The sequence below is a fragment of the Sylvia atricapilla genome, chromosome 24 (genome assembly GCF_009819655.1).
Source record: "Sylvia atricapilla isolate bSylAtr1 chromosome 24, bSylAtr1.pri, whole genome shotgun sequence".
Lineage (NCBI taxonomy): Eukaryota > Metazoa > Chordata > Aves > Passeriformes > Sylviidae > Sylvia > Sylvia atricapilla.
In genome coordinates this window covers 2940143-3062038 of record NC_089163.1, presented here as the reverse complement: position 1 = coordinate 3062038, position 121896 = coordinate 2940143, and the positions used below count along the sequence as shown (strand labels likewise).

At 48.2% G+C, this 121896-nt stretch overlaps 7 protein-coding genes across 10 annotated transcripts; 2 read left to right on the top strand and 5 right to left on the bottom strand.

Moving 5' to 3' along the window:
- The first annotated feature begins 1448 nt into the window (after positions 1-1448).
- On the top strand, positions 1449-10811 carry COL8A2 (collagen type VIII alpha 2 chain). Its single transcript, XM_066335384.1, has 2 exons — positions 1449-1610; positions 6002-10811. The coding sequence occupies exons 1-2, from the start codon at positions 1466-1468 to the stop codon at positions 7921-7923; spliced, it is 2067 nt and encodes a 688-aa protein (XP_066191481.1). The 5' UTR covers positions 1449-1465; the 3' UTR covers positions 7924-10811.
- Positions 10812-11539: 728 nt separating this feature from the next.
- Positions 11540-17202, bottom strand: ADPRS (ADP-ribosylserine hydrolase). The gene is made up of 6 exons (XM_066335385.1): positions 16969-17202; positions 15560-15656; positions 14593-14800; positions 14308-14492; positions 14116-14216; positions 11540-13638 (listed from the first exon to the last, which is right to left on the bottom strand). The coding sequence occupies exons 1-6, from the start codon at positions 17195-17197 to the stop codon at positions 13346-13348; spliced, it is 1113 nt and encodes a 370-aa protein (XP_066191482.1). The 5' UTR covers positions 17198-17202; the 3' UTR covers positions 11540-13345.
- A 166-nt stretch (positions 17203-17368) lies between these two features.
- On the bottom strand, positions 17369-22471 carry TEKT2 (tektin 2). The gene is made up of 9 exons (XM_066335376.1): positions 22300-22471; positions 21780-21905; positions 20929-21134; positions 20289-20432; positions 19706-19820; positions 19253-19360; positions 18731-18874; positions 18447-18526; positions 17369-17762 (listed from the first exon to the last, which is right to left on the bottom strand). The coding sequence occupies exons 1-9, from the start codon at positions 22453-22455 to the stop codon at positions 17561-17563; spliced, it is 1281 nt and encodes a 426-aa protein (XP_066191473.1). The 5' UTR covers positions 22456-22471; the 3' UTR covers positions 17369-17560.
- A 10934-nt stretch (positions 22472-33405) lies between these two features.
- On the bottom strand, positions 33406-58260 carry LOC136371322 (protein argonaute-3). Its single transcript, XM_066335373.1, has 19 exons — positions 58050-58260; positions 51298-51469; positions 50151-50271; positions 49369-49577; positions 48068-48204; positions 45824-45958; positions 43589-43676; positions 43311-43458; positions 42898-43017; positions 42298-42420; positions 41987-42120; positions 41040-41224; positions 40608-40767; positions 39870-39960; positions 38875-39069; positions 38423-38557; positions 37752-37853; positions 36502-36701; positions 33406-35493 (listed from the first exon to the last, which is right to left on the bottom strand). Exons 1-19 carry the CDS (start codon positions 58066-58068, stop codon positions 35385-35387), a joined length of 2583 nt encoding a protein of 860 aa, XP_066191470.1. The 5' UTR covers positions 58069-58260; the 3' UTR covers positions 33406-35384.
- Positions 58261-60749: 2489 nt separating this feature from the next.
- Positions 60750-83769, bottom strand: LOC136371323 (protein argonaute-1). Of its 2 annotated transcripts, XM_066335375.1 has the most exons (20): positions 83646-83769; positions 76491-76674; positions 75653-75773; positions 75341-75522; positions 74963-75099; positions 74728-74862; positions 74372-74459; positions 73146-73293; positions 72924-73043; positions 72035-72157; positions 71493-71626; positions 70097-70281; positions 69787-69946; positions 69402-69492; positions 67568-67762; positions 67311-67445; positions 66375-66476; positions 65370-65569; positions 64441-64563; positions 60750-63200 (listed from the first exon to the last, which is right to left on the bottom strand). In XM_066335375.1, exons 1-19 carry the CDS (start codon positions 83668-83670, stop codon positions 64485-64487), a joined length of 2544 nt encoding a protein of 847 aa, XP_066191472.1. In that variant the 5' UTR covers positions 83671-83769; the 3' UTR covers positions 60750-63200; positions 64441-64484. The 2 variants fall into 2 exon arrangements, with proteins under 2 accessions (XP_066191472.1, XP_066191471.1); XM_066335374.1 differs by having other exon boundaries at positions 60750-64943; positions 83646-83768.
- Positions 83770-85148: 1379 nt separating this feature from the next.
- Positions 85149-100369, bottom strand: AGO4 (argonaute RISC component 4). Its single transcript, XM_066335372.1, has 18 exons — positions 100188-100369; positions 97477-97642; positions 96695-96815; positions 95551-95732; positions 95015-95151; positions 94801-94935; positions 94553-94640; positions 93983-94130; positions 93787-93906; positions 93440-93568; positions 93160-93293; positions 92522-92706; positions 92111-92270; positions 90891-91206; positions 90172-90306; positions 89300-89401; positions 88892-89091; positions 85149-88799 (listed from the first exon to the last, which is right to left on the bottom strand). Exons 1-18 carry the CDS (start codon positions 100204-100206, stop codon positions 88691-88693), a joined length of 2586 nt encoding a protein of 861 aa, XP_066191469.1. The 5' UTR covers positions 100207-100369; the 3' UTR covers positions 85149-88690.
- A 4457-nt stretch (positions 100370-104826) lies between these two features.
- Positions 104827-118604, top strand: CLSPN (claspin). 3 transcript variants are annotated; one of them, XM_066335466.1, is made up of 25 exons: positions 104827-104933; positions 105732-105861; positions 106354-106814; positions 107121-107285; positions 107896-107985; positions 108195-108267; positions 108510-108618; positions 109158-109711; positions 110157-110348; positions 110770-110963; positions 111329-111531; positions 111698-111762; positions 112173-112378; positions 112961-113121; positions 113218-113444; positions 113629-113743; positions 114432-114513; positions 114820-114914; positions 115479-115643; positions 115738-115859; positions 116089-116216; positions 116500-116605; positions 116684-116766; positions 116948-117109; positions 117302-118604. In XM_066335466.1, the coding sequence occupies exons 1-25, from the start codon at positions 104895-104897 to the stop codon at positions 117413-117415; spliced, it is 4041 nt and encodes a 1346-aa protein (XP_066191563.1). In that variant the 5' UTR covers positions 104827-104894; the 3' UTR covers positions 117416-118604. The 3 variants fall into 3 exon arrangements, with proteins under 3 accessions (XP_066191563.1, XP_066191564.1, XP_066191562.1); XM_066335467.1 differs by having other exon boundaries at positions 107118-107285; positions 113632-113743; XM_066335465.1 differs by having other exon boundaries at positions 107118-107285.
- The last annotated feature ends 3292 nt before the right edge of the window (positions 118605-121896 follow it).

The window sequence follows — 121896 nt, the reverse complement described above, 5'->3', positions numbered from 1 at the left end:
CCTGTCCCCTCCAGCTCTCAGCTGACTCCCAAACCATTTTCCAGGCACAAGAGCAGCTGTCAAGGCTGCCTCGTCCCTGGAGACTCCAAAAACCTGCCAAGCCCTTGTGGCATCAGGAACAATCCCATGCCAGGGCTCCCTGCTCCCTTGACTTAATTTGCTTTAATTTTGTTTTAATTTGGGTTGTTTTTTCTCTAGGCTGCACTTTTTTTTTTTTTTTTCACTGCTGCTTCAGCAAAAGCGATTCAGGAAATTCCGACGAAATCCCGGCATGCAGCAGCCCTGCCCCTGTTCCCCGGCAGGACAGGCCAGGAGCTTAATTCTCATTAATAACCACCACAGGTCAATTATTGCGAGAAGGAGGAAAAGGAGCAAAAAGCTCTGTGGCATCACGTGTTGTTTAAGCTTCCGAAAATAAATGTTCTTTGCAAATCAATCTGTTTGCAGCTCCGCACGTGGAGCTGACAGGGAGAGCTGCTGGAGGAAGAGAGTATTTATAAAGGGGGCTTATTTTAAATAAACAGGCACTTAAGGCTGAGGCTGCTGCTCCCATGTCCCATCCCTCGTCCTCTGCGCGACTTCCCGGCGCTGCCCGCGAAGCGCCGCAGTTGAGCCACAAATGCAGCAAGTCTTTGCCTCCTACATCATGGGTTTGGTCCAGCACCCACCTGGGAGGCTCAGCACCCACCTGGGAGGCTCAGCACCCACCGGCTGCCCCCAGGGAAGGCAGGGCTCGGCAGTGGTAGCCTATGCCTCCCCCAAGGGTCACGGCTCTTGGGAGAGGAGCCCCTGCTCACTTGAGGGATGTGACAACAATGCTGGGCTCAGTGGGCTGCAGGTCTCATCTGCCTTTCCCCCTCCCTCTTATATTTGTTTAAAGTATATGAGGGTTCTGAGGGTTACCACAGGCAGCTTCTGTAAGACTCCACTGGGCACCCCCATGTCTGGTTACAGTGCAAGATGAGGGAAGAGCCTCAAGCTGTGCCAAGGGAGGTTCAGGTTGGACATCAGAAAGAATTTCTCTGTGGAAAGGGTTGTCAGGCATTGGAAGGGGCTGCTCAGGGAAGTGGTGGAGTCCCAGTCCCTGGAGGTGTCCGAGGAACAACTGGACATGGCACTCAGTGCTCTGGGCTAGTGACAAGATGGGGATCAGTCACAGGTTGGCCTCAATGGTCTCAGAGGTCTTTTTCAACCTCAGTAATTCTGAATCACTGAGGTTGAAAAGACTAGAATCCTATAAACTGTATTTACCATGCATCTCCCAGCTGTGGTGTGTCAGGAAGGACAACACATTCAGGATATCTCTGATCCACAAAAAGGCAAATTCAAGGGAGCCCCACTGCCACGGGGATCATTCTCAGGCTCCCAGCTGGTGCTGGTGAGGCGGGGGTGTGTCCCCAATCTCTGTCACTGTTGCTTTGTCTGCAGGAGCCGTGGGAGCAGGATGCTGCTGGACGCCGTGGTGATGCTGGGGACGCTGGTGACGGCGATGGGCCCTCGCTCGGCCGCGGGAGGCGGCGTGGGGGGCTACGCTCAAGTCAAGTACATGCAGCCCATGGTGAAGGGACCCCTGGGACCCCCGTTCCGTGAAGGCAAAGGGCAGTACCTGGGTAAGGGATGCACTCTGAGGGACTGTGGGAGGACACGGGGCAGTGGGAAGGGGACATGTCACCTCACAGCCATTGGGCACTTGTCACCCTCTACCTTCAGGGTCAGAGCTCCTGGGAGCTGCCTGGCACAGCTGAAGGTGCTGCTGTCCAAAACACTTTTGGCCAAGCATGGAGGGACCATTTGGGTCTTTAACCCACTGCAAAAGGACAGAATGGACACAGATAAAGCTCAGTAAGGAACTGAAGCCCTTTGCTGGGGCTGGGAGGGCACCTTGGTCTGGGAGCCAGGGGACAGAGGGAACCCTTCAGCCTCTGGCTCCTGCCCTCCTGCCCATCCCCAGCAGCGGGAGGCACAGAAGCCCCAGCAGTCACCGTCTCTGCCTCTCCCTGCTGTTAAACCTGAGCTGTCCTGGCAAGGCTTTTTCCACTCCTCCACCTATTCCGTTTCCCTGTCTGCATTTTGCAGCAGCTGGGAAAGGAAAGAGTGCCAAGGCTGGAGCTGAGACACAGCCTGGCAAGGGAAAAGCAGGAGAAAGACATTTCCTCCCTCAGAGAGGAGCGACCAGAAACTCCACACGTATTAAATCGCTCCCTACTGAGTGACGTGCACCCAGAGAGGCCAAGGCACCAGGGTCATTGCTCTGCACAGCCAGGGCTCCAGCACCCCCAGGCTTCTGAAATCCCCTGTCCCCAGCTGCCCTGCCTGCACCCACCCCAGTGCTGGCACCACCAAGGGATGGGGCACTCCTGGGCTCAGGTATCCAGACCAGCCAGGTCAGTGCTTGGCCCTTGGAAAGAGTCACTGGAGTCTCCCCACCGGTCGTCACAGACCTGGATCCTCCCAGGAGCTGAAGTTTTGGCTCTGAGAGGAGAAACTGGAGAAGGCTGGGCCACCGGTGGCTGATTTACTGGAGGGCTGAATGGCTTATCAGGAGTTCAGCTCAGCACATGTGTCAGAAAAAACACAGCAAAACCCAGAGCCGAAGTGTGCTACAAGCCCCCCCCTCCCTGCCCTCTTCCCAGCTGTTGTAAAGCTGCTCCCTGAATCCCAGCCAGAGCCAAAACCTTCCAGCGTAGCACAGGAACACTTCAGCTGCTGGTGGGACTGAATTCAAATCTCTCCCTGCTGTTCTCCCTTCTTTTTTCCCCTTCTTCCTATGCATGGGAGCGGCTTGCACTGCCTCTGAGCAATGCTGCTTACAGCGGGGAGAGCAGCGAGTGTGCCAGGCTGGGGCAAGGAGGGGTTTGGACAAGTTCTGCCGGGTTAGACCAGGCAGAGGGGACAATGAGGCAGGGCAGAGCACAGAAGTCCCCTGGACATTACTCTTCTAAAACCCTTGGGGAGGAGAGGACAGCTGGGGGACAGGACATGGGGAAAGCAGGGACAGCTGCAGCCCGAGCCACCGGCTGTGGGGCCGCACAGAGGCAGCTGGGGAAGCCGGTGCCTCCTGGATCCCACCGAGCTCCCATCTCTGCTTAACCTCTAATTTGGCAAGGAAAATCCCTGCTGGCCTTCTGCCCTGCTCGGGGAGCTCAGCTGACTGGCCGCGACGGCGCAGGGCTGTGCCGTGCCCCTGCGGGTTCCCCCGAGCCGGCGGGAGCTGTGCGGGGCCCCGGGCTGCCGCAGCCTGGCCGCGGGGCTGGGACCCCCGCCTCGGGGTTCCCTCCTGCCTCCAGGTGAGGGACAGCTTTCCTCAGGGTGCCAGACAGCTTTTCTCACCCAAAAATAGCTGCCCCAGAGCACAGACGGAGCTCTGTGACGGGAGGAGATGCTGCTAAATGCTGAAATGCTCAGAACGTTGAAGCAGAGATTTGCACATTGGGGTTTATTTTGGCTTCATTTATAAGCTATGTCGATGGCCCTGCAGCCAGGTAAACCCACAAGTGAGTGCCGTGCTGGGGCACCCGCTGCTGGGAGACAGTATGAGAGGTGCTAAAACACTGATCCCACGCAACATCCCTGTGAGCCTGTGAAACTCTCTCACGAGACAGGGCTTGGCAGCAGCTCTGGAACAAGCTCGGCTGGGCTCCGCCACAGAGCAGCCAACCTCTCCTTCCTGCAGTGTCATCTGGCCGCGCTGGCCAGACCCGCTGCTGGCTGCTCGTGGCTGGGAACCACTTCCCATCCGCCTGGATTATTCCTCTGCTGGCCGGTCTGCGCTGCTGGGTCCCTTCCCCAGGCAGGAGGGGTCCTTACCGGGATGAATAGAGCTCCAGAGGGGCTGCAGCAGCCACCTGAGCATGTCTCTGCCCTTCAGGAGGTGGAACGATCCGTGGTGGGAGCTCCCTGGGGTCATTCCTGTCCCGTCCCCTGCCCCAGCTGGCTCCGCGTTAATATTCACGGCAGCTCTGTTCAGGCTTCGAGGGGAACAGAACCCCACGCTGGTGCTGCGAAGCACAGAGCTCCGAGACATGTGTCTGTGGTAAGACATGGGCTTTTGAAATCGGACACCAGTGGGGCTGCAGTGTCCCAGTTTCTCTCTGCTGACGGCCCCGGTTTGGTTTTCCCGTCTGCTTTTTTGGCCGCCTGCAAGCTGGCAGCTCCCGCCTGGCGTTTCTCTCCACTGCCTTGTGTGAGAGAGTGTGTGTGTGCTTTTTCCTTCCTTCGTGGGCTCAGCTGTAGATCCTTGTTCTGATTCCATGCAAAATGACCTAGAAAACTAATTCATTTCAAACCATTGCAAAAAAAAAAAAAATTAAAAAGAAAAAGTGGGGGGAGAAAACACATTGAAATAATTTTCTGGAGGATTTTTTTTTTCCAGGATCCAAACCCCAGAAATAGTGCAGCCCTGCATAGCTCCCTTGCCCTCTTTCCCACACCATTTTTTGGGGTGAAGAGCAGAAGCTTACAGAAATCCAGTGGCAGTGTCATGACAGACAAGTATTTCCTTCATCAAGAGAGCCAAGTGACAGCAGCTACAGCTGAGGACGTGGGCCAGGCTTTGATTTATAGATAAGCTCTAAAAATGTTTCCTTTACCCAAAGAAAAACACAGCAGCACCGGGCTGGGAAGGGCCAGAGCTAATTGCTGAGTTTAGGGCAGGCAAAGCCACCTCTGATGCTCCGGGAGCTGTGCCTGCTGCTGCCACAGTTATTCTTTTCACGTGTCTCAAATCTCCCATAAGCTTTTCCCGTTGACTGAGGAAATCTCCGTGCTGGCGGATCCCAGCACCACGTGTGTCCGTGCTCCCAAAGCCCAGCTTGGCTCACCGAGGGGGCAGACTGGCAGACCTTGGGGACTGTGGCATGCAGCCTTGTGTCCTGCTCCCACCCCAGGCGGGATCCATCCCTATCCCAGGAACTTGTCCATATAGACCTTTTCCCAATTGGAATGATCTCCCTTGGGCAGATTTGATTTAAATTCACACAAGATATCACAACCCTGTCCTCTGCCTTTCGTACTTCTCATCATTGTCCCGTGTACATGTGACTGACGAGTGTTTCCTTCATTTCAAACTGCCCAAAAAAGTGTTTGTCAGATTTATTCTTTCTCACCCTTTCCTGGTGTCACGTGGGTGGTGACACCCTGCCTGGGCCAGCCTCGAGGAGTTATTATGTCTGTGCTTTCCATGCTGAGCTGTGGTGGGCATGTCATCTGCCTCTCCTTGCCTTTGGAGTCTCTCAGCCCATTAGTTTCTTTCTTATATCCGTTTGCAAAAGACCTCAATAAATTCTTGAAATGTCAAGTGGTTGCAGCCTATTCCCAGCTGGGCTGACTCATTTGGACGGAGCTGAGGCTGCATTTCCCTCCCAGCTCTTGGCTTCTCCTCCATCCCCAGAGCTCTTTTGCTTTTTGGTTTTTCTCTGCCTTGCTGGACTCGGGAGCTGCGCCAGCAAGCACTGTGGGCATGGCCTAACCCATACACCCATTGCCTCCTCAGGCTCTCAAGTACATGTCCAAGAGTTTTCCTTTTAATCCAAAAGGATTAAAGGTCTCCCAAGGCCCTGGACTCGCAGGACGGGGTGAGGGATTATCCTGTCTTGGCTCGTTCTGTCGCCATCCTCTCAGCTGAGCCCAGGCAGGAGCAACTGAATCCCACGGTGCTTTCGAGGCCGCTGGGAAGTGAGGCAGCAGGAGGTTTGAATCTGGCTCCAAAAACACCCTGCAGTGTTTTTGTAACTCATCACAAAATAGCCCTGCCAGAGCTGACAGCAAGCACTGGCACCTTCCATGGTGTCACTTGACATCATGGAGGGATGTGATGTGCAGCTGGAATGAGAAGTCTGGGCCTTGGCCCAGGACAGCCCTGCTGAAGGAAGCTCAGGAAGCTGTTTAAGTGGAAGGGTCCCCCTTCGAGCCCAGCCCAGGCCACTCAGAGACCCCAACATCCCAAGGACACTCCTTGCCCACCACCAGCTCTAGTGACGCTCTGTGTGTCCTCTCTCCACAGACATGCCACCACTGCTGCCCATGGACCTCAAAGGGGAGCCAGGACCGCCAGGGAAGCCCGGCCCGCGTGGACCCCCGGGGCCGCCAGGATACCCAGGAAAACCGGGCACGGGGAAACCGGGAATGCACGGCCAGCCTGGGCCCGCTGGGCCCCCTGGCTTCTCGGGCATCGGGAAACCCGGCATCCCAGGACTCCCCGGAAAGGCCGGTATGAAAGGGATGCCCGGAGCCAAGGGCGAGCCTGGCATGCGTGGGGAGCAAGGGCCGAGGGGACTCCCCGGCCCGCCGGGGCTGCCCGGCCCGGCCGGCCTCTCTGTCAACGGGAAGCCGGGTCCCCAGGGCGGCCCCGGCCTGCCCGGCTTTCGGGGAGAGCCTGGCCCGAAAGGAGAGCCGGGTCCCCGCGGAGAACGAGGGATGAAGGGTGAAAACGGCGTGGGGAAGCCAGGCTTACCGGGGCCCCGGGGGAACGGGGGCCCTCCCGGCCCTGCGGGGCCGCCGGGGCCGGCCGGCGTTGGGAAGCCTGGCCTCGCCGGGCTGCCGGGCGCGCCCGGGGACAAGGGTGACATGGGTCCTCCGGGCGGGCCGGGTGTCACCGGGGAGCCCGGCCCTGTGGGGCCGCGGGGACCCCCCGGGATCGATGGGATCGGTGTCCCGGGAGTCGCGGGGGTGCCGGGGATACAGGGCCCCGTGGGACCGAAGGGAGAGCCCGGCATCCGCGGCCTCCCCGGCCTGCCCGGCCCCACGGGCTATGGGAAGCCAGGCATGCCCGGCCTGAAAGGAGACCGCGGGCAGCCCGGGGCACAGGGAGCCATCGGCGATAAGGGGGAGCCCGGCGTTGATGGGGAGCCGGGTGAGCCAGGCCCTGCCGGCATCATCGGCCCGCCGGGCCCGCCGGGGATCATGGGGCTGCCGGGGAAGCACGGGCTGCCCGGCCCCAAGGGGGACGTGGGGCCGAGCGGGCCCCCGGGAATGCCGGGGATGCGCGGTGACCAGGGCCCGAACGGCTTCGCGGGGAAGCCGGGGGTGCCAGGAGAAAGGGGCCTGCCCGGGTCACTGGGACCTCCCGGCCCAACGGGCCCCAAAGGTGAACCGGGGTTCATCGGCCTTCCGGGGGTGCCGGGATTAACGGGTGGCCCCGGGCCCAAGGGGGACGGTGGGATCCCGGGGCAGCCGGGGCTCAGGGGCCCCTCTGGCATCCCGGGATTGCAAGGACCTGCCGGTCCCATGGGGCCTCAGGGGTTACCAGGCCTGAAAGGGGAGCCCGGCCTCCCTGGCATTCCCGGCGAGGGGAAGACCGGCGAGCCTGGCATGGCCGGACCCATCGGCCCACCCGGAATGCCAGGAACACCAGGGCTGAACGGGCCACCAGGCCCACCGGGGCCACCTGGGCCGCCAGGAGCGCCGGGAGTGCTGGATGAGACGGGCATCGCGGGGCTGCACCTGCCGGACGGCGGCGTGGAGGGGGCTGTGCTGGGCAACGGGAAGCCGGGCAAGCCACAGTACGGCCGAGGAGAGCTCGCCGCCCGCATCGCGCCGGCCTTCACCGCCATCCTCACCTCCCCCTTCCCCGCATCCGGAATGCCCGTCAAGTTTGACCGGACCTTGTACAACGGGCACAACGGCTACAACCCGGTCACCGGGATCTTCACCTGCCCCGTATCCGGAATCTACTACTTTGCCTACCACGTGCACGTCAAAGGGACCAACGTTTGGGTGGCCCTGTATAAGAACAACGTGCCAGCCACCTACACCTACGATGAGTACAAAAAGGGGTACCTGGACCAGGCCTCGGGCAGTGCCGTGCTTGAACTCAAGGAGAACGACCAGGTCTGGGTACAAATGCCCTCGGACCAGGCCAATGGGCTGTACTCCACGGAATACATCCACTCCTCCTTCTCCGGGTTCCTGCTCTGCCCCACATAACGGCTGTTGGGCACGTTTCCTTTTCACCCACTTTAGCCATAAACTGTCTTCTTTATTTTTTTTTTTTTTATAAAAAAGTGTTTTAAAATAAATACAAAAAAGAAAAATCACTGGGAAGAACGCGCAAGACGTTGTCATGGGACCTTGCTTCACGCTGTTTGATCCATGAGTCAAGAGGGTAATCGCGAAAGAGACATCTATCCATCTATCTTTCTTTTTTTGGGGGAGGGAGAAGGGAGGGAGGGGAGCGACTTCCTCAACAAAGCATATTTGGAATAAATACCCCAGTGACTGGACATCAAACACAGGAACACGCTTGGGATGGCAAGGATCTGGCTCTGTGATCCAGAGAGGGTCAGCTGGAAGAGCAGACCCCCGTGGTCTGTATCGTGTGCCCTCATTTCCCATTTGGAATGCTAGATAAATCCAGCTGTGTCATGGCTGGCGTGTTTAGTGACCAAAACAGGGTCCCAGGCACTTACACAAACCCATACAGCAGCAGGGATCCACGCTGGATTGAGAAATTTCCTTCCAAACCATCAGATGCCCAAGTTCCAGGCTCACTGATGCCTGTTTTTCCAGACTGTGCTTTGGGGCAGTCTCTCCGCTTCACTCCGGATTCAGTGTGGTTGGATTTATAATCCTAAAGAGTGGAACACTTTGCATAAGCACCTTCTTCTAAGAAGTAAATATTATTTTTAACCCTCCCCCCCAGCAACTTTAGGAATAAAATCATCCAGGCACTGGTACCTGGGAGGATGCCACGACCAGTTCCAAAGGCAGTGAGGGAAGCTGGGACCCTCATGATGAACAACGATCTGCTCTCTCCATTCACCTGCTGGGAAGTCCAAGGGCTGGTCCTGTCCTGTCTGTCTCTGCAGCCCAAAGACTTGCTTGGCCTCAGGAGCATCTCTGCCCACACGAGGATGGCAGTGTGAGCCCAGCTCATGGTGGTGCCAGCTGGTGTGACATAAGGAAGTGCCTATGGACAACTTGCTTTTTCTGTCTCACTATTTCGGGATGTGTGAACTCTTGCATTGGTGTCCCCCCTTTCTCTGGGGATCTTGGAATTATGAAAAAATAGTGCTGGTTCTAACTTTCCACACAGTGATTTCACCACGGTGCTATGACCCATTTAAGAACATCACTTACTTACAAGTGTAGTGCAATATGTACCTGTGACAGGGCACCAGCCCTGGGGCCACTCTGTGACTTAGGTTAAAGAAATCAACATTTGCCTGTTGCTACCACTTTGTCTCTCAAATGCTTGGAGCGTTACTGACCCATCTGAGCACGAGCTGCAGGGCTCTGGGCTAGGCAGGATGGCACTGCCCCACATAGATCCTGTGGCTCTGCAGGTTTTCTCACAGTACAACAGTCACTGCCACTTCCAGGACAGGGATGCTGCTCATCCCAGGCCAGGAGCATGCTGCTGAAGTCAACCCATGTGCATATCCCATTGCATGTCCCTCTGCAAAGGCACATCCCTGAGAAACAGCAACAATTTGGTCACCAGCTCTGACCTTTGCATTTTCCTAAAGCCTGTTTGATGGCCAAAGAAACGTAGGAAGACTGGGACCAGGCTTGTTTTCCAGATGGACTCTATGAGATATTTAAACAGCTCTTCTTTTCCTGTTTTGCTTGTTTGTTTTCTCCTCAAGCCTGTCCTGTGTTTCTGCCTCTTGCCATTCAGGCCTTCCTTTTTAAAACTTGTCTATCCTTAGTATTAAGAAACACAAGAAGGAAATTTGCAGTTGGAAGGCCAGTGATCTGGGCACTGGTTGTTGGGGCTGTTTGTCCCCTCCTGGGGATCTTCTCCCTGTGAATTTCTCTCCTTAAAGCTGCAAGTTTCATGCAGAGATGAACCTCTTCGAGCTGAAAGGTGTCTGATCCCACTGGACATTTTTAACTCCTGAGGGCAGGGTCAGGACCGTTTGGGTTGTGATCCTAACAGGCTGTTTCCCAGCAGGAACAGGAGCATTTCCCAGCAGGAACAGTCCCTAAAATTAAAAGTGGAAGCTCAGATGATTTTTCCAAGCCCAGGTTTGGTAGGGGAGGGTGCTGGGAAGGGTCTTCTCTCCTTTCCTGTGGAGAACAGAGGGATTTGAGCTGGTCCAGCCTCGTGCAAGGCCAGGAGCTGCCACACCTGGTGGGAGCTTCATCCTGCTCCTCAAAGCGACTTATTTATACTGTGCCTAATCTACAGCCAAACTCTTCTTGTTCTGTTCTGCTTCATTCCAAACTTCTTGTTCGAGCTGGCAAAAAGCAACGACCAAACTCCTCACTGTAACCACCCCTAGATTAAGTTTGTGCTGTAGATACTGTTTTGTAATTCCACTTTCCCTTCACGTGCAGAGCAAACCAATAATCACCCCTCGCAGCTATTTAACCTCTTACATTTACACACTAATGGAAAGCAAAGATATTACACGCACATAGTTAGGCTAAAAAAAAAAAGATGCACAGGATGAGGGAGGCTGTTCACTCTCCAGAAGGATTTTTTTTTTTTCTGGAATACTGAGTACATATTAGCCAGCAGAAAGGATTATTTTCTGTCGTGTGTGTGAGCGCGTGGGATTTTGGTTTCAATCACAAGAATAAAAAAGGTTGGGTTGGATGAGGTATGTCTATTTTTAATGCTGAAAACTGCATTACAATGTGCATTTTTATATACAAATTCTTACTATTTTTTTTAAATTTGCCTCTAGTATCTTCATTTCTAACCTAGTATATAGAGGTTTTTAGTTTTGTAAATACTTATTACATGCACTGTCCTAGTAAAAGTTGGTTTAAAATGCACTCTTTGTGACCCAAAACTGACCTGCTCTTCACAACTAAAACTGCAGTACTTGATTGTATTGACAAACATCAATAAAACTTATTGTATAGAGGTGGGCTCAGCTGTGCTTTGTCCTGGGACTTGCTCTGTCTCATACAGTTCTCTTACACTCTTATTTCCACCTCAAATCATCTTGCTCATTCCCAGCAGATTCCCTGATTAATATGCAAAATGTTATTGCATGTGTCTTGTGGTTAAGGAAAAGACTCCTGTCTCCAGAAATTCAGTTTTAGAAAAGGTTGAAACTCAAATTCTTCCAGCCTGGTGATTATTAATTTGAGGGACTCAGGTGGAAATCTTAGGGATCCCCTTTCCCTTCTGTGTTTTTTTTTCATGATTTTTCCATCCTACATCACACACCTTGTGCACAGCCAGCCTCCAGCCTGAGGGAGTCAGGAGTCCCAGGACTGGTGAATCTGCAAAGCACCTTCACAGGCTCACAGTCCAAAGAGAAGAAAATGTGTTTTCCCACCTGATCTCACCCGGCAGAGGCAAAACATTTCCAGGGAAGCTTGGCTGACACACAGGCACCTTCAAAAGCTCATTCCAAGGAGCAGGCCATACTCTGCTGCCATTCATGAGGCTCCCAGTGAATTCCCTGGTCTCTGCACAGTCACCACATGCTGGATTCCAGCACCTGAACTCCTTCCACAGGCTGAGAAGGAAAAGAGGCCTTCCCCACAATGCCCAGTGTCAACTCACCCTTGTACCAAGAATCACTCCTGTCCTCTTGGCACTGAGGATGCACAACTTGAGTGAAAACACAGGAGCAGTGGCTACTTAACAAAGACAACTCAGGGATTTTACTTCTTTCCAAGTAAACTGAAGGGTTTAGTACACATCTAAATTCAGGCTCAAAGAGCTCTAGTCTTTAAACAGGAGCTCTTTGCTTGTCAGGACTTCCAAACATTTAAAATTATAAAGCTGCTTTAAAAGAAAAATATCTTCTTTTAAATAATTACATGAATCTGGTTGCCTCTCTGGCAGAATAATGTGGAAAACCTGGTATTTTACAGCTCAGATCTGCAGCACAATACAAAAATATACAACAGACCAAAATTCCACATGTTCCCAGGACAAGAATCCATTTATACAAGGAAAACCCATTATAGCATCACACAAAAGACTGGCACTTGAAGGAAGCAGACAACAGGGAAAACTGGAAGGACCTGTGGCAGCCAAATTCCCACATGTGCATGCAGCCACCACGTGCTGACACCACTGGGGAGCACCACGGCCACTTCCTGGTGTCACAAGACATAACTGGAGAAATAACAAGAGTTACACTGTCACATTTAAGTTTATAAACATTTCCATACGATGACATTTTGTTTTCAATTATTAAAAAGTTTCCAACCCTTTCTAGATGTGCCATTCCCAAGCTGTTTCTCCCTTTTTGATCAGCTCCACTAGGAGAAGGTTTTAAATGTAAGATTCTGGAACACAGCTGTGCTAGAATGTTCTTGGCCACCAGCACCAGCTTCTTTAAATACTGATGTCCCCAATTAACCCACCTTTCCCTTTAATTTTGGGGCAGTTTTTACCAAGTACAGAAGCTGAGACTGTGATAACTCCTGCATCCTGCTCAAGTCACTTTTGTGAGTGACTGCAGCAGAAGCAGGCATACCCTGTAATACCTCCACTCCACAGGAGCTAGACTCTCAAGATCCTTGTGAGTCCCTTTCAATTTGGGGTATTCTGTGAATTAAACAAGAATCTCACTTGGTGCTCGGGGCATATACAGGAGTTGAAAAATACAGGATGCATGGATTAGGAACACAGCAGCAGCCAGAGTGGCTGCAGCAGTGTGATAGCAGCTGTGCAAGGGGGCACAAAGTGCAGCAGGTGCCTGTTGGATCACAGGGCCAAGGGCACAGGAGGAGCAATAATTAGTGACACCCTCTCCCAGCAGGGACAATGACCCAGTTGGGATTGCCTGCAGGCATCAAAGGTCTCACAGAGCCATCAGCAATGCAAATAAATCCCTTCTCCCTTCTCTGGTCCTTCTCATTCTGCCTTTAAGGCAACAGACCATCCCAGAAATCTGTGCTCCATTATCCCAACTCAGCATAGGTGACAACCTGGGCCACCAGGCCTCTCTGGTGACTCCTGTGACATCCCTTATCTGGCCAGCTGAGAATGACCTGCTGCTGTACCAGGGGTGTGGAGACTCCCAAAGCCACTGGACAAGCCACTGACCAGCAAAACACACCCCATGAACACAAGATCAGAGGAAAACAGGGAGAAAGTCCACGGATTCAGACACCCACCAGTAACTGCAAAGACAAATGGCACAACGGTGGACAAAGCAAGCAGCAGAATCCTATGGAAAATAAGTCACTCATGTACACCTGGGGAGCTGCACGCACTGTCCAAGTGCAGCCACTTCCCTGCTGATCCATGACTGAAGGGGATGTCCCCTTTTCCAAGCTGGCTCAGGCTCCCAGCTGAGAGCAGCAGGCTCCCTTCCCAGGTGAGGCTCGCTGGTGTCACCGATGGTGCAGATCCACCGCTGGGTCTGACCAGAGAGGCAGAGCTGACCATCCCTTCGCCTTCAGGAAAGCCCTGCAGCTGCCCTGCGGCTCAGAGCCGCTGGCAGTAGAGTTCATAGAGGCTCTTGGCCATCCTCTGGGTCTCCTGGAAAGCCTCACAGCTCTGCTCCCAGCTCGGGGGCACCTGCTCCTCCCCGTAGTAGGCGCCGGCGATGGCCCCCGCCATGGTGGCGATGGTGTCCGTGTCCCCGCCCAGGGAGATGCAGTAGATGATGGTTCTCTGCAGGGCGTTGTAGTGCTCAGGAATGTCGGGGTCAGTGTCCATGCAGCGCAGGAAGGAGTAAATGGCAGTGGGGACGGAGCGCAGCGCAGCGATGCCATTGCCTGGAACACACCTTGTCAGCACCCTCTGCAACTTGCTGTTGCTAGTGTCTTTCCATAAAGGTATCATGGATTTTACCAAGAGAAAGTGCAAAAGTTTGTCCCTCAGAAACCTCCCAGTACCACTCACATCCTGCAGAGCAATTCCCAGTTACTTCAGTATAGCCTGGCCATATATTCTACTCATTTCCATTCAACATGATGACCCAAAAGCCCTTAAGAGATCTTGGAATGTTAAGAAACATTACGCAAGGTAAATTTCCCTTAGCAAGACTTTTTTTTTTTCCTATCAATACACAGAGGAAATCACTGGTTTGAGACTCAGAATTACTGACTGGTGAGCACAGACTGCTTTTCCAGCATATTCTGTGCCTGACAGGCAGCACCAGCTGAAGAGGAATCTGGGGAAACACACATCTACCAGGCTTGCTTAGTCTTGCTTCCAGCTTTCCTAATGCTTGTACTAAGAAAGGTACTCACCCAACTCAAACAACACATCTTCTTTGGGAACATTACTGAGCTCCAAAAATTCCTTGATTTTCTTTAGACGCCTGGAAAATGGTAAATCCTCAAATCCCAGCCTGCAAACAGAGAGTGCAGTGAAGAGGGGAGAACATGAAGAGCCAGAACAAACCACCACAGCAGGGTTGGTGATTTCCCCATGCTACTCACGCTCGGGCATCACTGAGAGACTTGTCATCTGCCTCCACGTGCTCCATGTGGCTGATGAGCTGCTCCAGGAAGGTTTCCCTGCTGAGCCCTTCCTGCAGTGCCAGGTGCACAGCCAGGGCCTGCAGGATGGCCCCGTTGTAGCCCAGGGAGTTGGCGTGGGTCAGCTCCGCGCTCAGCTTCGCAAACTGCCGGAGAAACCCCAGTGTCAGCAAAGCTTCCTGGGACACTCCCCTGGCTCCCAGGGGACAGCAGGGACACCCAGAGAAGCCCAGAATGTTCCAGTACCTTCTTGACATCCTGGACGTCGGAGTAGACGAGGGAGATGCCGGCCACCCTCATGGCCCCGCCGTTCCCGTAGGAGCCCTTCCCGTTGAACTGGGCTCTCGCGGGCTCAAACACATCGCTGCATTTGGGGCTCAGGAGCTTCTTGAAGACATTGACCACGGCCATCCCATAGCCTCTGCTGGGTTCTTTCTTGTACTCCTCAGCAAACCTGGTGTGGGCAGGGGGGAAAACAGCCGGGGGGTTTGGTCTGTTACTGGGGTTTGTGACTGGATGAAGCCTCTGCTAAAGTGAATTAATAACACACATGTAAATTAGTGACAGGTCAGGGCTCAGTGATTCAGTTCTGCAGGGGAACAATTCCCAAAAAACAGTGTGAAAGAAGGATGTATAAACATCACCTTCCATAACCCACTTGTTTCCCTCTCAACTCTGCCTCAAAATAGAAGCAAACTAGAAACATTTCCGTGGGTCACAACCACAAGGAAAGTCTTTTGTTCAAGTTCAATGGAAGAGTTTTCTAAACAAAGAAATGCTTTCCCTTAAGTGGAACCAAATGCTCTCAGGGCTGCGGATTCATCAGGGAAACGGATCATAAACAGAGTCAAGCTGAGCTCACTCCCATTCTCTCGCTAAATTAAGGGCAGTACAAACATAAATAGCAACAAATAAACATGAAACAAAAATGTTTCTGGAATCTCCAAGCATTATCCTCCCCAAAGGTGAACACACACAAGGCTGACACACAGCAGCACTGCCTTGTCAAGGCAGCTTCAGACTCCACACTACAGCTGATGCTGCTGCACAGTCCAAGGCATGGCAAAGCAACACCAAACTAAAGGATTAACCACCTCTTTCCTAACTTACTCCCCTCCAAAAATTAATAATTAGAATTAGTCTGCCTCAGCCCCTGTCCCCTTCCACAGAGAGTCTCAGTGATGGTTACACCTTCAGGAAGCCTCATCCTCACCTCTTGGCCATGTCAACCTCATCGAACTCCCGCTTGGCCAGCAGTGACTGCACCACCGACCTGCTCATGGCCGTGTCGTCCGTGTACAGCAGCGACTCTGCAACGGGAGGGCAAAGAGTGACACCAGCAGCCAGGGACAAACTGCTCCTGCCCTTGGCCTGCACCACCCTCACCTCCAAGGCCTGTCACAAGTTCCCTGCCACAGCTGTGGCTGCCTCTGGATCCCTGGAGAAGTCCAAGGCCGGGTGGGATGGGGCTTGGAGAAGCCTGGGACGGTGGAAGGTGTCCCTGCACATGGAGCAGGATGATCTTTAAGGTGCATTCCAACCCAAACCTGCCTGGATTTAAGTCCTGTGGCACTCTGAGGTTGACACTGCCGTGGTTGACAGAGTAAGGAGACACAGGGAGCTGCATCCACAGCTATAATGACACACTTCAAGATAACTAAGAGCCAGGAGATGTCTGACATCCAGAGGCATATATGGAGAAGAAAGTCAGGCTAACACAGAATCACAGATTTCCAGGATGGTTTGGGTTGTAAGGGCCCTCAAAGCCCATCCTGTTCCACTCCCTGCCATAGGCAGAGACACCTTCCACTGTCCCAGGGTGCTCCAAGCCCCATCCAACCCGGCCTTGGACACTTTCAGGGATCCAGGGGCAGCCACAGCTGTTCCAGGCAACCTGTGCCAGGGCCTCCCCACCCTCATGGGGAAGAATTCCTTCCCAATATCCCATCTAATCCTGCTCTCTGGCAGTGGGAAGCCATTCCCTGTGTCCTGTGACTCCAGGCCTTTTTAAACTGCCTCCATCTTTCCTGCAGAGTCCCTTCAGGCACTGGAAGGCTGCAATCACTTCCTAAGAGTTAAATAACAGCTCTGTGCTTCTCTCACTCTTGTCCTCCTAAAGTTTTGGTACCTCTACTCCTTGCTGATGCCCCAGCACTGCCACAACCATTCACAGCACACTCCACCTCAGCTCCCTGGAATAGGAGCGGCACGGGCCGAGCAAAGCAAACCACGGGTCCCTCTGTATCAGCGGTGTCCGTAAGGAATCTTTAGGGAATCAGGAACGGGTGTTGAACCCCACAGCACAGAGGCACAGGGTGGCAGGACAGGGGACAGCCAGGGCAGTCACAGCGAAGATGTTTCACAACCCGGTGAGGGCTAAGGACTGGGGGCACCCGTGTTTTGAGGGAGCAGAAGGTTTGGGGATTCTGCAGGTTGGGTACACGTCAAAGCCCAGTCCTGGAGGATGCTGAGGACGCGGACACAAACACCCCCAAGCCCACTTCTGGGGGCTGCTGGGGTCTAACCCGAATCTCTGAGGTGCCGGGTGCCGTGTACGGTGGGGTATGTGAAGGAGGGACCAGGGGACAGCCCCCGCTCCCCGCCGCGCTCCCCCTCACGCACCTCCACGTGCGCTCCCCGCCGCCTCCCCTCCCTCCTCAGGCGGCGCCGGTTCCAGTCCTTTGAGGAAACTCAGCAGCTCTGGCAGCTTTACGACGCTCCTGCCTTCGAAAACAGCTCCCAGGCAATCCCCCAACAACGCCCCGGCCAAGCAGCCGCGGAACCGAGCGGGGCCGGGCCGGGGCCGAGCCGGGAGCCGCCCGGGGCCTGAGGCCGGACCCGCCGCCGCCATCTTGCCGCGCGCGGCGCCTTCCTCCTCCGGGCCGCCAGGGGGCAGTATGTGCGTCCTCACACACTGCCCCCTGGCGGCCCGGAGGACCGAGGTGCCGACAGCACACCCGCCCGTTCCCTTAATCCCTCCTGGAATCCGGCTGGATTTAATCACCGCGGATGACAACTGGGGACAGGCCCTTTATTGTTTCTAAATCTCCTCGGAGCGCGGGAGGCTGTAAACATCATCCAAGGGCCAGACAGTTATAAAATAAACTAGGAGGAGAATTCCATTCTCCCCAAACGCGACGCAGATGTCGCTTGTCCTCGCTACGGAACTGAATCACCGGGAGTTTTCCCCCGCGCTCGCACAATTCCCGGCGCGCTAAACCAGCTCCAGCTGACTCTTCCTCGGCAGGTCCCTGGTGCGGTTGACAGCATCGACCTCTGGCTCAAACTTCTCCACGGAGACCACGAGTTTTCTCCGGGTGTCCATGCACTTGTTGTCCAGTTGCAGAGAATTGGTTTTGTAGCCAATATCGGTCCGAATGCGGTGAAGTTGTCGGTAGAGAGCGTCCAAGGCATCCCTGGGAATGAGCAGAAGGGACGGGAGTTGGGATCAAATGCTGCATTGCTTCCCATGAACAGGCTCCCCAGGAATGTCACAGCCCTAACCCTGCCAGAGCTGAAGGAACATTTGGGAAATGCTCTCGAGCACAGGATGGGATTGTTGGGGTGTCCTGCGCAGGGCCAGGAGTTGGTCTCAGTGATTCTTGTGTGTCTCTCCCCAACTCAGGATATTCCATGATTTTAAACTGGACAGGAAACACCCAACTTCCCACTTTCTGGCAGCATTTGGCCCTGTACAAGAGCAAACCCATCAGATACTCATTGTTTTGGGCAGTGAATAGTCAGCCCACACACTGCTCTGGGAGGGCAGTAAGGGATGTGCACCCGGGGAGCTGTCAGTCCAACAGCAGCACTTCTGTTCCTTCCTTATCGCTCTCCTTTTTGTCCCTTTTGGAACAGTCAGGGCCTGGATGGATTCAAAGTCAAGCAGGGGCCATGGGAGTCCCTTCCCCTCCCAGCACAGACCCCCTGTGCCTGCACCCCACACCCACCAAGCCCAAACACTGCTGCCCCTCCTGAGCCCAAGTACCACGAGCACCAAAAGGCAGGTGCTGGAGGTGTGCCCAGAGCAGGGACGCCCAGAGGCACATCCCCTAAGGGCAATGCTGGGCACTGCTGTTCCTGGACAGCAGGACACTCACTGTGACTCTGTCCTCTTCTGCTGGAGCGCACGGATTATCCCCTCCAGCTGCTGGACCTCGTCTGTCAGTCCGTACTGAGCCTGCAGGGAGGAGGGGACAGCACTCAGCAGGACTTTGACAAAGGCCACAGTTCCCTCATTTCCATCCCCCCCAGCTCTGACATTTTTTCCTTGCTTTGCTATGTCACTGTAGGATCCATTGCTCAGCTGCTCTAAAACTCATCCACGTTTTTCAGGGCCCCTTTCCCAGTCAGTTCCCTGCAGGGACCACGCCAGGTGAGGTACCTGATCCCGGCAGAGCTCGATGTGGGGCCGGTACGTGCGCGTCTCCAGGCGGGTGTGAGCCACTTTCAGATCCAGTGTTCTCTTCCGGATGTCTTCCTCCAGCTGCCGGATCTCCTCCTCCATTTCAGCAATTTCATCCAAGGTCTGAGGATAGACGTGTGTCATGAGGGACAGCCTGGGATACAGACTGGGAAACTGCCCCCATGTCTCTGGGAATTTTGCTGTGCTTCGGATAGATTTTACTCAAGGGCTTCTGAGGACTGAATCCTCTGCTTTAACATGGACCAGGATGGTACAGCTGAGAAAAGGGGTGAAATAAAAAGGCTGAAACCTGGCAGTGCTGCCAAGCAGTGCCAGTGAAGCACTGGTGAGAGGTGGGATACTGCTGGGATCGTCTGTGTGCCACTGAACAGCAAATGTGGAAACTGCACTCAGGCTGAGTCACTTTCCATGTAACAAACAGCCTTTGGGATTCCATTCCCAGCCAGGGTTGTAGTTGATGACCAAAGAAACAACACTTACATTCTGCTCCTGCCATCTCAGCTCATTAAGGGCTGCTTCCATGTCTCTCATCCTCTTCCTCAGCGCAAACTCTGTAGCTATACGCTGAGCGTCCAGCTCATTGTTTGTCTGAGGAGAGAACAGCTCCAGTCACACATGGCTGCAAGCTGTCTGTGTCCTCATCCAAGCTGTGCCTGGAAGGTTGAACAAGCCCAGGAGCAAAAGCAGCCAGGTTTGGCTGCTGCCACATGTGTACAGGTCACACTCCTCCAGCAGCCAAAAGGCAGGGATCTATGGATAGGGAGGGATGTGTCCTCCAGCTTGCTGACACTGCTTCAAGCTCTGCAGCATAACCAGGCTCCTACTTAAACCAGGAGGGCAGCTGCTCCCAGACAGATCCAGAGATGTGCCTGCCACTCTCCCACACCAGCTCCAGCATGGCACCACAGATTCTGGGCCAAGGGAGCAGTTTACCTGGGCAATGGAAAGTGTGATTGCTCCTCGGAGATCAACCGAGGCTTTAATTTCTGCCTCAGCACGCTCCTTGTTGCAACGGCTGTTCTGTTCCCACTCACTAAGTGCAGTTGATCTGTGAACAAATCAGTTACAAAATTAAATTAAGTATTTGCAAGACATTTTAAAGGAACCACCTGCCGCAGCCCAGGATGGCAGCACAAAACGATTCTGGAAAGCTGGAGGTCACATCTTGCCTAATCTCCTCAGAGACTGAACCCACCCTAGCCCAACATCTGCTCCACCCAGGGACACATCCAAACCATGGAAGGGAATGCCAGGCAAGTGAAAATGAGCAGCAGGTCCCCCTCAACTGTGCCAGAGGTGACACCACACTGCTGAGTGTCACATACAGCCAGGCAGGAGGGAGGCAGGGCACCTGGCCCCCGCTGGATTTGTGGTGACAATTTAGTTCTCACCCAAAAGTCTGTGGCTTCCCCATGCCACTTCTGTTCTCAGCTCTCACCAAAACTACCCATCAAGCCTGGACACAGCATGGAAGGAAAAAGCATCCCAGGATCACAAGGAGAGATTCTTTCCTTACCCATCTGGGATCCGTGTTGGGTTGACTTTGAAGGAGATGTTGCCAGAGGTGGGATTGAAGGACATGCATTGCCGATCAAGTTCCAGTGCTTCCACCTTGTGCTTGTGGTCACTAATCACCTGCTGACGAGCTTCTTTTAAGAGGCTGTGGAGAGCCAGGCTGGAGTCAGCAGGGAGCAGGCCCAGGGCAGTGGCTGCTCACAATTCCCAAAGCCTTCATCACCACATCAATCATCTTTGTGAAATGAATGATGAGCTCCCACCCTCCCTGGGTACTGGGTCTGACCTGCCCAGCACTGCCTGCCTGGCTGCCCCAGGCTCTGTGCTGGTATCACGCTGGAGAATGGAGCTGCCAAGGATTCCCACAGAGTATCAGGGCTGAGGAGCTTTAACACCTCGTAGCCACTGATTCCTAAACCAAGGCAGGCAGCACAAGAGATCTGGGACAAAATTTCCAAAGGGTGCTTATCAAATTGCCCTTGACAGACCCTTCCCTGCCAAATCCCACACCCTGAAAATCATCCAAGGTTCCTGTGTGATTCCCTGACTGCCTGCCCATCTCAGTGTGGCATTAGAGGCACATTAAGTGTCTGGGGCCAAGCAAGGAGAGCAGTCATGAGCCAAAAACTGTCACTCCTCACCAGAGCTGTCTGAAGGCGTCATCCACTCGCTGCTGCAGCTCTTTCTTGGTTTTCTCAATCACCTGCACTTCTCTGAGCAGCTCCTCCTCCACAGGATCCCTCACCACGTCGATGTCACGACGGCTCTCACGGAGCGTCAGACACTCAATGGCAACATCCAAACACAAGTTCTTTGCCTGGATGGCATTTTCTGCTGCTTCCTTCACCTGGAAGAAGCAATCAACCAGGTGGAGGAGTGGATCTTTTAGGGATGGGAGAGAGAAAGGAAGGGGCACCCACCCATACCATCATTAAGAGGATCTCACATTGTCCTTGCAGTTCTGAAACCTTTTATTAAGTCTGAAATAAAAATTGCCAGAGCCAAACACCTTAGTCCTCTACACCTGCCATTTGCATTGGGAGTCACACTTGCTGGGGGTTAACAACTCCAGAAGCAGCAGCAGCAGCCTCTGAGTTTAGAACTCACAGTATCAGAGATCTCCCACTGCTATTCTCTATTTAAACCCAAACATTTTTGAAAGATGGTGTTAACATATTTCTTATTATCCTTCAGAGTTTTATAAAACGTCCAAACAACAAAATCCACCCAGAAATCCAAACAGGAGCGTGCAATATACAGCTGCATTGGCTTGGCTCAGCCAAGAATACAGTGGTTTGTTTTCCAGGAAGTCATTCCATGAAGTATGGATCTCAGTATAAAATATACATATATATATATATAAATATATCTAGTGAGAAGCCTCTCCTGAGCTCCAGATGGGCTTGCCCATTGCACAAGACAAGCCTCAATTATTTCACATCCCATGTTGAGAGTTTAAGTTCATTTCCAGCCATCTGCCTTCCCAACTTACTTTGGTTAAGGCATCAATTTCCAAATCTATTTCTGTGAGGCATCTGGCCAGGGCCTCTCTCCATTTGTCCACACAGGCAATACGATCTTTGAGGTGGGTTCGGCTGTTTTGCTCATCCCATCTTGCCTGGAATTAGAGAGAAATACCATTAACTCCTTTTAAAATTGTAGCTGTGAATCTTGCTGAAGCCCTTCCCTTTTTTTCAGGAATCTTGCTGAAGCCCTTCCCTTTTTTTCAGGACTGACTGAGTCTCTCACAGGAACACAACACATTTGGAATCACAAATGGAGAGCACAGAGAACAACGTGAGTGGTAGTGAATGTGAGAAACCCACTCAGGAATTTCGTGACAGTACAGATACATCACTGCAGGTGGGTTTAAAGGGCCTAAATACCCACATTTAGCATGTTCTGTACACTTAAGGCCCTTTATTCCCTCATCCATACACCCAAATCGAGACACTCTTCCTCAGCCCACTGTCCTGACAAACCTGTGAGCAGCCCCCTGGCAGAGGGCTCACCTGGTTACCAGTTTCATTGCGGAGAGCTCGTCCTTCCTGCCGGATGTGGTGGGAATTATAACGCTGCTGCTCGGCGTCAGCTGAGATGAGGATGGAGTTGTTCTGCCAGTCCGGCAAGGTGAAGCGCTGGCCCGGCTTCACACTCAGTGAGGCCATCTCGCTCAACAGGTGACTGAAAGGGAGCGGAAGATTTATGTGTTTATTCATGGAAATACACCCGAAATGGAGCTGCAACCAAAAGCTACGGAGCTCTTCAGGAGAAAAGCAGCAGCAAGCTGCAACCTGGCACCTGGCCTAATGCAGCAGACATGTGTCCTCAAAATAGGGCAGCACAAGGGCAGGTGTCCCACCTGTGTACCTGTCCCACCTGTCCCTCCCAAGGAATGGAATGGTTTGCAGGGACAAGGAGCTGCTCACAGCACCAGCTTCCATGTGGTATTTACTGAGCTTGGACAAAAACAGCCGAGGACGTGACTGATTCTGTCGTGGTGCAGCTGAAGGCTCAGCCCAGGGCTGTGAACCCAGGGGACTCCAAGGCTCTGAAGGAACAGCAGAGTGCTTCAGCTTCTCCTTTTTTTACCCAGCACACTCTGCACAACGGGCAGAAAGTGCAGACCCCATTCCAGAAGCTCCCGAGGGGGCTGCAGGTGCCCAAACCCACGGTCAGGGGCAGTTCTGGGACGGAATCCCTCTGCCAGGGGATATCCCGGCTCTGCCCCGGCCCCCGGAGCTGGGAGCTGGGCCGGAGCTCCTGGAGCCGACACCAAGGGGATGTGCCGCCCAGAACTCCTGAAGGGAAGGAAGGACAGAGAGAGGGCACGAAGGGCCGCGGGGCACAAGCACAGGTGGAGGGGAAAGAGGGGAAGGGGCCTCACCCCGGCTGGTGTGAGAGCACACGGCTCCTCCGGGCCGGCCGCTCTCTCCCCGCACCGTTACCGGCACATTTCCCTCCTCTCCAGCCACCGTTCCTACCTGACCTCTACTCTCCTCTCACCCTTCTCGGCCGACCCCTGATGTCCCCTCACCGTTCCCATCCATCCCTGCTGTCCCCAGCCGACCCGCGCTATCCCTGGCCGATCCCCGCTGTCCCCTCGCTGTCCCCTCACCGTCCCCGGCCGATCCCCGCTGTCCCCTCACTGTCCCCGGCCGATCCCCGCTGTCCCCTCAATGTCCCCTCACCGTCCCCGGCCGATGCCCGCTGTCCCCTCACTGTCCCCTCGCCGTTCCCGGCCGATCCCCGCCGTCCCCTCACCGTCCCCCGGCCGATCCCCGCTGTCCCCTCGCCGTTCCCGGCCGATCCCCGTTGTCCCCTCGCTGTCCCCTCGCTGTCCCTCGCTGTCCCCTCTCGCCCCGGGCCCGCGCGGGGCCGTTGCAGCGGCGGCTCCGGGGCGGGTATCGGTGACAGGGACACCGCAAACCGCAGCAAAGCAGCGCCCAAATCAGCAATAAATAATATTGTCGGGAAAAAAATCCCACGAAACGACCCATAAAAGCAGGAGGGAGCCCGGGGTGTCCACTTGCAGAGCCCTTTCCCATTTACACAGCAGTGATCCTGCCCCAAGTCGGCTGTGGGCACTTCGACAAGCTCTTGCCTTTTTAATTTTTTTTTATTATTTTTTTTTTTAATTTAGTTAAACAGCATTAAGATACAAAAGAGACCAAAAGTAAATGGTTTTCTGTCTCTGGCTGTGCCTCCCTCCACACCCCCCCACCCAGACCAACACCTCCATCTGCCCCTTGCTTTGGGAATAAATGAAAATGATGCAAGTATAAATAAAATCTCGCACCTGTGCATTTCAAAAAAAATTTTATTTTTCAAATGAATACAGTTCGTTTACAATACACTCAAGTTGATGGTATCTATAGCCAGCAGAGATCGATGACTGCTGTGTCCTATACACAGTCGTACAGAGGTTACAGATGCCTACGAGAGGGAAGGAACAGTGAAAGAAGTCGACATTTTACTGTGCTGGAAGGAAAGCAACTCTTGCAACAGGTAGAAAATTTTGGCAAGAACAATTTGTCCGGAAAAGGGAGAAGGGGCAGAGGACACGGCTTCTGCTTAGCAAGTACATCTCAAACACCAACACGTTCCCTCCCACCCCGCACGGCTGCAGCCCACGGTACAAAGAGGCACACATGGTCAAGATGGTTAAGTAAAAATAAAGGCTTTTACCAGTTTGTTTGCCATCCAATCTACAATCTATTTGTGCAACGTCTCAAGTCACAGCTCTACTTCACTCTTGAAACATTTCCCTTTTGCTTCGAAAGCCCCCAGGACCTTCACGGTGGGAACACATTCACGCTCCTGCCGAAGCAATGGGACACCAAAACAGGGGAGCAGTTACCAGCATATGAGAAAGAGCAGACACATGGGAGAGGATCAATCCACTGGAGTGGTTTATTAGAATTTTATTCAGCAAAAGAATCCCAAACAGCATGACTTTTTCTTTTTTTTTTTTTTTTTTTTTTTTTTTTGAGCAATTTAAACACATGGCATTAAATATTCAAGATTTCTATGCGTGACATTGCTTCCAGCAGTCTCCAAAACTAACACAGCTCGCTGGCCAGTGGTGTTTATGGCACACAGAATGCCACCTGAGCCACCTTCTTCTGAAAATCCTTTAATATTGGCTCACAACCAAATGCTACCAATCCCTGTGAAAGCTCTGAAGTAACACCTGCTGACAGACAATGTCCTTGTCCATGATCACACACCTCCAGCCAGGTGAACAGCCCCATTTTTTCCCCACCAAGCACCATTTATCCACCATGAGGCTACCTGGGGAGCTGAACTGCTTATACCAAGGGAGGAGAAAGGTGGGAGGCTCCTTACCCTGTGAACCCAAAGTGTCACTGCTCCCCTGGAATGCTGATCTATACACCAGTGCCTGTAAAACCAACATTTCTGACCCAAAACTCGCTCTGCCCGCCCCACTGCTGTGCTGCAGCTCACTTTTCACACCTGCCTGCAAACAGACACCAAACACAACAAGCTAGAAGCAGGTTTTTCTACAGGAAAACAACATGTAGTTGTCTCTAGGCGAGATTCAACACTGAAAACTGCAAAAATGAGAAGATTTCACTGGAAAACAAATCAAGTTAAAAAAAAAAAAAAAAAAAAGTAAACACTACAGCCACAGGAGAGAAGTGATGCACAAAAGCGAATACCCAGAAGAAGCCATTCTGCACTGCAAAGTTGTCAGAAGCCAAACTCCATCTCTGGCATTCTTCCTCTCACCAAGTTTTGTTGGTATTCAATTATCCTCACTACTTCAGGAGCAATAATCAAGTTTTCACTCTGCTGCTACACCGTCAGGTTCCAAAACATCAAAAAGTTCTTTAAATTCAGCATTGCTCCAGTGGGCATCACTTTGCTATTACATCTGAGTGGACACTACCTACCAAGACATGTATTTTCTATCAAAGAAACTGGTTTTGAAGATATTTAAGAGATTTGCAAGTGTAAGCAAAATGAAAGTTTATTAGTAACTATTTTAAAAGCTAACTTTTGCACACCTGTACTGAAATGGGTTGTGGATCTATGATTTATGGGAAAGCATGGCCCTGAACTAAACATACAGCCATATTTTTGTGTTGATAGATAGTGTTACAGCATTAATTTTCGAACTGCCAAATGCATTTGAAAGACCTGTGTAATTCTCAGCAATGAAAAAAAAAAACAAAAAAAAACCCAACCACCCTTCATTTAAATAAACCTGCCCTCTGAGCATCTGTTTTACAACAAATTGGGTTAGTTTAAAGAAAGCAGGATGGCAAACACAGGACTGATCCCAAGGGGCTTCAGCCTCGGGCAGAGCTGCAATGGGATGGAAGAGCTCTGGCTCCCAGCAGGGATGGGCTCCAAACAACTGGATTCACTGGAAGATGCAAATGTGTAAGAAGTGCACGTGTTTGTATGATGAGGTTACCACTGTCACAACACGGCTCACCCTCAGATCACCCAGTAACTCACTCCTGTAAGGCGACATGAACTGTCACAAACATTTTCCAGATGAAAAATGGGGCAGAATTGTTTCCCCCATGTCAGAAAGGGAACCTGCTTCAGAACCAGCTGGTTCCAGAGCTCCTGGCTGGAGAATTTGCCAATGTCTCAAAACAGCTTCACATAGAACCTGTGGGAAAACCTCTTCCATTTTGGTCTGAAAACCCATTCTTTTCTAGCAGCTTAAAGCCAAAACTGGGATCTAAGCACACAGGTGCCTACTTCTGCACAGTGCGGTGTCTACAATGGGGGATCTGGTATCAAAGGATGAGGGATTGTTCCTCTTCCCATACCCAAGTGACCACACGATTCTGTTCCTAGACATCACCACCTCCTGCTGCTGGCAAACTGCTTTTTGAACTGATCTGTGATGTTTAATCCTCACCTCCACATTCTCACTGAGTCAGAGCTTTGCACGGCTCCCTGACATTCACTGGACAACATTCCCCATGGCCCTGCAAACTCCAAATGGGTGGAGAGGGGAGAGGCAATGGAGTGTATGGAAAGCTGCAGGAGCACAGTAAAGAGCAAGGACATCACTGGACAGGCAACATTCAAATAAAGGCAGAATTAATTATTCTCATTAGATAAACACATCAAGGTTAAATTTTATTTTTTAAAAAATTGCAAGTCTACCAGGAAGTAGGTTTATTTGATGACATTACTCTCCAGAAACCACTTATTTTAAAAGCTTCTCCTCTCTGGGTAGTTCTAATTCAGGGCTTGCTTTGATTAAGTAATTCAACACAAAACCAACTCTGACCAAGGACTTTGAGCTTTAAAAACAGTTCAAGAAAAATACTAACCATCCTACCAATGCAAATACAAGTTTTTCCAGCTCTGTTCCTGGTCAGAAAAAGGCACATACTTGCTCTCAGTGAGTTCAAGTCCAACACAAACAGTTCAGGACATCCAAGCTCATGTCTGATGTCCCCATCAATGTCCCTGAAAGGCATGAGCTGATCACAGCTCACCTGACACCCACCCACCTCCTACCCAGTCCTTTGTTTCTACAGGCTTTTGTCACCATCCCACCCTCACCCTCACATCCACAGCTGATCTGTGCTCCACAAAGCCACAGCATCCTCAACATGGCCAATTCCATACAGGAGGTGGAGGGAGAGAGACTGGTCAGGGAATGGGGAGGTAGGTAAGAGCTGAGTAAGAGCAGGGCAACTGCAGTGCTACAGCAAAACTGACCTCTACACCTGCCTGCTGCTGCTCCTGGGAGCCAGGCACAGCTCCAGGCAACCAGGAATCTCTCAGGACATCTGTGTTGTACAAAAGGGCCACATATTGCTCACAAAACCCCTTGGGTCGGTGCTGTCTGAACCAGCAGATCCACTGGAAGCTGCATCTGTTTCACCCAAGGAAGGGATTCCAAGGTTTGGATAAAACCACAGCTTGATTTCAGGGGGCAGCTGTCAAAGGCACTGCCACCTGCTTGCAGCATGGTCCTGGAGAAGAACAGGCACCCCTAAAAGTACACAGGAACATGCTTTTCCCCCCTCATATATTAGTTTTTGATTTAGCAGTCACAGAATAACAGAGTAGTCTGGATTGGAAGGGATCTTTTAAAGCTCATCCAGACATATCCCCCTGCTGTGACTTGGGACCTCTAGACTAGGCTGCTCCAGACCCTGCCCAACCTGACACCTTGGATGTTTCCAGGGATGGGGCAGCCACAGCTTCTCTGGGCAACCAGTGTTTCATCACACACACTGTAAAAAATTTCTTAAATCTAATTCAAACCAACCTCCTTCAGTTTAAAACCATCAGCCCATATCTTGTGGCAACAGGCCCTCCTAAAAGTTCATCCCCATTGTTCTTACAGGCCTTTTCAAGAACTGAGAGGTACTGAAGGAAAACACCAGCTGTCAGGTTTTGCTATTTTATTTGCTACAGGAGGCAAAGGAGGCTCTGCTGCTTCTCCATTAGCGTCAATATTCTGTTTTGATTTTCCCACTTGATTATTTTTAAAGGAGTTTGAATAACTCCTACTGTGCTCTGTTACTTTGAGTCTGCCCTTTCTGCCTCTTCCACCTTTTTTCTTTCCCTTGCAGAGCTGTCCCAACAGCCACAGGATCCCAATATCCCACACACTCTCCATCTCCTTGAGGAGGTCCTTCCTGTCCACCTGCAGCTCCTCCTTGTTGTATTTTGGTTTGCTGGTTTGTTTTTTTCTTTTTTTTTTTTTTATTTAAAGTATTTTAAGAATGTCTTTTTTCAGTGGTTTGCTAGCTCTTATTTAATTTGGATACTTTAAACCATCACGCACCCTGCAACAGAATGACTGCAACAGAAACACTTCTGCTGGAATTAAACCTCGCATGTGGCAGCTCATGGACACCAAGGCAAGAAATTTGTGTCCAACAGAAAACTGCTTCATCAGGTGCAAGTTCATTCTTTTTGATAGAAAGAAGAGGCAGCAACTTCTAAATCTCAACAGGTTCTGTATGAGCTAAATGTAGAGAGACACAAAGCAGTTGGTTGACAGGCAGGGGAGGGGATGGAGGGTATTGCTGCAAACAAGCTGATGGTGCAAGATTTTTGGCCCTTTTTAGTCTAAAAGGTAGAAACAGCTACTACTAAAAGGGTCGGGAGACACAGTTTTGGCTCAGAATTTAGACTGAAAAATGCTTTCTAAACCCCAGCCTAGTAACATTGAGAAACTGGAAATATAAAATAATTGAACATCATGGCAAGCTTAAATACCAACACAGTGGCATTGGGCACTGTAGTAAGACAAGAAAGTTGGTACAAGCTACAAGAGACATTGGATCATGTCTCGAACTTGAATCAGAAGAAATTACAGAGCAAAGAGAGTCAACTTGTGCCTGGGGAGGCTGCAGCATCCCCTCAACAATGAGGTGTGGGCAACTCAGCAAGGGCACTGCCCAATGCTGGGACTCTGGACCCCACACATTTCATTGATGATGTCCAGAAGCTCTGCTTACTCTTAGAAAAAGCCTGGACATGAACAGATTCCTGCAAAGAGACCACTTGGAATTACTCAGTGAGTTCTGCGGTTAAGCTCCTGATATTCAAAAATATCCTGACATCAAGTTATTTCACATCTTGAATGCCCAACACTATAAACAGTAATAAAATGCACAAAATCATTTAGTTGTAGAGAAACAAGGTACCAATGAAGCACTTGTCTATGGCGAGCGGGTTAATTGTCTCCTCTCAAACAACGACTGGTTAAGCCAACTTTCTTTGGAGAAGAAAACCAAAACATTCAGAAACTTCTCCTGCCTAAAAATAAGTGTTAAAAGCAACACACAGAGCAGACACACAGACCTATGAGCTGCACACAGACCACCAATAAATATACAGAAACACCACAACAAAGGACAAGGCTCATCATAAAAGAAAAGTCCCATAATTGCTACTCAGACCGAAACCAAAGGAAAGGGAAGTGTTTTTTTTTGCAGGCATGTGCAAGCACATTACAGTGTCATCAAAGCACAACTTTGCTATTATTATTACTTTATGCAGCATTACAAGGTTACTGAGGTGCAGTGTTTAATAGTCTAGTCTACAGCTTTTCCTGACTGCAGGAACGCTCACCAAACTCACCATGGACCCACCCCTCTGTGGCACTGCCCGGCCACCAAGCTGCTCCCACCCAGAGCATCCAGCTCCCAGCTGGCAATCAGAAGACTCACTGACCCATCCCAAAGACACACAAGCCATGTGAGGACCAACCATCTCCCAGGCCATCCTTAAGACATCCTCTTAAAACGCCCTTCAGTTTGTCTCCATCTTTGGGAAAATGCTTCCCCTAAGAGAAGACATCCTTCGGGAGCTACGGATTCCTTTCGGCACCAATCAGGTCCCCATGGCTTCTCCCACACCCCAAACCCCCAGCCCCCTCAATATGAAGAGGTAAATCACATTGACCAAACCCAACCTAACCCCAGCCTACCAGCTGAATTTGGTGATCGCTCCTCAATGCCTCTCCCTCCAAAGGAAAACACCTTCCTGGTTATTCTTGGTCCTGACTCAGAGAAGCTGATGTTTGAAGGTACCTAAAAAGGTACCATCAAACACTTGGCATTTTCAATAATTTTATCTTAAATTTGCAGCCACGTACAACTGGAAAATAAAAATCTACAGCACCATCTTCTAAAAAGGCACTTTCTGAGGACTGTCTTGCTTAAAAAAAATAAAAGTCACTCCAAGTTTTAAACAGTGGAACTGCTTTGTTTCAAAAGGACCCTACGGTAACAACCCGTGTCAGGTGAGGGGGTACCTCAGACAGGATGTGAAAGGCCAGGGCATGTGGGATGGAAAGTGGATGGAGTCTCCCCAACACCCTCATTCCTGCCAAACCAATGCTTTGATATTTTCCCTCGCACACCTCTCCCTTACAACTCCTTCCCCTCCATATGCACCTTTGTCTACTCAGGGGACAACAATTTGGGTTTTAGTGTAACGGAGATCAGGATTTTTAAGATTCTGCTCGAGAGGTAAGATGTAGGATCCTGTATCCATCTTGCTCATACCTCAACTACTGTAAGTACAAAATCTTCTACCAGCAGAAAGCATCAACAAGCTCAAGCTCTAACCACAATATTTTACAAAAACAAAGAGTGAATTGGCGAAGTGAAGTTTGATTTCAACATGTGCCAAACCAAAAATTCTATTCCAAACACATAGCATCAACCTAAAGTACCATCATTGGGTAGAAAAGACAGACAGAAATCTTTCCCTTTGACACCCCTATGGAATTTTTTGAGTAGATCTAATCAACCTGCTAGTAGCAGCCACAAAACTCCACGGCACTGAAAGGGACAGAGCATCTGCCTGGCCTTACCAGAGACCACAATGGCCATTTAGAAACAACCACCTCTGAAAACTGAATTTACAGGTTCAACATACGTAATTTGAGCTTTTGATTCCTTGGTTATAAAAGTGCTTGGAGTAAGGTTCTAAACCCTCAGTTCACAAAATGGAGAGAATACCAAAAGTGGACAAGATATGAAGAAGGTATAAGAAAAGGGGAGAAAAAAAAAAAAAAAAAAAAAAAAAAAAAGGGCTCAAGCTTGAGCTTGGAATTTCACCAGAGTGAACTTTAAGACTAGTAGAAAACCAGTACTTGTAGCTGGAATTTTTACAGCAGACTACATGGTATCTCATGTTGAGCAGTTTATAGGACAAGTATTTCTACATGAAGAAGTGAAAATCATTTAGGACCAAGAGCATCTTGAAATAATTTGACTGACAACTTCCAGAAACCCATTTTACTCTTGCAAACCATTTCTGTGGCCAAACTCCCAAAAGAAGACCGGAATGAATCCTATAAAAATAACTTTTGGACACGTGTAACCAGATGACACATGGAACAGTGACACAGCGATCCTGAGTCAAATGGCCACGGCTCAAGTCCCTAGAAAGGGAAAAAAAGGCGACTTACAGTGGAGTCACTCCTCCTGTTGGCAAATGTCGCGAGTTTAACGCCTCAACCACAAACATTCTATGATTCTCTCCAGCTCTGGATCTAGCAGTGGCCAGGTGGGAGGTTTGGGCAGGGCTGGCTGGGTGAGGAGGGGCTCGGCAATACCCTGGGCCTGCCCCCACCACGGGAGCACTTAGTGGCACTTGTTCAGCACAAGTGAGGTCTCGGTGCAGTGTCTGAGGAGATGGGAACTGCTTTTCTCCACAGGCAGAAACCCAAGGCCGGTGTCTGCAAAGCAAGAAGAGCCATCAGCCTGTGCCCATGTCCCTCTTTGGACTATTCACAGCCAGCTCCCAGCCAGAAAGGAGGGGATCTGCTGTGCCACTCAAGATTTCCTCAAACAGCACATAAAATTTGAGATTTTTTTTTTTTCTTTTTCAAGGAGAGCAGGTACAAAAATAAAAGAAATCCATATACTCTGAAAATATACTGGAAACTGCCACCACAGATGAGGTACCATTTATCCCGACCCCCCACCCCCAAACTGCAAACATCAAAATATATATGTTTTTAAACAAAAGAAGAATATCTGGCTATTTAATCTCAGTTAAAATGACAGCACCCTTTGTTACACTTGATATTTCACACCATTAATTCTCTTTTGAAAAAAAAATCCAAGATATCTAACTAACCTTGATTCCTTGCTTTTCTCCTCATTCCTTAGTGCAGTAATTGTCCATCTCCATTTAAATAAATATAGCAGCTACAGCATCATAAATGTGTGGCCCTCACAACGTCAGTAACTTGATATCGTAATACAAAGAAGTATCGGCACTTGACGTAGATATTTGCAAAACCAAGAAGAGAGATTAAAACTTCCAAATACTCTTCACATGAAAACCAGGTACAACGTTACCTTGACAACTGAAGTCACTTTGCCAATGAAGTTTCTTTAGTTTTTGGTGAAAGTATTGAGCAAAAAAGCTTCTCAGATCCGAGTCACTGAGCGTGGGCAGGATGAGGAGCAGCTTTGAAAGGAGAGCTAGAAGGCTTTGTAAAAAGGAATTTTCAGCTAAATGCCAGAAGTCCACAAGAACTCTTTGTAAAACAGGGTTTTTAAAAAAAAAAAAAAAAAAAAAAAGGTTCTCTGTTTCAAAAGAAATTTCTGTATAAAGCTTAAACTGAACCTTTTACAAAGGGCACTGCTACTTCGAGAGCTTTAGGAGAAAAAGTGTCAGGTCACAGACTGGGAAAAAACATCTGAGAGACTCACTGAGAAATCACCTCGCTCAAAGGACTCTGTTGCACCCCTCTCCCTGCACCAGGTGTGTCCAAAGGCACTCACAGGGACAGGGCACTCCAAATTGGGACCCCCCTGGCTCCGGGGGTCCCCAACCCCTCGGGGCCTGCTGAGCCCCCCAGCTCCCCTCTGAGCACCCCCAGCCACACCCACCACCCCCACCACTGTTTCCAGTGCAATTTTAGCTTTGCCAAGTTCATCTTTTACATTATTTTCCTTGATTTTGAGAGATAAAATAGCTATCTACACCAGCTGTTAGTAAAGCTCTTGCAGACAGTGTTGTGAACAGCACTACGGACATTTCCATACAATATACAAAACGCACAAAATACAGTACTTGGTTTTTCTGGCAGAAAAAAGGGGGGTTCATGCCTGGTGAAGCAAAATGGGCTCAGATTTTAGGCTCAAAATACAGTATATTGGCAAACAGCGGATTTGGTGAGAACAAGGAGAGAAGCTACTTAGACCAACCAGGTTTTCATGTGAGAGCAGGTGGAGGTCGGGAGGGCTGGGATCACAGCAATGCCCATACAAACAGCTGCAGTAAATATACTATGAACCAGTGCAAATAAAAACAGTCAAAAATGCAGTTCACGAGTTTACAAAGTGCAAAACTCCCCAGTCCCCTCGTTGAATTAACGCTCGTCTCTGACATCTTAAACATTGGTTTTAAAGTGGAATGAAAGAGTCCCATTGGTTTGTTTCACATTTCGGTGATTTAACATGTTAGAACTATCCCAGCCCTCATTATTTGCAAAGTGAAATGAAGTTACCAATAACTTAATTTTAAAAGGAAAGTCACTATCAAAGAGGAAAAAAGCCTAAAAACTTTTATTAATTCCAGACATTTTACTGATGTCAAATAGGTTTAACTAAGCATGTAAAAACTGAGATCTTAATACAAAACCCTGTCCATTTAATTCAAATATGCTCCACATTTCAAAGCCAAAAATAAGGCCAATTCCTTTGTTAAATCAAAAGACTGCAGCGACAAGTAAAGCTTGCAGAAGTCTAGAAGCATTTTTTGTATTTTTTTTTGATTTAAAAAAGGAAAATTCAAGATTCCTTCTGACTATAAAACTTTCCTTTCAAAATTAAGGCTTTTACTTTGTCCTTTTAAAATCCTGGAGGTGTCCATTCTCCCACAGTCCGTGGTACAGACACTGCTTCAGTACAGCTCAATGGACACAGTTTTTCTTTAGAATGCTTATTGCACTAAAAGATAGCAAAACAAGTTGTCAGTTTCTTTTTTTTAAAAATAAACATGATTACATTTCTAAAAAATAAAAGTTGATGTTGACCATATGTTCTGTAATAATTAAATTAAAGCATTATTATTACTCTAATAAATATAAAAGAAACAAAAGGAAGCTAAACTTCAAAACACACATACATATGAATCACATTAAGGTGTGAGAGGCAGCAAGTAAAGTAGCAGGTTTCTTTTTTTTCCAAAAAGACCTTAGCTCTAAAGTTTCAGTTCTGGTGGTTACTGTATGTCATCCCAGAAAACCTGGGACATCAGATCTCACGTGAAGCTTCAAGAGATTTGACTTGCCAGATAGGAAAAAATTGAAACTTTTGGACTAGGTAAAACAGCAGCTTTAGTAAATTCCCCCAGGGAGCAAGAAGAGTTGGGTCACTACTGCCTGCACATGAACCACAAGCTTCTTGGATTGCTTTTGAAAGGGAACTCTTGGAGCTGAGAACTCCAAAGCTGTGAGAAAAGACACAAAGGCAGCCGTTGGCTAAATTAGGTTCAAATTATTGGATTAGTGTGCAAAACATCTTCCCCCCTTCACTGTATCCTAGCTAGTGCTGTACATTCCAATGCACTTGGATATGTTCACATTCGAATGCTCGATGGCAATACTGAGAGAAAGATTCCTCAACGCATGGGGGTTAAAACACTTATTTTCTTTTTTGCACACTTCCCTTCTCCAAACAATCACTGTGATTGTTCCTAAAAGATGGTTTGTTTTTTTGTTTTAAATTACACAATAGATTTTAGTTTATTATTACTATTTTTTTTTTTTTGCAACAATAGTTGTGCTGCCGAGCAACTTGAGGTAAAGGCAGAAGAGGGTTAAACTACGAGAAATAATAATTAAAAAAAAAATGATGGCGGTGCTTCCCACGGGAGCCCGCCCCAAAAAAGCAGTTGGCTGGTTTCATATTGCATAATAGTGCTGTGTTCCTGGATGAAGTAAACAATCTTCCTCGTGTCAATTTAAGGGTGAGCCTCTCGCCCCTGCACAGCGTCAGCTCCAGCACGATGGGAGGCACAGCCCCTAAACCAACCCCCTGGAAACATACATTGTATGTGGCTTAAGTTCTCAGTTCTCCTCTCCGTGAGTGTCTCCCGGGTCATTGACTTAAGCGAAGTACATCGTGCGTAAGGTGTCTTGGTGAATCTGTACAGCCTTCGCCAGGGCCTGCGGGTCTCGCCCGTTGCTCTGTCCTGACACGTGGCTCCCTTCAGCACTGCAGGGAACGAGGGAGAGACAGGCAGGGCTGTAAATTGTATTAATTTGGATCAAAAAGCTGCTTTCGCATCTCTTTGACAGAATCACTGAGGTTGGAAATGACCTCTAAGATCGAGTCCAACCTGTGAGCGATCCCAACCTCACCACCCAGCCCAGAGCACCGAGTGCCATGTGCAGTAGCTGTTGAACACCTGCAAGGATGGGGATTCCACCACCTCCCTGGGCAGCCCCTTCCAATGCCTGACCACCCTTTCCACGGAGAAATTCCACCTGATGTCCAATCTGACCCTCTCCTGGCACAGCATGAGGCTGTTTCCCCTTGACTTGTCTCTTGTTCCCTGGAAGCCCAACCAGCCCTGGCTGCACCCTCTTGTCAGGGAGTTGTAGAGACTGAGAAGGTCCCACCTGAGCCTCCTTTTCTCCAGGCTGAGACCCCCAGCTGCTACCCACAGGACTGACTCGCCAGACCCTTCACCAACACAGCACCAGTGACAGAACTGGACACTGAGAAATATCAACTCTCGTATTCATCCGGCAACCTTGAGGCTTTTGACAAATGTCTTCACCATGGCTGCTCAGCTTGCTCATCTAAAAATAAGCCTTTTATGAATACATTGATGGCTTGAAGGTTAGAAAATATTTCTGATGTACAGCGCTAGATAAGTGGAAGCACTTAACATTTCGTTCATTCATGAACTACTCTGATCCTGAAGCAAAAAAATTAAATCCGTGGCGTGATTCCCTCAGACCACAACAAAATCATAACAAAACACTTCAGTAACTGAATTCTTTAAATCTGAGTGTTACTCAGTAGAATCCTCCAACCCACTCTGGTCTGACGCAGAGCAGCAGCAGCCAGGAGTGATGATCTTAACATCAGTCCTAGAGGCAACAAAAACTAAGTGCACGACCAGCAGGAATCACCCGCCGTCAAGGTGGCTTTAGGCCTGACAGCAGAGGAGGAGCAGTGAGGGGAACTAACCCCTGAGCACAGGCTGTGATTTACCTGTCGTGTTCCTTGTCCACGAGGTGGTAGCGTGCTCTGAATGCCACCAGGTGAGCGTAGTAGGCGGGCGCGGGGATGGAGACGGAGCGGGTGCAGCGCACGTACGTGTGGCACAGCTGGTACGTCAGCAGCTGCAGCTCGTCTGCTGTGAAGCAGTTGTCATCCCACAGCACGTGGTAGTGGGAGGGACGGCTGGTTCCCTGCAGAGATGGACATGGAGGGTCACTTCTCTGGGTTTCCATTGACAAGGCAGGTTTTGATGTTCAGAAAAGGTCAGGTTATCTAGTGTGAACTCCTACGTGACAGCAGCCAAACAAGCTCAGTTTTATGTCAGGCCTAAATGTATTTAAAGACGAGTAAGTCTAACACACACAAGATTACATCACTCTGAATGTTCTTGCTTGGATAAAACCCCTTCTACATAACCCTCAGTGATCAGCATCTGCTCTCAACATGACTAAAACACAATTAGAGCACCTTTTACCTACCTTGAATTAAATTCTTTCTCAAAGATAAACATTCCAGAGAAATAACCAGTGCTTCTACATCCTTCCAGTTCCTGAGCACTCTAACTGCAAGTATTAACACTGGAAACTCAAATCTTACAGTGCACCTGAATTGGGTAAATTGTTGTGCTTTAGCCAAGCTACAAATCTCTCTTTTTATAACAAACATATCTGAAGGATCAATTTAGTTGAGGTTCTTTATGCCTTGCTCTATTAAGCACAATGAGCTGCAACTACACCCAGCATTTCTGCCTCAACTTTGATACAATTGTTTTTCTAAGGGGCCAAAAACCAGCTTTCTCAGACACAGAGTAAAGGTTGACAAAAAACCCACTGAAATTATTCAAAACTGGAAAAGAAGTCAACCAGCCAACCTAAACAAAACTGATGACAATGTGGTCAGACTCACATGATAAAAATTTAAAGAGCAAATTTTTTTGTCACATTTTAACCAGTAGCCTGATAGAAGTTGAAATTTTTCTTTCAGAATGTTACAAAATAAAGTCACCTCTTTAAAAATCAAACTTTAAGAAGCACCACTTGCCATTAGTGCAAATTTAAATGCGCAGCAGAGACCACCTCTTAAGCAAATAATTCTCTAAGTCCCACAAAAATGTTTTATCTCAGATAAAACACACCTAAAAGAACATTTCCCTGCTAAATAACTGTTTGTAAACAGGTGTCACAGAAAGGAGAAAAACAACATGTTCTAAATTCACATTTACTTAAACAAAGCAACCGTACCTGTATTCCAGCATGGCTACAGAGGTAAAAATCAAACTCGTAGGGGTGTGTAATGTCTGTATCTACAGTTGTCCCAGCTGGAATATTTCCACTTCGTCCAACCTAGAGAAGAGGTTTGGTAAGTGCAGCCTCAGCTGTTTATACAGCTCAACTGTAATGAAAAATACAAGTTTCTATTCACCACTGGCAAGGTTTCGGCACATGAAGTGCCACAAAACTGTATGGAATGTGCCACTACATCAGCCTTGGAGGTTTGACAAGGACACTGGATGGCTCTTCAGCACCTTACACAACACTGCACCTCCAGCACATCAGAACTTTCCAGCTCAGACTGAACAGCTACACAGACATTTGTATTTAGAATTGTCAGCTTCAGTTTGGATTGACTAACTCAGAAAAAAGGTTCCACCATTTTGTACTTTCTCTTATTAGAACTGCTGGAGATTGGTCCTGAGTAGTTACATGGACTTCAGCTCTAATGTGATGTTGTGGGGGTTTTGAACATACTTAAGGTCAATGATTTTTCAATTTGGGGCCCCATTTTATCAAATCAACACTTCCTGCATGCACATTCAACCAGATGGACAGAAGCCCACACTAATATTTTCTCCAGCAGCCTAAAAGCTGGACATGAAGCTTTCCCAAAAGGCTCCTCAGAGGGCAGTGATTACCCTTTCCGTTCTGTCAGCACAGAACAGCCGTGTATGATGTCGTTTTTGCACCACGATGTAGGTTATTCCAGGCTGGTAATCCTTCTCCAAACTGATGCAGGCTTCTCTAATGGCCAGCAGCTCATAATACAAAACCTACAAGCACAAGAACAGAAGAATTTAGGTTTCCCTTCCACTGTATTCTACACACAACACCTACTAACTGGTGTAGTTAACAGTAGGCACAGAGCTGGTAATACTGGAAAATACTTAGAGGTACATGATTCCCCAGACTTGAAGACTTCTCCTTCCCACACAGGAAAACAGCTGCAATCCTTCTTGCCCAACAAGATTAAGAAATTCTCTCCTTAAAAGCCTCAATTATTTTGTGTAAATGTAAAGCAACTCCAGCAATACAAAACAAGATCTGCACCTACTACAGAATCTTTCAAGAAACCCACAACTGAACCAACCTGTCGGAACTGTCCCTCAGAGACCCCGTCCCTGTAGAAGATGATACGGGTGGGCTTGAACCGTGTTGATTTGTAGAACTGGATGAGCAGCTCCCTGACCATGGAGGCCAGGTCCTGGATGATCTCCTGCCGGGGCCGCTGGACCCTCACCGTGGCACAGTACCGGCTGGGATGAGCATCCATGCTGCCTACAACCTGTGGGGAAGAGTGCAGCAGGGAAGGCTTCAAGCTCAAATCTATGCCAAAACAATTAAAAACAAAAGAGCCAAGTGTGGCCAAGTACAAGATGTTTGTGGTAAACAACAATCAGAGTAACACTTTCAGCAGGAACTTGTACTTGGTACAGGTTTAACACCTTTTGCCCCCAAGCATCCTGAAATGCACCTGCAGAATTTGGCTTCTCACTAAGGCACATTTTTATAATCCAGAGAGACATTTTTCTGTGACGTTTTCTCACCTTTTACACTGAGAAAAACCTCAGCTTCCCTTAGTTACTTTAAACACAGATGCAGTTTTCATAACTGCAGACAATGACAACTAAAATACAATGGGGATCATATAGAAGAGGACTGACCAAGCCTCCAATCACCACCTTGAGTTCCTGGACTGCATCAACACAGAAGATAAGAAATATCAAAAACATTTCTGCCAAACCAGGCCTTTAATTACACTTTTCTCCTTTAAAAAGACAAAAAATGTTACTAGCTAACATCACCTAGCTGTGTTATTTCCTTGAGACTACTTCTGCAGAATTATATTATTTAACAATGCCATTTTACCTCGATTTAAAAATTAAAGAGCTAAGGAACCACTGTGAAGCATCAAGCCGTTTTTTTCTTTTAAATACAAAATTTTTAGTACCACTGGGAATGTGAACAAAGAACTGGCATAAGCCCTGAAAGATACCTGATACAGACATAGTCCATGAGTTACATTTCCTATTCTAACATTTACACAGGATGAAAAAAACACCATATAAATTTAATAAAACTTACAGCAGCAATAGAAGGCTTCTTTCCATCTCCAGCTGGAGGGTGAGTGACATCAGCTCCCAAAAAGATCACTGGCTGCTGGAACACAGAAGGTCTTCAAAAAGAAAAAAGTGCTAAGTCACACTCATAGCTGAAGAGCTGCCACAAGGTCATTGCTCACCGTGGGGGTTGTTTCTGTCTCAGCCTTATCAGGTACCCGGGCCAAGGCTCAACAATGGGATCTTTGTGCATAAGAGGTGAACTTGGAACCCTCTCCAGCAGAGCCCAAAACAGACTGCAAACACACTGTCAGAACTGGGGCATGATTGTGGTGGGGACCAGCCCCAGGGCTTCAGTGGAGTGGCACAGCCAGGGGCTTCAGAGGCCCCATGTGGGCCTGGGGGTCCCCTGGGCACCACTGAGCTATGGCACCAGCATACACATTATACTGCTCTCCAGGACTGGAGCAGCAGGAAGGTCTTACACTGCCTTTAAAATATTCTTCCTCACGCAACTGTTCCTCATTTCAACTTTGATAGTGATCAGACATTTGACAAGAACCTTGGCTGAAGACCTAATGCACAAGCCAACCACCACGCTGAGCCTGTACTGGAAGGAATTTAATTCTACTTCAAACACCACATACTATTATCAGAACAATATTTTAACTTAAAACTTGGCCACATTTAAATTTTGAGTGCTAAGTAGCAAATGTAACCACATCTGTTAAAAGCAAACCCAACGCAGTCTCCAGAGTCTTACCGTTGATGAGGTACAAGGATGTTGTTGATTCCTCCTAGTTTAACATTAATCTTCAGGCACAGATTTGAGAGGGTCTGTGGAGATGTTTTAATGACGTTCTTGACCTGAACACACTGTGTGGCCATTCCCAACAGCGTGTCTCCCACGCGCTTCACCTCCGCTGGGAAGCAAATACAAGGAGACAACTTGAGTCCATTTGAGGTTATTGCTGCATTTTGATCTTAGATAAGTCACAACAATTCCAGTGTACGTACTCTGCAGTAACTTCTAACTTATCTGCATACTCAGATATGCTTCCAATTTATTTTCAGACACAAAACAGTGGTTTCTAATGCCTAAAGGATTGTTCTGAGTAATTTTTAACATACATTGGCAGCAGATTTCTCCAAATGATACCTGACCGAACAGGTAAAGACAGAGGTGTGCCCTTACCATACACAGGTGTCTTCCCTGGCAGGATGACAATGATGAGCTGGAGCCCTGAATAGGTGTTCTTGAGGTGTCTGAACATGGGCTCCACGCTGTCTGCACCCTGGGCATACTTGCAGAAGCAGGGCTGGCCCTGGATCGGCATCCCGGCGTCCTTGGAGATCTTGCGCAGCTGGTCTGTGAAACCCCTGCAAGATGAGAAGATTTTTGGATTTTTGCAGTAGCAACAGTGCACAACAACCAAAGCACAAAGGGACAGAACCATCAAAGGAGGATGGTTCCAAAGAGCTTTTAAAGCAGCATTCAAAAAACATTTGTTATGGGAAGGCTGTACAACTGTGAAACACCACAGGCCAGAAAGGGCTAAAACACAGTCTAGACACCTTCAGTATTTTGTTCAAGATGTCAGAAGGGACTATATACTGTGACAGAAGGTCATCACTTGTGACAGCTGTTAGGAGCACGAAAGGACAAGGCAGGCTAGCAGGAGGTCAAGCAGGAAAGCTTCTACTTTATTTTTCTGACTCCATATATATACAGATTTACAAACAGGCCAAGATTGGCTACACAGGTAGCCACCTCTTCGACCTCATTGGTGAACATCACCATCAATCATCTTTCTCCTCCCAGAGGAGAATTATGTAAACCAAAGATATGGTTTCTATAAACACACAGTTTACTTGAAGCTGCATGAGAAGGAAATGCAAACAGTGCAATAGAAAAGCAGGTGAACTTGAGGCAACAATATACAGTGATAGTTACAGGACAAACACTCCACAGTGTGCCCAGTACAGTGTTTTGACTGTAGCTTCCAGCATGGAAGCAAACCAGCCTGGATTCTCCTCCTAACATCTCACATTAAACCCAGGTACAATGCTCATTGTAACCCTACATTCATGTTTCACTCCATTAAGAGAACAGTCTAAAGCCTGAACCACAACATGCCTTACTTCAGAATTTCTTCTCTGCACTGTCTCTGTGTTGCAAAGCAAGCTATGGCCCACATCTTGATCTCCACTCCAGTGTGGAACTGTTTCCCTCGCATGTCCCACACGCCGTGGCTTGGTGTTGCCACGGTTCGATTCTGGGGAAACAAAAAGCAACAGACACTGAGGTGACTAAAAAAAGAAGCAGCCGGTGCTATTTGCAGTTTCAGGAAAACAAAGAAGAGTTTATTATTCAAAATCTGATCCCTGCAAAGTCAAAGGGTACAGGAAATCACTCCTCAAAATGGAAACCAGAGGAAAAGCCAAAGCCTCACCCGTCCTCCGTACTGCAGCATCGGGGCTGGGAGCACACGTCCTGTCACATGGGCCATCTCATCCCTCACTTTGAACTGGAACTCTTGCACAAACGGATCTGCATCATAATTTGCACTTCTCACCTAGGAAAGATTTCTCCATGTTACAGAAGTATCTGATTATAATCCATATAATAAAGCATAGGCTAACAGGAACATTGCAGAAGTGTTCATACAACAATTTAATTGAAAAACGCTCCTGCTCAACACTATCAACCCAAATGGAAACAATTACTACCATGAGATATATTGGATGAGATGGTTTCTGTTTCCTTCATTATTCAAGTGCTCATTTGCAGTTTGTTCATTCAAAAGCTTTTTTTTAAGATTTCCTCACAGCAAATTAAATGTAGAGGTATAATGCAAAAGCCTGTACTATGGACTCATGCTATTGTTGTAGGCCATTTAAAACTAATTATTTAAATAAAATATTTTTAGGAAGTAGATAGAATCTTTTGAATTTAAAGGAGGAATGAAAAGACTAAGAAGTTTTGCATGGATGTAATCCAGCCCAGTGTCACTCTGAGCAGTGTCCCACAGAGCTGGAATTGGGGCACTCACCAGTCTGCTGATCTCCTCCTGCCTGTCTGGGGCAGACCTGGCTGTTGCTTTTATCATGGTCGATGTCTGATTGTCTGTCAGCTTCTTGATGCACCTCTGGCCAGCCACGATGTTACACACCTGCAGGGGAAATCAGAAGCATTAATTCACTCCAGAAGCACTCAGATCACACCACACTACACACATGACACTATAATCCACAATCCCAACATGTTTGAGCAACTGCCTGTTCTTTCTTGTACTTCTACACTTTAAAGCACTTTAGGATGCGGACAGTCTTCAGTGAAATTAAAGAGTGATGAACATGTAAATCTGTAAATACACTTGTATTGCAAAGAGCATAGATTCCTAATGTTTTACAAATTAATAGAACCCACCTAAACCCAGCTGATCTATCAGAGTAAGGCTCTTACTTCTAAAGGCAGGTAGGTGTGTTTTTGTTCCTGTCCCACTTGCAGACAAGGAAGGTGAGGATATTTCAGCTGGAGGTTGTATTTCTCTCTGAAATACTGTGCTACTGTCCTCTCCACAGTCTGGCCATTTTCTAGCTGTAAAGGAAAGCTGAGAAGACAGAAATTTTAGTAAAATACTAGTTGTCAACTAACATCACCCCAAAATTAACAAAATATCAGGTCCTGTTACTCAGTGTGAAACTATCACACATTTCATGCTCTGACAAAAAGCCTCTTACGTTTGATGACTTGCAGGCCGCCTCGTCACATTACAGACACGGTACTTCCTTCTCATTGTCCCACAGTGAGTCACTTCTACCTTTAGACCTGCATAAAAGCATCAAGAAAACTGATGCCATAACTACAGAAATGTGTATACAGGAGATACAGGGTTTCAAATGATAGAACGTAACAGCTTTGGGGTCAGCATCGAATAGCACAAACATAACAAATTATTATTCTCTAAACATTTTTATTTTCATTTTCATTTGAGTTCTGACTAATCTTGATTGCTATCCTCAGAAAGTAATAATGATGCAGAATATTTAATGTTCAGTGTCTTCTGAATTTCATTTAACAGTTTCATTTAAAAAGCACTGACTGGACTCAGACAGCAGTTTTCATCATGTCCTCATGTTCTCATTCTCAATCTTGTAAATTTCTCCAAACTATCAGTTCCAATGTAATTGAAATTAAAAGCACAAAACCAGTTTTTTTACTTTATCGTCTTTCTCCCCAGCTTTTGTGTCCACATTCAGCCTGTAATTTTCTTTAATTTCACTGACCAAGTTTAACTTTGCATTTTGAGCATCCTGTCTCGAAGCACCCAGCCTACACACCAGAGCCTCCAGACTTATCTCTGCCCACGATAATCATGACAGTGGCAGCTCTGGGGGCTGTTGCTGTGACTGTGCACACACTGTGCTGTTCACACAGAGCAGCCTCAACATCTGCTGGGAGCACTGAGCTTATCACACGAGGGCTGCACAGCACAGACACAGCAAGCTGCTGTCTTTCCCCAGCCCCACAGGACACAAAGCAGCTAAAAACAGAGCCTTGGTACTCAAAGGATTCACCTCCAGTAGTAAAGTCTAATATTAGTGAAGTCTAGTAGTAAACACCTTTGAGAGAGCAATTGGATGGCTCGCCCTGTTATTTGTGTGGATTGTGGACCACTGACTGAACACCCACCCAAAATCAGGTCCCCAGGTACCAGAACCAGACTGTGTTTAGTTTACTGGGGACACAGACATCACAAAGAAGCACTGACTGTGCCTCCTTGCTCCCTGACAACACTAATTGCATCAAGAACATCAGTATTACTCAGAGGACGGCACAGTCAAAAATAAACCACCACTGCCCTGACACGGCATTAAGAGAAAATAGAGAAAAGAAACCATGGGGCACGGTGACCACAGACAAGGGCTGATGAACAGAGATATCTGGAACCCATGCCCTGCTCTGTCATTACTCTGCTGTGACACTATCAAGGCAGTGCCCTCCCTCAGCGCTGCTCACACACAGCCAGCTCTAATGCAGGGCTTGTTTTGCTGTACATGGTCATGTCCTGGCTCAAGCTCTCAGATCCTACAGCAGCAAAGACAAGTCTGAGAGCAAAGGGATAACTTTCAATACTTTCTGACTATGGTAACAGAGCCTCTGAGGCACCTGAGATCAAGCAGAGGCAGTTTCTTAATCTCCAGTGTCCTGCCCTAAAGAATGAAGACTGGCAGATGTAGAAGGGGGCATGTTAGGACTAGCACAAAATAATTCCTCTAAGTCTTTTTTCAGTCATGACTCTTCTGTGAGCACATCCCTTTATGACTACAGTTCAAATTTACTTTTTAGTTGCCCAGTATTTCAGTAGAGTCTAATCTTGCATTAAGTTTAAGAGCTGAGCTGCTTCATGGCTTTTCCCTCTGCAAATTACACTGGAACGAAGGATATGGGAAAACACAAACCCAAGTAGCATATATGGAGTGAAACCACTCAAACCAGCAGCTTATGCAATTCCTTTGGAATGGAATTTGGCCTTCAGCTCCAAGTGGTACTTGCTTTTCCACAAGGCAGTTATTAGAATTCACTCAAACAACTCACTTTCAAAGAATCAATGTTAGCCTTGAAATCAATGTTCACTTTGCCACAGCACTGAAACAGCAGGAGCCCACACACAATTCCAGGTGGCCTCAGGGACCCTGGGTTAGGAGAGGTTGGCATCAGCCATTTACCTCTGCTCAGGCAATGAACAACATGCTCCCTCTTTCCCTCTAAGCCACTGGGAATGTTTTTCAGCTCCCATTTCCGCAGAGCCGCGTTGTTTCTCTCAGGATTAGAGCCGCACACATGGAAACCACAATTCTCTTGGCAGATCCAGGCCCTTCTGATGCATGTTAACCAGGCTTCCAGTTAAAACAATTTCCTTAGAATTACCTTTACTGTGTTACCTGGGACAAAACCGACTCATTTCTACTCACCCTTTATCTCTTTGGTGAATTTTACTCGATGAGAATCAGTCAGAGGTCTTGGTTGTTCATCAATATTATGAATGTCAAGGACTTCACACATGAACTGAATTACGGGTTGTGCTTTGTAGAAGGCAGTGGCAGAAACTACGAAGAGCAAAATATTAAGTGTAAAAAAACCCCAGTCAAGGTATTGTGAAGCAGTTCATACATCAGTATTTCTTAGAATTCCACATCAACCTCAGGCACATTTAGAAACTGAACAGCAAGTTCTGCGATGTAAAATATCAAAAAGCCAGCAGTGACACATCTGCCCCCAGTACAGTCATCCTGCTACTACCTGGAATTTCAGGGGTTTGAAAGGGTTTTTCCCCCAGAGAACATTTGTTTCTAGAGAGCTGCAATGCCCCAGAGAGATATTCTCTTTCACCTCTGTATGAAGCTGCAGGGATAGTGTCAGAGCTAATACCTCTCTACCACAGAGTTTTGAATATTAAAAGCTAACATAATTCAACATGCAATATAATTTTGTCAAATACACAATCTGCTCAATTACTGAAATAATATCTGGTGTAGACATGAGCACTATTTTGACTATGCACACGTTGTGTTGATGTAGTGGGGAATGCAACCCTTGATCTATTCAAATCTCTTACCCTCCTCACATGCTAATGACACAATCACTTCAAGGAACAATATCCTGATTTGAAGCAAGACAACTGACTTATTCCATGCAAGGAAGAACATAAATTACCTTCTTGACAAAGTTATAAGCAACTGAAACAACACCTTTGGCAGGAAAGGTGAAGTGGGATGAGAGAGCTCAGACACAAACTGTTCCACACGTTAAAAACTTTAAATGGCAACAACAGGAAAGAAATACTCAACAAGCATTTATCAGTTTTCCAGATCTCATGTACCAAACCTGCCACACATCTGTGCTCATACAACCCAACATTCTTCAGATATGTGTCATTTGAGCAGCCTACCAACCTCACATGATGCATTAGCCAACACCTCCAGATGCCTGAGATTGCTCTAGATTTCTGAGTGACCCCAAATCCTCACTCTCCCCACCCTGGCAGTGTGTGGGTTGTCTCCCACAGCAACACTTTCATGGAGAACCTCATCCAAATCCAAATAAACAACAGAAAAACGTCCAATGATGGGATTTTAAGACAATTTCACAGCCTCAAATCAGGAAACAGAACAACAGCTCTGTGAATCACCACTTACAAAGGGCTTAAAATTCCTCATTCACAGGAAGGACTGAAAAACTTCTACTCCAAGAGTTACTACTACATTTGCTAATGCTGGTAGAGAAAAACTTGCCTCACAAAGTAACAGCACAGTACATCATCAATTGAGGTAAATTCATCCTCTTCTCCTACCTGAACTGCAGTTCTCTCAGTACCTTGCATATAGATACCAGCACTGTTTTTTTCTGGGACAGGTTGAGATTTTTACATTCATTTTTTAAACCACAGCTGCTGCTAGAAAGGCAATTTTACAAGAACACACTGTGTGACTCCAGTCACACAAGAATCACCCACAATTTATGCAAACCAGAACACATGGACTTGCAAATTTTCAGCAAGACAGCTCAACATCTGCAATATTTTATTATGCTCCAAGACAGATGCTAAACACAACCTGACTTGGAGTGCTCAGTGTAGAGCAAGACAATCTACCTTGGGTTTAAAAAGCATTTCAAAGACAGTGAGAACTGAATGTGAATCAGATAAAACCTCAGGCAGCACCTGCACTTCCACCACTGAAACTTTTCAATGAGGGTTTTACAACTAAGTGGAGTCAAGTGCTCACAGGACGCGGGCGTCTGACACAGGCACCAGTCGATCTCAGATCCATTCATCTGGGACTCAACACTGTGCTGCAGAGCTCATGCTTTTGCATAAGAAAGCTCATCCCAATCAGCCCTATTCAGAGAAGTGTCTGGAGTATGTTTTACAGAGTTTTCTTGGAAGTACTGAGCACCACTCACTGTGTACAGCTGCACAGAGACGCAGCACAGGCAACCCGCTTCTGTCACTGAGGATGCACCAGTACTGAAATTAAGCAGGAAAACAAGCCCTGTGCAATTCCTTCTTATGTAGGGACACTTGTTTTTATACAGCAGCTGAATTTCTGCTCAAACATTGACATGAGGACAAATGCAAGGAAGAAAAAGACTAGAATTTCTAGGTAGCCTTTGCCATATGCGTCTGGTCTGAATCTCTGCCCTGAATTTCCACTTACCATCGATGTTGAGCATCATTTTCCACATGGCAGGTCGGACCGACTGATGGAACCCAAACCAGACCTCCCTGCCCCCTCCCAGGGGGTGGTCATAGCCTTCTGGAGCTGAGAAGAAGGAGCGGCCCACAGGGGTGTACCTGGTGAAACAGGTGGCCACACATTTATGTTCTTGCTTTCCAAACGTAAAATTTATGTAACAAACATTATAACACACAGCATTATTATTTTTTGGCATTTTGTGCACCAGCAATCTGTGCCAAGAAGCAAGTATAAACAAAATACCCTGAATGCTTCTATTTCTATTGCAATGCTTTTAAATTTAGACAAAAACATTTACTATTTTTAGCAATGCATGAACCACTTTCAGTTTTTACAACAAATCAAGAACTAAGTGAACTTACCCTTCCTGATCTTCTGCTTCAAAAAAGTGGAATCTCCACCACAGTAGAGTCTGTTTAACAGCCTTGTCTATACTGGCCTGACTCTTAAATCCTAGTTTTCCTATTTCATAGGGAACTTCTGAAGACAAGATACATTGAGAGAAGCAAAAACTATGAGGGAAACAAAGAACTAGAGGAAATGATGTTTCCCTCACAGGTAGAAAACAGCTGCTCCTGAGCCTCCACACCTCCTGTTCTGTAGTGTACAGGCATTAGTACAGAGCTTAACAACTTCAGATCTGGGGAAGCTGAGGAACACTGGATTCCACAAAACCACAGGGCACTTTTTTAAGAGACAGCTACACGCAGTGAAACCTATCAGAGCAAAGCCATTGTGCTGCCTAAAGCCAACAAACTTCAAAAGTAACTTTCATTGATCACCAAATCTAGCAAAATTAGCCTTTTCTAAATTTCAGCGTTCCGAGACAAAGTAAGAAATATGTGACTTTATTAGGACGGGTACCTGGTCCCTGTCACGTATTTCAGACATGAGAAGTGTGCACTGGTGACACTGTATCAATGGATTAAAGACTCATGCTTTTCATAGGCACTGCATCACTTGGCTCAAGCAGAGCAGAACCAGGACAGCAGTGCTACAGCTCACTGGAACCTCTCAGCATTTCAATGAAGACCTATTATAAATGCCTGCTGCTTCTTGATCTTTTCCAACACGCACATCACCTGCTCTGCCTACAGAAACACTTGTACAGGATTGGCAACAAGCTCCCCAGTTCAGCTCACCAGCTGTGCTGCAAAGGGGAACGAGCAGTTTCTCTTTTCACCTGTGAAGAAATGGGGATGAAGGTCTCCCAGTGGGGATACTTCAGGTAAAGACAGACTGCAGGAAGACAGTGAACCTACTTCATGGAGGGGAGGTGTCGTAGCACCACATCGACAGCATGAACAGGGTTAGTGCTGATAGGTTTGTCTAGTTCCAGAGGCTCAGGCAAGGTTCTTCCTGTCAAAACTTCATGCAGCAAGTGCCAGCTCACCCGAGAAACAAACTTTATTGACACTTTGAAGGGACGATCTTTTCCACCTTCTCCGGGTAGTGTCACATCCAAATCCACCTGGGAAGGGGAGAGAAGAAAGAAATAAAAAGCAGCTTTTTAATCTGGAGGCTCGTAGCCTTGAGATTCCACTCCTTCCCATAACTGGGCCAAAGACTCAAAAACTCATAAACTGAAGACACAACACAATTGATGAAAGTACATTATCAAATACACAAAGTGAAGAGAACTGGGCCCTGATCAAGCAGAAGAGGATAATATAACTTTTTGTCACCTCAAATCATAAAGCAATACATTCTAGAAAAACTCTGACTTGTTTTTTCAATTCATCACAAGATCCTGTGTTACAGTCTGTAAAATGAAATGTTTTAATACATTTTGCTGTAGAAAGGAGCTACTAAATTCTGCAGGAAGTTCTGAATGCAACCGTTACGTGAACATTTACACACACTAGAATTTGCAGGAAATAGATCAGAAGGACTCAGTTTCAGTACAGATACTGTAAGATACTTCCACTTTTTCTGAAATCTTTATATTTAGATTTATATTTAGAATATTCAGCAATATTTAAAGTTGGGTTTTTTCCTCCCCTATGAAGCTGCTACCAATACAACGTCTTCCCAGTCATCTTACCCCAGTAGTGGCCACAGGAAGTGGATTGGCCGTATAGAGGCTTCTTTTCCCATCATAAACTGGTCTACGGTCGCCAAATATTGTCACTTTAAAATGCTGCACCATAGAGTCCACCACGTCCCTGCAAAAGGGGATATTTACATTGAAAATGTTTCTGAAGAAGGATCAGACCCCAGCTGGCTCCCACTCCCCGGTGTTTTGCTGAAGTAGTTGCAATAAACAATACTTGAGTGAATTATAAACACCCACTGCTGTTTCAAAAGGTGCTTCACATACTTTAAATAAATAAACACTGTCGAATAAATGCAAATGCTCAAATACTGGGGAATATTGGTACTGAAGTAATTTCAGAAATTCCTAGAAATGACCAAGGCCTTTGCATCATCTTTATTATGGATAGCAAGGTCACTGTTACCTTTGAAAAAACCCACAAAGTGATAATGTGAAAAAACAGCAAAAAACCCCCAACAGGAAGCTCTGCTAGTTCATTGTACTGCCTGCAGCAACGTTTATCTGCTCCTCAACTGATGACAGTTTTGAATTCTGCCTACGCTGGTTATAAACATGAGATGGCCTAACAAAAAAGGCTCGGCTTTAAGGTCCTTAATAATCTGAGTTTCTACAAAATCATGTAAAAGCCTGATCCAATTTGCACACAATTATATTTGCCTCCCTTGTTTTATTATAAATTGATGGCAATAAAGATTAACCTGACACAAGCACTGAAATTACACTTGAAAAACCATCATGAAATTTTCAGCTTATACAAAAACGCTTCTCAATGCAAGCAGTGGATAAAAAGAGACTTTTGGAACACCTCCAACTGTAACAGGCCTTTGAGATCTGAATTCTTTGGGAGGTCTTGGTGTTTCAGTGGCACAGAATGGAAACACTTTACTTCAGCAAGTGCAAACCAGCCTTCCTGTACAGCAGCAGGTACCACGTCCTGGCCAGGCAATATAAAGCCAATGTACTTCAGGAAGATGATAAATATTGACTTCCTCTTCAAGCTGACTTCCTCTGAAAGCAGCACTTTCACCTCTCAGCTGGGATGTGGGGAAAAGGAAAGAAATTCTCCCTTTCACAGCTCTTGATGTTACTCAACATTCCCATTGGTGTGATTTACAAGACAAAAGTATCTTCTCACCTGTTCACCCTCCGAGGACACTTATCTGGTTTGATATCCACCTCATAGAGGTAGACATCAATCTTTGGGATTTCAACTTGGAAGCAGTTGGCCAGCAGTTTAATGGGTTTGCCCATGGTGCCATAGCCGGGACGTCTGGGCACCATGAGCAGGGGCTGTGCCCCCACGGGTCCTGCCAAGGAAAAATCCCACAGATTAGGACAAAAGCACGACAGACAATCCTCTGAACCAATTCCCAGGACAAGCAGCTGGGCACCAGCACACTCGAGGAAAGGAAATCAGCTCTCTCCAACAGCATGCTGCCCGTGAAATTCCAAACAAATGCTTGCCCATTCTTAATCCTTAAGCCTCCACCTACATCTGGACTGTTCTCTTACTCATGAGCTTCAGCAATCAGCATGAATAAAATCAGGTTTTGTTTAGGAGATTTCCTAAAAAAACCCAACCAAAAATCGAAAACAAAAACAAAAAGAAAAAAAAAACCCAAAAACTCAAACCCTTAAACAAAAACTACCCCAAAAATAAGACAAAGTTTTACAAGTCTTTTCTGAACAGCCTGGTAATAACCAAGTGGCTGCAGAGTACAAAAATACAGAAGTAGCTCTAGACTGATGGACAGGATTTGAGATAAACTCTTCATTTCAGTGCCAATATCACCTTAGTCTTGGAAGACAGATTATTCTTGAACTTTGCTGGCTGAAGATGGATGAAGAGTAAGACCATTACCTCCCATCTAACTGCTTCCATAAAGCCAATTTGCCAGAGGAGTAAAGACTCAGATTAAGACAGGATTGTAAAACTCTTGATTCCTTGTAGGCTAGACAAGAATACCCCAAACTGCTCAGAGAAACATCCAAATCTGCACTGAGATAAGTATTTTGAAAAGTAGCTAAAATACCTGCCCAGATTTGTTCCAATCTCATCCATTTAATTTGCTTTGCATAATTTAGGTGAGAACCCTCCAGTTAAGATTTGCATTACTCATGCCTTACAAACCAAACACAGTAGTAAACATAGCCCATTTCCCAGAATTTCTACTGGTATTTCCACTTAAAAACACCTCTTTCCAGTTAAGAAACAACAACCAACCCAAAATGCTTGGTAGCCTGAGTTCTAAGAAGTTACTCGTGGTACAAATGTCCTGATTTACAGAGCATTCAAGTGAGGTAGTGCAAAGTTCTCCCCTCTCCTCCTACTCGGTGACGCAGGCAGCGATTCCAGCCCACTCGTTTTCATAGCAGAGTTAAAATGTCAAGTGCTGGGTAAAATGTTTTTTATTTTCCTTTTGATTAATCTCCATAATTTCTCAAAAAACCCCTGTATTATCTTGAAGAAAATCACGTCCTGAGAACAGGTGAACATCAATGCCAAGTTCCTCTGTAACATTTGTCTGGCTCTACCCAGAAAACTACTGAAAAATTCTGAGCGAGGCTGGCTTGGAGCCACGAGATAAAACAAAACAGAAACCAAGAAGCATCATTTAAAACCCGCTCACAGACTCTGCTTATGCAAAACTTGTTCCAAGCATCTGCTCTCTTCAACTTTTCCTTCATTTTAATACTCTCACACGAGTAAAAGCAGCCCTAGAATTTACTCCAGCTATATTCGCAAAATTATAAGCATAAGCAAAAAAGAAGTTACTACTGAACATTTGAGTGGTGTAAACAAGTCAACAGTTCATTTTAATATTCTGAAGACATACACAGCATAGTTTATATTTAGTTCCTATCTGTAGGAAAGGCTAACAAAACTGCTGAAATAAAGATAACATTAAAAAGGTTCTTTTAGTCTGGTCAGCCTTGTGTGTCACGCTCATCCTGGAAGAAGTTAGAACCCAGATTTTGGCAAATAGGAATTAAGTGACCAATAAATGAATCAGAAGTGCAGGTCCAGACACTGTTCAGGTGCAATTTAAAAAAATTCAGCCATTTTGCTATTACTGTGTGAATCATATGCTGCCTTGGACAATTGAAGTTAAAAACACGAGTGTGCCAGTACTGCCCAAATACAGGAGCACTCACTCAGAAGACCCTGCTTTCAAGAGACACTGACTTGCCAGAATCTGTTGTCAAAGTCTTGTGTCAGTGGCTTCAAAGCTGTGACTCAAACCCCAATAAAACACAAATAAGCAGCGACGCTCTGGGGATGGTTCTGCCGCCGAATCTATCGGTGACTCACCCAACCTCATGCCTAAGTCCTGTGTCAAGCCCGTGGAAATAAACACACAAACCAAAAATATTCAAAGTACTATTATTCTACAGAGTACAAGATGCCCGAGTGGCAGATCCTTTCCTTCAAGTGCTTTTTAACCATTGCAAAAACAAAGTGGGTCAAGGCTCAAAAACCTCTCCCAAAGCAGCAGCACTGTGAGGCCTCCTCCACAGAGGATGGAGCAGCTCCTCATTGCTTCCAGAGAGTTCTGCACTGCTCAGCTGCCCACAGGTTTGAGAGGAGAAACCTCTTTGTGTTAAAGAAACCAATAGACCCTGCCATTACAGCACCAGGTATGTACATACCATAGAATCATGTAATGGTTTGGGTTGGAAGGGACCTTAAAGGTCATTGCATATCCATCCCCTGTCACGGGCAGGGACACTTTCCACTACCCCAGGTTGCTCCAAGCCCCATCCAACCTGGCCTTGGACACTTCCAGGGATGGGGCAGCCACAGCTTCTCTGGGTAACCTGTGCCAGGGTCTCCCCACCCTCACAGGGAAGAATTTTTTCCCAATATCCCATCTATCCCTGCCCTCTGGCAGTGGGAAGCCATTCCCCCTGCCACTCCAGCTCTCGTAAATAGTCCCTCTTCATCTTTCTTGTAGGCTCCCTTCAGATATATGCCTAGCATTTTCTTAAAGATCCAAGGAAAATCCCCAAACCAAGTCTGTTCAGTGTGATAGAGCAGAGATCAATTCATAAACCCAGCTAAGCAAAGTCCTCTGCACTAAAACTCAACTGATTTATAACAGAAAACAATGAACACGCAAACAAGAACTAAAACTGGTGTCTCAGATTCTTGGAAGGCTTTTGTGCAGCAAAGGAGCACGTCTCAAGATCATGGAATGGTCTGACTTGGAAGGGACCTTAAAGCTCCCCCACTTCCACTGTGGAAGTCTCTCTAATGGTTCAAACGAGCTCTGAGTGAGAATCTTTTCTTCCATGGAAGTATCGATGTTCCAATCAAGCTTAAACACAGCCAAAAGGGACAGCGATTCCTCGGCAGCCCAGCCAGCACACGGACACGTCTGGCCTGCATCCAAACACTGGCTGCACCTACCTAGCAACCAGAGAAGCCCTGTCGGAATAAAGCCTGAACACAACGAGCAGGAGCTCAGAAACCTGCAAATGCTTCCAACAGACCATTGTACGAAAAACTGCAGCTTCTGGCACACGCGACGTTTTTACAGAATGAAGAAAAACCCTCATCTCCAGCAGGATGCTAATAGGAAATGCAGATTTCCTTACAGAAAGGGCCACGCTCACTGAGCTTCCAGAAAAAAATTATCCTCTTTCCCACCGTGGCTTCAGCATTATAAAGCCAAACTGTATTAACAGAGATAACTTAGTAGTTTTATTTTTGTTTATAGAATGATTCTAAATCCAACTGGATGGGTGCTGGAACAGCTCAAAACACATCATCAAGGCCTGAGCAGGTAAATGCAACTTATTCTGGCTCAGGAACACGAGGTAGATTTGTGGAACTGATCCCAGCCTCAGGCTGGAGCTGCACCGGGGAGAGCAAGAGCTCTCCATGGAGGGGGAAAAAATAAAAGATTCCCTTTCACAGGGCCCCTGGCCTCTACTCAGAGGCCCAGCCTGTGGAGCTCTATGAAAATCTTATCACTAGCAAAAAATAACCTAATTCTGGACTAAAAAAAAAAATAAATAAAAATAGAGAAGATTTGATTCAAACGTCGGTTTCAACGATCGAGCTCCGTCTGCCAGAAATCATGAATTGCCTCATTTCTGTCACTCGGCCTTGCTGGGTGGCATTACATTATTTATGAGTAATGCAATCCACGTTTTCTAAACATTCCTCCTTGCAATTTGGGGTTGGGGTTTTTTCAAGGTTTCAGATACTAAGTCATGTTCAAACTCATTTTGATGCCGTGCTCTGCGACTGCCAACTGTACAAGCAAACACCGGTGTGGTAACTCATTCTGGCCCAATGGATTTACAGAAAACACACTGAAGTGTTTGGGGAGAATTTAAAAGACAATCAATGTTTCTGAACCATTAAAAAAATCTAAATACAAAAAGCTTTAAGCCTAAAAAAGCAGCTTATATGCACATAGTGAAGTTAATACCCAATTGCTCTGGGAGAAGAGAATGTGCCAGCCCACACAAACCCTGCAGAGTTTTCCCTGGAAGGTATTTCCACAGACCAAAATCAGGAAGGTAAAAATTAGCTCAAGAAATACTCCGACACCTTCATCCCTGAGGAAATAAAGCTCTGAGGATGAAACAATTTGTAAAGTTCATACTGTGAGTCAAACAACTTCCACAGCAACTCCAGAGGAAATCTGCCACTGTATCTCACAGTGGAATAACTTTTGAAGGCAACTATGAATCACCCCCTTCCCTGCTCTACCACACCCACAAAAACAGGACTTTTAAGGGGCCTCCCAAATCACTACTCCGAATAAGAGAGAGAGAAAAGCCTCTTCTCGGGATTTTCTCTACCTAAAGTTTGTATGGAGAATAAACAGAATATTAGGGATGCCTGCAGTGCTTCATTAAAAACGGAAATAAAAAAAACCCCAATCCAACACAATATAACACTTCTAACACAAAAAGCTGTGAGTTTTCAAGGAACAACGTAGGCCATGGAAATGAAGACAGTGAGCACTGATAGAACTTGGTTACACCACAGAACATCCCCTGTTGGTTGAGTCTCCCAGCCTTTTGGAAATTTACTGAACATTCTCCTGGTGGAAGTATAATCCCTGATCTGTGCTGAGAGCAGCTTTTCCTTCACTTTTCCCACTGAACATTTTATTGCTGTTCCTCAGTTTGGTTTCACCACAACTCATGCCCTGAGCAGCCACCTTCACATCCTGCTCCTGCTTTCAATGATCAAATTCCACGGACCAGGAGAGCCACAATACTTCCAGATTCCTTAGACTAAGCCTCTCACACAAACAGGACATCACACACAGCACTGCTTCACCCAAGATGTCCTGGCACACGCTTCCACGCTTTACTCCAGGGATACTCACGCACCAATCTTTATTCCCCTCTCTGTTGATTTTATCCCATGTTTTCCCTTCATGCACAGAAAACAAAGCACAATCTCAGTGTCTTTCTCTCTTTCGTGACAGAGCTTTAATCCTCATTTGTTTCACCAAGGATGGTTTGTGTCCTCCTGTTCCAACACCCCGAGACGTGGAATATGAACACTGCACTTAACATTTCCCTCATCGCAGAGCAGACATAGGAAGAACCATCCATCGTGCTGGACACTGCCCAAATCCACAAAGAACACTCTGCAGCAGCTTTGCTAAAACCCAACATATTGCCGCCTAACAACAGGTACATTCAATCCAAAGGAAAATTAAACCATTTACGGGTTCCTCTTGCAAATCTGTTTATCTACAATTGCACCAGGTTATAATTAGAGTTTATTTAACACCGTGTAAGAGAGCACCATATGAATTCCACCAGATTGTTAAAATCCTGCATCTCAAAGTATTCTCAACCCATCACAACCTCAAGCCAGGCAACAGCTAAGGTAGGGAGTTTTTCCAGCCAAATCCATCATTGTCCTTAAATCTCCAAGTATGTTAGGAAAGGCTCTCCATATGGAGATGGGAAGGCACATTTTGTATTGACACCTTCAGTCTCAGCCCTGTATTTTCACCACCTGCGGTACCTATTCAAGTGACAGACACAGAACTCCAGGTGGCTTTGGACAGTCCCTTCGCCATCAAGGTACAGCCAGGGAACTGCTGATCAAACACTGCCCAACCCTCCTCCGCTCTTCTGCCAAACTCGGAATAAATTATCTTGAAAAACTGAAACTGAACTTCCCTCTCCAACCCTCAAAACCCATTTAAACCACAAAGCTGATAAATACTGAGCACGTGCTTTCCGGCAATAAGATCAAACGGCCAAAATGTGAAGATTTTCAGAGAACCACAGAACGATTGGAGTTGGAAGATACCTTAAAGCCCATCCCATTCCACCTCCTGCCATGAGCAGGGACACCTTCCACTAGCCCAGGTTATTCCAAGGTCCGTCCAACCCGGCCTTGAACACTACCCAGGGATGGGCAGCCACAGCTTCTCTGGGCAGTTACCACCTCGGAATGATTATTGTGAAGCAGCACACCCAAAGGCGCAGGAATTAGCCCTAAAACTCAGCGTGCTGACACACAGGGGCCAAACACCGGGGTGTGCCCAGCAGGAGCTGCCCGAGGGAGCGCTGCCCGGTGCCGCCGGGCTCTGCGGGTCCGGCCCGCGGGCACCGGCACGGCGCGGGTTACGCAAGCCGGGCACACCGGTTATGAAATACCGACAATTCTTCCTCCACCTCCGGCACGGGAAGCTGGGCACGGAGAGGCTCGGCCCCGGCTCTGCCCGGTACCGGGGCCTTGCCCCCGGGGCTCAGCTCCTCCCGCCCGATCCCTCACGGGATGGGCTCGGCCCGGCCGCTGCCCCGCGGCACCGGGGCGGGCACCGGGAGCTGAAGGGGGGAGGATGGCGCGGGGAGCCCGTTCCCGACCCCGCCGGGCCCCGCCGGGCCCGCGCTCACCTGCGCTGCCGATTTCCATTCATGGAGCTTGGGGCGCAGCCGCTCGGGGCTGCGGCGGCCGGCTCGGGGCTGCGCTGGGCGGCGGTTCCTCCGCCGCGCTCCCGCCTGGGCCGCTCCCGGCGCCGCTCCCGGTGCCGCTCCCGGAATTCCCGGCGCTCCCGCCGGCCCGGTGCCGCTCCCGGCGGTCCCGGCCCCTCACGCGGCGGCGGAGGCGGAAGTGGCGTGGCCGCCCCGCAGCCCCGGCTCGCGCGGCCGCTCCCGCCCCGCCGCGCGCGCGCCCCGCAGCCGGAAATCCCGCCCGCGCTTCCCCTGCCCCCGCGCGCGCCCCTTCCTTTCCGGGGGAAGGGGAAGCGCCGCCGGAAGCGGGCGGGGCGCGAGCCGGCGCGGTTGCCACGGCAACAGCGGGGAATGGGGGAGAGGCGGGAAAGGCGGCGGGAAGTGGCGGGGCCCTCAGGGCCGCGGGAGCGCTGAGGGATTCCCGGCGCCTGCCCTGGAGCGGGAAGGATGGAGCCGGGACACCGGCACCGCCCGCGCCGGGAAAGCACAGCTCTAGCCCGCTGGGAGTCATAGCAGAAGCACCGGAGGGTTCTTGCCGACCCCGCAGTGGTGTGGTGTTTCAGTACAACGCGTTATGTCTGCGGCGTTTTCTCCCTGCCGCCGCAGCTGCCGTGTGCGGCGGCTTCCAGCCCGATCCCCAGTGAACTCAGCTGATGTCTTCTGAATCCTCAGTAAACCCGGCAGAAGCAGCCCCACGCCCTGGCCCCGGTGACGCCCGTGTTCCCATCCGCGGGACACGGACACGGCCCGCACGCTGCCCCCGCTCCGGGCTGCGGGACCTGGAACACGCGGAAAGGAGCCCGAGGCTGGTCAGGCCCTGAACCCAGGGAATGGTTACGGCCCCGACCCTGCCAGAGCTCGGGGAGCGTTTGGACAACGCTCTCAGCACAGGGTGGGATTGTCGGGTTGTCTCTGCAGGGCCAGGCAATGGACTGGGTGATCCATGTGGATCCCTTCCAATTTAAAGATATTCCATGATTCATGATTTGGTGATTCACTGTATCAACATAAATTCAGAGCTTATGCTTGGCCTGTTCTCATTTTTTGAGACTTTTTTAGCGATGTTCAGTACAACTCCATAACGGATTTGTTACACAAACTGGCACCAAACAAGCAGAGGGGTGAAAGGGGCAAATGGCAAATTAGAATGTGACAGACGCAACAGGCTCAGTGCAGGGTCAGGCAGTGACACTTTTATTTCCTCTGCCCTCAGAAGATCACTTATCCAAGTGGGTTTGAACCTGCTACTCATTGTGAAGAAACAACATCGCTTTTTCTGGTAGTGAGAGGGGCCCTTCCCCTGGGAAACAACAAGGAAGGTACTAAAGAACTGGAATTGTGGACCAACAGAAGTTAAAAGATCCATAATCCAAATTTCAGGGTCATTATTAAGAATTGCCATCCTGAAGATTCCCAGCTGAATTAGTCTTTAAAAGCATAAATTTAGTTTTCAGGTAAGTGACACAGTAAGGATTTAAAACCCATGCAAATTAAAGGGTAACCGACTAGATTATTTCCTTAACTGAAATTGGGAGTGGGAAACGTGATCCCCAGGATGAAGCAGATCCGTGGGAGAGAGGCATCTCTGCAAACCCACATCACTCAGGGGTAGCACATCTGGTCCTACAGCTCGGGCACTGTAATCAGAACCAGGGCTGGGGCTCAAATGCCAATCTAACACTTGAAACCAGTTTTCTGACCTGTTTTCCAGGACTCCAGACCCAGCTGCACAAGGCACGATTTGCTGTTCTACCTCACACAAGAGAAAGCCCCTTTAAAGCTGCTGAAGATTCTGTTATGTAGTCGGAGTTGTTTAAAATAGGTGATACAACCCCCAAAGCAGCCGGATGTGTGCAGGTCTTGTACAGGTGCCCAGCTCAGGACAGAACTTTCTGGTGCTGCAGTTAGGTAAATTAACTGACGAGTGCCTGCATGCCATTAGCAAGCACTTCCTTAAAATTCCTTGGCATTATTCAAAAACCCAGTTACAGCTCAACTGCTAAATCATTCATTGGCTTAAGGTCTGCCTCTGCACCTTTTTAAGGTAAAACAAAGTACTCCTCTAACAAAGAACTCAGAGGATGGCAAACAACCTCCAGTTTTGGACCTTAAATTCAACCGTAAACTGGTGGCATTGGAGAAAATTAGTATGTTTGCAAGAATTGCAAAGCGGGGAAATGTAAAACATGATGGGAAATGCAAAACATGAGGCAGTGCAGAAACCCAGAGGATCAAGTTTAACCTCAATCCAAAAGCAGTCTGAAATCTGTCCTTAAAGCACCTCAGAGCCAAGGGCCCCTGAAGCACTTGGTGAGGCTGGAGGAACAGCAGAATTTGATGTACATTTCAGTTATCTAATAATAACCCAGGAGCCCAAAATCAGTCAGTTCTCAGGTGACATTTTAATAAAAAGTGGAATTGTACTGTATTCCCAGAAGTTTTAAGCACATTTCTCTTCATTTAAGTGTTTCTCTCATTGAACTGAGATCGGGACAGTGATGGGTGTTGGATCCTCTGCAGTGTCTGATGCAATTCAGCTCTAGTCAGCGTTTCCCTGTTTGTCCCTCAGCCTTTCCCGAGGGAATGGCTGGGATGCACATGTCCCTTCCCCACATGATGTGACTCAGGAGTGTCACCCCGACATATTCACATTGCTTTTATTTAGGTCTTCTGCCAACAGTTACAGGGTAACAGACACTTGGGACTGCAAAGTCGAACTTGCAAGCAAAAATCAGGACCAAGGCAAAAAAAAAAAAAAAAAAAAAAAATCCACAAAGGCAATTAAATCAAATCCAATATAAATACAATGTTCTGGAGCTCTTTAATCATACTGCTTTCTTTAATAAAGAGGTGGTTAGGATCTTACAGTATTTTCTTTTGGCCTAATCCAAGGATTTTGTTACTCTTCACCAGTCTTAATTCCACACATACAAAAAAAATTGATATTCAACCTTTAAAATATAAGCCATATTTTCTTAATAAAATAAGTTTTGTGCTGCTGCTTGTTTAGTAAGTACTGTACATCAACTGTTCACGGCTATTTAACAAATGGACCATACAGAGTTCAAGCTAGAGCAAAAAAAAACCCACAAGGAAAAATAACAACCCAAACTGAGCGTCCTGTAAACACCCTATGTACAGTCCCACACTTGCTCGTAGAAAGGAGGTACGAAAGGGGCTGGAAATCGAACACAAAAGCACTGGAGTCCTGGAAATTTTCTTTCACAACTATTGAAGTGCAAATCACTCAGGCAAGATATGAATTTCACTTGTTTATTGCTCTCCTGCTGTCTGGCTTCCCTTCCTGAAACAATCACATTCTTTTATTTCACACTGATTTTCCAAGAAGAAAACCTTCCGCGAGGCAATGCTGGATGCTTGGGCTGTTTGAGACATCGTGTGCGATCCCAGAACACCCCAACTGCCCTGGAAGCTGTGGGGAGAGGGCAGAGCAGCCCTCCTGCCCCATTCTGTTCAGATATGAGATAAGGGAAACAACAGCATTCAACAGGTAAATGAAAGCTACTCCTCTTCCCACAGAACTGCATGCACTCTGCGACGCTTCCAGTCGCGGGTGGAACTCGTGCGCATGGAGAAGGCAGAGACTCGGAGCTGATCGGGATGCCCGTGTGGGGTTTGTGGCTAACTACAGATCCTGATTTGTACCTGGGGTAACACCTATCCGCTACAGGCAGCAAAACGCACCTCAACATGCAGCTACTCGTTTGCATCTCAGACAAGAGAGGGGGAGAAATGCCAGAGCGCGGAGAGGGTACGGTGCATAGTCCGATATAGAAAACATGCGGGTCACTCCAACCTCTCTAAACTTCTTCGAAGTGGAAACAGGGTTTAAAGGGCACAGCAGCTACTGAGTTTGGCTTTTTTGTTTATCCAAAACCATGAAAACCCAACGCAGAGGGTGAAATAAGGGCAGAACACGATCTGCAAGTCAACAGCTGAGAGTTTCAGAAGCTGTGAAGCTTTTGTGTAGTTAAAATTGCTGTTAAAAGTAGGTGCTACATCAGCAAGTCTTCATTCATAGTTTTCTATGAACAGCCACCTTACAAATGAGTGCAAATCTTAAAGGTCCATTTTACATTTCAAGTCTCAAGGTTAAAAAAAATTGTTACAGAGCAACAAGCTGTTTCTGTAAATGCCCACACTATCTCTTTTCAAATGGTTAAAAATGGCACGTGCTATGCCACAGCTACTAAAAGACATTTCAGAATTCTAGACCCAACTAAAACACTAAAATAAAAACGAGGAACCAAAATACCTTTGCCCCTCACTGCAGAGCAGCAGCCAGGTGCGTTCCGGTGTAATGCTGGTGAACAAACTGATTTGCAGAGAGAACCTTGACCTTGACCCCGATTTTATTCTTAATGAGGAGCTTTCTAACACCAGGTGAGCGGGAACAGCCCCTCTGAGATTGTTTTGCTTTCAATGAACACAAGCCAGAGTTCAGAGGATGAGATGGAGGTGCTGATTGGTGTCACTATGCAGGCACTTGTGTAGAGGAATGTAGGCTTCTCATGTTGACACTTAGTGTTGATGTGTTCCCTACGCTCTAAAAGCCTTCCTAAGAGTTCCCTACCTACTGACCACGGATAGTTCCTGGTCTCCTCCCCGTCACCTTGAGGATATACAGCAGTGGAGGTTGACACAAGGTGCAAAGGAGGATACGAACCAAACACTGAGGTCTTGAGGAAAACAGGACTGTGCTAAACGTAGGATCTTCACCAAATGTGACATCAGTGGGCTCAGCACTTAGTTTGCATAGCATAGTGATGTTGTCACTGTTCACAAACACGTTGCCCCAAAAGAAAACGGGAAGAGTGAATTCCCGGGGTTAGGACAGCTCAATGGGTCAACATGACCGGTGTGGTTTTCATGAAGGCAAGGCAAGTTTCAACGTCAGAAAGTACAAACCAAAGAGGTGTAGATGTGCTTCTGTCCGCGCGCGGGCCAGGGGCAGTGCTCGCGTGGGGCCGCCTGGGAAACGCGTTCGGCAGGAAAATGATACCAGAGCTCTTCCCCTCAGAGCGTGGCAGGAGCGTGCGCCTCGTTTGTCTCTCGAAGGAAGCGCTGTGAACACTTTCATAGAAAAAAAACCCAGATAATGTGCCCGGATGGTATTGGTACTGAGCTGCCACCACGGCCTCGCCACCGTGCGTACGGTCACTGTGCAGCAAAACGGGTCTGAAAAAGCAGTGACCAGGTTCCTGTGGGGAAAAAGGCTGTTTTCCTGGTACAAGCACAAATCAGGAGTTTCCCCCATGACAAACAACAGGGATTTCATCATTCTAAGGAACAATCTGGTGTGCTTTCAGAATAAAAACCCTGGGCATGAGAGCAGTGATACCATGACACAAAGAGCAGCAAAACCTAGCAGCAGAGAGGGTGAGAGCCTGGAGGTGCTGGAGGTGGGGATGTGGTGGATGGGAAAGCAGCCGGCCCGGGCAGACATGTGCCAAATGCACATGGGCAATGGGCACTGTGGAGCACCCGGCACAGCACAGGCTGCAGTCGGCAGCACTCATCGGACAGAAATGTTGGGAGAGCTGTGGCGTGAGCACACAGCCTCAGGAAGTGCAGGGATGTAAACTCTGAGAATGTTAATGACTTGTGGATTTTGGCAACAGACTCAATATCATATAAAAATAATGTTTAGTAAAAAAATCCCGGTGTCCATCATAAAAATTCAGGGGGGGGAAAAAAGAAAGAAAAACATGGATAGCGCTTTCTGTCCTCATGGGATGGAGATGCCCCCATTTGTCAGAAACAGTTTTAAATAACAAGTAGTACATTGGAAACAAAAATGGGTCAGCAGCCACTAAACGTGTCCTGTATGAAAGTGCACATCTTTCAATGGGGTTTAACCACCGTGAGGTCGTGATCTGACACAAACTGCAACTGAGGACCATAGAAATTAACTCCTTCCGATGGAAATATGGACCACCATCAAGACAAGATTACTAGTTTCCTTACAAGATTAAAAACATTGAAATTTTGCAGCATCATAGTAAGGCACTCACCCATGGAAAAGTCTGTGACTGTTGCTTCGAGCGGCAGCAGCTGACTAGCTTGTAACACGAGGAAGACAGTTTTCAGTTCTGAGCTAAGTGCTAGGGTGCCTTACATTATCCGGGGGGAATTACTTGGGGGTAGGGAACTGTTAGTGTTACAATTCTCCTATAAACTAGTTGTTTGTTTTGTTTTTTTCCCTCAACCCATTAAAGCATCTCATAATCTAAAATATTAGTTTTATAAATCTAGTCTTCTGTTTTAAGGCTCTAAAAATCCCCTCCCCCCAACACCCACAAAAAATACCTACCAGCGCCTGGTGGGCAACGGAGGACCAAAGCCGCCAGTTCACAGTCAGGAGTCTCTAGTATTGCATCTTAAAAATGAAAACCTGCTTCTGCCTCCCGGGAATTTTATCCCTTCCCTTGAATGCCTTCATGTGTTTGGTCAGGTCAAAATTTTGCAAAGCCAGAAAAAAATTAAAAAAATAATCATCATCATCATCATCATCAGTCTCTTCCAATCCTACAAAGGTGTTGGATCGTTCTGTTCCGTGGTGCTGGTCTCCCGCCTCGAGTCGACACTGCCTGCCCTGCAGTGATTTCTCATTGGAAAAAAAAAACAAGGTGTCCCAATGCTTCCTTTTTTGTATGGCTCCTACAAATCTGAAAGCTTTCTTGAGTGAGGTAACAAAAGTTAGGCTTTCAAGCAAAGTACATGGTACGTAAAGTGTCCTGATGAACCTGCACAGCCTTCGCCAAGGCCTGGGGGTCTCTGCCGTTGCTCTGTCCAGATATATGGCTGCCCTCGCCACTGAAAATCAAGGAAATGACTGCTTAATTATTTCATATTTTCCCCCCAGGAACACTGAGAAACTCCCCTGGAGATGGGGATCAGCTGAGTGCTGGCAGCATGGGAAGTCACCTCACTGCAGTGAACAGGGACGCTGTGCATGCTAGTGACCGTGACTGCACTGCAGATTCCAGCACCTTGAGGCAGCTGGAAATGCTCAGACACCTCAGGAATACTCCCACAAGCCTGAGATGAGCTCAGGATAGGATTTAACCTTCCTTTATCCCTGTTCCCCCTGTGCTGGGCTTAAGGAGGGTGCAGCTACATGCAGGTCTTCCCTTAGAAAGACTCTGCTGCAGCACTCTTGGACCCAGGCGTTTTCAAACATCAAGGCCCCCTACCCATGCCTGGCTCTGCCCTCCGAGGGCCACGGGCTGTGCCCCTCACCTGTCGTGCTCCTTATCCACGAGATGGTACCGTGCCCGGAACGCCACCAGCCGGGCGTAATAGGCTGGGGCCGGGATGGAGACGGAGCGGGTGCAGCGCACGTAGGTGTGGCACAGCTGGTACGTGAGGATCTGCAGCTCGTCCGCCGTGAACCGGTTGTCATCCCAGAGCACGTAGTAGTGGGACGGCCGGCTCGTGCCCTGGGAAGGAGGGGGCCAGTGAGAGATGCTGCCTGCACCTGGATGCAGCTGCCTCGCATCCTCATCAGCCCCTCTCTGATCAGAATGATCTGTCAGCCAGCCCGAGCAGGAGAGATGCCTGTGCTTCCCTGCTGTGAGAACCTCACATGGCAGCAAGGCAGGAAAGCCCTTGGCACCGAGGTGCAAAACAGTACTAATGCTGCTGCTTGGTGCCTGCTCCCTCTGCACCACACAGCCCATGCATTCCCCACTGCATCCCCACCAAGCTGGGCCAGCTCCCACTGTCTGCACAGGGGAGGAGAAGCCGAGCAGCCTCCCTTCTGGAAGCAGCTGCAGATTATACGAGTGCAGTTTTTCCAGTCCAGTTTCTGACTAATCTTGGCTGCCTGCAGCCAGGCAGCTGCAGAGCAGGCAGGGACGGCTGGCCTGGCTCTCCCACCCACGGCCAGACAGCAGGTCCCTGCTGATGACCAGGCGCCCTGGCAAGCCCAGCACGCTCAGACACCAGCTGACAAGCTGCTGAATTGGCTGCTCTGAAGGAGGAAAATCTCTTAGGAGAGACCCTTGGCTCCATGAGAGAAACTGAGTACGTGCCACACAATGCAGCAGCAGCACGGACCTGGCACCTGCTTGCCAAACCACTGCAGTGGCAGCTCAGATCCAACTATCCTCAAATCTAACTGCCCACGTCTCCATGCTAAAGGGAGGCTGTGACAGGGCCAGGATAAATGCATGAGAGCACAATCTGCAACAGCAGCCAAAAAATCCCAACACCATCCCAAGAGCCAGCACTAGAGCACGGTACCTGAATGCCTGCATGACTGCACAGGTAGAAGTCAAACTCAAAGGGGTGGGTGATGTTGGTATCCACTGTTGTTCCTGCTGGGATGTTCCCACTCTTTCCAATCTGCAGGGAATAGAAAGAGATCCAAGCACTGCAGAGTTTGGTTATTTCCAGTTGCCAAGAGCACAGCTGCCCCGCCTCAGGGTGGAGGGTCCCCATGTCCGTTTGAGATGTAGAGACAGTCTCCAAGTGCCCATTCAGAAGCAGCTCATCCTACTCTGTTTCCTGCCCAAATAGGCAGATATCAACACCAGACATGACATGGAGACATACCCAACAGCATGGGAAAGAGAGCAGCAGGGTGAGGGCTGGACAGGGGCCCATCTGACTACAGAGATGAGGATTAAATGAGCAAAACTCCAGGGATCTCTGTAGAGCATGTGCTGGAGTCTGTGCCACAAGATACTGGGGCTTTTACATCCTGATCAAAAACTGTCCTCAGTTCCCAAGATTAAATCTTCCTGCTCGTGTGGAGCAGTCTGGTTAAACTCAATCTGACTATTAAATTCAGATGAAATCTAGGAACAGTGACAGCAATCAATGTTATTGCAGAGCACACATGAACAAGCTGTGAGCAAGCAAGGGGTTATTCAGCCTGTCATGTCAGCAACTCCAGCTATCACCAAAACAACAGATGTTTTCAAGCTGACAGAGGCTATTTCAAGAGTCACCAGGATCATCAGCACCCAGTAACTCATAATAACAGCAAACAGCTGGCTGGAGTTCTAGAAGCAGACTAATCCATATGGCTGTAGGAGTCCACTGAGCAGCACGTTTCATTCAGAACAAGCTCTCCCTGCCAGTGGTGAGATTTCCCCTCAGCAAAGCCAGGCCTGGCTCTTCCATCAGACAGGGATGAATCAGCTGCCTCCAGCCCTGGCACCCTGCAGCACTCACCCTCTCGTTCTTGTCTGCACAGAAGAGACGGGTGTGATGCCTCTTCTGGACCACGATGTAGGTGATGCCAGGCTGGTAATCCTTTTCCAGTTTGATGCAGGCGTCTCGGATTGCCAGAAGCTCATAGTGAAGGATCTGGAGAGACAAGGGCACACAGAATGAGGGGATACAGCAGCACCCAGCTGTCCCTGGGCACTCTTAAGGAACCTCAGGGAGCTGATGCAGCCCCGCTGGCCTATGGGCTGAGGGTTCCTCACCTGTGGGAGCTGCCCCTCAGGAACACCATCGCGGTAGAAGATGATCCTGGTGGGTTTGAAGCGTGTGGATTTGTAGAACTGGATGAGGAGCTCCCTCACCATGTAGGACAAGTCCTCAATGATCTCTTGGCGAGGACGCTGCACGCGCACCGTGGCACAGTACCGGCTCGGGTGGGCATCCATGCTGCCCACAACCTGCAGCGACACACACGCCAGGCCCATGCCTTACACCAGGAAGGACAGAAGGGATGTGGGACATTCCCAGCCTCCATCTGCTTCCCACGTGCACACCTGGCCATGGGCAGAGCACCTGAACTCACAGATCAGATGGGACAGCAAACATTGTACAGTCAATCAATGCCCAAAAGGGATATCCTTGGTCACGGCCACATCCTGATGTCACACTCTGCCATGCCCCTTTAAACATTTGTGGGAATTTCCAGTGAGACAACTTTTGTTGATGCCACTGAATGCTGTGGTTGTGGGGAACTGATGCTGCTCTGCCCTTGCTTCACCTCTGCTGGGCAGTGAGAGGGAGGGGGGCTGCCCGAGGACATGGTGGGTCGAGTCACTGCAGGGCAGCCATTGAGCAGGGAGCTCCCACTGCAGTGCAGGCAAACCTCAGACACACCAGAGCTACAGATCAGGGGCAGCTGGGCTTGGCTGTGACACAGGGCTGGGGACACAGTGTGAATCAAGTGCTGGCCCATGCTGGGGAACAGACACCCAGCTGCCTCACTCCCCACGCTCACAGTGACTGTGCCGTGTGCCCCACTTCCCCCCGGACAGAGCGGAGGCACCACAGACTCCACATCCTCAGCAGTGTGAATTTGCTGTCCCTTCCCTCCCCAACACTTTCACTTTTGCTTTGCAAACAGAGCTCTGGGGCTGGGGCTCCCCCACTGGAGCCCATGTGTACAATAGAAACCATTCCTTTAGTTTCAGCCACAGACCCACTGCTATTGTCTAATCAGCAACACACCATGGACAAGGTCAAGTTGCTCCAAAGGCTCTACACTCCTCCTCCCCTGCAGCTTCTAAAAAGCTTTCACAAAAATTAACAAAAAAGCCCCAGTGGTCCTGCATAAACCACAAAAGATATTTTCAGAGGGGAAGCTCTGCCGCCAGGAAACAGACTGTTCTGTCCCACCCACACCTACAGCAAACAGCCCAAAGCCTTTCCCAACTCCTTCTAATTAAGAAAAAAAAACTCCTCCAAAGACGCATTTGCATGCCAAGGAAAACCTGAGCTGTGAGTCCTGGAAAGTTAAGAACTTAATAGGAAAATGCTGACATGCTTATCCTGCATGGCAACGAGCACAGGGCAGTGTCTCCCAGCCCAATGGAGGGCACAAGCTGTCCCTGGCCCCGCTGGCACTGAGCAGCACTCTGCTCCATGGATGCTCATTATTAATTTGAGAAAAAGGCAAATCCTCCTCCACAAAGGGCTCAGAAGCCCAGTCACCTCAATTTCCCCCATGTCTCAAACCCCAGCTCTCCAGCAGGGGGAAGGTCCCTGAAGGGCTGTAGCTGGACAGGGATGTCCCAGGATGACTCCATGCAGCACCGAGCTCCTGGCTCTCTCAAGGCCACGCTAGGGGCCGGCACATCACGAGCCCCATCTGGTGGCAGCTGCCAGTCTCCCCGCGGTTCCCAAAAACTGCTGCTTCCCTGTGCTGAGAGGCAGGAAGGGATCGGGACACAACTTCCCAGGACTGGATATGGGCCCTCTCTAAGAAGCGTCATCATGGGGTCAGCAGTAACACATAGACACGTGAGTCCCATTCCAGCTCCTGCATCCTGCAGGTTTTTGGGCACCAAGCTGTGAACTTACAGCCGTTATAGAGGGTTTCTTCCCATCTCCTGCTGGCGGGTGAGTGACATCAGCCCCGAGGAAGATCACTGGCTGCTGAAAGACGGCAGAGCTGATGAGAGAGGAGAGAAGAGAAAACAAGCAGTCAGCCTTTGGGGCCATCTCAGGGTGAGGTACAACCCAATGGAGATGAGCAGATATGAAGGCTATCTCCTGACCTCCAGCTGCAGCCTGGATACATCAGTAGCTTGTTATCAAGAAGGTGAAACAAGTTACAAACCCCTATTTCAAAGAGCTAATTCATGAAGGTCCCCTTTTCTCCATGTAAAACCAGGCAGACAGCACCACAAGGGACTTGAGAGACAACTTGAGAGACAAAACTATGAGAGCCAGTGGCCGTACGAACCGCTGGTGAGGCACAAGGATGTTGTTGATCCCGCCAAGCTTGACGTTGATCTTGAGGCAGAGGTTGGAAAGGGTCTGTGGGGAGGTTTTCACCACATTCTTCACCTGGACGCACTGTGTGGCCATTCCCAGCAGAGTGTCCCCAACACGCTTCACTTCGGCTGTGGGCAGAGGAAGCAGGTGAACACACAGGCAGTCAGCCCTGCACCACTTCCAGCAGCACCCTCAGGAATGGGGAGGGAGAGCCCTGCAGGAGGCAGCCCTGCTGAGCCAGCCCAAAGCCCTTCTCCCTGTGCCCGCCCCAGACGCACCGTACACTGGTGTCTTCCCTGGCAGGATGACAATGATGAGCTGGAGCCCTGAATAGGTGTTCTTGAGGTGTCTGAACATGGGCTCCACGCTGTCTGCACCCTGGGCATACTTGCAGAAGCAGGGCTGGCCCTGGATCGGCATCCCGGCGTCCTTGGAGATCTTGCGCAGCTGGTCTGTGAAGTTCCTGAGCCAGGAGGAGAAGCAGTGAGCCCTGAGCCCTCCTGCACACCAGCTATGCCACTGAGCACAGAGCCCCACGGCTGAGTGCTGCAGCACAGGACAGAGACAGGGCCATCACATCACCTACTGGTGGCTCTATGGCACCCAGCACACGTATGGCACAGGAAATACAAGACCAGCACATGTCAGGGCTGAACCATCCCCTCCTGGTGCCCTCTTACCCACGTACTGACTCTTTCTAATGCAATAGAGCTGAGCCCTTCTCCCTTAGGAAGCTGGAGCAGTGGGGAACAAACCTGCTGCCTGTAATAGCTGATTTCCAGGTGATTGCAAAGCTGATGCCAGCCTGCACTTACCACAACTCAGCCACACTCTGGATTTTTGGAATGCCAAGGATTGATTTGATGTGGCGAGAGCCAGAGGAAACACAGGGCCCACAGCTCTGCTGCAAAGGGATCATGCGAGGAATCTGGTGTCACTTCCACCTGCACCCAGGTACTGCAGACATGGACACTCTGAGCTCTTCCCAACCCCAAACACTGACCATGCCAAACTCCCAGAAGATAACACACAAAACGCTCACCTCAGTGCATCCACTTTTAGTCAGGAGAAACCTGAGGCCCCAGAAGAATTCAAAACCAAAGTGACCATTTCCCTAAACCAAATAAACTGTTCCTGGTCTGTTAGTTTGCTATAGAAACATATTCTCTAAACTACCAAAGTTTTCTGAAAGCGCAAAACTTCTCTGTAACAACCCATGGGAAGTTAGGATGCTTCCTATATGAATTACATAATTTCAGATTATTGGGGAAACTTTCAGAACCCCTTCTCTCTGGGGAGATCCAGACTAGAAGAGTTCAACACAGCATTAAAGCTAGCAGTTTCATCTCCCGGTACTGCAGCTCCCCAATGCAAAAAACAGATTGAGAAGAGCCTGACTGACAGTTCATAGGTACTAACTCCAACCTGGCTGCTTTGTGATGGTTTAGGGACCATTTGTGGCTGGGACACACAGTTAGGCTCTCTGGATAAACCAAGAGCAACAGAAACTGGACACCCCACATCAGATCGGTACCACAAGCAGTGGAGCTCCCTGCAGCTCCAGCACTGGTTATGCTGGACACGCAGTCCCCGGCTGTGAGCAATAGTGTGGCCACTTCTGGAGCCACGGCCCCTCTGGCTTCCCCCACCCACATGGGCTGCCCCTTTCCTTACTTCAGCACCTCCTCTCGACACTGCTTCTGCGGGGCAAAGCAGGCAATGGCCCAGACTTTGATCTCAATGCCGTTGTAGAACTGCTTCCCTCGCATGTCCCACACGCCCTGGTTGGGAGTTGCAATGGCCCGGTTCTGCAAGGCAAACAGAGCGTCAGAGCGCGGCCGCAGCCTGCCCGGCCCCGCAGCCCCAGAGCCCTGCACGGGCTGGGGCTGTGCTCCCTATCCCAGTGCTGCAGCTGGAGCTGACTCCCTGGCAACGGGCAATCCACAGCCTCAGCTCCTCAGCAGTGACAGAAAATTCACCCGACTGCCCTATGCTGAGCACACCTCTTTTCTTCATCTCGTCACTAATGACTCTTGGCTACAACTTTCAGAACCAGTTATACGGCAAAAAACTCAAAAAACACAAAGCCAAGGTACTTTGATAAAGCATTCCAGCTCTAACACGAAGGTAACACAACTTTTGCTCAGAAACAGTATTTCCAGGTGTTGACAGTATCTCCCTGCACAGTGCAGCCCAGCCCAGGCAGCCACACTTACCCGGCCACCATACTGCAGGATGGGAGCTGGCAGGACCCGCCCTGTCACCTCCGTCATATCATCCTTCACCTTGATCCCAAACTCCTGAATGTATGGATCCAGGTTATAGCTGGCATTCTTCATCTGCAGAGGGAAGGAAGGGCCATGGGAGGGAGAGTAAGACCAACTGCTGCATCCCAGGCAGCTACAGCTGGCCAGGTAATGTGGGCACCTGAAGCCATGTTCTCCACAGAGCTGCAGAGGAACAGCTCTGATGGGAAGGTGAGCAGATCAACACTGAGGCCCAAACCCTCTCCTACAAACTGACCCATGGAGACCTGATTTTGAAACACACTAACCAATGCAACAGCACAGCCTGCTCCTGAGATTTAAGGTTTCAACAGAAGATTCAGACTGGTAAGAAACTTATCAAGAGTCCCAGAAGGCATACCAAATGTGCCTGGCTTCAAAAGCCCAGATGTACACGTTTAGGAAACAACATCCCTGTTAACCAGTGGCCAGGCACAGACAGTACAGTTCCTGTACTGCAGCCCCACCACATACAGCCCACATACATCCACAGCCAAGGGAGTGTCTCTAATCTGTTTCCCATTTTTAGTTCCATCTCCCTTTGGGTCAGGTTCCATCAGTGCAAGCTCCTGAATTCGCATGGTCTCTGAGCCAGGCTCCCCTGTACCAGTGTCTATTACATACACACAGGCACCTGTGTACAGGGATTCAGTGGGAAGAGGGGGATAAAACCCCACCATCAACCTCACCAACACAGTCTCAGCAGGTCACAGCTCTCTGCCACAGAGTAAATGAGGAGCAGGACCATAGCAAAGTCCACCATGGACAGGATGCCACAACCTGGTTATTGTCCACCCCCCACGGGACCTGAGTTACATACCAGGCGACTGATCTCCTCCTGCCTGTCTGGGGCAGACCTGGCTGTTGCTTTTATCATGGTTGACGTTTGATTGTCTGTCAGCTTCTTGATACACCGCTGGCCTGCCACGATGTTACACACCTGCATGGGGACGGGAGAGACAGCAGCCATGTGTTGGGGACAAGTAAGACACGAGGGGACCACAGCTGAGCACAGCCCCAAACCACAGGTGCCAACACTCACCTCCAAGGGAAGGTACGTGTGTTTTTGTTCCTGGCCAACCTGGAGACAGGGCAAGTGAGGGTACTTCAGCTGCAGGTTGTATTTCTGCTTGAAGTACTGAGCCACTGTGCACTCCACTGTCTGACCACTCTCCAGCTGCAGTGGGAACCTGGCAGAGGCAGGACACGAGGGATGCACCTACTCAGAACAGACACTTCCACACCTCAGGCACTATGTACTGTGGCTGGGAAGAGGGAGCTGCCAGGCTCCCACCCTGAGCTGCCATACAACAAAATAAAAAGCACAACAGTAGTATTTTCAGAAGTGGAGTCAGGAATACTCTTACCCCAGTGTGGGACTGAGGTCCCTAAATAAAGCTCTCCCCACTAATCCAGTTAATCAGGGCAAATGTTTATTGCAGGACGTGCCACACATGCCATGGCTGGGCACAAAAATACAGCACAGTGGCACTCAGGAGGGCTTCTGTGCCTGGTGTCCTCCCTAGGAGCTGAAGTGAGATCCAGGGAAAGGCTAACTGGCCTCTCCAGGTACAGGACAGCAGTTGCAGGGTGGGCAGAGGGGAACATTTCCCTTCAAAAAGAAGGGGAAAAAAATCACACTTCCTGTCTGCAGGGCTGAGAGGTGCCACAACACCCACAGCTGGAGCACAATCCTCAGCTGGTACCAGCTGCTCCCAGCTCCATAAAGAGCTCCATGAAAATGCAGGATTCACCTGATATTCTGTAGAGAACTAAAATTGCAGCAGAGACAGGCTGACAACATCAGCGAGGTGCCACATTCCTCCTGTGCTCACTGAGCCCCAAGACTGGGACCCAAGGATGCTGGTGCACAGGAGACACTGAGGGGTGCTCAGGCCCAGCCTGCTCCCAGGCACACACAAAAAATTCCACGGCAGACACTCATCTTAGCCCCTGACAAAGTCTCTGCTCTGGCAGTGACTATTTTAAGAATGAAGAAAACCAAACCCGGAGGTAAAAACTGGGACAATTCCTGGCATGTCAGCTCCCGCCCGCCGCCACGCTCTGCCTGCCAGACACAGCATCCTCTGCACTCCCATCTCCCTGCATCCCACTCCACACATGGCACAGGGCTGCAGAGCCCCAGACACGTCTCCTTTTGCCATCAAAGACTGGAGCTTCCTGTTCAGCTCTCCCTAACGACACCAGCAGCTGTTAACGAGGAGAACAGCGTGAATTTTTCCAAGGGCATCTGCCCACCCGCCTTACGTCTGGTGGCTGGCTGGCCGTCGGGTAACGTTACACACACGGTATTTCCTCTTCATCTGCCCACAGTGGGTCACCTCCACCTTCAGACCTGATGTGAGACAGGGAGATACAGCACAGTCATGGTGAAGATGGGAGCAAGTTCCCTCTGCCTAACTTCCCCAGGACACTGCCAACAGCTTTCTTAACTAACTTCCTGCTTGCAGATACCCCAACAATACCAAGAGGGAGGCAGTGGTGCCCCAGACGACATTTAAAATGTGCAGCCTCTGTACCCCCACCGTGCTGCAGGGGCTGGGAGGGACACAAGCCAAAACCAGTGTCAGGGGACAGGTTCCAGAGCTCCCAGGGGGCTTTACCTTTGATCTCCTTGGTGAAACGCACTCTCTGCGAGTCCGTCAGGGGCTTGGGCTGCTCGTCGATGTTCCGGATGTCCAGCACCTCACACATGAACTCGATGACTGGCTGGGCTTTGTAGAAGGCAGTGGCTGACACTGTGGGACAGACACCATGATGTGTCTCTGCTCTCAAGCAGCCTTCCCAAATAAACCCAGCCCTCCCACTGCAGCTCCCCAGCATGAGAAATAACGTCACCATCAATGTTGAGCATCATCTTCCACATGGCAGGCCGCACTGACTGGTGGAAACCAAACCAGACCTCCCTGCCCCCTCCCAGGGGGTGGTAGTAGCCTTCAGGAGGGGAGAAGAAGGAGCGGCCAACAGGAGTGTACCTGCAAACCACAGGGCAAACCACATCAATGACACACACTGGGCCCACAGACCCCCGAGCTGGCACTCACCCTGCCAGCTGCATCACCTCCTCTATTTCATTTGCAGGAGCACCCAAGGACACAACTGGCACAGTTGCCCCCTCCAGTGACTGTCAAGGCCAGCCCCAGCCACAGCAGCCTGCCAAGGGCAGCAGTCCCCTCCCCTCCCTGGCACAGCCCCATTGTCCCTCAGCTCAGGTACCTCATGGAAGCCAGGTGCCTCATGGCAACATCCAGTGCCTGGACGGACTCCAGTGGGACAGGGATCTGCCCACTGACCAGGGCCTCGTGCAGCATGCGCCAGCTCACGATGGCCATCCATTTGATAGAGACCTTAAATATCCTGTCCTTGCCTTCCCCTGGGATCGTCACCTCAAAGTCAACCTGGGTGGAGGAAGGAAGGGACAGTCACCATGGCATCCCTGCAGGGATGAGGCGAGGTCTTTTTCTGGTGGTCTTTTCCAGACAGGAGGGAGGTCACAGTGCCCACATAGGGTTCTCTGCCCCCTCTTACCCGCTCGTTCCCAATGGGTAAGGCTGTGACAGTGTAGATGTTCTTCTTCCCGTCATAGACTGGTTTTCGGTCACCAAAGATCTGTGGTTTGAAGTGCTGCACCATGTACTCCACGACTTCCCTACACAGGCAAGATAGAGGGGCAGGAGGAGAGAAGCGAGAGGTTTGTTTTGTCACTTTCTTTACAGCCTGGTCTCTTCTACAACCTGCCCAGTCCATCCCAGCCTCCCTCCCTGGGGCAACTGAGAGCAGACATGAAACCCCTGGGGCAGAAAAGCCCCTGGACAAGCAGCCACGTGCCGTGTCCCACAGCTCAGTACATTGGCTTTGGCAGAAGGAGTGTACACGGCACTGGGGGGAAGAAGGAGTGTACATGGCACAGTGTGACTCGTTGCTGAAAGCACATGCAGCAGCTGCTTTGGCCCTTGGGGCACAGAGCTCCCCAAGCTGCGAGGGCAGGAAGGGACAGGCAGCATAGAGCACATCAAAAAGAAAACAAAGGAAAGTACACGATGGCCTGAGGTCTGGACTTGCTATTTTTAAATCAGGGATTGTTGCCAAAATAGCACAGCTGCTTCAGAGCAGCAGGGACTCTGCTGAGGCTCTGGACCCCTGATGCTCCCAGGCCAGGAAGCAGCACTGCTGCACAAACATGGCTGGGGGGTCCAGCCACCTGTGGGCATCATGCAGTGCCATGACCTCTGCCACTGCTGTGACCCCTGCTATAATGGTCACCCTAATGGCTTCTACTGCAAAGACAGAGACAGACACTTATAGAAGCCGCCACTAGGAAACTGGAAGCAGGGAACAAGTGCCAAACCTCTAATACTTGCCTTACCTGTTGACTCTGCGTGGACATTTATCGGGTTTGATATCCACTTCATAATGATACACATCGATCTTGGGAATGTCCACTTCAAAGTAGTTGGCCAGGAGCTTGATGGGCTTGCCAACAGTTCCTATCCCAGGCCGACGTGGTGCTTGAAACACCTGCTGCAAGGGGGGCAGGTATGCGCCTGCAGCTGTGGAAGAGAGCACAGGTCAGGAGGGCTGCCAGACACCCCACACTCAGACAGATCTCACAGAGTCACAGTGCTCTCCATCGCCACATCCTGAACTGCAAGGTCTCCCTCTACCCCTCCTCCTGGCAGGAGGTGGCAGTGGCAGAATTCAGAGCAGCACACCAGGAAGCAGCTTCCCTGGGCACCATCTGGTGAGCACTGGTGCCAGCCGAGTTGTTGAAGGGCAGTGCCAGGGCACAGCAGCCCCACCAACTCCCTTGGCACAGGCTCCAGCACTGCCACCTGCTATGGGAGAGCAGCATCAGCTCCACTGTCACGGTGCCCCTTTCCAAGGGGATGCAGCTCCCTGGATAGTCTGTCAGCAAGGACATACAGACACATGCATTTCTCCTCCATTCCCCAGCAAATTCCAACTCACTGCTGGAGGGAGGATGCCACAAGAAACAGGAAACGCATTTTTCCATCTGCACTACACAATTGTTCGACTGCTGGGTTTTGCAAAAAAAAAAAACAACTAAAAAACCCAGATCCAAACCAATCCCAAATCCCCACTTGAAGCAGTGCAGGGACCTGTAAAGAGGGAAATACCAGTTTTTCCACAATTCCCATTACACAGACTCACTCATAAAGTCCTGGAGTTGCAGGATGGCACCAGGACATGGCTACAGGACCAAGCTGCATTTCTAAATCAACAGCACCCTCAGACTCAAAGGTTTCTTAAAAGTATTGCCAAGGAGTTATTCCACCTTGCTGCTCTCTGAGGTGAGCTCTGCCCTTCCTGCCCCATTCCCACTTTGTCCATCTTCACCACCCCCAAGTTTGCACCTTCTATTTGTTCCTCACACACCGTGAGGTCCGAGCCAGCCGGGCCAGTGCAGGGATTGGGTGTGGGGGTACTCAGAACGCTCCATCTGCGCGGCCAACTGTCCACGTCGGCCCACAGACAGAAACCCAGCTCCAATTCAAGCTCCTGAACACATGGTGCTTTTAGCACCCCTTTCTCCCATCTACTTTCTTTTTAAATCCAAATTTCCATTCCAGGCTAAAAATATCAGAAGCAGAAAAACAGTAGAGCAGCAAACTAAGCTTCAGATTTGCCTTTTACTTTTGCACCCAAACTTCGCAAGACTTTTCCTGCCCATGGAAGGCCACCAGTCCTGCAGGACACTGAGGGGATGAGAAAACTCTTGTGAGCATCCAGGGGCTGAACTGCAGAAGTTAATTCTCCAAAGCCAACCTCTGCTCCTGCTTCTGCCCTGCAGCAGGAGCTCAAGAGACCCAAAATCTGCTGGGGGCTGGGAGCCTGGGCTTACCTGGCCCCAGCACCTCCTCGGACAAGGCAGCACAGGATTTGGAGCAAGGTGGAAATCCCCAAGACCACTGCAGGGTTCAAACCCTGCAGGTACCCACAGCTGCCCCAGGACAGGGTGACTGCCAGCCGCCCCCAAAAAACATCTGTGCTGCACTTCGGAAGCAGCTCATTTGAAGGAACTGATTTTCAGATGAGCTGCTCCCAGTGTAAGTCATGTCTCCACATGATTAACATTTCTTGGCAGTGGCCAGCTCCCTGGCTGCGAGCTGATGCATTTTTAAATTATGGCTCACAAGCAATGAGGTATTTGCCAGAGCTGCTGGAGCCTCCAGTTCCTGAGTTTGAGTGAGGAACCATACCGCCCACCTGCAAGATCTGTCAGGGGACAGCAGCTCTCTGCTGCCTTTCCTGTAGGTACATCAAGGCCAGCACCCACAGCTTCTCCTCCTCTGGATCATCTCACTCCCCAGACAATCCTGGCAGCCATGTGTGAACAGGACCACATGCAACTCCATATGCCCATGGTAGCCCCACACATGCAGGAAACACAGGGCAGTGGCCACAGCTTGACAGCTGCTCAGTAGCACTTGGGTGCCCAAGAGGAGCTGAAGCCAGTTAGGGGCTGGCAGGAGTTGCAGAGGTGTGACCAATTTGCCCCACACCAATCCCACACTTGGCACTGCTTTGGTCACTCCAAAACGAAGGCTTTACCATGCAAACCCTTTTGCCAGAGGATCCTCAGACGCTTCATGAACATAACACCCCACAATTAGGCTCATGAATCACAGGTAAAGGAAGGAGCCAGCCTCCAGCAACACAAAAGCTGGCTCAGAATTTTGATGGAACACAGAAGATACAGCAAACACAGAGGAAGATAAACGGGCAGAGTGGCCAGAGGGAGCAGGACCTGATTGCACAGGAGATGCTCTGGAAAGACCAGGGCAGGACCATGACCAGCATCGAGGATGGGCAAGTTCACCCCTGGGCTGACTCAGAGAGTTTTATTTTGGTGACTACAACACACAGTCCCTGAATGTGACAAGCCAGAGCACTGCTCAGGCAGCACCTCCAGCACGTGAGCCAGGCTCTCACCCATCCTTGGCTGCTTCAGCCCAGGTGAGAGACACCCCAAAACCCTTTGGTGAACATGCAGGTTTGGCTCATCCTTTCACATGCCACATTCATGCTCTAGAGCACTCACAATCCCTCCACGATTTGCCTCAGTGAAAGCCACCCTTCTCCTGGCTCAGAGGATGCTGCCAGGGAATCCCGGACAGCTCGACTGTCATCCCCAGGCACCTCACGCCTGAAGCCGGCTCGGGGGAGCAGAAAAGGAGCCAGCAAGAAGAAGCCTCGTTAAAAAGCTACTCAGAGTGCATGGAAACAGGGGGGCTCGGGCATACAGGGAGGCTCCTGCATGGGGGGGCTTGGCTCCTGCATACCTCGACTCTCCATGGCGAAGCTGCACAGGCTCCCACTTTGTCATGTAAATGCGGGCGCCGGGGCCGGGGGCTGCAGGGTGAATGTTGTTCCTGCAGCACAATGCGGCCAGTGAGCGGGATGAAATCCGCTGCCATTAGAAATTCCGCGGCCCGGGAGGAATCACAGACTTTCGCACACAAAGCCGTGCCCTGGGGACGCGCCGGCGGCGGAGCATCGACGCCTTTGCACCGGGTACCGCGGGCAGAGATGGAGGCGAGGGCAAAGCCACCGAAGTGAAAGCAAGTTTGAGGTAATTAGAGCTGGAATACGCTTTGTTTCTGTTATTTATTGTAACAGCTGGGGAACACGACCCGCTGCCCAACAGCTGCCTGCGCCGGGCGAAGCCGCCGGTGGGACGGCATGAAATTACCATGTCATTGAAATCCTCTCCAGCGCCGCATTCAGCCGAGGGGCCGCGGGAACGGGGCCCAGACAAAAGGGAGTTTTATTGCGGCGGGTCCCGGCGGCCGGCCCCTTCTCCGCACAGCCACCGCCAAAATACAGCCGGCAACCAGAGAGCTGCAGACGGGGCCGCGGCACAACAAATGCCACGGGACATGCGGCGTCCATCCTCACCTGAGACATCTCCCATCCTAAACCACCCCAGAAGGCCGCCTGGGAAGGGAAATCCCTGTCGAGGAGCAAAGCAAGGGGCAGCACTAGTGGGAAAGGGAGCTGCTGGGGAGGATGAGCAATTGGCATTCCCAATCTCCAGGCTCAACACCTTCAAAACCAAGCTTCCAAGCAGCGATCAACACAGTTCAAGGAGCCTAGACTTCAAAAAGCCCCATCCCAGCTCTGCCAATGCAGACATCGCTGCCTGTTCCTTCCCGAGTGACCTGAGCGCTGCCAGGGTCATGCAGCTGTGTGTGCTTTTTGGTTTGACACCAAACAGTTTCAGCAGGTGATGCACACATGGGACAGAGGCTCTGTCTGCAGCCGTCAGAGCTCAGCATTAAACCTGTCTGTGCATCAGAGCCTGGCTGCTGAGGGCAAGGCTGAGCTGCCCAAGCTCTGCTCCTGCCCTGCACTGGGGCAGCTGCACACAAAAAATGAGCCAAAACGGGCTCTAAACTGTTTTACTACAGGACTGACATCAGAAAGCTGCTGAGTTCTTTGTATCCTCACACAAAACTCTGTGAAGGACGCTGCTGTGCTTCCCACCTGGAAATCATGGGTGACATCCTGAAGTGCAAGCTATAAACCTGCCTGGCTGAATGGGTGTCCCTGCACCCTGGGATGTGCAGTCCCACAGGTTAAGCCGGGCAGGAACGTGAAGCTGCAGGTGCTGTGACAGAGCAAAAGGAATAGCAGCAAGAGAGGTGTAAACTCCATCACACCTGCACACAGGGACTGTACTCCAGCTGCTCTGGCTCTGGAGAGCAGCGTGGTGATGCCAGTGGTGTGGTGATCCGGGTGGTGTGGACATGGCTCAATCATAAACTGACCCGTGAGTGTCCTGCTAAGCTGGCGTCAGCTGTCCAGCAGCTCTCTTTTCCATCCCTCTGACGGGGTCTGAGAAGCACGGGCACAGCAAATGCCAGCAGCTCTGCTGAGCACCCCGGGTGGCACATCCAGGCTGTGTGACCCTGCACAGTGACCCTGGGGTCCCTGCTAACAGCGCCTGAGCCGGGTGGAGGCTGACACCCCTTGCCCAGCCCCACAAGGTCTCCCGCTGCTCCTGCACTGCCCAGGCAGCAGCCAGGGACGTGCAGAGCCAGGAGTCACAGACAAAGGCGGCCCCCAGTGCCGGAGGGACAGGACAAAAGCGACGCCAGCTCCTCTCTCCATGACCCACCGCGGCCCCGCAGTGCCACCGGCTCCCAGAGCAGAGGTTTGAACCCACGCGTGGCTCTGCGTGGATCACCCTGCCCAAGGAGCAGCTTCCCTGCCTGATTTGGCTTCCTCCTCGTGTCTGCCATCTTAATAACTTGTCTGTGTTTTGTTCTTCCCAGGGTTTAGGGAGAGGCTGCAAAGAGTGTTTAGAGATAAACCATCCATGCTGTGTCTCCAGGCAAGGTGCTTCTCCTGGCTTTGTTTCTCGGTCTAATCCCGTCCCAGAACCAGGCATACGCAATTTCGTGTTTCCTGAAGATAAAGAGCCCCAACAGACGGAGCAGCTTTGGGGTTTTTGCAAGGTTCAGCACAGGAAGACAACGGTTGAGATTAACAGCCTTTAGGAAGTTTGCAAGGGATAAAGAAAACTAAAAGTTGTGGGAAAATAAGTTTAGTTTTTAAAACCACTGCCTGCGTGTGTCTCCCTGAGTTCTGCCTGTGGGACAGATGTCCTGGGTTTTCCCACTGCCTTTCCAGGCATTTCCATGCTGGGCACATCCAGGCACACACCAGTTTCTGCTTTTCTGCCCTGATAAACCACAGCATCATCAGAGCTCGCATGAGAGGCTCAGCCCACACTCAGGGTCTGGCACAAGCAAAGGGGTGCCACAGCAGGGCAGGATTCACAGCAGCTCTGACGACATGGAGTTCCTGAGTTCGCTGCCCAAGGGGTGAACCTGGTTAGGAGCAGATATCCCCCAGATAAATTTGGGGACAGAAGAAACTCCCAAGGGTGCAGCAGCAGAGCCCTGCTCCCCGTGCAGCCCTCACAGGCCCAGAGACTGAAATCCAAACCTGTCCCCTGAGTGCATCCCCATCCCAACACGAGATTCTTCTAAAGCACCTTAAGATCATCATTTCAGGCGGGGGTAGGAGGGTGCCCGGCAGCGTTATCTGCATGGCCCTGAGGCAGCAGCGCTGCTATCGCCCCAAGGCGCCGGCAGAACCCGCGGTGCCGCCAAATCACGGCTCCCAGAGCCCATAAATCAGCCCAAACACAAAGCACCAGCAGCCAGAAGGTAGCGCAGACACGGGGAGATTTCTGTGCCACGCTTAAAGTAAATATCGTAAGAAAGGACTGATGTTTGCAAACACTCAGCAGGTTTATGTCAAAATCTCACCAGGCTGATGTGTTACGGCGGCTGGCAAATCCACCAGCACAAGAGAGGTGGCAGGGCAGAGACTGCCGATCCTATTGCCCTGTCCCTTGGAAGGGCAGCATCTCCCCGTCCCCATCGCCCCGTGCCTCAGCAGGGCAGTGACCCGTGTCTCCATCACCCCATCCCTCCTTCCGCCTTATTTTAGGCACCAAAATCCTTCTGCGACTCAGCAGCGCAAGTTGGCGATGCTCAGGCCAGGCAGAGGAGCGAGCGGCGGCTGATGCGACGGCCCGGGGCACAGCTCTCCAAACCCCCGCGGAGCTGCCGGGCACGAAGGGCACTGCCGGCTGCTCCCGTCCCCGCAGCCGGGCTGCGGAGGTTGGGGCAGGGGACACGGGGGGACACGGGGGTCCAGGGTGGCTCTGAGGCTCGGCCCCACGGGGCCACGCTGAGCCCGGCTCCGCGCATGCCCTGGCACGGGCAGAGGAGACGCTTCGTGCTGTCACGGCACACGGCGCCGCCGGCCCCGCGCCAGCTCCAGCCTGCGCCCCGCTCCCCGGACTCGGGGAGCTGGAGGATGGAGCGGGAGCAGCGGGATGAAACGGGAGCTGGGGGGAATAAAATGGCAGCTGGGGGGGGTGGAATGGCAGGGAGGGAGGTGGAATGGTAGCCAGGGGGACGGATGGGGGTGGGAGGTAGGGGGAATAGAATGGGAGCTGGAGGAAAGGATGGGGAGCTGGGGGATGCTGCTGCTGCTGCTTTGTGCAGAACAAGCCCCCTGAGAAGGGCTCGCTCCGCACTATGGGGGCCTACGGCTGGACGTGACCCCGGCCCTGTGCCCCCTCCTGCGAGGTTTCTGCGGTGCCTCCATCGCCCCTTCCCCTGCGCTCGCACCGCCGCTGCTCTCGGGGCACCCGGGGGACGCTCCTGCCCGGCGGCCCCGCAGCTCCCCCCCGCAGCCCGCTGCTCCGAGCCCCGCGCCTCCGACACCCCCCGATCCCCGGCATCGCCCCCGCACATCCCGCGCCGCCGCCACATCCATCGCCACCCGCCGCGGTCCCGTCCGCACACCGCTCCACGGCGCTCCCCCGCCCCGATCCCCGGGCGGTAAAGGCCCCTGGCCCCCGCCGCACACCCGCCCCCGTTCCACCGGCCTCATCCCCTTCGCCCCCCGTCGCCCTCTCGGCGCTCCCCGGCGCGCAGCGCTCCGACCCACTCCCCCCCATCCCCGCCGGCGCTACCTGCTCCCGAAGGTCCCGCTTCCATCCCATCCACGCGGGCGCCGCTCCGAGCCGGGGGCCGGGGCAGGGCCGTGCCGGGGGCCGGGGCCGGGCCGGGGCCGGTGCCGCAGCCGCCTCACGCCCCTCACGCCGCGCGCACGCGCCGCCGCCGCCCGGCCCCGCGCGCAACAAAGGCGGCGCCCGCCGGCCCCGCCGCCATCTTGGGGCCCGCGGGGCCCGGGGGGACCGGGGGGACCGGGACAGCCGGGGTGTCTGCTCGGGACAGCGCCGGTACCCAGCCGCGGCCTCGCTGCCATGGGGAGCCGCAGAGCGCTGCCCGCCCGCCGGCGCCCGGGCCTCCCGTTGCGCCGTTGCCACATTTTTTTTTTAATGTGTTGTTTTTGTTTTCTTTGGGTTTTTGGGGTTTTTTTACTGGTTTTGTGCGGCCGGGCCGAGGAGGAAGCTCCAGTTCTTGTGTCGGCCGCTGTACGGTCATTTCTGAAGTGCTCTGAGTCTCGCCAGGCAGGAGGAGCAGGGCAGGAGTTCCCCGTGGCCCTGCTCCATCCAAATCGATAAAACCGGGCAGAGCGTCCCTTTCCCATCCCGTTTCCCAGCACTTCCCAGACTTGTCCTTCCCAGGAAGTGCAAATCCCGACCCTGTGCCTTGACTTTGTCAATAACATCATCAACCCCAGGAGCATCATCCCCACAACGGGCCCAGGTGTGTGTTCCTGGCTGGGCCATTCCAGGAAACGGTGGAAAAGCCACGGGAATTGAGGCTGTCAAAGCATTCCCACCTCGTGCTGTTCTCCCAAAGGAAAAGCAGCAGCTCCTGCTGTCCCGAGGGAGTGGCTGGAGCAGAACCTAGCTGGGATTTTGGAGTCAGAGCTGCACAGACAGCAAGGCTGTGGCACAGAATCCCGTGCATCACTCAGTCTTGAGTTCCTGAAGTTTGGTCCAAGAGGTCTTTACATCCTGTTTGGATGACAGCAGGATGAGCAAACCTTGGGGGCTGAGCTGCTCAGGTTTCTGTGAGACTGAGCAATCTTGGTGCCAAAGCCCCAGGATCTGCCCTGCAAACAGAACTGACACCTAACACGGGGCTGCAGGTGGTGACGGGCATTTCAGACAGTCCTGTCCTGGTTTCAGTCACAGCTCCCACACTCTGGCCTCCTCCAAAAGCTTTTCCTGTCCTTCCTGCAGTATTTATAGTGCAGTGCAGCTGTCTGAGGAGACAAACCCTCACCTCACATAAAGATGAAGGAGCCAACAGCTCTTGTATTTACTCATTGCATCTCTCTGATAAAGAATCCCCTTCTCCAGGCAGGTACAGTCCATGAACACCAAATTTTCTCTGTAATTTCCCAAACATTATAAAAACAAGCCCATTCTGAAACCTGCCCCTGGGGTTTGAAATTCCATCTTCCTTTAGGATCCTGGGAGATGTCACCCATACATATTTCTTTAACTTGCTAACTCTTAATGCAACAGAAATAGCTGTATTGTGGTAATGAGTTCCAGAGGTGACACGTTGTGTACAAGTTTTAATTAAAAGTTAAATAGTTTAAGACATTTGTTTACAGGCAACAGTATTGGTTGCTCACTCTGTACATTGCATTTATTGGACAGCAATAAGGAAAAACAAAACATTTGGCACGAGAATGCCAGGTTTTATTATTATTATTATTATTTTTGGACACATGAACACAAAATATCCCTGCAGGCTAAAAAAAAAAATACATTGCAATTGTACACGACCAGCATCTTATCTCGACACGGGGCTGTGAGCCCCAGGACAGTTTAGAAAGTACCTCGTATTGCTAGAGACATACATCCAGTCCAAAGTTAATAAAATACCATTTGAAACATTACAAGTCTAACAATATAGAAACCAAAAAATTACATCAGAAGTCAAACTGAACAAATGCAAACATTTTACATTGAAGTTGCAGCCTCTAGACATAGAAATATGAAAATGTCAATAGCAAGGTCTAAGAAAATCTGTAAGTGATATTTAATGCAAGATCTTTCCTTCAGTGCACAGGGAAAGAGCCTCGCAGTGGATCGGGATGGATCCAATGCCCTCTGGCCCCGCCTTCTGAAAATGAAAGCAGAGTCACTCCCTCGCTATTGAGCAAGAAAACTCCTACAGCACATCCACAAAGGGGTCGGGGGTGTCAGACGCCAGCTCTGAAGCAGGGCCCTTCCCCAGCCAGGGGCTGAGCGAGGGTGGACACAGGACATCCCTGCACCGACCTCTGCGCCCTTGGGATGGAGCTCTGGGCACGACCCCGGGCAACTCACAGCAATACAAGAGCCAGACTGGTGGAGACAGGCTAACTAGGGATTGCCAGAGCTTGTTCAGAACTCAGCAGGGACAAAGCAAGCAGAACCGGGTGGAAAACAGGATTTCTGCCCCCTCCCTCCCTTTTTTTTTTTTTTTAATATAGTTTTTTAATATATATATATCAACCACGCCCATCCCCAACTCTTTGAACTTTGCTACATTTAAAATCTTTCACACCACAGAGCTAAACAGTGGCCAACAGGCTTTATTTATAAAAAAACCCCAAAAAACCAAAAAACACCCTAAAACTACAGCTACAGAATGCACATCTTCCCATTGATTGACACATGCAGAACGAGTCACTCAGGCCCACAGGGCTCACCCAGGTCCTCAAGTCCTCCAGACTTGGGTTCAGACCTGCCTAGGGCAGCACTGCTGCAACCTGGATCCTGAACTTCAGTGCTTTTCCCCCAAAACTCCAGCCCTGTGCCCGGGGTGGGCTCACACTGGCCCCACCGGGGTGCTGGCCCAGGGCTCACCAGGGGCTGATGCTCCACCTGGTCTGAGGTCAAATATCCAGTCACAGGCAAACCAAGGAGAGGTTCTCCCTTCCCTCAGTCTCAACCAGGAGTGCTTGGCACTGGACAACTAATTGGTGACAAAGTTCATTTTTTTATGCACCCTTGTTAAACCAGCCCCATTCCTAGTGCACAAACTCAAATCAGGGATCTTGGATCCTACCACCTCCAACAGGTGCTCAGGTGCTTTTCAAGGTGCCAAAGTTCTCCGTGTGTGTGTTGGGTCAGTCAAGAGTTCACTCTAAAAAGGGTTTTTGTGTCTTCTCCCTGAACGAGTACTGAGAAAAGCAGCGGTCAGTCTCCCACCCACATGTCCTGATTTTATTACACAAGTGAGGTATTCTTCAAAAAAAAGTTAAAAAACTTAAAACACTCTTTTTGTTTTTTTCAATCTAAACCTGTCCTGACATGTGCCAGGAGCAGGGTTCACTTCAGTCCTATTTTCAACAGAAATGAAAAGAGGTTAAACTTAATTTATGAGACATACTACTGGCAAGGAGGTTATAAAACTGTTTGAAGATGTTCAGTGTACTCTGGTACAACTGAAAACAACAGCATTTAGAAATGTAAACTTTCATTTATTTACAAGCTTAAAGACTGAAGGAAACAGCATTTCCTATTGCTGAAATTTGGAGGGGGCTGGTTCCTAAGCTTTGGGACAGCAGACAACTTAGCAGCAAACCCCACACGAGTATCAGAGACCACAGTGCAATCCTTGGGCTTCTCAAACTCCTCCTCAGTTTAGGAATAAGCTTTAATCTGCACTAACTCAGGTATACAGTAAGGAATCTAGTCTTAAATTACTACGTTCATGGATTACAGGAATATCAGGGAAACCAGATCCCTGTTCTGGATTACAGGTTGCAGCTGAAAAAAGCCAAGCAGATTAAAAACCCTAATTTCTAGGCTGGGACAGAATCAGCATTTGAGACTCACACGGGTTCAACATGCTGTAAATGCAGTTGTGTGGGCAACCCAGATTCCCAGGGAAAAAAAACAGTTCAAAATGCTGGTACAAGTCCTCAGGTTGCCTGTCACACAATACATTTCAACTGCACACGTTGGCCTTTCCTACATGGAACACCCAGTTTCCAAGCTTATAAAAAATGTTGTAGACAGGACACCAACAGTGAATATAAAACAGTTAAAAATAATTCTTAAAAAAAGCATGGAAATGCGTCTTTTCTAATTTGTTTCAGAAACTGCCAAATTGCGTGTTCAGAAAACGACACGAGAATGTTGGTTAAACTCATGCACAATCCTCAGCTAGAAAATTACACTGTTTGGGGGGGCTTAAAAAACAAAGATTTATTGCCAAAGTTAAACCTTCTATGAGAAAAAAGTTTTAAAATCACTTAGATTTATCAAACCACACAGCAGCATAAAGTGGGCACTTTTGTAAAAGTTTGCAAAATACCTAAAAGCTAAATTTTTTTTTTTTGTTTTATCATTTTTAGAGGGGGGAAATGATGGTTCAGTACTTGTTACGATACCATGGCAGTATTATTTATAACCATTATCATTAAAATCTACTGACAGGCATCACTATTGGTTATATTACACATTCACAGAACAAGAACCACCTATTAACTCGCAGTATAGTGCAATTGCTTTGCAGCCCAAGTCTGCAGAGATTAAAAAGATAATTAGTAAAACTGACAAAAAACTGCAATACCTGTGAAAGTTATGTTTGTTAAAAGGCATTTACAGTAGTGAAGTCTAAAATCTCCATTAAAAAATCTATGGCCCCACAAGACAGAAGGATTACAGCGAGCTGGATAAAACATTTTGCCATCACATCATACTCACGAAGCAGGGCACGGAGACAGAGCAGCAGTCACCGTCAGCTCATGGGATGAGGAGAACTGAAAAACCACAGCTAGCAAAAGATTTGATAGAAACCTTTCGTGCCAAGTCCTTGAAAAATTTCAGGATGATCGGCCTTTGCGCTTTGAGGTAAAAATTCAGTCCAATGCATCAGAAAAGACAAGTCTATGGATTTCTAGTACAGAAAACAATGAAACAAATGGCTCAATTGTGTTGGTGCATCAGACGTTGCAGTGAAGAACAGATTCAGTGCGACTGTCCAGAGCTGCTGGTAGTGGGCAGTCCGAAATCCCCTGGCCCTGGATAGAGCAAGAGGCTTCCAAACACTTCAGGACTGCATGGGTTGTTGTTTTGCCTCATCTTCCCAGGTGCTCTCAAGCGAAATACATGGTGTGCTGGGTGTCGTGGTGGATCTGCACGGCCTTGGCCAGCGCCTGCGGATCGCGGCCGTTGCTCTGCCCCGACACGTGGCTGCCCTCAGCGCTGCGAGCAGACACACACCCATGAACAACTGGGACAAGCAGCACAGCCCTGCTTCCCTACCTGCTTACCAGCATGATGAGGCCATTCCTTACCTGTCGTGATCCTTGTCCACAAGATGGTACCTGGCCCGAAAGGCCACCAGCCTGGCGTAGTAGGCGGGCGCGGGGATGGAGACGGAGCGGGTGCAGCGCACGTACGTGTGGCACAGCTGGTACGTCAGCAGCTGCAGCTCGTCTGCTGTGAAGCAGTTGTCATCCCACAACACCTGGTAGTGGGAGGGACGGCTGGTTCCCTGCAGAGAACAGGTGAGCAGTCAGCTGGAGAGCAACAGCAAGGACAGAGGTGGTACCTGCACGCAGCAGCAGGCACCGAGGAGTCAGTGCCCAGCAGACACCGACACACTCTGAGTCTTGCCAAGTGACAAACAGAAGTGACATTTCCCATGGGGACAACTACAAGGATTTAGCTGCACAGCCTTGGCACAGAAGAGCTGACATTACCTGAATTCCTGCATGGCTACAGAGGTAAAAGTCAAATTCAGAGGGATGTGTGATGGTGCTGTCCACAGTAGTGCCTGCTGGTACGTTGCCACTTTTACCCACCTAGTGAGAAAGGTTTAATATTAGTCCATGGGCTTTTTTGGAAATGACCCCAAAATGCTTTCAGAGGTCGGCTCTATTGAAAGCTGCTGGGAGAATTTAGTGCTCAAAAAGGTGAAAAAAATATTAAGGTCGTTTACACAGGAGGAATGAAAATGTTCTCTGTGAATTCATTTTTAGAAACTTCGCCAAATCCAGCTGGTGTGTCATCAGAAGAAAATAAAACCTTTGCCAGCACCATTAAAACTGCAGAGTGGGATAAAGCCTACACAAGTAATTCAGGATCTGAAAATGCAGGTTCCTGAGATAAATTTATTTCGTATCCTTATTTGCTCTCACACCCCACAGATCTGAGTTTTTAAGCAAACCTCAGATGAAATGCCTCCCTAAAGAAGGTTCCTCAGCTGGCCTGTGGATTTGTGCTACAGGCACATCTTAGATGCACCTGAAGACAAAACAGGGAACAGAGTGAACAGCCAGGTCAGCTTGTCATCAGGAATGCTGGACTATAAAAACCCCGGATACATCTCCAGGTACACAAATACTGGGATACTGAACACACCTATGCCAAAAGGGGGAACAAGCTGTTCCATTCCATCTGATGTAGAGCAATAAAAAAGGGAGGAACTGCTTATTTTGGTAGAAAAAGCCTGTTACCACCCAGTCCTGCTGCTGCTTTACAGCTTTAGTGGGCAAGACCAATCCCACCCCACTGAATCAAACAATCCCACTTTCCTGTGCCATCACCTCCCCCTCATGGAGTCACTACTTGCCCTTTCAGTTTTGTCGGCACAGAACAGCCTGGTGTGATGCCTTTTCTGCACAACAATGTAGGTTATTCCAGGTCTATAATCTTCTTCCAAACTAATGCAGGCCTTCCGGATGGCGATCAGCTCTGGCCAAGCTACCTACAAGAGGAAGATTTCATTGTTATGTGATTAATTCAGTAGGTATTTGATTATTTTTTTACCTGTGTACAAATGTCACATTGTAAGGGACATGATCAGACTGGTAAATGTACATTGTGCTTGCCCAGGACAATTCAAGGAAACTTAATTTTTCCAATAACAAATACAGTAAAACTCCAGGCAGCAACTGACAGAGTGAGAGGACACGGTCTTAAGCTATGCTAAGGTAAATATAGGTTGGATAATAGGAAAAAGCTTTTTACAGAAAGAGTAATCTAGTATTGGAATGGTCTGCCTGGGAAGGTGGTGAAGTCACCATCCCTAGATGTGTTTAAAGAAAGACTGGATGTGGCACTCGGTGCCATGGTTTAGTTGAGGTTAGGGTTGGGTTGGACTCAATGATCTTGGAGGTCTCTTCCAACCTGGTGATTCTCTTATTCTTTGATAATCCACAGAATAAATAAATATTTTTAAAATTTTTTGAATAAATATAAAAAAATATATACTTTTCAAGGGCCAATCCCTTGTAATCCACATAACTACATACCAACCCCTTTCCATGAGCAACAAAAATCAGACAATACCTGTTTCATCTGTCCTTCCGACACTCCCCCTCTGTAGTAAATGATCCTCGTGGGCTTGAAACGAGTGGATTTGTAGAACTGGATCAAGAGCTCCCTCACCATGTTGGTCAGGTCCTGGATGACCTCCTGGCTGTAGAGCAGCTCCTGGGAGGTCTCCTGGCGCGAGGTCTGCACGCGCACCGTGGCGCAGTAGCGGCTGGGGTGCCCGTCCATGCTGCCCACCACGGCCGCGATGGACGGCTTCTTCCCGTCCCCGGCCGGAGGGTGAGTGACGTCTGCTCCCAAAAAGATCACTGGCTGCTGGAACACCGAGGGCCTGTTTGGTAAGATTAAGGTTTGTTTGTTAGAATTACAGAATTCCACAAGGGTTTGGGTTGGGAAAGACCTTAAAGCCCAGCTAGTTCCACCCTCTGCCCTGGGCAAGGACACCTTCCACTATCCCACGGTGCTCCAAGCCCTGTCCAACCTGGCCTTGAACTACCCAGCTTCTCTGGGCAACCTGTGCCAGAGCCTCACCACCCTTACAGGGAACAATTTCTTCCTAATCTCTACTCTAGATGTACTCTCTCTCAGTTTGAAGCCATTACTACAGTCCCTCTCCAGCCTCCTTGTCGGCCTCTTCAGATACTGGAAAGTGCTGTGAGGTTTTCACACAAGCTTCTCTTCTCTTGGCTAAATAACTCCAACTTCCTCACCCTGACCTGAGAGGAGAGGTGGCCTCTTACCAACTCATAATAATAAATAAGAACAGCAAAAAGAAAAAGGGCCAGGAACAAAAAAAATTACTGCTGAGGAAGGTGCATCCAATGCGCTGAATAGAACTAAAACCTGTGAGTCTCTAAGGGCAAAATTCTCTGCCTCCAGCACTTACAGTCCAGAAAGAACAGAAAGTGACAAGGACAGGATCAAAGGTAAACCGAGTTACAAGCATTGATTCTAAGTCACTCCTCCTCTTTCAATTTGGATGCAAACACAGGATGCTTTTAGAGGTTGCAAGAGGAAAAGGTACATTGAGTGAATCCAAAGGCAGGAAAGAGACAGGAAAAAAACCGTGGTGAGTTTGGTGGCTCTGGCTGCTGAATACCCTCCACTGTCCACTCTAGACTGTGGGAATTTCTAAATGTGTTTTATTTTGAAAATATCATTTTAACAAATACAACAAAATACACCATTTTCCTTGACAATGCAGACATTACAAAGAGCTTTTGATTGAATCTCACCTTTGATGAGGTACCAGGACATTGTTGATTCCTCCAAGCTTGGCGTTGATCTTCAGACACAGGTTGGACAGGGTTTGTGGTGAGGTTTTGACCACGTTCTTTACCTGAACACACTGTGTGGCCATGCCTAGCAGAGTATCTCCGACCCGCTTGACTTCAGCTGTGACAGAAAATAAGGAAGTGGTTCCTGCTTGCTCTTACTTTTTTTTCAAACGTTACTGCAATTGAGATCCTTGAAACTTCACTGACAAAGGTTCAGTTTGCTGTTTGGTAATACACAACTTCTCCAACCAGGCCTGACAAAGCACCTCCAAAACCCCCTTTTAAAGAGAGCCCATTGCCTCCTCTGCCTCCTTCCTGCCACCCACTTGCAGTACAACTCCTGATCACTTTACAGCCCCTTCTCCATACCATATACAGGTGTCTTCCCAGGCAGAATCACCACGATGAGCTGCAGACCAACATAAGTCAGCTTTAAGTGTTTGAACATGGGCTCCACGCTGTCTGCACCCTGGGCATACTTGCAGAAGCAGGGCTGGCCCTGGATCGGCATCCCGGCGTCCTTGGAGATCTTGCGCAGCTGGTCTGTGAAACTCCTGAAATAGAAGTGGATTTGTTCTGGCCTTTTCACTGTGGTTCACTCATCAGTTTTATCAACCAGATCTACGCTGTTTCTGCTATTTCACAGCACTACAGTAATTATTTTTTAGCAATTCTATCCCCATCAGGAACTCACTAATACGACTCTAATCCTCTCTGAGGAAGGTCATCAGCTTCTGTAATTTTACAAGTCTTACAGAAAGAGACTTTTGAGATGAACATCCTGAGGCAAACTCCCAAACTAATACTGATGCTCTGGTATATTTTTTACATATCCACCTAATTTATCTGAGCATTATTGCAGCCATGACTTTTACCAATCTCTTTCTTAAGATCTGTAGAGTAATTTGAAGGGCAGGGGAAAATCAATTTATACACACATCACCTTTCAGAAACATTAGAAAAATACACCTTGAAATAGAATCCTAAATAAATAGGAAAGTACTTACTTTAGCAAGTCTTCCCTGCATTGTTTTTGAGGAGCAAAACAGGCAACAGCCCAAACTTTAATCTCAATGCCAGCATAGAATTGTTTCCCTCTCATGTCCCACACGCCTTGGTTTGGTGTGGCCACAGTCTTGTTCTAGGTAAAAACCAAAGGCAATTTAGAAATCAAGTGCTGCTCCAGTTTGACTGCAGCCCACCAGCCTGATGAGAAGATACACGAAACATGTGTCATGAATTTCAATAACCTCAGAATAAGGAGTTTTACAAGACAAGGAAACTCACCCTGCCTCCATACTGCAGCATTGGGGCTGGCAGAACTCTGCCTGTCAGTTCTGTCATTTCATTATGGACGACAATTCCAAACTCCTTCAGATACGGATCAGGCCCACCAACCATACTGTTACTCTTCACCTGGGGACGAGACAAGTACTGATGTCACTACACTAAAGCTTCAGGTGACTCTGCCCTCTTTGTCATTAACAGCCTTTCTGTTTGGAAGGATTTGTTTCAACCAAGACAGATTTTTTAACTGCTCTCTTGGTCATGCTGCTCAACATCACCTGCTCCAATGCTCTGGAAAAGCCATGAGAAGTGACACACACAGCCTATGCAGCTGGAAAAACACTCACCAGTCTGCTGATCTCCTCCTGCCTGTCTGGGGCAGACCTGGCTGTTGCTTTTATCATGGTCGATGTCTGATTGTCTGTCAGCTTCTTGATGCACCTCTGGCCAGCCACGATGTTACACACCTGCACAGGAGCAGGAAGAGGTGCTGTGACACCGTTTAACACAGGACACCCCACAGTGCAGGACTCTGATCCTTACCTCCAGTGGCAGGTATGTGTGTTTCTGCTCCTGTCCCACTTGGAGACAGGGCAGGTGAGGGTATTTCAGCTGCAGACTGTACTTCTGCTTAAAATACTGTGCTACTGTGCACTCCATGGCCTGACCATTCTCCAGCTGCAGAGGGAACCTAGAAATGACATTTGTTCTGGTTAGATTTAGTCAGATTTTTTTTAAAGGAAAAAATGGTATGAAAAACCTACTTCAGACCGCATTTAGCAAATCTCTGTTTTCCTTAGTTACTCTCTTCTTTATGAGAAGATTTTGGACTATATACTGAATTTCTCATATTTTAGCTATTTTAAAAATAGGAGCTTTCGATAACTGTATTTAAAAGCCAGGATATAGCTCAGTTTTCCTGGGTTGAATAAAACAGTAGTTAAAACCCATTCTATTCCTCTACTCCACTAAGACTAAACATTCCTGTAAAGCCACACAACTGCTTCACTTCCAGAATCAACTATTCCTGCATAAACAATATACCAAATATATTCCAGATATATTTAATAGGTTGAAGATTTTAAGAACTGTCAGGCAGTGCTTGATACATACGTCTGGTGACTGGCTGGTCGCCGGGTAACATTGCAAACTCGGTATTTTCTCTTCATCTGGCCACAGTGGGTAACCTCTACTTTTAGACCTGAAAACCCAACAGAAAATAAATTCAGGGACAGGAATCACCTTTGAAGAGGATGAAAACAAAAAGGAACAGCCCAGTTCTCCATGTGCCTTGCAAATTTTCATTACAAGATAGTATAAGCAGGTTTCAGTACTGCAGCAGCTTTAGGACAAGCTTTTACCTCTGATTTCTTTGGTAAACTTGACACGCTGGGAGTCTGTCAGAGGTTTGCTTTGTTCACTGATGTTCTGGATGTCCAAGACCTCACACATGAACTCAATGATAGGCTGGGCACGATAGAAAGCAGTTGCTGACACTAAGATAAAAAGATAGGACAATTAAGTGGGAGGCACAAAGAACTCTGTTACATGAGTGAGACAGAATCTCCTACACACCATCGATGTTGAGCATCATGTTCCACATGGCAGGACGAACTGACTGGTGGAAGCCAAACCAGACCTCCCTGCCCCCTCCCAGGGGGTGGTAATAACCTTCAGGAGGGGAGAAAAAGGAGCGACCCACAGGGGTGTACCTGAAAAAAAAAAAAAGGAAATTAATACTCTGTTCATTTCTTTCTGATATACTTTTTATATTCACACCTATGGTCTTTAAACCACATTTCTACAGCATGTTGTAATGGTCAGAGCTGACTTGTGGCAAGCACACAAAGCCTTTTCTGACAGTGCAGCTGGAAAGGGTAGAGCAAATTCCTGTTAGAAACATGACCAGCAGACACAAGGCCTTAGTTCAGATCACATTTCCCTATTCTAGTGCAAATTTGTAAGGCAGGTGTTGAATTACATGGCTGTATCCCTCATCCCTTCTACCACAGGAGTGTAACGGGCAGCAGAGCAGCAGCAAGGAATAACAAACACAAAGGTTAAGATGGACAGAAGACATATCCAGTCAGGAAGGCCCCACAAATACCCACCTCATGGAGGGAAGGTGCCGTGTGATTACATCCAGTGCCTGTACAGAATCTTCAGGAACTTCATTTAAGTGCCCTGCCAGAGCTTCCAGCAGCATCTGAAGGCTGACGACTGACACCCACTGAATGGAAACCTTAAATGTCTGGTCCTTCCCCTCTCCTGGAAGTGTAACCTCCATATCCACCTGCCACGGGCACAAGAGAATGAAGAGTAAGTTTTTGTTATGGATTTCAGACAGACACAGCACTCAGCAATGGTACAGTTTTCTCCTAGGTGTCCTTTGAATCTGTATTTTTGATTATATTAGTTTGTAATGACCTTAAAATATCACAATTGGTTCCCTCAGGACTTTGAAAGTTTGTCATTTATTCATCTGAGAAACTGCACTGAAGCATCTTTAAATGTAAATTTTAAGCAGTAATTAGTATGGTGACATCAAAGCTCTGGAAAACGGTGAGTCATTTTTTTTAAGTCAGCCAATTAATAACTAGATGTTTTGTGAACCAAATGGGAAGGCAAGAAAACCTTTTGGTCAAAAAGGAGACTTGCTGTGAAACACAAATCTCAGAGTTCTGGCACAGCACTTGGGATAATTCTCACATCCCAGAGGGTAACTGTGAACTCATCCTGGACATCCCCCAAAGCACAGCAATGACCAGATCCCTTGGGAGATCAGTAGATGGGGTCAAGTTTTGCTTAGAGCTGGGGTCCACATGCCAGGCAGGAACAGCTGATCTGGTTGTTCCCATGGAACAGGAGGACACATCTCCACAGCACAACCAAACCCAACCAGAGTAATCGTCAGCTACATCATCTTCATCATTCAGCAACAGAACGAGGGTCAGAACAGAGAAGAGGGAAATTCCCATCAGGGTAAAAGAAAAATAGTCTCCTTGTAGCTGTAAGAGCACAACATAGTTCTCATGTCTCATGATATTCTGTAGCTGAAAAACTGGGAATTAGAAACCCAAACCCACAAACTTCAGTAAAACACCAGTGAGCTCCTAGAGACCCTGACTAGTCACATCTGTCATTTCCAAGACTACACAAATAGGTGTGACAGCATTTTGGGTTTATGTCAATAAAAGAACACTTTTCAAATGACACTGTAACAGGTTTCCTGTGGGAACTTAAAGCAACACTTACTCTGTCCCTGCCAATGGGTAAGGGGTGTGCTGTGTACATATTCCTCTTCCCATCATAGCCGGGCTGCCGATCCCCAAATATCTGCATCTTGAAGTGCCTCACCATCGTATCCACCACCTCCCTGGGCAGTGATTCATTGAGTTAAGTGGAAGAAGAGAAAATTCAGTAATGGGCTTGCTTACACAATTTAAAATTATTTTCTTCAGTTTTTCTTAAAGGAGCAAGATATTAAAAACAATAATGCAGAAAAACACCCCCAGGTCACACCAGAAGCTGTGAATGTCACCTCCAGGTTAAGACACTCAAGTGGCACACAGAGGTGTCTGCACAGGTATCTGTGCTGTCAGCAGAGCTACATCCAAAACAAGCAGAGGAACCTGGAGAGATGTTCACAAACAGGAGCAGACACAAGCACCTGCCTTGGGGTGGGTGGGAGCGCTCTGTGGATTGATCCACATGTGGACTCCAAAATCCACAAGCTGAAATGCCTCCCCTGAGCTGCTACACGTTTGTGTAACAGACTGTGGAACAATTACCAGGGGCATTGACTTGTAGACTGTAAAATAAAACCAGCTGGAGGTCAATGCTCAGTAATTTCCCAGAGCCTTCCAGATTACAGGCCAATTGCAAGAACATTACAGTTCACTGAAAAGCAACTGCTGACCACAGTAAAACACAAACAGGCCTTTAGCAGATGGAGAACTCCTAGGATGCACAGACTCCTTACATTCAGGTATATACACTTAATTTAAATCAATAAACCTTTATTAAGTAGCTCCTACCTGTTGACTCTTCGGGGGCGTTTCTCTGGTTTGATATCTACGTCATAGTGATAAACATCAATCTTGGGGATCTGAACCTGGAAGTGGTTGGCCAGGAGCCGGATGGGTTTCCCAACAGTGCCCAGGCCTGGGCGACGGGGCGGCTGGAAAAGGCTTGTTGGGGGCCCTAGGAAAGTCAAATAAATATGTATGAGATGTGATGGCTCACTCCATGCACCCCTCAGGTGTGCTAAGAGTGACTTTTTGACAGGGCAGGAAGAAATCTTAAGCTTTCTGAGGTTGCAAACAGATGTGCTCAAAGCAGCTCAGCCTTCCAGCTGCTCAGAACTTCAAGGTAAAAAAAAACTGTTCCCTAAAGCATGTATAGGTAGGTGCCATAAATCATTCTTATAATTTTAGTGGCATTTATTCATGAATGTGGTTAAGAACTTCATAGAGTCCTGAGAGGCAATGCAACCATACAGATATTATGTATTTTCATGTAATGCAAACATAAATACATCCCTACCTCCATTTCTAAAAGAAACCAACAGCCACAAAAGGCACATTTTGTCACTATTTTCATTACAGGCTTAAAGTTCAGATGTCAATGATCCAATTTAAAATTCCAGTGTAAAGACAGGAGTGAGGAAAAGTTTGGGCTTTCCTCAAAGTAGAAGGATAAGGGAGAAAGCATTAGACAGGTATGGACTACTACAGACATGGAAGAGATCTTTTATTGGGACAAAAGAAGAGCTTCAGGAACAGATCTAAGGAGGAAATTATTAGAGGCCTGGAAGCATTACTCACATGCAAGCTAGTCACTAGGGAAGCCTTTAGTTGCCCTCCTCAAAGTGTTAAGATCTGAGATACCATGTTAACGAGATTAAACTGACTATTTTTTAAATCGATCAGAGCCTCCGCTGACACTGCACATAAAGCAAATGACATTGGTATATTTTCATGGGTTTGTCTATATCTGAGCAGGGCTCAGTGTGATCAAAGTGTCTTCCCTCTGTTGTAGAGCAGCAAAGGAGAGGGCAAGCATTCTCACTAGAATGCAATAATAAACCTATTGTAAAACTTAGGGCAAATTTAGCACTATAACCTGACAGCATCCATGTAAGTCAAAGTCTCAGAGTTTGTACCAGGAGAGAGGAGAGGTAGGTGACTCCTATTTGGGTACATTTCAGGGGGCAGCAATAAACTTTAACACAACCATAAACTAAACTCAGGACCAAATCACAGAGGATTCCACACTGGATTTAAAAGCCCTCCATTGCCTACTGCATTACCAAATAAAATTACCAACCTGAGGACACCAGCTCTGGAATATTTTATAGCAGAAGGAACACTGAGCATGTAAGCAGCTGAAGCCCACTGCCAAGTCAGCTCTGCAAAGCTGCAGTGGCAGGGGGCTGCTGGGGACAGCCACCCCACAGGACACATTCCTGGCTCCACACCTGCCTGATGGATGGTGCTCCATCACAGTCAGACCAGTTGTGGGGTACAGTTAGTGTTTCAAAAAACTACAGCTGCCTTGACATGCATGAATCATTGAGGGCAATCAAAGTTTGCTGTGCTTATTTGGATACGAGAGATGATCCATTAATCCCATGCTAATTAGTCTGAAGGAAGTGCAGGCACTGACCTCCTGCAAGAGATTAAATGACAACTATATTTACCCATTTTCCTCCCTTGGTATTGACAAGTTCTGCATACACTCACAGCAACGCTGCCCTCTGTTCTGACCAAAGGAGATAAAACTTATATTTCCTCCTTCCTAAAGTTATTTCTCAAAGGATTCTAGAGAATCAGCTAAAAATTGCTTTCCCATTTGAAGCCCAACAGCCCTGGCATCACAGGATTTTTATCCAGTCAGTCTAACTAGGGGTTGTATGTGCTGTTATATTTTAATTTCTTCTGCCCCACAACCATTATGTACTAAGCATCTCAACCGAATTGCTTCAGACAGGAAGCAGTTTTCAAAACTGAAAGAGGATCTGCTTCTCCAGCTGGAACTCAGGGAGGCCACGATACATCACACACATACAGCAGGCTCTGAGTCAGCCCTCACTACCTCAAACTCTGGATTCTTCTGGAATTGCACCTTTGTGTCAATAAACGTTTCCTATCACACCAAAATTAACACCACTTCGCTTATACCGATCGTTTGAATGGGAACTTGATGGGTCAGGTGTACAGGCCACTGAGGGCTGGAAATACATCCCGCGGGCATTTGATGAGAGAATAAATCATGGAATAAGACACAAGCAGGAAAGCACCACATGCAAAAAAACCCCACTAATATTTAAGCGAAGTTTGTTAAAGAAATGAACAGCCGTATTTTCAGACAGTATCACCTTAAACTCTCAGCAATGGCTCAATGTCAAATATAAAACTTATCACCGCACAGGTTGCAGGGCGCGCATCGCTGGGACACTACAGCGCTGCCTGTCCCCGTCCCCTCGCTGTCGCTGTCCCGCTCCCAGCCCCGTCCCGTTCACCCCGGGGAGGGCGAGGCGCCTCTCCCGGTAGCCCCGGCAGCAGCGGGGCCGTGAGGGCATCCGCAACCCCCGCGCAAAGTTTCGCGACCCGCTGCGGCTCCTCCGCACCGGCGGCTGGGAGCGGGCCCCGGTGCTGCCGGGGAGCCGGGCCGGGCCCGCGGCCTCCTTCCCCCGCTGTCACGGCCCGACAGGCCGCGGCCCCCGCGCCCCCCCCGCGGCTCTCACCGGGTCCCAGCGCCTCCATGGCGGCGGCGGCGGCCTCGCTGCTCTCGCCGCCGGCCCCGCCGCCCGCCCCGGGCCCCGCCGCCGGCCCCGCCGCCGCCGCGTAGCGCTTGATCTCGGGAATATTGGCGGCGGGGTGGGGGTCCGGCGCGGACACGGGGGCGGCGGGGCGGGAGGCGGCGGCGGCCGAAGAGGAGGATGAGGAGGAGGCAGCGGGGGCGCGGCGGGGAGCGCTCCCCGCGTTCCGCTTCCCCGAGCGGCGGCGCGAACAATCCCCGCGCTGCGCCCCCGCCGAGCCCGCGCGCGCCCCCGCCGCCGCCAGCACGCGCCCGAGCGCGCTCCCGGGACGGGGATGAGGAGGAGGAGGAGGAGGACGAGGACGAGGAGGAAAAGGAGGAGGAGAAGGGAGGGAGGAAGAGGCCGCTCCGCGCTGCCCGGCGCCGCCGGCTCGCGCACGCGCGCCGCCCCCCCTCTCCCCCGCGGGAGCGCGCACGCCGCCCGCGCGACCCCGCGGCCGCAACAGGTGACGGCTCTGAACCACGGAATCCCGGAATCCCAGAATATTCAGGGTTTGAAGGGACCTGTGGAGATCATCCACTCCAACCCCCCGGCAAGGCAGGGTCACCGGAGCAGGTGACAGAAACGCGTCCAGGTGGGTTTGGAATGTCTCCGGATAGGGAGACTCCACGCCCTCCCCGACACCTGTTCCAGTGCTCGGCCACCCTCAACATAAAGAAGTTCTTCCTCACGTTAAGGTGAAATACTGTGGTTTTATTTATGGCCATTGCTCCTCATCCTGTTGCTGGGCACCAGCGAAAAGATCCTTTTCAGTGGTGCCCAGCAACAGAGTGAGGAGCAGTGGCTATAAACTAACACTTCCTCAGCGTAAGGATGAACTTTCCATGAGAGTGGCCGAGCACTGGACCAGGATACCTCAGTAGGGGTGAGAGTTGCTGCCCCTCGGGCACCAGGAAGGAGGGAAATGTCTGTTCCTCTCCTGTTCTGTCCCAAAACCCGACACCTGTTTGCAGGTTTAATAATTAACCCAGAACTCCAGCATGCTCCATGAAGCTACCCTGATGGTGCCTGCCCACCCACAGTGGTGCTGCTCCAGCTTCACCAGTCCTCCACTGCTCCCCAAAAGCAGGGAATCTACCTGCTCAGTTAATGACACCCTGAATAACTCCCAGTACCAGCTGAACAGCCTCAGTGGGGTTTAAAACACCTGACAAAACAGGATTTGTCCAAGTCAGGTGAGCCACAGCACCAAACCTCTCAGGGTTGTGACCACCAACCCTGAGGTGCTCTGTGGGCACAGAAAGGCTGATGATCCATGAGGGCTGGAGATCCAGGAGTCTCTGGCACAACCATGGGCATCACCCAGTGAAACTCACGCAGAAGCGTGGCAATCGTGTGGAAGAAAGGAGAACTCCCACGTGGGTTGGAGCTGAGGTTTATTGCTCCCAGAGAACCACGTGAAAAGTGACTCTGGGCTTTGGGTTCCAGCTTAAGGGCAGGGGGCAATCTAGAAGCAATGCCAGATAGGATGGGAGTGACCAGAACAAAAGAACAATTAGCAGGACATCTCCTACATAAAACAGGGAGGGGTAACAGAGACCTTGTCAAATCACAGTGCAGCCCCACCAGAATTTTCCAGGCTTCTGGGCAGGATTACAGGGTGTTTGACAAAACTCACCACCAGGAAAAGACTCAGGGGTATGAACAGGGGGACCAAACCATATTACAGATTACAGAAATTTGGTAACCTAAATTTCACACTGCAACAACCCAGGAGCTGCCTGGGAAGCACCAGCAGTGGGAACCTGTTCCACTGACCAGAACGTTCAGCTCCTGGGGTGAGCCTTGCCATGGCCATGTGCCCTTATCCTTACAAGAAATAAAATTCTTCTCTGTTAAAGAGACAACACTTCCAGCCATGTGTCATTAAATAAAGGGCCTAGAGACTTTTTGCCTTTTTAAGCAGTTTACATTATTTTAGCGAGCTGCTCCCTTGTGCACCCACTGTTTAACCAACAGCTCTTTGCTGACTCACCAGAAAATCAGAAGTCAAAACATTTTATAAATAATAAATGCTAAGTCCACTTTATTTGCCTTTTTTTTTAACCTGTGGGGCTGATATTTTCCAAGTTGAAACATCAAAATCTATTTTAAAATGAAATGAAATCTGGGATTCTCATATGGATCTGAGATTCTCACATAATTCCCTGACAGCAGCTGATAAACACCTGAGGAAAAACCAGTTTAACCAGACCAGTAACAAACTCCACAGTGTCTGGCAACATTTCCATGCTATTATTCAGCATATCTATGTATAAAAAACACGTATGTAGGGCTACAAAAATAGTGCTTTAAAAAAAAAACTGCCACCAAAAAAAGATCCAATTTCTCTCTCAAGAAATCTGCAACACAAAGGCTCAGTCCTGTAAGATGCTGAGTGTGATAACTAAAGCCTTTAACTCACTGCATTACAGATTCAATTAACTTGATAAATATTACACATATTGAGAAATCCCAACTGCCACAGCAGTCAGAACCCTATTCCTCCATGTTAATCCACCCTTATATTGAAAACAGCCACATTTCCAGGGGCAAGACCAGATTTGGGAATGATAGATCAGAGTTGTGACAGGATTAATTCTGAGGATTTCCTTCTAAACACCTCATCTGCTACAAGTTGGGAAAGGAGTATGTTCTTTAGTAAAAAACCAGATTCCTAAACTAGCTTTTATAATACAAATGTCTTAATATGGAGCTTGACCCCATGCTAAAAGTCTGTATTACATTTAGAACCTCCTTACTGGCAAACATTTCACCTGTTCCATAGCTGCCTCTGTGTGCCAGGTATGAGTAACAGCCCAGGATCAGAAATTACCTAATAAGGCAAATCTTTTTGCCACCTTTTTCTTGTCAGCTGACTCTGACTCTCATCCTGATGCAGCAATGAAAGCACAGCCCTGAGGAGGTGTGTTTGTGCAGAGCCAGCATCTGTCCCCCTGTTACTAAACACTAATTATTAAATTAATTACTGTAGCTCCTGCAGCAGCTAGGAGAAAGCAGAACTGTGGTGTTTGTGTTAGGGTTTCATGGACATTTGTTTTTCTCACTTCCTCTGTTCTCAGGCTTGTTGGCTCCATGTGAACTGGTAGATCAGTCCGTCTGCATCTTGTCCCTGACAAAACCATAGCTGGTAGGAAACACCCAAAAAACTGACTAAACACACCAAAACCACTTCCTTTTCTCCCCCTGGGCTTGCCTTCAGTGATAGCAGATTCCCACTGGGTGACTTGGAAGGTCAAGTACTTGTACTTGACTGTAGCAGTACATTCTACACAGTAACTGTAATGATGAAAAAAGTGCCAAATATCCCCAGCTGTAGATCAGAGCAGGGTCCCTGACATTCACCCCAGCTCAGGGCTCTCCCTCCAGCTACTGGCAAAAGAACTACAGAACTAAACATAGCCCAAACGGATAAAGTAGAATATTTTCATACTTGGATTGACTCTGTACTAGAAGATTCCTGTACGGGCCATTCACCTTCCAGTTGGACTCGATGATCCTTGTGGGTCCCTTCCAACTTAGAATGTTCTGTGAAATCTGTGAAGTATAAAGTGATTTGCATCTGTTGAGTAGTTCTTCATTGACTTATGTGTTTTCAGTAAAATTTTCTGGCTTCAGAAGCCTTTCTTTTCTTCCCTTAAGGAGTGTTAAGCGGCAAGATTAAGTAAAGAAGTCATTAAACAACTACATAATGAGACTTGATGACTTATGAGAGGTAAAAAACTTAAATCCTCTGTATGTAGAGGGAATATTCAGAAATTCAAGGGAGAAATTGAGATAATTTACCCAAAAGGTTGGAGCCTTCATTCATCTAACGTGAGTGGGATTGGCTCAGAGTGTGTCTGTACAGCAGCCAATGGAAAATGTGCGTGTTTTATTCTGTAAATAGGACACTGCTGACAGTAATAGCTGTGTGTATCTAATATCTATGAGCTTGACTCGTGTGCTCTCACTCACACGGTCACTCCGAGACATGACATGTAGCATATTCTGAAGATGAAAAACAAAATACAGGCTCTGTTTAACCCATTAAACCAACATGGAATGTTTTGGCAGCAGAGCCCCATCCCCACAATATCGATTTACGCAGCTTTAAATCCCCAGGCCCTTCACGGCCCTTCCCAGCCCCTCACTTCTCCTCAGGAACCCTCTCGGTCCTTCACGACCACCCTCGTGTCCTCACGACTCCTCTCAGCCCCCCACGTTCTCCTCTGCCCCCAACGTCCCCTCGCGTCCTCTCTCGTCCCATTTCGGCCCCATCACAGTCCCTCACGTCCCTCTCATCCCCTCTCGGCCCCTCATGTGCCCTCATGTGCCCTCATGTCCCCTCTCGGCCCCTCATGTGCCCTCATGTCCCCTCACAGTCCCTCACGGTCCCGCCCCAGCCGGGGCTCTGGGAACACCCCCACCGCCAGGGGGCGCAATAACGCGCGCGGGCGGCCTGAGAGCGAGAGCCGCGATTGGTCCATGAGGAGGGGCGGGGCTCCATGGAACCCCGCCTAACAAGGCAGCCGGGGGCGGGGCTCACGGAGAAGTTCTGGGCAACCATTGGGTGATTCCGGGACGGGGCGGGGCTAGGGCAGCGCGCGAAGGCTCGAAGCGGTCCCCGGGCGGCGGGAGCGCGGGCGGGCCATGGCGGCGGTACCGGTAACAACGGAGGGCCCCGTTGAGGTGAGTTCTGCCGCTGCCCTCTGTTCGGCATGGCTGGCTGGCTGGCTGGCTGGCTGGCTGGCTGGCTGGCTGGCTGGCTGGCTGGCTGGCTGGCTGCTGACGGCGGAGGCAGCTCGATGTTGCCTGCGGTCTTGCGGCTCCTCGGGCTGTGGCGAGGTGGAAGGCCCGGGAGGGACAGCGAGGGAGGTGGCCATTCTAGCAACCCCTCTGGTACGGTGCCTTTTCGGGTAGCAGTGCCAGTGGCGATGCCAGTAGCCACCAGGTACCTTTGCCCGCCGGCCTTGATCGCGGGCGTTCCCGCGCCGTCACCGGGTTCACCCCTCTTGGCAGACTACAGCTCCCAGCATGCCCCTCGCCCCCCCAGCCGGCCGCGGGGCACGCTGGGAAGGCCGCCGTCTCCGCGGGCGCGGTGCATGCCGGGAACGCTGCAGGGCCCGCCGGGGCCGCTCTGAGAATGAGTAATTAATAAAGTAATGAGTTGAAGTCGTTCGTTCCGAATGCAATCACATCAGGCAATGTCAGTTGTGCTGTTGGTGTGCGAACTCGCACATGTACTACCCTATATGTGAACTGTAATTTGTGTTGATAAATATAGTAGTTTCACTTCAACAACAATAATAAGAAATTTTAATAAATATGTAAATGTCAACATTGATGGTTAGACTATAAGGAGAATGCATGTGGATTTCATTGTGTGTGAGGGCTTAGCCACGGTTATGAAATTAATTTGGATGCCAGCAGTTAGGACTCCATAAATAATATTTACCCCATTAAGAAAAGTCATATTTTGCTTTGTAGCTTCCACTGGCGGACTTGAACCCAGACTTGCAGAAACCCCTGGACAGCGACTGTGACAGCGGCCAGGGCAGCTGTGAGACGGCCTCCCCAGGTCCCTTTGGCAAGAGCACAGCATCCTTTGAGGACGGAGGTCTGTAACACTTCCATGGCTTGTTTTTCTCCAGCACTACGTTTTTTGTTTTGTAAATACGTTTTAGGAGGTTGTCACTGCTTGACCTGTAGGAATCCAAACTCTTGTTGTTGCTCAGAATGTGGGCAGGCGTCTTTAAACCTCTGAAGAGTGTTTTTTGAGCTACAGAAAGTAAAAGGCTGAATGGGACGTGTCTTATTCACTTTCTTTCCTATTTTGTTTAATCTATGTACTGTAATTTTTATTACTATTTCAAGGCACGACACTACAGGGAAGGGTGTTCAGCTTTCCCTTTATTTTAAATGTTAAAAACCTTTCACATCAATTCGGGTTAATTAAATGCTGTTCTCTGGGGAGAAGTGGATTTCAAAAAGTCGAGTTCAAGCTCATTTGCTGTAGGTGTTGACACATGTCAAATTTAACTGATGTAAATGTGGTTGTTTATTAATTAATTTGTGGCACCTTCCTCTTTTGTTTCACCTGTTTTGCCAGATTCAGAAGAAGAAATTTTTGTGCGTAAAAAAGCAAAAAACCAGAAGGTGCTTCAGGACAGTGAGAGCGAGGAGGGGGAGGATGGAGGCTCATCTGTGCAGGAAGATGCTTTGGGTGGAGACAAGGAAAATGGGGAGGAAAAGGAGAACGTTCCTGCTGAAAAGAACAAGAAATCCCATCGGGTCCGCCCAGCTTTGCTGGACAGTGATGACAGTGACACTGGTGACCAGATGCAAATTGAAAACCTTGAAACAGGCAAGATGTCTGCCTTGCCTGAGGGTGAGCTAGAAGAGGAGAGACCCCTAAAATCTGTGAAAAAGTACAGAAAACATAAACACAAGCATGACGTTGAAGAGGAGCCAGCAAAAGAAGCTGTAGCAAAATCCAGAAGAAGGAAGCAGAAGGAGAAAATAATGGAGTCCCTTAAGCAGCTGAGAAAAGAAAAGAAGCCTGTGGCTGAGGTGGGTATTTTGGTAGAAAACCTCACATAATTTCTTAATTAAGTTCAATTCATTATTGCTTGTGGATATTCTGTTCCAAAGCTTCAGTATTGTGACCACATTCCTGCCACAAGTTTGGGATCTATGGAGCACCATGCAAGTCTAACCTGCAAAGTCTGCAGATTCATTTCAGTTAAATTAAATTTGCAGTTTAAGGAAGTACCAAACCTAACACTTGATGATTTAATGCCATTTTAAGTTAATGTCAAAGAACCAAAGGGACCTTCTGAAAAGAATCACGTGAATATTTTATTCTTCTGGAAGCAGGTGGATGGTGGTGAGAGGTTTCCCTTCAATGACAGTGGATGTCTTCTGGATGACAAGGACCTGTTTGATAATGGCTTGGAAGAGGAGAATGATCAACCCCCTGAGGATGGAGAGTCCCTGGAATCCATACGAGCATCTGTGAAAAACAAAATAAAGAAATACAAGGTACTAGTTGACTGTGTTACAAATTTATTGTAAATGTACTCTCTTTCAAACTGATAGAGAATAGGTTTAGATTAGATATTGGGAAGAAATTGTTCTCTGTGAGGGTGGGCAGGCCCTGGCACAAGTTGCCCAGAGCAGCTGTGGCTGCCTCATCCTTGGAAGTGTCCAAGGCCAGGCTGGAGATTTGGGCTTGGATCACCCTGGGACTGCAGAAGGTGTCCCTGCCCATGGCAGAGGGTGGAATGGATCTTTAAGGTCTTTTGCAACCCAAATCATTCCATCATTACTGGATATTATAAGAATTTGTACCTGAGCAGGTTCTAAAACTCTCTTTGACTATGGTGGAGTTGTACTGCTGTGGTAGAAGAGAGGAGAGCCTTCTGGTTTTTTGCTTTTAAAGGTGGAGGAATGTTGTCCTGGCAAGTTAAAAATATAATAATGAAGTAGGAGCTTTGTAATTTGCCCCTGTGTGGGGTTTGTGCTGATTTATGAGTACAATTGCTGGCTTTGCTGACCAATGGTAGCTCTGTACAGTTATTTGTGATGTGTTTGCCCTTTATAGTGCCAGTGTATCAGTAGAAATCATTTAATTTCTTCTTATGCTCCACAGAACAAAGAACGTTTTCCTGAAAGTGAAGGCTACAAACATGTGTTTGATGAGGAGAATGAGGAGCCTCTATTAAAGGAACCAAAAAGAAAGGTGAAGTCTTCATCTTTTTAAAGCTTTGTATTGTTGTTTGTCGTGACTGAAATGGTTTTGTATGCACAATGTGGGGTTTATTTTTTAAACTGGATGCTTTATTCTGACTCCTTTCTGTTTGAAAGGGGAAAATAAGCTATTTAAGAAGTAGATAGAGAGCCCCATGTTTTGTTTCCTGCCTTCAGAAGCCTTTCTTTTCTCCCCTTAAGGAGCGGAAAGCAGCAAGGTTAAGTAAAGAAGCCATTAAACAACTACACAGTGAGACCCAACGACTTATTAGAGGTAAAACTTAAATTCTTTCTATGTAAAGGGGTATAAACTGTTCAGAAATTCAGAGAAGAAACTGAAAGAATTTAACCTTCTTTGACATAACATGACTTATTGAGGGTTGAAGGGTGCAAGGCCATTTTTATTGAAGGACCTGTGAAGGGTATTTTTGTAACTAAGGAAAAAAAAGATAATTGTTATCAAATAAAGGGCTCAGATGATATTTTAAATCTTCTCTCACCATCTTTTTCTGGCAGAATCATCTTTGTCTCTCCCATATCATGTGCCTGAGGCCAAAAGTGTTCATGAATTTTTCAAACGTAGATCTCGACCAGCATGTCAAGGAAATGCCATGGCCCTGCTGAAGTAAGGACTTAAACCTTCCTCATCCAATTTTTTCATAAACTTTAAGCACCTCTAGCTTAAAGTCTAAGAATAACTAGGCTTTCTTATGCTCCTTTAAGTCCATAAAAGTGGGAAATTAGGAGAAGGTCATTGCTAACATCAGGCAATGCTGCTCTCCTGACAGAGTCATAATATTGATGTGATCAGGGCCAGCAGTAATTCATATGAAGAAACTTGCTGATGCAGAGTTAATTTAATGGGATTTAGGCTGAACCTAAATATTTTACTTGGACTGTTTCTTCTCTGAGTAATGTGTAGTAAAATACTGAAACTACAATAGTCACAAAATCCCTCAGGAATTTCATATTGTGATACTGTAACCAGTACAAAGCCTTTACACTTCCTTAAGTTATGATGAAGTTTTCCAGATTTCTGTCCTTTACCTTTTCTTACACATTAATGACAATAATTAGGAAATTATTTCTTCCTCACAGTTTATCCTCAGCTTATCTCCCTTTCTCACTTACCATGGGTGCTATGTTTCTTTCTGCCTTTGCTAGGTCTTCTAAATACCAGCTGCCCCTAAATGAAGAATCTGCAGCCATTGGGAACTTGAGCAAGGGTTGCAAAGATGGGCCAGTGGAATGTGATCAGTCTGCAGCTGCTGAACCAGAAATGAACCTGGACAGAGATGATGGTGCTTCTGTGACTGAGCCTCTTGCTGCTGAAGGGAAGAACTTGCCAGAGGACTGTGCTGAGCAGCCCAGGCAGGATAGGGAGGATTCTCCTGCAGTTACAGGGACTGTAACTGATGATAACACAGAGGAACAACAGCTCTCCAACTGCCTGAGCACTGTCTGTGATGAGCAAAAGGAGACTGAAATTCCTCCAGCATCTGGAGATGCCCTCGTGGAAAGAGGGGAAACCATACCAGAGGTACAAGGTGAAACAAGTAGTCAAGAAGTGGGGCCTGGACTGGTGACACAGCCTGAAAAAGTGAGGAAATCCAAGCTGGATAAACTTCGTGAACTGGGAATAGACCTGTCCATCCAGCCAAGAATCTGCTCTGGCAATGAATCCTTCATAAACCTCGATGAGGCTGATTCAAATAAAGGTATCACTTGTGTTGTAGTCTTAAGCAGTGTTGATCTGAGCTTGACTGGAAAATTCAGAAACATTTAGGTGATAGAACAGTCAGGCACATTGACTTACTAGTGTGAATCCTTTAAGGCATGTTAACAGAAATTTAGAAGTGCCTGGGAGGCTGAAATGGAAGTGAATTGAGGTCTTGTGGACAGATGGTAGTCAATGGTAAGATAATTTAGTATTAGCTAATATCAATTAAATACAAGCTACACCAAAAATATTCTGTGGTGGTTTATTATTAGTTGAATAGAATGGGTTTGCAAATATTTTAGTATTCAAGATTTAGCTCTTAAACTTAGCTTTAAACTAAACTTTGGGGGCAAAAAAAAGCTCAAGACCTACTCTTACTACAACTTTTAATAATCAATGCTTTTGCATACTATCACATTGATTTAATTAATATGTATTTAAAGAACTAGAAGCCCTGAAAGCACGTTTCCTGAAGCACACTCTCCAGACATCAAAATCTAAAGCGGAACGGGCCATCAACATGAACATTATCCGTAAAGAAACGACATCTGATGGGAGAGAGGAGCTGAGAGCAGATGTGGTGCCAGCAGTTTTGGCTGCAGAGAGCCTGGAGGAAACAGTCCACACAAAGCCAGGTTGGTAGGGGAGAAGAAGAGACAATGATTGAATTGGAGAACACTTTATTGGTTTTATTTTCCTCTCTCATGATCTGTTTCCCCAATGCTGCCCTACAAAATACAGGGGAAGGGATCTTCATCTGTAAGGTAACTGTGTATATTCCCCCTAATGGATAGCCCTGTTTTAATTTAAAAATTCTTGATAGACTACTTGAATAGCAGTGGCCTGTGTAGGACAGCCTGAGTCAGATCTTTCTGACTGGTTCCTTAGATTTTTCATGCTTCCATGAGATGCTGTGTCTGCCCCATCCCTGGAAGTGTCCGAGCCCAGGCTGGACGGGGTTGGAGCAACCTGATCTAGTGGTCCCTGCCCATGGACCTGGATAAACTTTAAGGTCTGTTTCAACCCAGATTCTTCCCTGAATCTTTCCCTGTGCAGGTGAAAAGCTGCAGGTGCTGAAGGCCAAGCTGCAGGAGGCCATGAAGCTCCGCAGGACCGAGGAGCGCCAGAAGCGGCAAGCGCTGTTTAAGTTGGACAATGAGGAAATGCTGGAGGAAGAGGAGGAGGAGGAGGAAGAGATGACAGATGAATCTGAGGAGGAGGAAGAAGAAGAAGAAGAAGGTGATCATGAGGTCTGTAGGCAACATTTTTCCATAATCTCATCAGCTTATCTGTTCTGCTTCCTCTCCCCGGTGGAATGGGACTTTTGTACACGACTTATTGGGAAATTTCTAAGAATTCTTCCTAGAAGCTAAAAAATTGCTATAGTTGGCATACACAGAATTTGGATTGTCTAACCTTGAATTCATGTGTATTTTCTTTGTCTAAACACTATTAAAACCAAATAGAAATGTTTAAAAGATTTTGATGTCCCTTCCTCTTTTTATAAATCCTTGGCTCGTTGCTGGCTGAGCCAAACAGGTCACATGTCTCACCTGGGGTAGGGTTTGCCATGACAATAATCATTATATCTGCTGTGTTTGGGGATGTTTTTTAGAATTCAGAATTTCTGCTTGATGAAGCAGAGGAAGATAATGAAGATACAGAAGAGAAACACACCAAAGAGGGTGATAAAGAAACTGACAAAGAATCAGTTGATGGAGAAAAGCTGGAGAAACCTGAACATGATGATTCTGTTCTAAAGCAACCATCAACAGAGTCTACATTAATGCTTTTTAAGGACAGCTCCTCAAAAATGGGGTAAATAATTCAAACCTTAAAAATGATGACTGAGAAATTTTAAACTTGATCAGCATGTGTAGATTTTTTTATTTAAAGTGCCTTTTATAGTATTTTTGTGTTACCTTGGGTTTTTTTTGTTGCAGTTCATCCTAAATTTATTAGCAAATACCTTTATGAATTGCAGATATTCTCTTCCTGATGAAAAACTGGAAATGGAAGAAACTGTAGACAAAGGACCTACCAAGTTAGGTAAAGCAGAATCATTGCTCTAGATAATTGCCTTTTTTTTTTTTACTTAGCACATATAATAGTTTCTATTAAAGATTGATATTCAATATTTCTGTTATTTCATGAGTTGTATATAGTTATGCAGTATGATTTTAAAAGTTTAAATTGATAAAAAAAGGATGGGCTTGAAAAAACTAGAGGGGAAAAGTACTGTTCAAAATAATACTGGAAGAAGTATAAAATGTCAGAAATCAATAAGATAAGTTAAAAAGTGTAATATGCATCCTGTGAGAAGAAAGAAATCCAACGTGATGATAAAATGAATTTTTAGCAAGGTGTCAGTGCTGCAAAATATTTTATTGAGGTTTTACTGGGTTACACACATACAAAAAGTTAAGCACTAATTTATTTTTTTTTTTTTTTATTTCCAGAGGATGATGATTCGTTTTCTCTACCAACACTGGCAAAGGAGAACAGCCACAACAGCAGCTTTGAGTTCATTGGCTCCATGATCCCATCCTACCAGCCCTGTAACAAACAGGCCTCGAGGGGAGGGAGCTTCTTACCTGCAGCAGGGGGGTTCAGGTCACCCTCCCCAGGTTTCTTCAAAACAAGTTTTATCAGCTCTGCTTCCAAGGTGAGACTCTCAGTCCTGGTCATGTCTTATACTAACACAGTGGGAAGTAAATATATGTGTTTTATCCTGATGGTCAGATCTGTCAAAAGAATCAAACCAGACAAATGCTTTGGTATCAGTAAGATTTCAGAAGAGCAAACTGCCTCTTGGGTTTTTGTCCACATTGCAATGGATACAAATGACGTTATAAAACTTGTATTCTAAAGCATCAAAGAAAAGATACTATTATCTGGCTTTTAGATCTAAAATATGTGCATCATAAAAATGGTTTTTAAGAATGTTTGCATGGGCTACACAACATCTGATATCAGTGAACTCCTGTGGTGAATTGGAGCATCATGAACATAATTTAACTCCTGCATGGTTTGGGTTGGAAGGAACCTTAAAGCTCCTCTCATCCCATCCCCTGCCATGGGCAAGGACACCTTGCACTGTCCCAGGGTGTTCCAGTCCCCATCCAGCCTGGCCAGGAACGCTTTCAGGGATGGGGCACCCACAGCTTCTCTGAGAAGTCTGTTCCAGTGCCTCTTGCATTTAAATTTAGGCTTAACAACTTATCTATTTTTGTATTCCTTTGACTAGAGCTCAGGAAAGACCTCTGAGCCTTCTCTTCCCATAGAAGATTCCCAGGACCTGTATAATGCCTCTCCTGAGCCCAAGCGTTTATTTCCAGGGGCTGGGGAGTCAAGGTTTCAATTTTCCCTGGAAGATGACACTCAAAGCCAGCTGCTCGATGCAGATGGGTGAGTGATGGGTGTAAAGGATGGTGTTCTGTGCCTGTTAACAGAAATAAGACGTGCTGACCAGCAAGAGTTTTCTAACTACATCCTTTCTTTCAGGTTCTTGAACGTTGGACAACACAGGAATAAATACCAGTCCTCAAAGCATCAGCTACCACTGGCTAGCATGGATGAGAATGCCATGGATGCCAACATGGATGAGTTACTGGACCTGTGTTCTGGACAGTTCAGCAGCCAAGCTCAACACGTGCCAAACACCAGCAGCACCAAAAAGCAGAACATGGAGGAACTGCTCAATCTTTGCTCAGGAAAATTCGTGTCTCAGAGTATGTCCTGAATTCTCTTTTCAGCTCTGCTGCTTGCTTGATTTAGAAATTTTTAGCTGAGGGAACTTCAAGTCTGGGCACTGTGGAATTTTGTCTTCGTTGGGAGCATATGCAGTTTTATTTCTAGGGTGTTCTCTGACACTTTAAGAGCAGAAATAAGTTGCCATCTTACTGCTTTCTGTAGCAGGTTCTCCAACATGGGCTTCCTCAGTGTCTTCCAAGGCAGAAAAAGACAGTGACATAGAAGATCCAATGGCAGAGGCTCTGGAGCTCTGTTCAGGCTCTTTTCCCACAGACAGGTTAGCACTACTCTCCTAAAATTAACTGTAGTTAATTCTGGTAACTGTCTTATTTCACTCTTACAAGTGTTTTCTTGTTTAACATCAATTTGCTGTCAGTGAAAGTGTGCTTTGTTTTGGAGGTGAAGGGGAGGGATATTGCAAATTGCTCAGCAATTACTCTCTAATTGGCAGCATTAACTGTTTCCCACAGCTACTGTGAAGGGAAATTCTTTGCCTTTCACTGATAGTGAAAGAAACAGTAAAGAACTTCCATTAAATGGAAAAAAAGATGATTAAAAGTGGGACTTTTGGAGTCTGTTCTGGGTTATTGCCAAACTGCCATAATCAAATGTAACACTGAATACTTGGGGTTTTTTATTGACTAAATTGGGAAGTGTATGGCTGCCTGACAAAAGGATAGTGAGGCTTAATAAGTGGGAATGTTAAGGGGATCCAAGAGGAATTTGGGAGGGGGAAAAAAAATTGAAAATTAGTGCTTGTCCCATGGTTTCTGCCAGAGAAGACCCTGAAAGTCTTAAAACATCAACTCTAATGGGGATTTGAGGCATTTATAGCTAAGTGCTGCTGGCAGCTCTGAGCACTCACAGGGAATTGCCTGATAGCAGCTGAGGTGGGCGTTGAAATTTTGCCTTGATTTCCTGGAGGTAAAATGAAAATGCCTTTCTCCCGTTTATGTTTTCCCTAGGGAAGAGGAAGAAGAGGAGGAACAAGAAGAACTTGGTGGTTTTCAGCTTTTAACAGATGATGAGGCCTTTGCAAGTGAAGAGGTGTGAACTGATAGAGCCAGACAGCTGCTTGAAAAATGGATAATTCCATTGATCTTCCTAGGTTTTTAATATATCCATCAATGCAAAGTACCACAACTTCCATAACAAGCTGGTGAAACATTTTTCAGAGCAACCTTTGGATCATTTAAAAGATCTCTTTAATGTAATGATACAGTGAAAAATGCAAATCCATTCAAATAAGCCTCATGTTTTAGTGTCTTGTTAATTGAAGAACAGACAAATCTGTCATTACAAAGCAATCTACTCTCAGAAAATCCTTATTTCTAAAAACTTTCTCTTTGACAGGATGAAAAAGGTGAAGATAGTGCTGCTGAAGAAGCAGAAATGAGTGATGAAGAAGAAGAACTGCTGAGACATAGACCAGGCTTGAAGAAAAAGCTGTAATTTTTTTTTATCTTAATTACCACAGAGAATAGAATATTAATAGCAGTAGAAATTTAGTTTGGAATTATTCCCTCTCCAGCAGATGTTTATATGGTCTGTTTTTTTTACTTTGGTACTACCATGTTGCATGAATTTAACTGTGTTGCTTGTGGCTTATAGGTGATTTCCATAATAATTTTCATTACAGATGGAAATCAAAAAACCACAATAAAGGCAGTGCAACATTTTTTTGACCAAAAAAGGGATGCAAGAATATTGTTGCTATTCCTCATGTCTTAAGATCTTATTTCCTCTAGCAAGTAAAACACGGAGTTGACAGTTATTGCCATCATCTTTGGAATCTGGTGGATGACAATGGTTTGGGGTGGCACATGATGTCAGGCCATTTGTGTAAATGTGCAAGAACTCAAGGCTTGGTCTTTCCAAAAATTGCATGAGAAATTACGATACATCCTTAGGAAATGTGTTCGTTTTCTGTCAAAAGATAAATCTTGCTTTCAGGAGACTTGTGAGATGGCTGTTATGCTCCCAGATAAACTCTTTCACCTTTTTTTTCATAGAAAACTGCAGGATTTCATGGAAGAGGAGGCAGAGCTGTCAGGCAGTGATGTGGGGAGTGAGGACGAGTACGACAGTGAAGACCTGAACGAATATGAAGAAGAGATTATCGACGAGGAGCTCCCGAGCGAAGCGGAATTAGGAAAACAAATACAGAAATTCCACATGTCAGTGCCATGATCTGTACATCTTTGGGGTTTGTGAGGCCCTGGCTCTGGGACAAGACCTGAACTAACCTGTCCCTGTCTCCTGTGCTGGCAGGAAGGCGATGCTGGACGATGACAAGCGCCAGCTCCGCCTGTACCAGGAGAGGTACCTGCTGGATGGGGACCTGCACAGCGACGGCCCGGGCAGGACCAGGAGGTTCAGATGGAAAAACATAGGTGACCTATGATCCACAGTTAATAGAGGGGGCAAAAAGATTGAAAACAGAGCTTGTGTGTGTGTGTGAAGTAGCATTTAGTGGTCCTCAATAAAGTACTTCAGGACAATTCTGGGGTTTTTTGTTTGGTTGGAGGTTTTTTGCCTTGTTTGGGGGGGTTTTTTTGTTGTTGTTTTTTACTAGCCTCCATTTTCAAAATTGATAGCTGACTATCCCGTTTTGTTGCCTAGATTTTGCTTCACAGATGGACTTGTTTCAGAGAGATTCAGATAATGAGGAGGAGAATGAAGAGTTTGATGAGACAGAAGTGAAGTGGAGGAAGGAGCGATTTGAGCGAGAGCAGTGGCTCCGTGAGCAGGTACTGGGGAGCTGCTAGAAAGGCTTGCTCAGTCTCTGCATCATTTCTGGATGTGAAATTGTTTATTCCTCAAGTTAAACTTCAGTATTAGGTCAGATTTCTCAGCTGAACGTGATGCTGTTCGTTAACAGAACAAGGATGATGAAGTATATAAAAAATTGCAATAGCCCCTTCAGTAGAAAATAAATAAAAATTAATTTACATAAAAAAAGAATTACTCAAAACACTGAATGAAATATCCATTTGTAATATGATTTTTTCAATTGTCTGCTCTCTGCTACAGAAGGAAAAAAATAAAGAGCAGGTGGAGGAAGAGGAAGAAATTGGTGGAGATAGCAAATTCATGAAGCTGGCAAAAAAAGTGACTGTCAAGTCCCTGCAGAAAAAAGGTGAGCTTGATTTTTATTGAAGTGACAAGAAAAGGAGAGAGAGTACAAAAACTGATCTTTCCCCCATATCTCTGCCAGCCAGCCCAGCAGTGGTGGCACAAGACACAACTCTGTTACCCAGGAACCCGTTTGAAGCCTTCAAACCTGCTGGTGGCATCCAGGTGGGTACCAATCCTCAAAAATGGCATTTCCCAACACAGCCAAGTCAGCTGCCCCTGAATTCTGGGCACTCCTGGTTTGTAATGTGTGAGTAGAGAGTAGGTTTTCTCTGAAGAGTAACTTGCTAAGCGACCTGCCTTGTTTCCTGAGAGTGGTTCAATGCAGATTTTCTTTGCCTTTCAGATAAAAAATGGGTCACTCTTGAACAGACCTAAAGCTGTCCTTCAGAAGCTGGCAGCAATGTCAGATCTTAATCCAAATGCCCCTCGAAATTCAAGGAATTTTGTCTTTCATACACTTTCACCAGAGAAGAGTGAAGAGGCAAAGGAGAAATCAAAACCTCAGGTAAAGATTTGGGTGGCAGGTGCTGCCAGTTGTGGAGATTATTTGGATATAGGCACTGAAATCTGCCAGTTAACAGCACTGCTGTCTTAAATATTCCCTGCATGCTCTCACACCAAATATTTATCTCATAACTCAGAATTTAAACTTTGTTTTGGACATGTTGTTTATTCTAATGTATTTGACTGCCCTTAGGTGAAGAAGAGAGGCCCTTCTGCAGCAATAACATCAGCAGCAAAGCGGCCCAGGGTAGAAAGCTCAGAGGAAACCAGTCAAAGCAGAAGCATTTTCCAGTACTTGGAGAGCTGAATATTCCTGTTTGGAGACAATGGTTGTGTCTCCTCTCTGCCAGCTGCAGTTTATTTTGCCAATCTGCCAGAAATCACCAGGCAGGGAAGCAAATGGATGCCACCTCATTCACAAGTTCCAGTAATTTTCAGGCAGTGGTTTTGTGCTTTGTTTTTTCTCAGTCCTCTGTGGCAAATGAGAGCACAAAATCCATTCCTGGTTTGGAATGAAATGCTGACTTGATCTTTCCCAAGCATTGAGGAAATTTCCACTGCTGTGTGCTGTCCTCACAGGTGCTGCAGAGGTATCAGTTCCACCTGGAAATGCCATTTGTGTGACAACTGTGACAAGGAAATACCTCAGGTAGCTGAAAGCACAATAAAGGAGGAATTTCTACAGCTCTGGGAGAGAATAAAGCAGTGTTGGCCATGGCAGGACACTTGTTTACACTTGCAGCACAAAACTTTAGCTGTGGCTCCCTCCAGTGTCTTATTTTTTTTAATGTTAAACATTTATTAAGCTTTGCCTTTTAAGAAGCTCTAATTTATCCTTGAAATGTTTACTCTGTGGAAAGGGTCCCAGTCTCTTCTGAAGCAATATGAGAAGGGTTTCTTTCCAAGTTTTTATTACTTATTATTGATGTCCTTAATCTTGCAGATGGGTGTGTGTGTGGGGAGGGGAGAATGTGAGTAACGTGTGGGAGAGGAAAAGGAAATTTGGAGGGTTTTATTTGCATTGGTGGGAGAGGTTGCTGGGGCTGCTTTGATTTGCCCAATTTCAGGCTATCTTTAGCTATCCACTCTGTTGTTTTCATGGAAGCTGCACTCATCCAAGAGAAACCATCCATTGCTGAGCAGCCAGTAAGGAGAGGGCTGCTCTAGAATGAGGGAATGTAAAAGGAACCTCACAACTATTCTGAACAGTGTGAGAGAAACTTGAGCCAGTGTCCAGCATTCCTGACGTTCCTGATCACAAACTGAACTGTTGGAGAGCAGATAATGGTGCCACAGGGTCCTGCTCTAAGACTAAACATCTTTGGACTGTCACATACTTGAAGTGTCTGAGCTGTAAATTTTGTAACATCTTGAGCACACGCCCAGTGTGCTGTGTGTAAAATATTTTATTGTACAGTATGTTATAAAGAATTATGGTACTAATGGAAGTGCAACTTTACAATAAAACATGGTTTTAATTTTAGTGTCAGAATTAATTTATAGGGTTTCGCTCAGTTGTGGACATGTCATGGGGTTTTTTTTCCCAATGTTTTTTATTGCTATGTCTATTTTTTTCATTGCTGCCTTTTTTTTTTTTTTAGCCACAATTCAGTCCTTCACTAGGAACAGCTGCAATAATATTGGAATACAACACAAACAACCACTTGTGTTTATTGGAGTGTGGATTTTCAACTCCTCAAGTCTTCCACTTGGGTTTGCATAAAATTCTTGGCCTGAGGAATGTTTTTTTCCTGCTTCAATAGTTTTGGATTTTTTTAGTTCCTAGACAAAACTTTCTTTATCCTTGCCTTAAGAAGTGTCTATTTCAGTTCACTGCATCAATTCTAATAATTAGTGTACCTGGATTTGAGATGGGAGGTTTAGGGAAGAGAAATAACCTTTCCACCTTTGTTATCACACTTTTCTTGAAGGACCATATAACTAAAAGATTTCTGAACACCCACTTAATTCTTTATCAGTGTTTCACTGATATGAAAGTTGTGCTAATTCAGCACAGATTTATTGGCTCCAAACATGAGCATTTTCCCTGCATTTTGCTCCAGCTCTGCCACTAGAGTGCAGCAAGAGAATGTGCGAGCTGTGGCACAGGGGCAAGGCAAAATCATTTAAGCTTAAACTGTGTCTTGACTCCAGGGGAAATTCTTGCAGTTTTCCATGCTCTGGCATTGCAAGGGATTAAATTTATAGAGACCTATAATTGCTACATTTTTGCATTAGAAAGTGGTAGCTTGAAGAGCACTTTTAGAGGGCTGGCTGAGTCCTGGTGGTTTCCTGGCTTCTCCTCAGCACATGCTACTAGCCATAATTATGACTTTTATTTTGCTTTCCCTGTAGAATTTTCCCTTTAAAATACATTTTCCTTGTTCCAGCGCCAAGGGTAGAAAAATACTGTTGAGCCTGAAAAGCTTATAAATTGAAATACATGGCCTGGGAATGTTTCTGGCTGAATTCCCCCCACAACAACTTTGCAGTAGCTCAGGGTTTGTGAGCTGCTGCTGGAAGCTCTGCATTGCACCCTAAAAATTCCTTGCCTGGGAGCATATTCCATGCCAGGCAGCAGTGGGAGGAGGCCAGGGACAGGTTCAATGGGAGAGTGGAGCCATGTGCTGAGATGCTGCTGCTCTCATTGTGACAAACCAGCCCCAGAGCTGGGGACTTGGGCCTGACCCTCACCTGTGCTCCTGCCCTGTCCTGCTCCCATCCATCTCCTGCCTCCAGCTTTTCCAGGGCTGCCCCCCTGCTCCTGTCTGGCACATTAACTCAGCTTTGCCTTCTCATTTTCAGGGTATTGATTCAGCTCTCCCCTCCTGGCATGGACATGAGGCCACTGTGCTAATGGGGAGAAAAATCCTCCCCTTTGGTGCTGGAAAGGGCCAAGATCAGGCTGAGTAGGAGGGAATGGTGAGGGGTGGAGATGAGGGTCCTGCATCCAAGCACTGCTGCAGCTCAGCCTGAGCAGAAGCTGCTCCAAGGTTGGACTCCTGATGATCCTGGAGGTCTTTTCCAACCTCAGTGATTCTGGGAAATGGTGTCTGCAGGGCTATGCCAGGCTGAAGGAAGAGCTGATCCCACTTCTTCCACTTCCCTCCCTTTTTTCTCTCCTGACTGCCTTGGGATAACTCGGAGGAGAGTTGTGATCAGGGATGTTTGGGTTTGAATTTGGTGCAAAAGTGGCTGCAGCCTGAAATTTTCATCTGAGTTGGATAACTCTAATAATAGCACCTCTCTGTGCCTCAGTTTCCCTTTCCCACACAGGGGACAGGAGGAATAAAACCCATGGGCTCTGAGTTCTGATCCTTGACTGCGCCACAGGACCCTTGGTAAGAGCAGTGCTGCTCATACACAACATTATCTGCTGAGTTTGCAGAGAGAATGAGCTTTTGGGAACTCAAATGATAATGGAGAATTTTTTAAAAAAGGGCTTAAAAGCAGAGGGAGGAGTGGCCCTAGGTGTGTGGTAAAGGTTGACATTGCAGACACGTTTATAATCCCAGCTCCCGCCGCCGCGCGGCTCCTCGGGGCTCAAGGCACTCACTGAATTATGTTTTCTTTCCCTTTTTTGCCAAGAGACTGAAAAGGGGAGAGAAAAAAAACTATTTGTTTGTCTTGTCTAATTTAATTTATGTTATTTATCAAATAGACAGGTTATTTGGGAAACCAGATGGACCCAGGCTAAAATCATCTGTATTTCCAACATGTGAAAAATTATGTTGGAGTGGACACATGAAAGGCAGCATGGAGCAGGTTTGGTGAGCTCTCCCCATGTGAGCTCTGCACCTCATCTGTCCCGGGCCTCTAATCAGTTGTCCCAGACCCATTATGAGGGTTAAAGGACAAAAAGACCCCCAGGCACCCACGGGGTGTCTTCCAGAGCAGCCATGTCACAATTATTTACCCTCCCTGGCTTTCACTCTGCTCATCGACTGGTGCATCCCTTCCCCAGGGGTGGATGGGGTGGGATTTTGGGCCTAAATAAATGTTTTTGGTGGGTTTAGAAGCAGAGCAGGTGATAGGCTTTGGTGTCTGGTTTTTTCTCCTTTGGGGTTTTTCTTGTTGGAAAAAGAAAAATGGGAGATGGAGAGGAGCGTGGATAGCTGAAAGGGAATAGATAATGCAAGAAATACAGAAATAAAAAAGAAATTGAATAAAAGAAAGAGCCCTCAGTTACTGATGGGTTGGACACCCTGATTGCTGCTGTATTCCCAAGAGCTGAGGCTGGAGCAGCCCCCATCTCTGACCTTTCCTGTGCCCCAGGGCAGGACCCTGGCAGCTGGGGGTGCTCCTGCTTGTGCAGAGTCCAGACAAGCTCATGACATTGAAAACAGCTCTGTGAGACCTGCAGGCTTTAGTGGGTGACCTGTAAAGCAAAAGTTTCATTCTGTATTAACTATTAGTCAGTAATATTAATTCCAGTATTGCACATGCTCCGTGCACACAGACGTTCAGTCCTTGGGGGTTGTTATTTTCTCTTGTATCAGAAGCCCAATTTAGGGCTGACTCCAGTTCTGCTTCTCCAGGCAGCAGAGATCTAAACCAGCTGTAATTAAAGAAAACGACATAAAAGATTGCAGGGTGTGTGTGTGGGGGGGGGGAGGGGGATCAGCAAATCTTACAGCTTTGCAAGAGATTAATTTTATTTTTAGCTAATATTTTTCTCTGCTCCTCAGGGCTGTTTTCATGCAACACGCTCTGTGCTGCTTCCCTTGCAGTGGCCCATTGATTTTTCAATATTTGATGGTGTTTGTGCACGTGGCCACGGAGGATCAG

What these genes read in the sequence shown, in the direction of transcription:
- LOC136371322 (XM_066335373.1), bottom strand. An exon ending in CGACACCTCCCCTCCATGAA is followed by an intron (nt 48,205 to 49,368) that starts GTAGGTTCACTG and finishes CTGTTTCACCAG; the next exon opens with GTACACCCCTGTGGGCCGCT. An exon ending in AGGGAAGACACCTGTGTATG is followed by an intron (nt 40,768 to 41,039) that starts GTAAGGGCACAC and finishes TTTGCTTCCCAG; the next exon opens with CGGAGGTGAAGCGCGTGGGA.
- LOC136371323 (XM_066335374.1), bottom strand. Translation starts at nt 83,670, where the DNA reads ATGGAAGCGGGACCTTCGGGAGCAG. An exon ending in ATCCTTGTGCCTCACCAGCG is followed by an intron (nt 69,493 to 69,786) that starts GTTCGTACGGCC and finishes CTCTCTCATCAG; the next exon opens with CTCTGCCGTCTTTCAGCAGC. An exon ending in AGAAACCCTCTATAACGGCT is followed by an intron (nt 67,763 to 69,401) that starts GTAAGTTCACAG and finishes GTGTCGCTGCAG; the next exon opens with GTTGTGGGCAGCATGGATGC.
- CLSPN (XM_066335465.1), top strand. Translation starts at nt 104,895, where the DNA reads ATGGCGGCGGTACCGGTAACAACGGAGGGCCCCGTTGAG. An exon ending in CAACGGAGGGCCCCGTTGAG is followed by an intron (nt 104,934 to 105,731) that starts GTGAGTTCTGCC and finishes TTTGCTTTGTAG; the next exon opens with CTTCCACTGGCGGACTTGAA. An exon ending in CCAGGCTTGAAGAAAAAGCT is followed by an intron (nt 114,915 to 115,478) that starts GTAATTTTTTTT and finishes TTTTTTTCATAG; the next exon opens with AAAACTGCAGGATTTCATGG.
- ADPRS (XM_066335385.1), bottom strand. Translation starts at nt 17,197, where the DNA reads ATGGCGGCGGCGGGTCCGGCCTCAGGCCCCGGGCGGCTCCCGGCTCGG. An exon ending in GGCGGGGAGCGCACGTGGAG is followed by an intron (nt 15,657 to 16,968) that starts GTGCGTGAGGGG and finishes CTCCCGTTGCAG; the next exon opens with AGTCGCTGCTGTACACGGAC. An exon ending in AGATGTGTTGTTTGAGTTGG is followed by an intron (nt 13,639 to 14,115) that starts GTGAGTACCTTT and finishes GGTGTGTTCCAG; the next exon opens with GCAATGGCATCGCTGCGCTG.
- AGO4 (XM_066335372.1), bottom strand. An exon ending in CGGCACCTTCCCTCCATGAG is followed by an intron (nt 95,152 to 95,550) that starts GTGGGTATTTGT and finishes TTTTTTTTTCAG; the next exon opens with GTACACCCCTGTGGGTCGCT. An exon ending in TGCAGGGAAGACTTGCTAAA is followed by an intron (nt 92,707 to 93,159) that starts GTAAGTACTTTC and finishes CTTCTATTTCAG; the next exon opens with GAGTTTCACAGACCAGCTGC.
- TEKT2 (XM_066335376.1), bottom strand. Translation starts at nt 22,455, where the DNA reads ATGGCCTCACTGAGTGTGAAGCCGGGCCAGCGCTTCACCTTGCCGGAC. An exon ending in AAATTGATGCCTTAACCAAA is followed by an intron (nt 21,135 to 21,779) that starts GTAAGTTGGGAA and finishes TGCTTCTTCCAG; the next exon opens with GTGAAGGAAGCAGCAGAAAA. An exon ending in GACGCCTTCAGACAGCTCTG is followed by an intron (nt 20,433 to 20,928) that starts GTGAGGAGTGAC and finishes GGCTCTCCACAG; the next exon opens with CCTCTTAAAAGAAGCTCGTC.
- COL8A2 (XM_066335384.1), top strand. Translation starts at nt 1,466, where the DNA reads ATGCTGGGGACGCTGGTGACGGCGATGGGCCCTCGCTCGGCCGCGGGA. An exon ending in AGGCAAAGGGCAGTACCTGG is followed by an intron (nt 1,611 to 6,001) that starts GTAAGGGATGCA and finishes CTCTCTCCACAG; the next exon opens with ACATGCCACCACTGCTGCCC.